Here is a 144,179-nt window from a genome sequence, read left to right as displayed (position 1 = left end):
TCTGGATAAAAGACAATAGGTTAACATCCATAGTACCTAAAGGTCTAGTTAAGTGTAAATCTTCATATACACATGAAAAACATCAATATATTTGTACTCAACCATCTATGATTGTTCTACTTCTACTGCTCCAGACTAAGTGTTAATCTGTAAGAATTTCCAAAAGACTTGTTGGGTAAATATTGATTCCTTGAAGAATCCCACCATATAGCGGCTGCAGAACTGCCTGTTTTGAAAACATATCCGAACTGTTAATTCATTTGTCTTCCATATCGTTCCTTTGCACACATTCATAACTGTCACATTTTCTAATCTATCATCTGAAGAGTTTAGTGCAAGCTTGACAGCTCCTGCTTCAGACATTTCTGCACCTTGTCTGCATATTTTTTTAAAGATGCCATCAACCCAACAACCTCAGAGGAGGTGACTAAAAGGTGTATTAAGTAAAGGTTTAAAGTTTGTCACTTTAGATACTTTTAACTTACATACAGTTACCATAATTTTCACGTCTTGTAGAAATTACACAATAAGGTTATCATTATAGTAGACATGTAACTGTAATAATAAAATCATGTCAGTTCGCATATAAATGTTGAACATGGTATTACATGGTAAAAGCCCAGTAAAACGCATGTAAAGCGTGCAGAGTAAACCATGGTAGACACACCTCTGGCTGTAACTCGTGTCAAAGACAGATTTCACTTGAATACAGTAGCCCTTCAAATAAAGAGGCATTTTCACATTGCCAGAATTTCTAGGATTGCCAGAATGACAGCATTGAATAAAGCCAGAGTTTCCGATGGCACAGAGACATGCACTTAGGCACACGTACATGAAATGAAAACAATATGGTTTTCCTTTTTTCCTTACTTGTTCTCCCATTGACATTGCCCTTATTAGCTGTCTTTTAAGGCAACAACAGCTTTTGAAATAAAACATTTGAAAAGCGGAATTATTTTTATTAAAGTCTGAAACTGGGGCATATGCCACTGACTCAATAGATCAAACCTTAACATGTGTCTGAGGACCTTGAAATAAATTTGACTGTCAGGATGTCATTAAATAATGGGGAAGAGGCCCTCCTTGTGCTTTGAGCTTTGCAAATGAGGGGGGGCATGAATGGGAGACACGTTCACATTCCTATTAATATCAGCACACTTTGGGGAAATAATAATTGACACCGTATTTTCCAAACACATAAATCACTCATACTTTTCTTCTACAGACAGGGATTTCCATCTGGAAAAATGTATACCTGCAATAGCCAAGTCACTTTGATGTGAATGGATCATATTTGTATCTCCAGTGGTGAACAGTTACCACTACAGGATCATAATCTGGGAAGAATGTATGGGATTATTCTATAGTTTTATTTTATTATTTAACTGGATTAGCAGTGTGAAATGTCCTTGGGTGGAATTGGAAGAACTAGATTGATTCCTGAGAAGGACAAGTTTTATTACATCTGAGAATGGAAGGTGTGACTTAAGGAAGAAGTCTTGGGAAGTCATGCTTTTAATGGCCATATGAACATAAACACCTCTTCAAAAGTGGACAACTCAAAATGTCCAGCTAATCTCTGTGTACTGCTAAAGTTACATCTTCATGCATTGCATGACAAGCCAGGAGTGAACAGCTGAGGAATCATGTTTTTAAATCCATGGCTGGCTTTGTCTGCCTCTCTGTGTGGAGATTGACAGGTGATTAAGAATGTGTCTACAGTTTGGATACATCTAAATACAGAGTTGTTTTATAAGGCTAACACTGTGTGTTTTGAATGCACATTTGCTGTTATGAATAACAGTAATTGTTTGGCTTGGTCTTCCTTTGTGCCTGTGCCAGCTGGCAGCTGCTCTCTCGGTGACACATGACACTACAGCTGTGTCCACATGTTCCCCGGGTCACAACATCAACTCAGATAATGTAGCCTTTTGATCAACAGTTCAAACTTTCAAATGATCTCATCATATTACTGAAGATTGCTACCTATTATGGTGGATACTTATTTAGCAATTGCGTGAAAACGACCCTGCTCAAAGGCTAATTTTAACAGCAATACTATGCCATAGTACTAGACAGCGAAAGAACAAAATATAATTAATGCTAAAAAGTGCCTCTCACTTGATAAATAAGACCTGATGTGTGCTAAACCTGTTGCTAAGCAGATTTTTTTTAAACGGATTCCCCACATTAAATAGAAAAGAAGGATATGCTTTTTAAAATGCTGAGTTGGGATTCCTGAAGTATTCATCCATACAGACGGGCAAAGGCAGTGGCATAAATGTAGTGACTTTGAAATGCTGCCAGTTTTGAAGTTAATCGCACCTGGTATGAAACCAGAAACAATCATGGTGCTCACAAAAGAGCTAACACAGTACAACAAGCTAGCACAGAGGGCTCCGATTATGGGAATTTACACTGTCTAGATGTAAACATCCCATGTTTCATTTTAAGATTCATTTCTCTGTTCAGACTAATGTTGAAGGCTTATCCACATAGTTTTGTGGCTGACCAATAAAAAAATATCACAAAGAATCACTTGAGAGAGATGAAGTGTGAGAGAGCAGAACAAGCCTTTCATTGGGAGTATTGGTTTATATCTATATTTGGATACGACAGTAAATTGTGTGATAAGCATAAGGATGTTACCTTGAATCTAATCTTGAGTGCAATCTGTATTTTTCCCAGCAGTAAACAATACCGTATTCTTTTAAATTTAATTAAGCAAATAAAGAAATGGCAGGAGAGAGTTGAGACAAAAATCCTTTACTCTTTTCACAAAGGGAAAAAAACTAAAAACAATTGAAGTATGGTAGAAATCAACAAGAGTAAACAAATATGTTTTAGAATTGGAAACAACAGACCGCTGAATAATGTGTAAACCCATGCTGTACAGAATGTGTTTCAACACATACTTGTCAAAAAAAAAAAAACTACAAAACATAAATAAATAATTGCAGTAGTTTGGACTTTGAATTTTAGACATTTCATTGATGTCAAGCTCCTGAAAAGGTGCTGACACACAGTCAACAATGGAACAAACAATACACAAGTCTAAACTATATCAACTGACTATGCCACGGGATATTTAAACACAGTCCAAGAGCAGCAGTATATTTAATTGAAAATGCAATGTCTTGTGCGATTTTAAAATACCCAGTGCATAAACAATATATACATTTTTAAGGGAGAAAAAAATACTGTATTTGTTTGAAAAGCGGTGAAGATTGTCATAGTCAGGCTTCAGATAGAAAAAGACAGACTAGCAGTCCTCTTATTAGATATAGCTGCACATTAGTAAATAGAAACAGATGAATTATTGCCTAATGATAACCAATTTGGAGATCCTAAAAGGGCACAGCTGTGGTGAGGGCTAAATGTATTGGTCTTTGATAAAGTAAATCCACCCCATTTAGCAGGAAAATGCCCTCCATAAAAGCAGGCCTCCAACATATATATGCATAATGGAAAAATAATAGTATTTATAATAATTTGTTTAGCCTGAGAAAGAAACAGAAGGAATTAAAGGACTCTTTTGCTTGGAGCTCTACCGTACATGCCCTTGCTAGTCTATATCATAACAAGATTAGAATTTAAAATAAAGGATGTAAGAGCTTTTCACAGAAATACAATGAAATATTAAAATATGCCACAGCTTGCTTTATGCTGAGAGGTTTCAGGTGTGCGTGACATTCTCTGGCACAGACACATGGCTGTCAATCAAAGTGACTGACAAGGAACAGAAACAAACCGAACAAGCAATCTGATCAGTTTGTTTTATTTTGTTGTTGTTTGCTTTGCTTGGAAGCTAAAAATAGCATAGCATTACATTCTTAAACGATTAATCTTTTTTTTCTCACCAGACAGGATAAAATGGGATCTTGAGCTACCTGTGCTTTGAAAAGAAAGCTAAACATAAAAAGATTAGACTGTTGACTAAAGGGCATTAGTTGAATCAGACATTATTAGTAGTCTGCCACCTTCCTTTTCACCTCTAACATTGAAGAAACTGACTACTATATTGTGTTCATGACTATTATTATTATGTGATTGTTATAATTCAATTTGAGTGTTTCATTGCTAGGCTTTTTGAAGGGAATATTTAAAATAAAGATGGCCTTATAGATGAATGATACTAAGCTCATGGTTCCCTGAAGATGTCACCTTAAACTGCACACTTTCAATCTGGCAGGCAAATGGAAGTTCTGCTCCCCACCCCATGTCTCCATTTAGCAAAGCTTAACATACCTACATAAGTCACTGCGGTGGTTATGGCTTTCTCATTATCATTTTTCTTCATTTATCTACCCTTGCAAGAGCCTTCTCCTGTCCAAAAAAGGGGGAAAAGACTGTGTTCTCTCCCTCGTTCATCTATTCTCATTATCAGCTCATTTTCGATGAATTCCACCTGATCGCTTTCACCTTGTGCCCGTCCGACCCAGGAGAACGGGGAAAAAAACAAAAAGGTTGGCAAATTCATCCAGTGTTACTTTTGAATCTTTAGAGTCTGGTCTTGCTTGTCAATGATCTTCATGGGTTCAAGGTGCTTGAACTTCCAGAATTGTAATTTGCAGAGATGGAGGGTTGCTCTGTTGTAAGACGTTGCATCTACATGGAGGGCTTACAAAACAAAGGCACTAGTGCACCTCTTTATCCTCATTACATGTTATAGGATTCGAGTAACATATGGTGTATTCCTAAGTATTTGTCAGTACATGTGAAAGACCCTCCTAGAATTTTTAATTAGATCTCTGTAACTTCATTTAAGTAACCCTGAAGCAGAGTAAGTTAATTGTAGGCAATTCAGAGAGTCAATGATTTAAGATTAAAGCAGTTTATGGCAGGACTGACAAGGCAGTATATAATCTGGGCTCTTTGAGGTGGAGGTCTGTAGAACCGTGAGATCCAGAAAAGAAACCATGGCTTTTGAAGGCTAGGAACTTCATATCATTCTAGATGGTTTATTTCCAATCGTTTGTTAATAAATTAATATTTATGTACCGCAAGCTGAATGTTTTGTCTCTGGGAATCACTTTCAGTCCTGTTAATTAACTAAATACTGCACAGAAATACAATTCCATTAAAAGTAATCAAAATAGCAATTATTTCCTTATGTGAAATTGAAAAAGACAATTATAAGTTTTTTGATTATTCTATTTGTTTAAGGAATAATTATAAATATACATTTAAATGGAAAAGCACATTTTTTGCATTTAGGTTTAATTACATTGTACCGTGGTTACAGTTAATTAACATATATTTTTAAATATAGTTTTAGGTCAAAATGTTTTTTGAAATAAATATAATTTTAATGAAGAACTGACAGATGTCTTTTTGTTTGTTTTTTCATATATACGTGTGTGTGTGTGTTTTTTAGAAATAATTTTATAGAAATAATAATAATACATTAAAAAGACAGCAACAGGGAAATGCAATAAATAAATACAATTCCATATTAGATATATTTTGATATATATTGGCCTATCCTATGTTATATATTATGGTAACAGAATTGTGCTTCACTCTCTAATCTACAAGTGTTATTATTAATTAGGAACCAAATATTCTATGGTCAATAATTAGCTCATATAGATAACGAATTGTTCAAATTCTTAAATAAGAAAAGGAACAAGCATTTTTTTTTTACATACATTCCCTGATCTATTTTATATTGAGGAGTACCAATATTAGCAGTGTTAAATATTATAATGATAATATATTCAATCATAAATAATACACAATACATAACCAAGATAGAAAGGCATTATTTCACAGGAACATTTGGGCACTTTCACAGGGAAGGGGGTTAAAAGGTTGTCAATGCTTTCTCCAGGGGTTCCGGCTGACAGTGAACATGTGTTTCCTCCCTTTAATCGACTCGCCAGTAGCCAGAAAGCTGCTTGTTTTCTGCAGAGCTTGTCAAAAATGATTTCAGTCTGGAGACACTGAATGATAAAAGAGGTTTTCAAACCCAGTTTTGCACTGCTGTGCATGCACTCCCAGAAAGCTGCACTTGTAGTACAATCTCACTGCAAACAGGGGAGTGCTTTCACCTCTGGAGACTAGATTCGCCATTTTGGAGGTGTCAAGTGATAGTATAAGTGTTAGCCTCTAAGATTTAAATTGATAACTCTTACATTATGGACAACTCACTTAACATATAAAAAGGCAATCAATTAAACTTGCTGTTCTCCAGAGATGGGAGAATTGTTTTTTAAATTAAATGTAATTTTCCATTTAATATAATGTGATCCTAAATGAAAGCATGCTACAAAGCTGGTAGAATGATGTTGGTAATAATTTTGGAACTCTGAAATAATTGCAGGAGGAGTATGTGATCAAATTGATAACGGCTTTGCCGGGGAAAGCTATCTTACGCTTCTGTTTTTGCCTTTTTTGTGTTTCAGTAAGGCCTACTTGCACTAATGCATTCTAAGGATAGACAAAGGAGAACGTTTAAAAAGCGTTAAGTGAAAAGGGGAAGGACGAGAGATTGGCTCAAGAGCTCAGAAAGGTCTCAGAGAACATGCATGAAAAGCCATTGCTTGCCAAAGCCTAGTAAGTTTTGCAAGCTCAGTGAGGGAATTTGCTTAGGTCAACTAAAGCACTATTTGTAGGCAGTCATTTCAAATGCAATGGAATTGAGTCCCTTCTAGAATGCTCCTGCCAAATAGTCTTTGCTGCCACATCTATTCTCTCTATACTGATATATTCATGTATCACAAGAACTATATAATAATGTTATTAAAACATTGATTAAGTGATGTATTTTAAATTGTAGCATTGTTCTGCCACACCAACTGCTATGCCATAAAACAGTGATGTGCTAAATACCGAACTAAATACATTAGAAATTGTCATTTTGCCACAAGAGGGAGCTAAGACAGTGGATGGTGATATCGTGGGAAAGAAATGTGAAATAGAAACAATTTCCTATAGCTTTTTTATAAAAACAAAAATCTGAATTTCTCCTGAGAGTGATAATATCTATGTCGTTTCTTGCCTGGGACATTTTTTTAATGTATATGTGTGATTAACACACCTGACTATTACCATGACACATTTTCCGTTCGTACCGTTACTTACAATTGTGTTTTTCTAATACATATTGTAGCTAATAATAATACCATTTTATAATACCCATTGAACATAAATCTGTGATTTGTATAGAGGCTATATCTAATGTTTGTGGGTGTATTTCATCAATACGTACAAATTTGAAAACGGTTTCAGGAAACTACGGACAGCAAATCGGAAAACGCTGAATTTTGGAGTCTATGAAAAAGGCTTTGCTTTTGGATATATATTATTGTTTTGTTTCAGATAGTATATGTCTATAATATAATACATTGTAATATCAGTAGTTCTGGCATTTAGCCACAGTAAGCGCACAATATATACCACAAAGGTCTCAGAGAAGAGTGACCTTAATGCCTTTATTATTGCTGGATTAGTGTGTCTGATAAGACCCTCCACGATGGTAATTACTGCTGATTTTGGAGCATTTGGGTATAATAACAGCCTGAGGTGATTACTCTCCTGCAATGGGAGATAATGGTTAGTAATCACCTCCACGCTGGCTCTTGTTGATTAATTGTAAGCGAGTATCAAGTGTTCGCGTTGACAGAAAAATGTTTGAACAGAAATGCATCTTTTTATAATTTGGAGGACTTTTCATCTCAGAAGTGTCACATTGATACCCCTTTAAGGCCAAGAATAACGAAAACTCTGAGAATTATATTGAGTGATTCAGCCTTAATGGCTCACGCTAATTCAAATCTAAACTTTCTGTCTACTCACCAAGGTTGAAAGTCCTCCAGCAACACAAAGAGTAAAATGAGACAACCTGAAATATGTCTGAAGTATTTGTGTTCCTTGCTCATACCTCACCGTGGGTGTCAGTTCCAGATTCATTTAGAATCCAGGAAAATCTTGTTATGATTTTGAGGAAGAAATGAATACCTAAAAAAAAAAAAAAGCTTCAGTATATATTTATGTTCATTCTACATTAATTCTAATGCATTGTTACAAAAAATAAAAACAGTAGAAACAGGACTTTTTGCCAGTGATGATGAATCCATTCTGAGAACAGTGAAAATACAGTATGCTCTGAATAGCACTTAATAGAAACACTGTTAACATTTGTCATGTTCAGCAGCTATTAGGTTATGAATATGGGCTAGAAAGATGTCTTTTTGACTTGGTTTCAGACTGCAGCGGTCCTTGCCGAACATATAACTTCAAAACGTATCATCAACAAATATATCCTGTACAGTTATACTTAATGTCATGTCACATTTCTGGAAACTTGAAGTCGGCCCTGGAAAGAGAAGAATGCTTTTATTTATTTATTTCACATCTGACTCTTATTATGATCTAAATTGTACACTGATGTCACTGTGTAGCTCCTTGTTCCTGTGTAATCACTAAAACATCCAAAGCGTGTTTGCCAAAAAGCTGCATGGCAGGTGTATTTTGGGACCGGTCTGTGGCATCTCACGATCGTCAGCTTCAAAAGTGCATAACTGCATTACCCGCAAAATATTCTCACAATGGCCCGCATCCAAACCTGGGGTACCTATGCTCCCCTAGGCACACTCGGCTTTGCTTTTGCCTTCGCCTTCTTTCAAAAACAACATCTGTTTATGATAAGTTTAATTTCAGTCAATTGGCATTAATTAAAGTATAATTATGAGATCTGAAATCCATTTATTTACAATTTGATGCAAAGATTAAATGTCTAATTGTTGTTCCTCATAATTCTTTTATTTTTTATTTTTTGGCGGATGATGTCAGACAGACTTGGCTAAGTGAGCTCAATAGCCTGTTTGCAGACGATCATGGTCCATAATCCCTATTCAAGATGAAGTGCATTGCAGCCTAATGAATGTGGTAATGGAATCCTTGTGTATGTTTTTCCACAGCAGGGTGCGGATTAGCATAAGTGTCATATTTTGTTGGCATGCCTACCATTATATATCAGGCATTCTGCACACTGGGGAATTTTTCTTCTAGATAATAAAGAGGTAAGTATGGCATACATATGCATATGGAAAAGGCTAAAATAATAATAAAATAACTTTAGTTTGGGACAGATTTATAATAAATCTTGTTTACTGAAGACTTATTACTTATTAACTAATGCAATTTTCGCTAACTTGTTTGAGTTTCTGTGCCAACTGTCATCTTGACAAAAATTAGGCTCTCATATGAGGGGATAAAAGTGAACAGTAAATATGAGATATTCCAAGTAGCTCTTGAAGACGTTTTTTAGTATGCAAGAGAGCGAGACAAAGAGAGAGATACGGCTGAGAAATCTCACGAGATGTAGAATATTTTTCAGAAGTCTCACAAACAGTTCTGTCTCTGCTCAAAACTCTAGTTGTGATGAGGGACTTGGCATCACGTTTAACAGAGAAAAGATGACTTCCATGGAAAAGACTTTAACCAAAGGAGATTATCTGAACCCCACCTCAGCACAGCGGAGGAGTCATTGTTATAGGCCGTTATATCAAACCGCTACACAATTGTCTGTAAAGGGCTTGTTTGCTATTTTAGAAGATAAATCAAAAATGGGAAATCTGGAAAGAGTCTCTAGGGCTTTAGGGAGGAACCATTCATGCCCAGGCACATTTCCCAGGCACATTGTGCTTGACATCGTTGTGCGGATACATGGAGAAGACTCTTGTCCTACCTGTTCAGTACATTTCATGAGCACCAGAAAAATCAGTTTTGAAAGAATTTCTGACATAATTTGAGCAAGGTTTACTCTCGGAAAGCAGCCGTTGTGAATGTGCCAAGTGATGAAATGTGACAGGGACAAAGGATTCACCGGCTCTATGACATGATCCATATGTACACATCTTAGCTCTCTGCAGTTCTCCTTGCATTGGAAGATGTTCATGGTCATGTTATCAGAGGTAGATAATGGCTTTAAAGTTATCACAAATGCCTACGATGGGCTGCCTGAAGCAAATTCAAAGTGACTCGAGAGCACGCTTACTTGATAACTTTGGAATGAATAAACTGAGGTAGGGAAAAATGTCATAAGATTTCTTTATTTATTTTTTATGTTTGCTCACGTATTGGAGGGTGGACCTGATTATTTAAGCACACAGATCGATCCATTTAGTAATTTCTTTATTTATTTTTAAAGCGCTCAGTTTGGCTTTAAAAAAGAAAACCTCAAATACCCCCCAAACCAATTGTAAAAATCCCAGCCGTATTTTAGCGTACTTCCGTGCTACGTTAAGTTGCCCTACAGAATTGACAGGGCTTTCATGGCCCACTTAACACGCAGGGGGACAACGATACCGGACCCGCGGTGCAGAATGAGCCCGGGGTGAGCGGTCTTCTCCTGTGTCACACACACACAGTGCTGTTGCCCGTGGTTGTGTGCAGAGGCCTTTTCAGTGAACCACTCTCTGCTGACCCTTGCAAGTGTTGAAGAGCTCATGGTGGTGTAAGACAGCTGCAGTTTTCTTCTTTTTTCCCCAGCTCAAGGAGTGGGAGTCAGCTTTCTAACAACTCTTCTCAGCTCATTAAATCAAATCCCACTGACTGCGCAAAAGAATTTAAATTAGTCCTCCTTTTGAAGTCCATATAACCTCCACAAACTCGCCCCTTCCCAACACACTGTATGTGGCATGGAGCGAAGCTGGGTGGCAAATGCATTTAGGGCTGCAAGGGAGAAGGGCCATAAAGCCGACCTTGGTAACTTAGCTGAAATTGTATATGTGTAAATCCAGTGCAAATCCCTGGCCTTTTACAGCTCTACTCCCTCTGGAAATCGGATCACAGGACTGTTTACAAGACCTCGTGATTAATTTTGGATAAAGAGGCTTGACAAGGCAGGCCGGGCATTATTTGAAAAGTTAGAAACCCAAGCTTGAAAAAATATTCTCAGAGCCTTTTAATGAGGATATGAGGTAATTGGTATGAAATAATTGATTATGATACTTCATATTTACCTTAGTGTTTAACAGGAAAGGAAATAAAAGTCAGAGGGTGGTAGTGTTGGTGGTGCTCAGCTTGTCTTTTCTTCTGTCACCTCTCAATTTGCTCTTTCCAAGTGTAATGTATACTTTTCCTTCACAGCATTTGCCGATGTTGTTCCATTTCTAATCCTAAACACTTTTTTCCTCTTAGTGTGAAAACGAAGACCACAAAGTCAAATGTATGTAGGATTATTTAACCACTGAGCATCAAATCACTTAAATTACATGAATATGGAACTGGGGTAGAGGGTGTTTTTGTACAAACCACACAAAGGATTAATCTGATATTAAATGTAAACAGAAAACAATGTTCACTTTCGTACGTTGACTTTTATTTTCTGTTAAATATATGTGCACTAAATTATCTATTTAATATAGACCTTAACTGCTGTTAGGTTTGTTTATATGCCATAAGAGTAATATGTCTGTGGAGAACAATGTGCACTGAATACTTTTTTATTTATTCTTTTTTTTAAGAAATAAGCCCAGTACAACAATAAACTGAAAGTGAATCCTGTTCATGATCTTAAAGCAAACCCTGGTTATAAACGCCCATTTTAATTGGTTTCTTTCTTTTTCTGTTGCTCAGAAAATAAACCGAGAGCAGTAAAGTTAGCTATTGCTGTACCTTAGCCACCATGTGCAGTTTATGGGTAAGAAGGGCTAATTGGTGGCAGCCGTTTGCTAAAATAAACTAAGGCTCTGTGTTAAATTGCTGCTTACACTCGCTCTGCTGTCCACAAGGAGCTTAGATCCTCTTTTTTCATTTGGTACAAGTTTCACTGCAGATACGAGTATTTATTGCACTCATCAGCTAATCCCGGCTCTATAGCTCCAGCCCTGTATGTGGCAGAACTGTGCAGTAATTTACAGTTTCCATCCATCCCCATGCTGCAATAATTAAGTGAACACAAAGTTAAAAATATTTTTCTTTGCTGATGACAGATTACATTACAAACTCCGCTTTTGTGATTAAAACCTAGTTTGACAGCTTTGGAGATTCCTTTTGCAGTGCAGTGCAGCAAATACTACAAATTGTAGTTCAGTTATCGACACTGTAGATGATAGCACACATTGATGTGTACCTAGACTTCTGTGTGCGAATCCCAGTTTGAAACAAATGCATACGTGGTAATAAATGGTTAGAATGCAATAGTTTACTAGGTGGCAAATCCAGCCAAAATGGCATCTTCAAGGGATTGCCAGTCAGGTTGAAACAATTTACTGTACATGAATACCCTTCACAGTTTCCCAAACTCATGTTGTTTCTCTCTGCAGAATAAGAACAACAATCTCAGGAACACAGTAATGCATTTGGCACACCATGGGGAAGGGAAACATACAGCTCTTCAGGTGTCTAGGGTCATGTATCTAAGTGGAAGAAGGTAAAAGATACCCTATCACTCTCCATTTCAAAGCACTAGACCAATTGCTTTGTTGCAAAATACTGGCATACTGTACAGCAGAACTGTTTCACCAACACAGAGCTGTGCGCACCTTCTGCAATGGTGAACACAGGATTTGTATCATGTTCTGCAGGGGAATTACATATTGAATCCCATACATCAACAGAGGATAGCTCCCATTGTATTTAACCAAATCACTTCCTTTCTGTAATCCTTTAGTTTTAACATGAAAATGAGTGGGGAATGTTTGGAATAAATCTGCTGAAGGCTAATTCTTTCTTTCTTTCCTTATTTCTTTCTTTCATTCTTTAAAAATAATAATTATGCTTCAGATTTCAAAGTCACAAACCACCTCTTCCAATAGATGTGTTTTTTATCATCATCATTAGTATGCATGCTATGTTTAATTATCTGTGGTGGTTACCTCACTGATTCATCGTGTTTACATGTCTCACAAATAATTGATTTGTCTCTTGTGAAAATATGTTCGAAACCCGCATCGCTTAGATTCTCTGTTGCATAAGCTGTTGAAAAATGTATATAAGTGGTGCTGTGCAAATTTGTTAGAACACCTCAGGATTTGTTATTTCACGTACAAGCAAAAAGATTAATTTAGTACATACGTTTTTGCATACTGACTTTACCTGAAACTAAATAGAAGATAAAAAGTTATCCTTCTGAAATTGGAAAATATTCACAATTTATTTTTTACCCACACCCAGATGTAAGAAAGCATATCGGATGATATACTATATTACTTACATTAATACATGATTCATGATGACATCACTAAACCTATATATATATATATATATATATATATATATATATATATATATACATGCATGTGTCGTCGCTGCTTTTTAATAATCCTTACTTTGCCTACATTTCATATCTTCCAGGATTTTCAGATGATGCTGGTTTGGACTAACAAGTACAATTTTATATACTGTTAGTGCAAACTGGTAATCCTGGTTGCCTCAGTGAATGAGATGTGGTGATAATCCCACAGGATGTTGGCCCAGAATTCAATCTGTCTGCATTTTCCCTTTCCAGTAGCCAAGTCTCAGTCCCTAAGGGGGCAGCATCACAGACCCCATCGAGCCCAAGGGGAGCCTCCGCAGACACGGCCAGCCCCTATTGGCTGCGGCCCACTCTCCCAGGTGAAGCTCCTGGTACTAAACGGCTCCTTCTTGAAGTTCACACTGTAAGAAACTAGGTGGAGCATCTCGCTCTTTAAAACCGCAGACCTGGGCTCAAATCCAGCTCAGTTCTCGAGGGGGTTCAGTGTACTGGCGATTTTAGTTTCCTAGGAAATAGGTATTATAGGTGTTCCCCATCACAGATCTTCCACACGGCACAGTCCCATTTTTTCACATCTGGGTGGCCGTGCTTATGTTACTGCTCTCACCATGTTAGTCAATGCACTTCTGTGTGTTACTGTGAAAACTGAACCCCACTGTTGAGAAAAGGCAATAAGATATAAAAGGTGGAGGTTCTGACAAGCTCAGCCGGTCTGATCTTCTGGGGTAGATTAAACAATCTCACTTACATGTTTAGTCTATTTTTCTCTTTTTACCTTGGTGCTTTTGGCAAAGTTCTTAATCAAAAACACCAACCTGCAGTGACTCCTTCGGGGAAAGGGGATTGCAGGCTTTGGCACTTTTATCCGCTAGTTTAATTAAATGAATGCTTTCAGTGTAAACCAAAGCAAATCAAAACCTATTGCACAACGAAGAGTTTGATTATAAACCACAAGCTAAGCATGCAGTTCAGCACAAAGTGCTTATTTAACAGGTGACTATTTAAATACTACAATGCCGAATACTGAAACTGAAAAGGATCAAACTTGTACCAATGCATTTAAATCATTTATATAATTTAATTTGTGTTCAGTGACTCAACCTTAGTCTAATCAAGCCTCAGGGTTTTCTTTATCATACATTGTCTGCTTTGGTCCAGTGTAGAATTATATGTCAGGACTCTGGATTGATTTAAACAACAAGCGGTTATTTTCTTTATCAGTATAACCTACCATCGTCCATCGTCTTTGCAGTGAATTTATTTTGTAATGCGTAATTATTATCATTTGGTCAAATACAATTGTCTTTATGGCCTAAATTCAGCAATTAAAACCCTGCTAGCATTGAAATCGAAATAGAAATCACCATTACCATTGATCATATTTAATATCAGTATCAATGTAAAATATTTTAAGTATATTATGATGATGATGATTTAGTAGTAATATTCATATTATCCTTATTATATTAATACATTAGATATATTACATTATTAATCTGAAACATAAGAATGCAAGTATAACTTTACTTATATACGAAACTCATGCTTTTAAAACTAATTGAATCTACCTCTGTTACACAAACATATTTTAAACTGTCCATTTTTTTTGTAGAAAATGATTTAAAACGGGTGGCACGTTAGTCCTTGGGGACTAACCTTTGATACAAACCCTTGACTGAGTATGTTTTAATTGCTGCTTTAATGTTGAAAGGATTCCAGTGAGAAGCCAAAACAAATCGCTAGGTTCAATAACTTCATTTTTAGAGTTTGTTAGGCATTCAACAGTTAGCCACTTCTCACTTTCTACATGGTGTAGTTTTGCCTTTTTGCACTTCCCACTTCCACAAGCAAGCCAATATCTTATTGTGCCATATGGTGTAGAGGATTTCACTAAAAAGCAGGAAAAAAGCAAAGTTTAGGGACCTTTAGTCATTAACAGAATAGCATCATTACCAAAATGTTTTTAGAGGACTTTTCCTTTCTTGTTCACCAGGCCTACAAACGATGACAATTATATTTTATTTCAGCATTACATTCTATATTTTTTTCCCTTATTCTTGGAGGCTATGAATTTTGTGGCCATGTTTTGGCAATAAAGTGTTATTAAAGTGTAAATACCTTTTGAACTCTTATAGAGCTCATTCAATTCACTCCCAACATTTTCATCACATCCCATACACTGTCTGTGTAAAAGTGATTTCCTGAAATGGGATTTTTTAAAATCCATTTTCTAATCCATAAACTACTTTGATTCTCATTGGCTTCTCAAAACAATTTAGCCTGGTATAATGATCATTTTGCATAATGTTAAGTATTGATCTTTTTTTTAGGGCTCAATTATTTTTATGTAGTCTATCAGATTACCATTCTATGGAAACTCATCTATCCATCTATATAATATATAAATATATGGCTTACATAAAAGTTAGCCACTGCTTTGTTTTAGCTGCGGTGATCACAGGAAACATTTTCTGTAATTGAGAGAATTCAGTGAACAGGTCAACCTACAAGTCTTCAACCACTTCGGGTAAAAAAGTATATACGTAGAGAGAGAGAAAGATACAAAATAACCCTCATGAAGTAATTAAAACAATATCCTGGCTGATGTAAAATGAGAACGAATAATGTCTTTGAGTCAAGACCCTCCAGCTTGATAGATAATGATGAGATAATGGTAAATATTTGGTGGAAGAGCCAGTTGGACAACCTAATTATATGCCTGCAAATAGCAAACTATCTGCAGCGTAAACAGGAAGTATAGAAACAGCTTCCACGGCGCTGGGGGAAGTGGTTGGGAATGGTCAATGTCTAATGCGGAGTCAGAAAATCCACTCTGACATCTGATCTTATGTGGCAAAGCGTATTTCTGGCACCAGAATGCAGTGCTGAAAGGAGGGTTGCACATCTAGCATGATTGATGTTCTGAAGGACCGTCTTCTTTTTTTACCTCCAGCTGCTGAAAGCAAAAATGTTCTTTGTATGCTTTTTATATTTTGAAACAGACATCATTAAAACGAGTGCACAAGAACAGAACAAAGCCAAGGAAAACATAGAGAATTGTTATAGGTAGACTCCTTCATTGATTATAGATTAAGATGAGAACATTTTACTTGTGAAACCACTTATTTATTTATTTTACTTAGTTTGCGAAACAAAATAACCAAAAAGCCTGCATTTTGTTTAAGGGAATAAAATAATCACTGTGGTACAAAGTGAACAGCAACAATAGATACTATTTATACATTCTTGCAGACTATTGTGCCTGAGTGAATTTGAAATGGGGAAAAAAAAGTTCTGTAAACTATATATGTATATAGTTTACAAATTTCAAATGTATCTGCATTTTTTTAAATCCCCATCTGTAGACTGAGTTGCAATGAATATCTCTGTATATGCTAAATTGGTAAACACATGGTCATTATAGTTAAATTATACATGGTGTGAGGAGGTAATTTTGTCAGCCTGTATTCTTCGGCAGTAATAGGATGAGCTTTAAATATTTCCCCCATCTGTATTGTTGCATTTCTCAGCTGAAGGGTGTGCATGGTTTTTCTGCCCCGCGGGCGCTGCATATGTACCAATCCCATTCTTAGGCATTGGTTCCTGTCCTGAGATCAAATGTTAGGGTTTAAAAAGCTAAAGTTTGATGTGGATGAACAACTGCCTATAAAACACTTTAATCCCTAATGCTGTAATGTATTTAATTTCACACTCTCTGATGGTATTGCCCCTGGAAGGATTACAGCGGGGGGCTGCTATTGTAGCACTTCACAACGCAAAGAAGTGAGGATACTTCACATTCTAAAGCTGAGGACCACTAGGCAGAACTACATACACAGCCAAAGAGAGCAGTATGAAAACAAATTTCCATTTTGGATATTAGTAATTAAAGTGAATGGTTTAGAACTTGGGAAAGCAATAATTATGGGTTTCACACGTACAATAAAAAGAAGTTAAAAAAAAAAAAACGTGCTAAATCCCTAACTATTGAGCTTCATAAAGTTTAGGACCAATCCAGTACTGGCTATATTAGTCCTGTATCAGCTGAAGACTCACAAACAGCCAGCCGGATCAGAGCTTTTCTAATTTCTCAGTGCAATGAAAATATATGCCTTCTTTATATTAGAATACAATATCCATTTTACGGGCTGAGGACTAAGTAATGAATGCTGCTTAGAGTAATAAAAATGCAAAACCTACTTTGTAATTTTCAGATTCATTTCAAGTTTCTGGCAACAAAGAATTCTGTGTTTAAAGAAATATAAAACCATATTTAATTTTTTCACACGATTCCTGTATGTTTTATGCACTGCATGGAGAGAGCTGAATGCATTCCTACAAATATTTCAGTCTGAAATATAAGCTCATGTCTTGGTTGTTGCTCTCAATTTAATATGGTGCAAGTTGAACAACATCATGAAAACACCATGGATTCCTTTAACCACAAATATAAACACATACTTCAGTGTTTTTTATGTGCAACATATGTCTCTATCTTGGCTCTGTTTGGTTGTGCCTATTGGATAAGTAACTTGTGTTACATTTTCAAAAATGATTCCAATACACCTATTAATTTCCTGAAAATCATGTGTTGAACCAAATGTATTTGTTTTACTTTTTGAGGACATTTCTGTTTCTGCAGTGAGAGAACCATGTGAGACGAACAAATACCACACTTGCATATTCCCAATTGTTAGTTTTAATCAATTGTTACAAAAACAAAACATACTGAGGCATTTTCAATAAGCGTTTCTCCACTGGGCATTTAAAAACAAAGGACATGGCCCGATTTAACTGCGTACTAATCTTAAAAGAATGCACCCAAATGGGGGCAATTCACAAAGCCATTACATGGTAAAACCCTCTTTTTCATGAAAGAGAAGAAGCCTCATCACAATTACAGAACTGGAAAGAATCAACAAAGCCTTTTTGATGATGTTATGTTTTCTTGAGATTTATTTATAGCTTCATGACAGTCACAGATAATTTTTGGGAAGCAATATGAGAAGCTTCTATATCACTTAGAATCATTATTTTTTACATAGTAAATAGTTTTTATTATTATTATCAAATATATCCATAACATAGCTTTTAAAAAAATATATAAAAATCCATGCATTGTACTCGCATATTACAACAGCTTCACTCTAATATATATATTTAAATAAACACGTCCTGATTCATTGAGTTACTTTTTATGCATTACCTGTCACCTTCTTTGGAGCTTGACAGATCCTCTGTCCTGTACACAGGGCTACAGTTATATGAGGCGATTCTATAAATCCTCATGGAATTACAGTTGCTGGATTTATTTACTCATAACAAGGGCTCAGAGATAAGTTTCTAAATAGGAATATATGGTGATTTATACACTAAGCACCAGGGATTGTAATGTCTCGACACTTTAAACATTTTAACACTTTGCCTAACTCACAAACCGCACAAAAACCTCAGCAACTGAAACCTTAAATGTTCAACTGTTGTTAGTTTTTTTTTTAAACATTGTTAAAAAGAAAAATGTAAACAACAAATGAGCATATATTTCACAGATCTAATTTAGTTGATAATAAACATCTGTGTTTATACTCATAAACACAATTTGTATGCAGCACTTTTCATGGCCAGAATATCATAACAGTATTTTCTTTTTAAAAAGTACCTGCTGTACTGTACTGTACAAACTCACCCAAACTGGGAGGAGGTCCTCTAAGTGTGTGCCACCACCGGGGGAACTCTGGTCACTGTTGTCTTATGATGTAGCACCCATTTGAATATGCAGTGTTCTCAACCCCAGAAATGTGACTTTAAAACCCAGAATGACACTTCGGACATTTATAGTGTAAAAGAAACCACTTGAAAGTTGGTATTAAAAAACAATAAAATTCACAAACTCAAAAAGGAAAATTAGAAGACAGATATAATAATTTATAAATATTTATGAAATAGAGCCTTTTAGAATTGTTATAGATGCAATACAATATGTTCTAGGTGTAACAAATTTTGTATTCTGGAATTAGAGCTGTAGTGTACTAGAAAGTGTTACTTAAATATAAATATATGTTCACAATTAAAATAGTTTGGAGATTTCCGTAGGTCTGGTAATAGATAGATAGTAGAACATAAAATAAAGCATTATAATTCAAATCTGTTTATTTATTTTCATTTGCTAAAGGTCAAATGGAGTGCATGCATGTTGTAAAAGATCCAGTCTCATTATTTTAGCATTCCTCTCCTCCAGCTCTATGTTGTAACCTCGAGTCTAATGAAATATTGGGATTGGTCAATAGTTGAACCATAATGACAGTGTTGTTCAGCTTTCACTTTGGGATAATTTATTTCCTTCTAATCAATATCTAATCTTGAACATAGTCAGAAATGAGGTAAACCACAAAATGATTTGGATGTTGGAGTGTGTAATATGGGCCAATGACATTGCATGGTAATTCCGTTGGCTTATATATGAGAAATACATACTGTGTATTGTAAATAGACTGATGGAAACTCATTAATAATTGCTTCGGGTGAAGATATTCAAAATACCATCCTTCCTGACCTTTTCTTTCTTACTCTTTTCCAGACCTGTGATTGCAGAGATTAAAATGACTAATTGGCAAGGAGAAACAGCTACATTTGCAGTTTTTGTATGTAGCTCGGAAACATGACCTAACCCAACTAGTTAAGCAGGTCAAAAAGACTAGCACTAGAGCAAATGCTTTCGCAGCTCAGAGTGGTTGTCTTGTGTCTGGTAGGAGCAAGTCCTCTTGTCTCTGTAGCTGGCTGCTTGCCCCCGTTCTGTTCAGCTCAGCTCCTGGTTTGAGGAGGAAAGTTAGTTAGCCATCAGAGAAAGGCACTGGCGGGAGAGAGAGTGTTAATTCTTCCATATCTAAGCCTCTTTGCAGAAACTCCCTTTGTCTTCAGCTCCAAGTCATTAAAGACTAATCCTATCACTCTACCTAATCTGTAGCACTGAAGCCACAGTCCAGCTTCTAAAACCGTCTTTGTTGCTTTCCAAATAGACGTGGTTACGTTTTGGTCAAGAGAGTCACATTGGCTGCTACCCCCATGCAATTTCCTAATGAAGTGCCATTAATGAATCTCTTCCTCCCTGTGCAAGGTTCATAGGCTCCACTTGCTTTGGTGCTCAGAGGTGCACTGTGCATTGTGATCTTGTTGAGCTTTGCAAACAGCTGTCCCAGGCAACAGACTATTGTAGTTTTACCGTCATTAAGACACTCTTAGGTTTTAATTACAAAGGATTTAGATCTTCTCTGTGGATGACATAACACAACAAACCTGAGAAATGATTTTAGGGATTTTCCAGAGGACTCAAAACAACAAAGCATGGCTGAATGAAACCATTAGAGCACATTGTGAAAACGGCGATTTTAATTCCCATGGAAAAAAAATAAGGTTAGGTTCTGTTTACTTTGGGAGTATTAGGTAGGCTGCTTGTTAGCAGGCTTGTGGAAGAAAGAATAAGCATATATAAAGATTTCACTGCTTGTCGCCAGTCATGTATTACATTTTACTTCTGGTAAGTGTTTAGTGTGTTTGCTACAGCTGGGACTCTAATCCTTGTAACTTTCATAAATATGTTCCTCTGGAGCTGTGATTTTATATCAGTTTTATCAGCAAAAAGGCACTATTTGTATTTAAGATGAGCTATGGGCCATGGGCTCATAGTTTGGCTGGTCTAAATAGAGATTTTATTTTTATCTTGCAAAGGGTCGTCTAAAATTTGGACCATTTTGAGGCCGACTTTTTTAAAAACAAAATTAAAAAAGCCAGAGGGGGAATATGAATGTTTAAAAGTAATAAAGAGAGTGACATCATTTATTTTCCAGATTTCCACAGAAACCATGATGACACGTGTACACTGCAGTAAGGCAGGTCACTGATTACATCAATCGCCAATGATTTAATGATCAAAATATGTTGTTTCATAGATTGCCTTATCATGCTGACCTGCACGACAAGGTTTACAACAAGCAAAGTATGTCAAAGCAAAGTTACAAGTATGATAAAACAATGTACGGTTCACATATTTATAACACAACACTGTCTAGTATGAGACATGTACCAGGGTACGTTAGAACAACTCGGGGATGATCTGAAACAACGAATCAGGTTGAGATCACAGAAGCCGACTTCTCTGGATGCATGATAAACTGCGCTGTAAGAGGAATGCCATGGTTGTGCTCCTGCCAGTGATCAAAGTGATGGCAGCAGTCCTAACAGCTACTGGGGGCCCTACATTGTGTAAATACATTGTTAACAGTTCTCTACTGCACTTTGCCTCTTGTCCCATTATTTCTGGTATATAGTGTTTGAGAAAAAACATTGCAGTGTTTTATTGTGATTTCCAAAGAACACATTGAACCAGAGATTTAACACAAACGTGAGTAACTAAAAAGAATAGAAAGTGTAGATGTGTGTGAGAGGGTAAAGTGACTCCCTAGGTTTAGTTCTCTGTCTTCATTTTGAAGGCTCTCAAGTAATCTGTGAGTAACACATACTAAAAAAACAGGGGAAAACTGTCCAAGGATCATCAACTTTACAGTGTTAATATCTTAATCTCACTGTCTACTACTGGACAGGATTATGCCTGCGTTTCTAATCAATATTGTTATACATTTTTTGTTGTGTTCGTTGACATTATGTCAGTATTGGCACTTTTGCTAACTGACACAAAATCCATCTCTGTTGTGGTGTTCATTGACACATTTTTTCAAGTGGAATTCATTCACAGCGTTCTCTGTTTTTTTGCTGGGAGTTTTGAGGAAATAATGTGTGTATTTTAAAAGTCTGCTTATTGCTGAAGAGTAAGTTATGCTAGTTTTAAATGATTAATCACAATAAACAGGTTATTTTATGCCTAAAACATCATCAAACTATATCCAGTTTATTAACAACATAATTGAACTGGGAGAAAAAATTAAGCAATTGTACTTAAAATCCATTAATTGTTAATAATTCAGCCCTACTGTGTCTACTGTTACTATGTCTTTCCAGTGAGAGTGAAGTGTACACTGGAATCCTTTGTGTCCAAAGAATAGATTTACTTCAGGCAAAAGAGAAAGGAGACAGTGTTTGTGAAAACTCTGTGTGTAACCTACACATGGTTTAAAAGCTAGCATGAACAATTATTCTTCTTTTTAGCAGGGCTCATTAAGAAAAGATTACACTGTACAGATACAGGGTGTGTGCAGATATAGGATGTTCTTCACAGAGGCTTCATGAAACACTGCAAGATACTGGAAATTTATCCTGCACGTCATGTTGCATTTCAGCAGCTTTTTCCAGAGATATTGCAGTATTGCATAGGTGACTTAAATTAATCTATAAAGGTTTTTTTTTTTTTTTTTTTACAAACGCTGCTCTGTGGTATTTTAATTTGCTAGTGAGGAGATTGAATGATGTATTACAATTACACAAAGCCAGTCACAGTATAACAGTTTAATGTTTTAACTGTAACGAGACTAACACTAGGCTGACTTAATACACCTCCTCTTCAGGGTGGTGTCAAAAAAACTGGACACTTGCTACTTTGGCACAGAATTCATGAAGCAGTTAGAATCTACTTTTTCCTATGCCTGTTACTTTCTCTCGATCCTTAGTATCCTTCAGAGCTTTTACGGCAGAACAGAATGATATCCTGAAGTTCAGTTTCTCCTGCCACCCCCCCACCCCTTCCTTGTCTGCGAGCCTTGGCTTTTATCTTTGCTGGATGGCAAATTAAAAACACGTGCAGTTCAAGCGCAATTAAAGTCCAGTAAATTGGTGAAACAACAAGAGTGTCGTTTAACTGCGCTGTAAATGCAGGTAGAGTCTTTTTAAAGTGATCTCGAATTGCACTTGCTTGGTGAAGTACCGCTTAGCTGAAAAACAAGTAGGTCTGAGAGAGGAGATGTGAAATGGCCTATTGAGGTCGAGATGAGTACCGGTGCTACTTTGAGAGCACTAGCACCAAAATCCCCCTTTAGTGGTACTCAGCTCCAGGAGAACAAAAGGTCAATCTTTTAAATGCTTATTATTGCCTCGTATCTGTGGCTATCAGGTCATTCAGAAGATGTTGGTCATGGATATTGTCTCAGTAAAAACACGTTTTGTCTGTTTGCCTGTCCCTTCGCAAAGCTCTTACATGTGTATTTAGTATTCATTATAAGAAAACCATACTCTTTCAATATATAAGGTGTGTAGTGTTGGAGTGCTTTTATCCACCGAAAGGTATCTGGGACACAGAGAAGTCCTTCCTTTTGTTTCTTCACAATACCTGTGTAGTTTGGTTTGAATGCCCCCAATATAACGTATGTGTTCTCAGGTGTACTTCTATATTTGTGGTCATATTGTGTAGGTCTCTTGAAACAGTACTTGTGTTTTTCTACAGTAGAAAATAAGTACCGTAAAGATGCACAAAATCTGCAAATGGGAAATCCTTTTTTGTTGTTGTTGTTGTTGTTGTTGTTGTATCACAGTCAGTTGCAGCTGAACTCATATCCGTATTTTACTGCTGTGGTCGTATTTTTCACCTTTTGACGTAAGATGCCAAAACAGAGGCATAAGGTCAGATACACTTGTTGAGTTGAAGAGTATGTTCCCCTTTTCTTTTTAGTATTCAGTCCGCATGATGTCAGTGACAACAAATCTCTTGTGACATCTTATTCTGCTTTTTTATTTACTATTGATTCAGTTTTTGGCTGTATTAGTATTTGTTTAACTGATGTATACATTGTCTATTTGCTGGTGTTTACATTTTTTATTTTGTAGAGAGATAATGTTAACCCCTCCTGTTTAAAAAAAATCTAACAAAAAAAAACATGACCTATCCAAAGGCAACCATATTTGTTTCCTGCTGTTGATTGTGAAGTAAATAAAAATATTCCTGGTCTTCATAACCAAAACAAGCACTGAAGAAGTTTTTTACATTCATTTATTTGTCTATAAATATTATTTGCTATTTATATTTTAAACTTGCTGAACCAGAAACAAATTCTTATTTCTTTAGCCTTACTTTAGTTTGTCCGCTTTATCTGATTCCTGTTCAGTTTATACATTTACTTATTAAGTTTTTATCTCACGTTCACATTGATTAATAGAATATTTACATTACAATTTGTACAATAAAATACTTGCTTTTAGGCAGTTGTTAATTTTCAGATGTTTTTTCCAACAGACGTGTGCAACACATCTAATTGTTTTAAAGTGGCATAACTAAACATTTTACCAACAGGCATGATGGTTAATGGCAAGTATCTATCGACTTGCTGACTTTTCAGTAAGCTGTCTTTCTTGACAACAAAAGTGTCGTGTGCCATCATGTTAAACTGACGAAAGCCATCGAGTCACATAATCCATTCACGATTGTCAAAGGAAAGAAGTGCTAAAATGATGTAATTATAAAAAATAAATCAGTTCAAAATGTCTTGTCTGATTTCCTACATTAATAAGTTAACCATGTAGCATTGTTCAAAATTATGTCACTTATGCCTATGATAATATTTTAAATTAATGAAGTGATGAAGCACTCCCAGTGACACCAGTGATTTACAAGATTGCTTTTAGCTAATGCTGGGAATCTTTCATTAAATAAATCACTGTTAAGAAATTACTGAAAATGAATGCTTTCTGTACTGAGGTTTACAATTCAATTAGAAAAGCACAAGGACGGAGCACATAGTAATTCTCCGAACCAGGTGTCATGCTTTCAGAAAACATGAAACCCAAGTCCGAACTGAGACTCCCACCAGTTTAACACAGAGGTGTTCTGTTATTTAAGACTTTGCATGCTGACGAGATATATATACATTAGCTTCCAAATGTATTCACACACTTCTTGAAATAACTGATACTTGGCAGAAAATGACTATCACTATTGTATTAATTAATAACATCTGTCGAAAATATATACCTATATTTCTAAACAATGTTCAGATGTAATCAGACTCTGGCAGACCCACTGGGACTTTGATAGCAGGGAGGAGGCCAATCCCAAGGCCTTGAAATAGGTTCATCAGCTTCTTGGGAGGGAACTCAGCCGTTCCTCTGTGCTGAACCCCTCCAGCCCCTCCAGGCTTGTGCTCGTGGACTGCTGTCGCCAGTTCAAACCACACATGTTCTGCTGGCCTCCTTCCAATCAAGAGCGCTGATCTTGTGTTTCATTGACTTGGGTGTGTGCTGCTGCAGATGGTTATTGTGCTGAAGAATGATCATCTGCAACCAAGCCTGAGCTCCTCCACAAGATAAAGGTTTCTCTTTCAACTTTGGAGATGCTTTAAAGAATATAGTCTATGATATCCCCCCAAAATCAAATCATCAACAAAAGACACAATTATTAACAAGACCTTTCTGTCCAGGTCACCCTTAGGCTTTCAGAGGCAAGCTCCAGTTCTGTGACCATTAAGCTGAGTATAGTGCTCTGTCCTAGGAGGCACTATTCATTACGAGCTTCCACCCGTATGCGGTCCTCTCACAATACAGAGTCCCACAGGAAGCACTTACCTGCCTCTAACTCTGTTTAGAAAGTGGAAATGACTGCAGTAATTGATCCTATTGTTCAGAACGTCAATGATTTATTTAATCATACATGGAATATGTTCCTTCTCACAACGATCCTATCCTCAGTGCAGTTTATAATATCAGTCCTGCAGCTGGGTGTGTGATTCCATAAGCTACTGTCATTTTGAAAGGCAAGTCCTGTTCATTTAGATAACTTTTTTCCTTCCCTCTACCTATGAGAAAACGTAACTCATTGGTGTTTCCCACAGGGAGCCAATATAAGCACATGCTGGCATACATAGGTCTACCCCATGCTCTGAAGGGTTCCCTGCTAGAATAGGGAAGATCAAGCTGTATATTGACCCTGTTCTCATGTTGGACTATTAAACTTTAAAGAAAACGAGGGCTGCCCAAATGGGATAGGTACTGTAAAGCCCCATGCTACACCAAGCACCGTGTCACATGCTAGGGATGTGTCACATTCTCGTGACAAACACAAGACACCTTTTGTCTCGTTCCAATAACCATCTTCTCAAAGGACACCGTGATTAAACTGGGGAGGGGGATCTGAGTGTCTACAGTATTTGGCTAGCTTATGTGAGCTGTAGTTTGCATACCCCTGCCTTGGTTAACATTTGCAAGCCTTTAAAGGAATCGATAGCCACGGTCTTCTGCATCAAAATAGAAGGTGGATATCTAGTTTCATTCTCAGGTGACTTGTAATTTACACACTCTGGCGTATGAAAAAAGGACCTACAGTATTGAAACCTGCCACCGTTTCTACACACTCATTTTCTCCCTTTTCTTTTTCTTTTTTTTTTTTCTTCCAATCTGTCCCTCGTACTTCATGGAGGTATTCCTAACACAGCAGATGTGTTGCGGATTCAGTGGTCTTGGATGTCATTAACTTCGTGTAGAGTTCACACTGCAAGGCAGAGCTGCGTGTTGAAAACCCTTAATTAAAGTGTGATTCAAAGACTCAAAGAATTTATGGAAAACTGAGAGACCAGGGACCATAAATTGAGATATTTTACTATCCTCTACAAAACAAAGCAAGCTTCTGGTCGTCAGGAAATAGATCCCCCTGATGACATGGCACATTTCTCTACCTCTAAATCTGAGTCACATAGATGGAAGATGGGTTATTGTAGTGTTACTGTTTAGATTAGGGGTATTCAACACATGCCAGGGGAGCCACATGGGACCCTTGAGACAGAGGCTGCACACATTTTTCTGATCTCTTTGTAACTGGTTTGTATGCACTGTTCTGAAGTATAATAGCACACAAGAAAACAAGCCTGTTTGGTCATTGAGTTGCTTTATTCACACACATCAACTTGAAGGAGGGTAATACAGGCATTTATTGCGAGGTTGGCCGCTTAGGTTGCCAAGATTTTTACATTTTGCATTTTTAACAACCTTCAGTGGCAGTTTCGAGAAAATTAAATTATACCAAATGGAATTATATTAGAAGACTTGGTAGTAAAGGAAACATTTTAGTTTCTGCACTGAGCGAGATGCGGCCCTGTAAATCTGGGGTCCGGACACAATACGTTGTTAGGCTTTCACTCCACTGCTGTTGCTGCAAGAGTTTAGTCCATAAAATATGAATACAGATGTTCAGATCTGACTGAGGAAGCCTAGCCTTTGTCTTGGGAAAGAAATGTGCATTTGCTGAAACTCATATTACGGTTTTAATTTTGAAAAAGGCATGTCCTTTGCACAACAGTATCTTAATTCTAAATGTTTACCATTGATCACATGCATTGAGCTTTTCATAATATTAATTAATTCAATACATACACTCAGGATACACAAGGACACTGTTCTGTGGAAAACAGGCTTAAGTGAATATTGTAGTTTCTTTTGTAGAGAAGGCAGTTGTTATTGTAGCTTCATATTTCTAGAACTAGCCAGGTAATTCCAGAACAGATCTCAATATTACACATCTGCTGAAAGGAGGGTGAGGGGGGGGCAGGAATGGCAAAGGATGGCAGACGTTCACCCAGATATGCATGTATTTGTAGATCTAGACAGAGCGATGGCTAAAACACTCATTAGAGGCCTGGCTTTGAAGAAGGCTGGGCCCTCCCCCCGTCCTTTCAGGAAATACAATTCTTCACACCCACGCACTAGCCCCCTTTTCTCTCCTTCACTTTCCCTCTCAGGTGCGGATCAATTAACAGTCTCCCAGGGAGGTGCGAGACTTGTCCCTGCACTTCATGATTGGTCGACACGTGACATTGCCTCTCGCTCTCGTACCATTGCATCTGAGTAGTTGCCTTCACTTTTCACCTCTGGGCTATATCGGTGTTCTGCAGACAACAAATGTGGAGAGTCTCTGGGAGATGGAATCACACTAATCCACAGATTTTTCACACGGCTCTAATCCCATTAGCACACCTGAAATAATAGCCTGAGTGACAAATGCTGTCCTTGTTTCTGATCTTGTATGTTTTTCAGCTGGGAGAGAGTGATTTCCTTATGACCAATGCCTCCCGAGTTCCATATCTATATATATATATATATATATATCATATATATACACACATATATACATATATATATATATAGAGAGAGATATGTATACACACAAAAAAAGTTCAACCTATGCAGTCATTTTAGCAAGAGCAACATTCACGATGCCAAGGACTCAAATTACATACTAAACCAATAACTTGGAAGTGCAAATGTGAAAATTGAGTGCTAACCTTCTTTATAAAAAAAATGCAAACTTTATTACTTTGTTTTATTTAATTCCTTAGAAAATGTTACTATTATGAAGTGCAGAGTATTTCCTTTTTCCTTTTGTATGCGATAACATGATTTTCTTGAAATAAATATAAGTGATCCTATATATTCATATGTATTAGTTTACATTTCTTATATTTGTTTGGTTAGTAATGAAAATCCTGTAAACAAACAAAAATGTAATTAATATGTACAATATCAGTCGCTCACCTTCACAAAGTATTAGGCCTATGTGCTGTATGGCATACAAAGGGGATTTTAAATCATTAAAAAAAATAATAATAATAAATAACGGCTTGCAATGAAGTTGCAGTCATTTCGAAGTGGCCCCCAAAGATATGTGTATTCTTGCACAAAAAACAACCACAGTAACAACAAGTTGAATGCTAAATTGTATGCACCTTGGTATGGGATTATATTCAAATTATATTTTTTCTCACAGTACTGTCACCTAGTGTATATTTTTGGACACTTTCATGTAAGTCATTTGGAAAAAATGGTAGCATGACATGAAAGAATGAATTGCAAAACACATTAAAATATATATAGGTAGGCTATATGTTTTATTAATAGCTATTCATTATTATATTGCTAGGTTAATTCATTATCCTGTCTTTATATCTATCTGTCTAACCACTTATCCATCCACCTAACTAGCCTTTCTCTCTGAGCCCCAGACCACAGGTCACTCATTTAGGACAACACTTTATTTGCTCTCGGTTTGCATTAGGTAAAAAGAAGAATATATCCTACTACTATTATAATTTGAGATTGACAAGTGTGTCAAAGTTTTGATTTGCTCCAGGCTTATGGAAGATAACGACCTTGGTAGGAGTACAGGTCTTATTTATTGAATACTTCACTGTTTAACGTCAAACATTCCCATTGTCAATGTAATCTAGTGAATCTCCATATCCTGCGATTGTCTATTTATCCTATGACAAGTTGTGAAAAGTTATTGTTTTTTAGAATAAACTTGAACAAAGTTGTTTTTAGTAGTAGTAGTACTAGCGATAATAATAAAATTATAAAGCTTATATGGAAGTACAAAAACTGTACCTGAAGCAGACTGTCAAATTTGAGGCAAATCAGTGTTCTGCAAATCATCTGCTTTCTAACAATTAAGCCCATTAGAGTTTCTACAAACGCAATACTATTTTGATTCAGTTATGGTATGTAATATGATCATCTTTATCTGTCTTGTATTTTTTATTGTCCACAACGCATTAAGGCTATTCATAATATTTCAATCTACATTTGTATCAAACTTTAACGTTGTAAATTGCGGAATACAGCCAGCAAATACGTTTTGCAGTGGATTACAATTAAAACTGGATGACTGATTTCCATCAGATAACTGGAGATGTATAATACATATTTCATTTCCTTAACTGTAAATTTAGGATATTAATTTTTGCAAAGCAAATGTTAAAATAATTAATATTCGGTAGGAACACAACAAAAAAGAAATACAGAACAAAAACGAGCGATTGCGAAATATAATGTATTATGCATTACCGCAATAAAGAATAAGGCAACAACAATTAACATATTAATAAACTAATAATTAATTAAGTTCACAGGATACGAAGCAGTTATTCAATTCAAACAACTTTATAGTGCATCGTTTCTTTTTAAATTATATAATTTATAACACTAAATGCTTTTCATTTTTTTTAAGTCTCATGTTTATTATATAGCTCACAGATGCCAACATTTACTTCTTATACGATTACTACTAATTAATAATAATGATGATTTTATAATTATAATAATTGCCAAACAATAAGTTAGTTAGTAAGAGACGAAGAAGCTGCTATTACAGACCAGATACAAAATAAAATAACTAAAAGTATATCTACAAACGTTTACCAGTTTCATCATGCAAACTATTAAACCACTATAGACTATTTAGCCAAATGTAAATAAAAATACAATTTAAGAATTAATGATCACCTATTCAATTGTGCATTGGCCACAAAGTATATTTCAATTAAATAAAATGTGATTATATTATTGACAACATAAATTCACATTTTTTTCTTGGTTTGCATTTCTGGCCTCACCATATGTGGTAATGAAAGCCGAAGAGCCATAAATAGAAACGAGCACATCCAGGAGAGCAGTCAAAATATTTCACTTTTAAATGAAATAGAATTATTTTTCATTTCGTGAGTTAAACCACAGAATGTAATATTTGTATTTCGTTTAATTTTCATACCTAAGGTCCCAAAAGAAAACTTGAACAACTGTTTTTGATAGTGCCTTTCATATAAAATAAGTGCCCTTGTTGTTTCCTAAATGTCCAGTAGGCGGCGCAAAAGGTTAAGCGGACATGTATCCCTATGTAAGCGGGTGCAGATAGTGTGCAGACCAGAAGAAAACATATATTTTAATCTCGCATGCGTCCGTAACACTAAATAAGTACTGCTGAAAAGTTTTAAATCTTCATAAACCATAAAAATACCGTATCTATTATTTATTACAATTAAGTTAAAGAGCATGTATCTATTATTTATTACAACTGTGGTAAACGGGATGTTTAAATGAACACAGTACTGCGATTTAGTACGGACAGTAACGCATTTCTTTCTATCTTTTTAAATTTGTATTTAAAACACATTCTCCCCTCTACCCCCTGTAAATATAAGACATGTTTAAATGACTTAAAAATGAGTAGACTATTTTCCTTCCATCTGTTCATATTTGTATTTCTTGTTTTAAATTATGTAACAATAGAAAAATAAAAGATCTATTAATCTAGTAGTGACCCGTATTTTAGTTTTTTTTTTTTTTTTTTACTTTTATTAGATAGTTCATGTTTAGGTTTTCAAAATAAAATTCATAAATGTATAGCATAAGAGTAAGAGTTTTGTTAAATACACACACACACACACACACACACACTATAGCCCATTTTGGAGGAGAAATATTGATTATATTAATTCTTCTTCTCGTTGAGTTTTTATACATGAGTGTCCTGCACGTATACAACATATTAATGCTGGCCATGTAATCCTGAATATCACCGTAGCTCTTTATATGTATTTCAGCATGTTTGGTCCGAGATTGTTGCTAAGGCTGTAAAAACTGACCTCCGGCTGACTTATGAACTGACTTGGTAATTGTTTTCTGAGCGACAGAATACAAAGTTATATTCACAAAATCAGACAAATGCAAAATATGTATTATGATATGAATAACATTATGCATGTGTGTTGTTTTATTTTAATCTAGCTATAGTTGATAATGTACTGTCTTTATTCTCGGCAACATCCCCCGCTTTCTTTTTGTTAGACCAATTCAACTCTAACCAATTAACCAGTGTTATTGGAAATCCTGTTTGAATCTTACTTTGCATTTAGCTTATTTAGGTGTGTATCTATATGGAATATAAACATATGTAGTAACACACACTAATTAGTTCACTAGCTGGAACCAGTAATTGAATTACGCTATTTTAAGATAATCATTTTTTTAATCATTAAAAACCCTCACTGCAAATGTAATTTACTTATTTATAAATTGTCGCAATACCTGCTTGATGTCTCCGCTCTGTTATCGCTTCCCAGTCTTCACAAGGTGACTTACATATTAATTTATGTTAAGAAGTATGAGATTGTTTTATAAAAATGAAGATTATAAACATAATTGCGTTCTGTCATTAATAACTTAAATGACAAATGACCGAGAGTGCATGATACATTATAGTGATTTTATAATTGCACTATATATATATATATATATATATATATATATATATATATATATACAAACACTGCATTTTGCCGTCTTGCTGACACATTAAAACCTCAAACAGAAGGCATTGTAAAGTCGTTAGCAGTTTAGTCAGAACCTCTATCCTGAGCATGTTTATAACGTCCTTTTATAGATGTTAATTACTTAATTACTTTATAATGTCACTCTATTACAACTGTGGAGGAGTATCGTGTATAAATGCCTTTCCTGTCAACTGCAACTGGCCTTAATGTTTGCAGATCAGAAAAGACCAATACTTTCAGAAAGTTGAGGTGTAATATATTTTGCAAAACTGATACAGCGTTTGGAACAACCCAGGAATCTCGAAGAGCGCATCGGCAGATAAGATATATTTGTATTTCATTAAGGCGTCTTCACTTTCATTTAAACTACTACTACGATACTACCGCACGACTTACAAATCCAAAACCGATTCTAAAAACGTCTAGACCAAGAATGAAAATACGGTAACTTACCCCGTAACATGTGCACTTCAAACGTGAAATAGGCAAGAGTGCATCTGCCTTTTGTACACATCATACAAAAACACAACTCTTGTCATTTGCTGTTCAATAATCTCACGCTAACAGCTATGGGTTTCTCTATCCAGGCTGGAGATACTTGATCTGCAGTTTTGCCTGACGGTTTGGGGCTTTAATAGTAATTTCATGGCTGTAAATGTAGAGGAAAGATCCCACTGCAGCTCTAGCAAAGGGGATGCATGTGTGAAGCTTGCATGATCTGATATGACACTCTTACCAGCACCAAACTGCTCTGATCGATGACAGATGCTCTTTAGACAAACTTCATACACCTTGTCACAGGCTCATCTCAATATATACAAATAGCCCGATAGGTATAGTTCAAGGAGCCAGATTGTACAGGAGGTCCAATTATATCTTAATTATAGCCCATAGAATAAACATAATTAAAACTATCACACTACACAGCTCTACTGTATTGCAGTTTGTAATATATGTGCATGCAAGCTATAACATACCGATATTGTGTGTGAGCGGAGGGACATGTATGAAACCTATAGCTTATAGCTGCAGATATCTACCTCTCACACTGAAGACTTGACTTTCATATTTCAGATGCACTTCATAGCGTTTACGGTTACATTTCACACATGATTGCATCCCATTGTCTGTTTCATACAACAAACGTGTTTACCTTGATAGAGAACAGTTGTACGTGTTAGTCTGCAATAAACAGATGCATTGTACGGACTAATATTGACTTAGTGACAGAGTAACACCATAATCCGCTTTGACCCAACGCTAAACTAAGTTGCAAAGTTGCAGCTATACTTTACAAGAAAGCATAATGCCTGGATCAACTAGATTATCTACAATAGTGCATGCAAATAAAACATACACGCTTTAATATGTTATCTCTGCAACACGTTATTAGGTTTGTAAACAATATGTATAGTTTGAAGGGAAGGTATTGTACTACCTATCTGCTTGAGGATATATCTATGTATATATCTATATAATCTGGTTTATTTACCTATATATAGATGTTTTATTAAAATATTGACTTTACTTTTGACTTTGCATGCGTGTTGTTTGACTTCATTTTATTTATTTTATTCTTACTTCTCCCATCAGATGGCAAGTTGATCGATCACTTGATAATTGATCATCTCTGCAGCCAATGAAGGCTTTCCTTCACGGGAGTCCTCTCTGATTGGACACCGCCCCCCAGACTCGGGCCAGCTCATTCCTCGCGTATAGGAGGGGTGTGGATCCGGAGCACATTTAGCAAATTGAGCAGTCTTGTTCTAAACTCGATTATGGTGTTTTCTTGCACACCCTTTTATTTTTGTATTTCGTTCATTACAGGTACATTCATGCATATGTACTCTACCACACATGTGAAAGCAACCATGTCCAAAAAAAAACACATAATTGCCTGGATTTCCTACGTCAAAAGAAAGTAAACCGGACCATGTTTGCAAAATGTGAGAAACACTAGGTTAAGCTAGTTTAAATGAACCTGTTACTCGTCGTTACCTTAAGCAAAGCACAGACGCCCAAGTGTGTATTTTAAATGCTGACTGCCATTTCAAAATGACATGAAACACAGGCCTGTGTGTGTCAGGCATGCATGTTACACAGATCACACTCAAGTGCACACTTAGCACGACTGTTTAGTAGTAGTATAGTCATCACTATGAAATGCATGCTATTTAAGCATATATTGAGCAAGTACTACTGCATTACATGTCAGACCATCACACAGTCCCCCCCTTGACTCTCCCCACTGAACTAAAGCATAGGCTCCTATTATGAGAACCCAATAGAGCAATCCCCCTTTATTTAATGCAAGCCACCGCTCTTCTCCATCCCCATCTCCCTGGCCCTGCGGAGCCTCAGAACAGAGAGCAAGAGAGGGAGAAAAGAGCCAAGACAGCAGGCAAAACCAACAGCAAAACCAGCCTCCCAGCTCGCAGCTTCCCCGGCGCCTGTGCTCTCCCAGCTCGCCTCGCACAGATCCCCCCCTCGCCTGCGCACCACTTGCTGTAGCCCAGTGCATTGTGTAAGACGCGACCTGTTATGGCCACCACTACTTCCGGGTTCCAGCATTCTGGTCCAAACCCACTGCCGAGCCCCGTGCGACACACACACACTGCACACACACCCGGGCTGGGGCGAGCAGCGGCGGCCGTGGCTCCTTTAAGAGAAACTCAGCCAGAAATATCACCCCACCTCCTCTTGATCTCATTTAGAGGCGATTGCATGCAAAACCCCCCAAAAAATCCGCTCAGGAGCCGAGAGTGATCAAAGGAGCGGAGAGAGCTTGATTTTGGTGCGCATTCTCACTGTTCACATTTAAGGTGTCCCGACCGGTGGAAGCGCACGGCGGATCATCATTCATTCAGGACTTTGACAACCTCGGCTTTGATTGACAGCTGGAGTGGCCAAAAGCCATGAGACTCGCTAGTTTGGTTTGAGGGGGCATTTTTTTTTTTTTTTTTTTTTTTTTTTTTTTTTTTTTTTTTAATATACTGGTTTTGGGAAAGAAGATTTTCTCTCGGTTGCTGTCCTGGGGAAAAAAGAGAGCAGGAGCTATTTGCTGTGCTGTATGTGTGTTACCTTTCGCTGAACTTGAGCTGAAGGTCTGGCTTGATCGTCCTCCTGAAGGGAACATAAGGGATTTTGAATCCAGCACTGGGAGTTTGCGTGTTTATTTCCCTTCACGCTGGCCTCCTAGGAGATATATTTGAAGTTCAAGGAAGAAGAGGGAGAGAGGCAGGCCGATGGCGCAAAGGGTACGTATTCAGAAAGTTTCTGCAACTCAAATATAGCTTTGAAACGTGGCCGATGACAGACGCACACAACTTTTCTTTCATTTATATGACATGCCAAGCCTGCTTCTTTAGAAATGGGTTGTTATCCACTTTTTTTTTTTTGCATTGGAGTGATTATAAACACGTAAATATGCATTTACTTTATTTGACTTGCTTTCACATTCAATGCATCTCCCCATGCATGGTTTGAACAGAAGAAAAGCTATATTGAGATGGTGAAGACTGCTGCATTTTATTCTCACGCTAGGCTGATGTCGAGCAAGTTAACTTTTTTAAGTCAGTCTTTGTTGTGATTTATTTTCTTCTTTATAGTACAGTTTTTTAAATGTATTCACCCGGTCTCCAGGTTTTTTTTTCTTTTCTTTTCATGTGGAATAGCGACACATCCTTCCACAGTGTATACGAAATGAAAGAATTGCACATTTTAACTAATACACACACTGTATAATGAAAGTGGGCTAAACAGCTCGGACTTTCCCCTGGCATAAGCTCAACAATATGTTTAGGAATAAAATGCATCATGATTTACTGTGAATTTAAAATAGATGTATATTAGAATTAAAATGGAATACAAATTAGCCACACACTAATGAGACTGTTTCTGAAACCTTTTGCTTGTCTAGAGCTGAGCTGACGTACTACCATGCTGGCTATTGACACCTTTACAGTTTTAGGCATAAATGTGCTAATTCCTCTTTTTCTCACTTTCACTGTAATTGTCTTGTCACTTTCAAATACCCACGCAAATAATGTACCTGGTAATTGTGGTGTGTGTGTATCTATCTATACATATCATACATACATACATACATACATACGTACATACATAGCACACACACACACACACACACATATTACAAGTTCAACGTATTTCATATACAGAATATATGTTTCTGTCTGAGAGCAAATTATTGTATCAGTCACAAAATAAACCAAACAAAATCAAGCTTTGAATGTATTTAGACATCACTTAGTAATCTGACCTTGTTATACAAGGAGTTATTTTTAAAACAGCCAAAGTAAATCCTAGATTTTAAATAAATAAATAAATAAATAATACTTTTTTGGATGGGCACTTTAATACGCAACTGTAGTGTGTCACACATCCACATTTAAAAACACACATGCTATATTCACTCGTACACGGAAATTATATTTGTATCAATTGCGAATTGTTGTGTATACGTGTGTGTGAATATTAATATATATATATGTATATATATATATATATATATATATATATATATATATATATATATATGTATGTATGTATTACACAAAATACATGTAAAGCATTCTAATTTTGTCTTTGTTTCATATTACTAACCTTAAGTTTGAAAGGGTGCAAAACTGGTGCTTTTGATATATTGTATTTTTGTACTGTTTACAACCAGATGCAATTCGGCGACATTCACGGTGGGGTGCTTTGCTCTTCGGAAAAACAGCAGATGAAAGCATTCGTGTTGGAGCAATGTTTTATTGTTTCGTTATAAAATACTTCAGGAACAGTTGCTCGCTTCTTCATGAAAGAGGCTCTTCTGAGCTTCTGAACCCCCATTCACGGTTAACCACTGCTTTCTTCATCATGCCTGTTTTGTTGTGTGCAGTACGAAGATTTGCCCCACTATGGGATGGACGGAGTGGGGATCCCCACCACCATGTATGGGGACCCTCACGCTGCCAGGTCCATGCAGGCGGTGCACCTGAACCACGGCCCCCAGCTGCACGCACACCAGTACCCGCACAGCGCGCACTCCAACCCCATGCCCCCCAGCATGGGCTCCTCCGTCAACGACGCTTTAAAAAGAGATAAAGATGCCATTTACGGGTACGTTTAGTTGACAGCCATCTTCATATTTTATTATCAAGACCATGAAGGCACTGCTGATTGTTTGCCGATAGTTCTGATGCATTGCTGGCGGTGTGTCGTGAAGCCGGGAGTGAGTTGAGCAAAACTTCCCCGCAGTCAGAAGTCTACAGAAATACTGTGCAGATGCAGTATTGTGCAGAGTGAGATAGATATATATATATATATATATATAGAGAGAGAGAGATTGCGCGAAGCATCGCTTATGCTTATACTTTTGAATGGTAACTTAGAAGTTTTTTTTTTTTTTTTTTTTTTTTGTTTTAAATGTAATTAATATCCTACAGTTAAATAACCCTAAGTTTGATATTGTATTCTTACAATTAGAAGTTGAACGTGTGCGGTTCAGTATTAAAACTGTTCCCGTTTTTTTTCCTAAAGGAAAGAAGTGGAAAAAAGTAAATAATCGTAGTTTGTGAAACATTTTTTTAAATACAATTTTAATAAATAATACATGACGTAAAGTAGTTCTACAGTATTGTTTGTAGCGAGTACTTGAAATACACATTTAAGTAACTTGCATATATATATATATATATATATATATATACAAACTTTTAAAGTATTTGTAACACTCGAATGATTATGTAAAAATATTTAAAAATGATCATTCAAATAATGTATAATTACTTTTATTTTATTTTTATTTGCACCAATTAGTACAGAGGTATAAACTAAGTTTCTTGGGAATAACTCTTACCTTCTTGTAAAAAAAAAAAAATCATTTTTCTTTTCACATTATTTAAATAAAACTAGCCTATATCACATGAAATACCCCCCGATTATAATGAAAACGCCTGAACACAAGGTAGTTTGTTGCAGCATGTTGGAGTGAGTTTCCATTTACTCAGGCGCTGTGCAGTTGACATCATGCATTTTTCACAACTACACAACATCGACGAAAACCATTTCTGCAGTCTGTACAAGTGAATCTAGCTTCGCAGTCCAAAACTATGTTAATGCACCATTGAGAAGTGTTGATGAAAAGTATATCTGAAACAGTGCCGTGCATGTTTTAGACATTTGAAGATTTCCAGAGAGAGAGAGAGAGAGAGAGAGAGAAGTTGATGCTCAATATGGCCTCTTGCAGTGTGAAGTAACACATTTGTTTTTGGATGATGCTACACTGTCAAGTTGTGCGGTTATATTAAAGGTGTTGTGTTTACTTGCAACTTTGTTTCCTGTAGTAAAATAAAAGCATGGAGAGGTATCAAAAGAACTGTAGGTTTCTTTTTTTTTCTTTCAAAGTCTTCCTCCGTAGTGGGCTTGACGGCTGTGTTTTCTTGCAGGCACCCGCTATTCCCACTCTTAGCTCTGATTTTTGAGAAATGTGAATTAGCCACTTGCACGCCAAGGGAACCAGGGGTGGCAGGAGGCGATGTCTGTTCGTCAGAGTCTTTCAATGAAGATATAGCAGTATTTGCAAAACAGGTTAGGACGTTTCCCATTTCTTTTTTTCTTTTTCTAAAATGTATGTTACCAACTTATAGTCATTTTACTGATTAATTATTATTATTATTATTAATGCACTCTTTTTCTTGATTTAGATTCGTGCAGAAAAACCTTTATTTTCATCAAATCCAGAGCTGGATAATTTGGTAAGAATGCAGTTGCGCCCATTGTGAATTAGGGATTGTTGTATTGTGTCGGGGCGGATAGGATATGCCTGTGCTCATACACTGAAATGCCCTAAAATGAATCCGATTCTGTGAATAATCATCGTCCATGTGTACATTAGAGCATATAGGAACTGTTTATGAATCTGCTTCAAGCAGGATTGTTTGATTTCATGATAGCCCTGCTTGTCACCCTAGATAACCATCTCCCGTGTCTCTATTGGAAAGCTGTCAGGACGCGCTGAATAGTTAGCGTTTTTTCAATGAAAAGTTATATGCAGATTAATTTATTTTATGTTGCAAGCAATATGTACACTTTTTAATCACTCAACTAGTGCTGATTTTAATAACTGACGAGTTATAAAATACACCCCCCCCTTTTTTTTGGTTAGTCTGTGTAATTAACCCTGATATATTTTTAATGCGGAACGAATGAAGTTTAAGAACAACAACACTAATACTAATAAATACTAAATTCTAAATATTGCTGTTTACTCAGGTATCACGGTTACAAATCAACATATCATATATGATATGATCATCTGATATGAGAATGCAGTAAAGGTTTAAGCATAAAACTTTATATGTCATTTTCTTTCCCCCGTGTTGAAGCTGATGCCTGTTGCCTTTCTTTGCAGATGATTCAAGCCATCCAAGTATTAAGGTTTCATCTACTGGAGTTAGAGAAGGTAATGTTCCCCACTCTTTACAGACTGATGGTGCAGTTCAGACCTATGGGGTACATTTGCATAAATGTCTTTTTTTCTGGTCTGTTGTAATTAGTGTCAAAACCAATCTTGGCGCCTATTTCTCTTCCCTGTTTAATTACAATGTAGCCTACTAAAAAAAAATCAGGATTAGAAACTCGTTATTAATAAACGCTGTTTTAATTCTGCAATATAATTTAAATATATAAATACCGGTAGTAGTAGTTTTAGCAGCAGAAGTAGGCTACCGGTAGTTTAATGTAGTTTGAGGTTAATTTATTGCCTTTTTTTAAAATAAACGCGTAAAACTTCGGTTATAAACAATTCGGTAGCTTTAGTATGGTGTTTTTAATTTTAATTAGATTTTGTTTCACCCAAATGTGTTTTTAATTGCATAGATATTGTGAAAACCAGTATTCCTTAGGTGTGTACAAATTATACACAACAGCGGGCTTACACAAACCCACATTCACATATGCATACATATTATAAATATATGTATGTCTATAACCTATATATACACACGCATATACACGTATAGGTCTATAGCTGGATACCATTACATATGTTTGTGCATGCATAAGTGTATGTTTGAATACATGCACGGTTCGATGTTTAATAGTATAATTGTTTTGATTTTTACACATTAACTACAGGGGTGCAGGTGGCAATATCCTATTCGTGTTAATGCCTTTGGACCTTTTGAATGGGGAGATTCCCTGGAAAGGGGGTCTGTAATGAAATAACGAGACGAAATTAAACAGTTTACCTTAAATGTCACTCATGCAGGTCATCTCTCTAATGGCCACAGCCCCGGGAGCAGATGAATTTAGCACGGGTGTTGAATATGTTGTAGCCTGTGAATCGTCTTGTCACTGTCAATTTTCTGCGATAACTCTATTTTGCCAGAAAAGAAAAGTTATTCCCAATTCTGGATGCGTCTGCGGGTCTCTGGGGGATAATTGCAAAGTGCTGCCACAATTTGGAAGTTTTCATATCAAAGGGAGCTCTGGTTGCACTTGTCAATTTATGTCCTTTGTGTTTTTTTATTTTATCTTTAGGTACACGAGCTGTGTGACAATTTCTGCCATCGGTATATTAGCTGCTTAAAAGGAAAGATGCCCATTGACTTGGTTATAGATGACAGAGAAGGCGGATCAAAATCGGACAGTGAGGAAATCACCAGATCGTCGGGGAATCTGGATCAGGTATGGGCTCTGGTCTCTTATTGAAATCTGTATGCACATCATCTGCTGGGTCACTACTCCTTCCTTTTATTATTTGCATATGATTAAGGCCCTTTTAAATGAATTTCCATCGAAATGAAAAATTCTGAATAATGTGGCTATTATTGCTTCATTAAGGACTGCTCCCGGATCCGACCTGCAGAGATTAGCTTGTAAAAGCATCGCCCGTAAACTTGACCTGGTTCTTGTCGATTTTAATTTTGTCTTTTTATTTTCCTTTTTTGGTTTTAGCATAATGGACATGTTAACTAAATGTATTTTTGGACTATGAAAATGGCCTCTATTAAGAAATCTCCGAGAGAAGGGAGTTTGCATCTTAGGTAGAGGCTAGTGCCCTGCATTTTCTCCTGCACGGTTCATTAGGTGTCTTGTCAGTATTTTTCCTTAGACATGAGCGCACATTGCTTATAATGCATATAAGCACATAGATATAATGCTGTAGTATCTTTTGATATTTCTTTACCCGGACCTTGGATTAACATTTGTTTTTTAAGTAAATGGGATACATTTTTTTGTTGTGTTTATTTATTCATGTTTTAAAAAAATCAGCTGTGTTTAGAGTGGATTGTAAGCTTCTTGCTTGTAGTAGGTTGGCAGTGGATAAGGAGATTTGCTGGATTGCATGGGGAGATGAGGCAGAAATCTCGTGTTTTTATGCTGCTTAAAATCTCTAATAGGCGTTCATTGATCTGATCAAAACATTGCTGTGGTATGTACATTTATTGTTCCCTCATTTCAAGGATTCATTCCCCAGCTTTGTTTATGATGGGGGGGGGGCGGTATTTAATTAAACATAAGCTTTAAAACAAAATGAAGATTAGTATACCTGCCTCAGATGTAATGAAGCGATCAGGCTAAATAATGTAAATGATGAAAATCCATGTGGCGGAGGGGCTGCGAGAGACAACTGGCTGTAGCTCCCCGTTGATGACGTCGCCCCCAGCTTTTGTTTGATTATTATTACGAGGTGAATAGATGGCGACTATTTTATGCCCATTCATTATTGAACTGCTTCTTTCAATGAAATACTTCTTCGGAATCACCTTTATTACAGTGTTATAAAACATAATAAGACTATCTGATAATATTGCATTGAGTCTAATTGAATCGAGTAGTTAAGATTGCATTTAATACAATTATATTGAATTGTTCCTAAGTTTGAGTGTTGCCCTGTGTCGGACAGCGAGAAAAGCAACTTCAGTTACCGGGGATAGAAATAGACATTGTGAAGACCCTGGGGTACTAAGGTATATAAAGCGATTTGAGCAAATTACATGGCGCTTGGGGGCACGAATGCAATCGGATCTTTAATTGACTTTAAGATGAAGATGCATGCCCTAATTTCCCCCCAATGACATATATATTCTTGAAAAGTTTACCAGACTTCATCCTAACACTGGGAACCGACTTCATTTGTCAAATTATCCCAAGTAACTTTGCTCTATTTCAAGTTTGATGGAGGTAGCGAGTATTCAAATTGAAATACAGCACTGAATGAAACAAACAAAACAACAACAAACAATAAAACACAACAGACATGACGAGTCGAGCAAATCACAAACTTATTCGTTTATTGGGTGACATTTGTGTATGTAGTCACCGACAAGAGCTGAGATAATTGATGGCATTGTGCTTTTCTTTCTTCATATCTCGTCCTCCACATTTGTGTGCGTTGGTGCAGGGTGACATCAGTAACGACTGTGTCGTGTGTGCGTTATCTTGATCCATATGTATTTTTAATATATGCCCTCGGGCATAAAGTTGAATTGGACTGGGAAAAAAAGTCCTTTGTGCAAATTCTCAACAATGTTAACAAGAAGGAGAAGGCAGGCTTATTTATTCATAAACCAATTTATTCAAGCACGGGGACTGCAGCATAAAAAAGCAGGCGAAGAAATACTGTGGATTGTAATGGATTTTCTCAACTCCAGCCCAGTAGCCGAGCGGCATCTCCGCCTGCGCAGACGGCGGCCGAAGAAAGTGTAGGCCGCTTTTCTCATTTTGAGTTTTTATAAATGTTTTAATAAAGTCTGCAACTGTGGGAGTCCCGGCTGGCGAAAGACACGGGGCTCCTCCCAATGAAAAGAGCAGAGCAGAGCTTAAAGGTGAAAAAGTCAGTCTCTCCACTCGCTTGTGAATGCGGCCCAGCCAGTTTGAAATCACGTTGTGCACTTCAGGCAGTGCTGATAAATGCAGAGCCCCTCAGGTGTTGTGTGAGCTGGAGTGACTGGCTGTCGGATTAACTCTTTCACTGTCGGCTGCTGTGGATCAGAGGAGGAAAATAATGTTGGTTAAGAGTGTAAACATCACAATTTAGCATAGCCCGTCCTTTTGGATGCAGCTAATGCAGACATACTATGTTTAGATTGAATTTGCAATGATCTCAACTGTGCTATGAGAAGGACAGATTCATGTATTATTAGTATTATCATTATTGTTGTTCTGATGATGATGATCTTTTCAAATGTAAAATATAAAGTAGATGTTTTTGTAGTTTGAAAGCCATAGTTAGAAAATGGATGTCCTATAAGTAAAGGTAACTTAAAGAAAGTGCTCCTACAAGGAAACAAACACCGTAATCTGCCTGATCTATATGTCCTGTTTTACGAAAGCAAATACATTTTCTGAGTCATTTCAATTAGTGTCTTTTGGGTTTGAGTTACTGTGAAGAAGTGTCATAAATTATTTCCAGTTCAGTATTGTTTCGTAACTCTAGTGAGTCACAAGATGTCCCGGGTCACAACATTTTTGTGCAGTAATTAATAGTGTATTTTGATGCTCTGAAGCCACTCTCCACACATGCAGATACTTTTGTGTTGTGTACTGCAACATTGATAATATAATCTTGCTTTGAACATCAGCAATATTTATAGCAATTTACTTGCAGTTTAATATTTTGTGTAGGCTGTTTTAAATTAACATAGTATTCTTCTTAGTGTGAGCCAGCAGAACATTACTATTATAATTATTTTGATAATTAGGTCTTATTCATAACAATTATTTCCTAAACTTTATTATTATTATTATTATTATTATTATACTGCTGAATTAAGGAGAATTCGGCACTGCTGTGAGGTTTCAACAAGTGGTACAAAGAGCTTAAGCACATGACTGCTGGCCTTTTCTGTTTATAATGAATGGGGCAGAACAAGTAGGGGTGAATTTGATCAGTCAAATCAAAAAAGAAAAAAGTAATTTCCTTAGTTTCTTAACCAGTATATAAAACATTGTCTAGGGGGCATTTGTGGATAAAATGGTTTGAAAACTATTTGAAAATCTTGTGAACATCTTGCTATGTAATACGAGTGTGTGATTAAAAGTATGCAAATATATATTTCCCAGCCCAGGCCTTGTAAAAATAATTTCTAATGTCTGTGTATAATTGGTTAAATTATAAATGCCTGTATTTAAATAATGAATATTGTAAATTCAATGGAAATAATATTCTCAACCTTTGAATTTATTTTTTATTTTTTATTTGTTAATGTGAAATAAATGTTTTACAGAGTAGGTTCAAGATTTTAAATAACTGTCAGTGATCTCTGCTGGGTGCATGATAATTAGCAGATGCTAACTTGCAGGCAATAAAGCACAAGAGTTGTAGAGTCATTTACTCCAAAAAAGTACAGTTTGCTGTATCCAGCTGATAAATCTGCTGTGCAGACGTGCTCCATTTGGCGCTTTGATTGGCTGCAGAGTGCATAACAATCCTGTGTTCCTAAACTTCCATTTGTGTTGTTCTTCTTGAAATAATATGAAGTTTATAATCCCTCCAGTTTCCTTACCAGATCAATAATTTTGTCTGTCTACAACTAAGCATCCGATACTGAATCAGACCTTTAAGACTTAAATGGTCCAAATATATCCATTCATTGCTCAAGTAGGTGTTCTGTGTTATTTGCGCTATGTTTCAAACTCTTCAAATAGTTTATCAATAATAAACGCACTGTACCTTAAATGTCAATTAAAGTAACAATGCGGCATTTCAAAGTAATTTCCAAACCCAATACCTCAGTAGACAGTGATGTTAACAATAAGGTAATTAACTAAAACATGTAATTATCTTTTAATGCATTTGCAGGTTACCTTACCAGATTTAAAACTATAAAAATGCTGCAGGGTTTCTTTCCATGTCCTTTCATTTCCTTCCCGTTCTTTTCTTTTCTATTCTTTTTTTTGTGTACACAAAAGACAGAGAAATCCAGTTGGATATGCTACTTTTGATATCAACAGTTATTAGGTTATTTCTGCCCAGCTGTTGTGAGTGGGGGTAAAATATGCTTTTCACAGATCCTTTGCTTCTTGTGCAATACAGACTATTATCACATCTTCTCAATTCAAAGGACCCAGTTTTCAGGCTGGGTGTTAGCAAGTGTGCTTAATGAACAGTCAGTGAGTGGGGCTGCGTATCAGGGTTTTGATCCTTATCTTATCTACTTGTAGAAAGCACAAATAAACAAGTGTTTACAATAGAATGTGAGGTAAGATTTATCATAGTATCCCTGGTTAAGTTAGTTGTAACTCCAGGTTTAAGCGTCTGTATTAGAGACTAGTATTTCAGTAGCCACACTGCATAATGAAACGATAAGCTGAGGAGAGTTCTTCATATTTCAAAACAACATCACTTAATAACGTTAGAATGTCACAGAGATACATACACATACACACATATGCATGCATTCATGCATACAGACACACACTTTTGTTTGTTTGTTTATTTATTTATTTATTTATTTATATCTCAGATATTTTTAAAAAGAGTATTGCATGACCGCCTGTTACATTTTTTATTATAAATGAATTGGCAACCCAACATTTCTTGCATGAGTGCCTGTATAATATGGGGATGGCTGTGAGAAAAAGGGAGCCCAGCATCTAAGACCCAACACAATGAAAATGCAATGAATTGGAATGCCTCACAGATCATAGCAGAATCAGAATTTCCAGCAAGGAAAATCTTTTCATGGTGAATTAAGTGGTGGAGGAAGAAAATGGTAATGAAAAAAAAAGGTAGGCACAGATCACAAACACTGCTCTCTCAGCTCCGCGCTGGAGATTTAAGAACCTTAGCTAAAGCTATGCAGAATAGAATGTGGAAAATTGAATTTACTAAACAATTAAGCATTGAATTAATCTACATCCTGCACTGTAGAAAAAAAAAGTGGGGGGAGGGGAAGGAGAAAAAGGCTGAATAAATCCAAGGGAGCTCATTAAGGGATAGTGAATATATCAAGTATGCTGTTGTGTGCAGCAGGACAGTTCCCCTTGCACCACCACACAATTCTTCAGTTCACAACACCCGAAGTGTTGCTGGAGTCTCCCAGCTAGCATAGTCATGACATATTTTATTCATTTATTTATGTATTAATTTTATTGCTGGTCCACTGGAATTTTAATTTCATTTTTGTATCATATTATCTTTGTGTTTTCTATTAATTACAAGTTAGATCACCAATCGACGGGAGTGGTGAGGGGCATTATAAATAGAGTGAGTGTACCCTGGAGATGTCACTACAAGGATCTGAAGCATCCCGGAGCTCCCATGGGTCCCTGCAACCTCCCACATGCCTTGCTGGTCTTTTGTTCAATTACAGTTAATGCAATAGTTTGCCATTTTCTCCTTCTAATTATATTTTCAAGTGGGATTTGTAGCACATAGAAAAACATCCTTTTACATGTTGAGGCACCAGGGCTTTGTGCCTGGCATTCACTGTCCCTAGGGTGCTGTACCATTCTTTTTCACAAAGCTCTGAATAAACAAGTCCCCCCTTTTTTAAAAAAGGTCTAGTTGTAGAAACTGGCAATTTCTGCTTTAACCGTTTGCATTCTGAGCATGTGTTCTAGATTACCTCTTACAACATTCTTTTGGTATGCTGCATAATGCACTATTTTTTTTTAAAGAGGCTTTTTAGCTAATGCATTTTCAGTGGCTGGCATGAAAATCTGAATATACTAAGAAGTGGTGGCCAAAGTATTTCTTCTTCTTCTTCTTCTTCTTCTTCTTCTTCTTCGTGAAGATATTTTTGAAAGGTTGCAGGCAATTCAGTATAAGTTACTCATATCCTACATGTTATAAAACATGTTATTTATTTTTATTTTGGGATTGTTACTGTATATATGTCTATTTATGTACATCTATATCTATCTATCTCTATCTCTCTCTCATATATATATATATATATATATAATTGTAAGTTAATTGATAGTCTGTGGGATAAATCTTTTATCTGCATACTATATTTATCGGAGGGAAGATGCCAAGACTGCCGATCCTATATTTTTATTTCCAGCTATTTTTCTGCTATATAAATGTTACTTTCCAACGCACCCAGTGATAAGAAGCAACATCTGTTTTCTGTTCAATAGTACAAGAAGGCGCTGCATGGGGCTGAGTGTGCGCAGGCCATGTGAGCCCATTGTTATCCCCGGTCCTCTTTATTCCAATGTCTGGTCCATTTGCCACATACCATCCGGCAAACAGCTGACACATTCTGGCCATTATGGACCTAAGCTTAATTGTGAATGAGGATTTTTTTTTTTTTTTTTTGTGAAAGCTCATTCTTATTTGCTTTCCATTATGATTAAGAGGCCTATATAAACTGCAGCCTAACGCCGCCTCCTCTCATCTCACATCACGCTCCCAGAGAGCAGCACCGTTGAGCTGCAAGGTTTCGTGATACTAAACACATAGTTAGAATCAAACAACTTCACTTTTTTATTGCACAAGTTAAATTTTTGCCTGCTGACAATGGCTTGCTTTTCTCTGGTAATAACGTGGCGTTTCTGTTTTCCCTCTGCCTCTCCCCCTCTCTCTCTCTCTCCCCCCTCCTCTCTCTCTCCCTCTGTTATAACGAAAGGATATTTTTTTTCGACCATTGCATTTTAAGTATGAGAAATAAGTAAGGAGCTATGAGACTTGGTTTCTGTTTAAAATGATTGAAATATATTTAATGGTTTATTGAAATAAGTACAAGTTTAAAACAAATCATTTCTTGTGGAGTTTTTTGGTGACGTAGTAAGTAATGATTTACTGTATGCATGCACTGTATGAATGTATTTATTGACGCATTTACTTAATAACATATTTACTAATTTACTTATTTTCTAATTTACTTACTAAACTTTTTGGAGCAGCACATTTTAATTTCTGATTCTTTCCAGTAAAGCCATGCTGGGCTGGGAATTGGGGGATTTTGAAGTAGGCTGCTTCTCGTACCTTGGATGCATATGCTCCCTCAAATGTTTTACAGGGAAGCTGAGGAGTGTTTCATTGCAAACGGTTGTGGTTGTTCTGTGGCACTGTGCCTTTTAAATTGCCAAGATAGTCCCTGTCTCCAGTCTGTTGTCTGATCGCTAATTTTGTCCCTGCAGACTTCATGGAACAGAGATCACGATGACACAGCATCAACACGCTCAGGTGGGACCCCCGGCCCCTCCAGTGGGGGACACACATCACACAGCGGGGACAACAGCAGTGAACAAGGTAAGAACACGAGAGGGTTTTTTTTGGACATTTGTTTATTAAATTGAAGAAAGTTACCTTGTATTTCTAAATTGGGGCCAATGGTTTCTACTCCCCAAACAAAGCAGAAACAGGATAGGCTATAGAGCTGTATAAATCAGTTGGGATACAATATCATTAAAAAGACCATTTCTCCCCTAAGAGTTTGGTTCCCTGTGACTATCTTCCTCAAAGGTTTCCTCAAACAACAAACTGTTTGACTTTCCCAAACTGAATACTTATTTGCAGTTTTATTCTTGTTCTTTAATTTATTATTACAGTGAATTAAGAAAAGGGATTCTCCATTAAAATATTCAGCTCTGTAGATCTGGATATTTCACAAACAAATATATAACATACGTGTGTCCCTGAGTGAAAAGATTGGCTAATCTCAGCCATTTGGTTAAAAAGGGTTTTGTCGGTTAGTTAGTAATTGGTCAGTGTCTGGTATCTTGATTTCTTGACTTGGATTCTTATTTTGGAGAAATTACACTCAGTATAAATCTGCACCAATGATTTTGTCTCCTCGTTCCTGTACTGCATGTACCATTTTAGAACATCTTGAATTTGCTTTATGGATATATTTAGAAAAAGGGGAGAAATATGTAAATAAAAGCATTATTTGTATCAGCTGTTAACAGCACTGATTTGGTCTGTATTTATCAATAGGCACAATGTTTTCTGTCTCTAGCGAGGAGTTCAAACAAACTGTAGGCAAAAAGCAACTTCATTTATTATTGAAGGGAATCTCAAGGCAGTTGTTTCAGGCCTCCACAGCCAGCAGGCAGAGCAGGATGAGGGGAAAAAGGACCACATTATGTTCCAGATGACTGAGCAACGATTTATATACCAGCTCTCCTTTTTACATGAAGAAGGAACGTAATAACAGCACAGAGCCAGGCATTTTGAAACAGTCAGATGCCTGATGACTAATGGGATAGGCGGGCAGGAGCTCTCTGATTGGATGTCTTAATGAGCACATTTTGTGCAGAGTTTGGGCTGCAGTTCCCTTTGACCTTTGCTCTTTATTGACCAAACTGACACTTCATTTTTCACATACTTCCAATTATAGCCTAGCTTTAATGTTGCCCCTGCCACCCCCCTATTTCTGATTGTGTTTGTTGTCTAAGACATGCTGTAAGTAGATAAAACATGAAAACATATAATAATGTTTGTGTGTATGTATATAAGTATACATATATAGGTAGTATATATAGTATACATATACATGTATATATATATATATATATATATATATATAGTATAAATAGTATACATACAGTATGTGTTGCTATTTGTGTATATTGCATATATACTGAATGGCTGAAAAACATTTTCTCTGTCCTACGGTTTAATTGATATAGGGTGTAATCAAGTAATTATTATGAAGTGATAATTTACAATTCTTTTTTTTATTTTTAGCTAATTCAGCGATCCATTCTTTGTTTTATTTTCATCCTTTAACATCTTACTGCACTTTCTGTCTCCCTTCACTAGAGAAAGATAGCTTTTCTGCTGACCTTTATCATTTCTCCTTGTCTTCCACTTGCTTTCACTCCTGATGCTATTGCGAGTTTCTCCAGTGTCTGCAGTCCGCCTGGCCATGCACACCTAATAAATATCATTGTCTCCTGGTTTGCAGCAAACAATTGGAGTCTGTAGAGAAATGTATAACGCACAAAGGGGTTGTAATGGCCACAGGAATGTCTTTTAAGCAGTGTATCTAAACAGTAGAAACCGGTAGAAAAGGATTAAGGTTAATATATATATATATATATATATATATATATATGTTATGTTCTGGCCCTGTGCAAGTCCCTAAAATAAAATACTTGCATTACTACAATGGAGAGATGTTTCGAGGATCTACTACATCAACGGAACGATTTATGTTTAATTAGTCCCAGTCTATTAACTGGTCTCCTTTGAATAGTTCATATATCCCTTCCCTTGTTTAACCAGTCTATTCTCAGGGGACTCCTTGTGGTATTATGTCTTGGATCGTACTTTTTGAGAGTAACGTGCTTAACAGGGCAAAAGAAAACAAATCATTATTATGACCACAGTTCTCGAGATCTTGACCATTGTGAACCATTCACTCTTAACTTTGCAGGCTGAGGAAGTGGAGATTAAAGGCTCCTTTTTGTGTAGTGCTGCTAGCTATGTACAGAATTATTTCCTGCCAGGAAAAAGCAGGTATCAAGAAAAATAGATAAATAAATAAAGGAATTCCAGAACTCTTGAGTTGCTGTTGGATCAAGAAACTGGAAAGAAAAAAAAGGAAAGGTGATGACTAAGGCAGATATGTATCACCAATTACTGTGACCACTTGTGAACTGCCTTCTCTATGCCAAGTACAACAGTGCCTGTGAGTTTTGTGTTATTGTCTGCATAAATTTACCTTTCTTTTCAAAGTCACAGACCAGGACCAGATATGCTTACAGTCTGAATTGTGAAAGAGGGGCAGAGTTTGTGCCAGCTTGTCATACTCCATAGTTCTTGCTGTGTATTAAAAAAGTGATAGTATTTGTTTATAATAATTTTTTTCCAGTAGAAATTCTACTTTTAAAATTGATCTTCATAGGAACTTATTCATTTGAAACAACAGTGTGACAAATGAAACTGGTGGTGTGTAGTAAAAAAAAAAAAAAATCTATAGTTTTTTTCTCTTCAATTTTGAAGATGCCTACCAAGGCTTTGCATAGGTGAAGACTAGTGGACAGTCAGGTGGGAGTATTGCTGTGTAAACTGTGTGCAGTACCTTTCATTTACAAGTAGTGTAGTTAGGCTCCTGTAATTCATGAACAAGGGAGGTGAAAATTAGCTGACCTGTGAGCAGCGGTTTGATCATGTTTTAACCGATTGATCAGTTTGAGTGCTGTTGTCATTAGTCAACATTGACTGATGGCAGTTTGTCACTGGCTGCGAAGGTCAGCCAGACAGTAGAAATGGCTGTGTGCCTTTGATTGACCTTTACCACTGCCATTATCACGTGATTGGCTCTGGTTCAACATGACCCTCAGTGGAGCTCAGACAGGACATCAGTCAGCATCAGGGCTACACATAAAATAAGAGACCAGCATCATTGAAGTGGTTGTACCAGTCCCTGGTTCCCTGTTTAGCTTAGTCGGAGTTTAATTGAAAATATTGCCCACCAGACTGGAAGAATTCATCCTTTCCTGACAGCTTTTAGATTATCATGTATCCCACTGATGTTTCCTGTTTTGTTTTAGTATTTTAAAATCGTGCAATTTTCTTCTCTTGAATAATTGTTTCAATCGTTTAAGGCATTTGAAAGGGGTTTGTTTATTTATGTATGTATGTATTTATTACCTGTATGATGTGTTTAAAACAGTAGCTCAGCACAGCTGCCCATTAATGTTGTACACTATAAATCAAGTCCTGTGATATACTTTTAGGAAGTGTACACTTGTCTGCTCTCTGCTTTGTGCTTACTTTCAATTAGGCGCTGGCACACAGGCAGTCCGCGCAGGATGACACTATCTGTGTTTTTGTTACTCATCTCCAGTTTGCATAGTAATTTGGTTAAATCAAAAGCATAATAGCTGATAAAAGGTATGCGGTTTTTGATATTGGCATCACTGCAACTGCGCCAGCTGGAGAGGAATTCCTGCTGTTTCTCAGTCTTTGAATAGAGAAGAAAGGCCAAGACATCATCCCAGAGTAATGGTATTAAAGCATTTGAAGAGAGTGCTTTAATATACTGTTTAGCAAAGGCAAACCTTGTTGCTTTGGGCACCTTGATGTGTGCAATGAAGGAAACACCAGCGAGAACTTTAAAGGTTAAAGGTACTAATTTCTTCAACAGCTGTTTGAGAATCTGAATAAGCGTGTGCAGGGACGGAAATGTGTCTATTCCCAGTATCTGTCATCTGTGGGTTCTGCTGGTGGGGAAAGTATTAAAACAGTTGGTGAGGATTGACAGGAGATTGCCTCTAAAAATGAATGCACTCATATCATAATTGTTACAACAGGGTTTCCTGATTACCTGGAAATTGCCTCTTTTCCTGTGATAGCCTCCAAATCACCTGTTTAACAGTCCCTATGTTTATTGCCCAATTGAATATCAGTAGCGATGCATCAAAAGATAAATGAAAATGCAAGTACTTGTTGACCTTGACTTTTTTGTTACTACAAGTTATTGCAGTTGATGGCTCTATTGCTTTATAGCTGATAAGCTTTTGTACATAAGCAGTGGTATAAAAGGGAAATTATGTTCGTTCCCATACCACAGGGGCAACTTGCCCCTGGGAACTGGACACTGTCCTGAGTCCATTGCCAAATTGGTCTGGGACTTCTTGATTTTGGTTGTGGGAAAAAAAAAAGAGAACATGGGCAAACACATCACCCCTCAATATATCAAACAGTGTTCTGCTTTCCCAGTCATTTCCTTCACTTCATTTTTATAGGCTTGATTGAGCACCTTGCCTCTCTACTGAGAACAGTCGTAAAACTTAAACGATAAACTGTCATTTTGTTTGCTCCCCTGTTTGCTTTTTGCTTATCTCTTGTTTGAGTGGCTTCTCTGATTTTGATAATTCAAATTAATGATGCATATTGGCTTCATGTAGCCTTTGTAGAAAGTTATATTGTGCACGAAATGTAGTTCTCATGTCCGTACTTGCTGGGGACGTTGGTGTTTTAACGTATAAAATGTGTGCGCCTAGCTTCTCTGAGCATGTGTAATTTGTGTAATACATTTTCCACAGCATTGTAATTTTATACAATTAAACTATAGCTTTTGACAACAATGTAACATTAAAACTACAAAAAGAAAACACACGCACATATTTAGGAATTAGTACTGTACCCAAATTCTTTCATCATTTGGATATAGTTTGAATGTTGCTCAGAGTGGTAAAAACGAATTGTTCTCTTCAACACTGACACATCTTGTGGAAAAATATTGCCAAGAATACTTTTTCAATTATGACTTTAAAATAACCTGAAACACATAAACACCTTAACAACAAGGGCCCTGTTTTTCCAGACTGAACTTAATGCATACATTAGAATATGTAATTAACAGCTGCTGTTTGCTTTATCAATTGACCAGTTTCTTGCAAAGAAAATTCTTGTGACAGTACTTTAGTACTGTAAAGGCAAGAATTAGTTTTTTATAATGTCATAGTTGTATTAAATAAAGTTGCAAACATATCTGAATGAAAGGACACTGACCAAAAGACATTCTCACTGTTCTTATTTAAGAAACACCATTCCAGAACAAACTGGTTAATAGATTATATGATGCTGTATGAAATATTATCCCTTGTTACTAGAATTAATGTATATTGTAGTTTGTTTGAAGTTAAAGATATTACCTATAAAGTTTATGCTAGCTGTGAAAAAGTATTGTCACCCATAATATTTTTAGCTTAATTGTGTTTTCTCTACTTTAATTATTACAAGAATGTCACCTATCAGAACTAATTAGTTTTACCAAAACCTCAGTAATGCATTTCATTCTTTACAATTGTCTTAGATTGAAAGGAAATACCAGCTACGAACACATTAAACACACCCTGACAGAGGCTAATCTAAGCACTAAAGGTTTATATATGTATTTTACAGAAAATCAGTATGACTCATCACTGGCATGTCACAATGTATTAAATCCTGTGATAAAGACCTGAATGAAATTTACTCAAAACCCCCGAAGAAACATAGGGGCTTGAGGAGACTCTATCAGATGCATGTTAGCCAACTTTTCAGGAAAAACCTGATAGCACCCAGAGAGATATGCTATCTGAGAGTTAGTAGCTGATAGCCAGGACAGGCGGGAAGGGGAGGGAAGGAGTGCTCAGCATCAGGGACACTGAGTGACAGTAAACAAACACAGCTTTAACCCTGCGCTCACGCTCTCTGCTTTTGTTTGTCCGCGTATCACAGACTCCTTCAGTTTATTTAAGCATCTGATAAAGAGATTAAGAAAGTCACCCTGGGCAAAGGAGTGTAGTCTTACAAAACTTCTTTGAGGATGAGACTTTATGTCAATACCACAGGCAATAGAGTGCACTGCTGTTGAAACAGTATTTTTTAAGCATACTTATATGTCAAAGAAAAGGTTCTCTGTGCTATTATTTTCTTTATTTTGGGACAAATTCCTGCATTAGTTTTAAAACACTCGCTTAATTGATTAGATTAAAAAATATAGGTACATTTTGGAATATGTAGCACCGTATTTGTGTATCATGAACTGGACAGTACAATGTATAATTCACAAAAGTTAGTCCTTTTACAGTTTCTGGGAACAGATGAATGCTAATGTGATTTTAATTGTTTCATATTAATATATATTTCAGAGTGTTTCTACCCTGACCGAGTTTGTTTCTTGTTGCAATCAATAACTTGAAATGTTTGAAAGAAGTGCGCTCGCCAGTCTCTGGGAGTTTGAGGACAGCAGGGTTTTTATTAGGAGTATCGCTCTAGTCTGAGTCAAGCTTAAAGCCACAAACAGCATTGTGCTAATTTTAGCTTCCAAAGAGGATGACGATAAATAGCCTGCTGCTGCCTCGCCATATGCTCTCCTGCCGATAATATTCAAAGTGCAGAGTATTTTCGTGGAGATTATTATTGTTTCAATGTGTGGAAATTCCCAAGACTTAGGTGGAGATCTGAACAATTAATTATTTTGAAATAAGGCAGTACACTTAGCGTTAAATCACTGAGTTGAGAAGATTTTTCTTTTTTTCCCTTTTTCTTCATGTAGGCTTTATTGACTTTCTTAGGAACCTCTTAAGTATGGGCATATAGTTAATCTCATTCATTTCTGTCCGTTTTTTTTAACATGTAAATCTGCAAAGCTGAATAAGAATGAAGCTCCCTCTCTTGAATTGAAATAATTCAATTTAGATACGTTAGAAGCTCTTTTCCAAAGACTATTATGCATGGAGCCTAACAAAGAGCTGAAGAATTTACCAGCCCTGTTTTAAAATGACATTCCAGAAAGCCTATTTCATGCAAGCAAACACAACTAAAGCTCCATATTTGGGGAATTTAGCTTCTTCTACAATTTCAACTAAAAGTGTTTGACCTTTTTATTTGTCACCAAGACCACTTCACAGGGAGGGGATTATTTGTTCCTGCAGCAGTGAGAGAGCTCTTCTGTGGCCAGTTGTCTTTGCAGAAGGAGGGACAAACCTTGGGTGGACGGGTGGAAGCTTTGCGTTAACAACTGGCGAAGAGCTTGACCTGTGTGTGACCCTGGCTAAACAAATCCCCCCAGCTGAAGCGGTTTCTTTTGACATGGATACCTGTTGAGGGCTTTTTGGGGGTTAAAAGAGTTAAAACAACTCCATATTTAGATTTACAAAACCATAACAAATTAAGCAATTGTGAGTGTGTGTGTATATATATATATATATATGTTTTTCCCATGCCAAAATCAAATGAATAATATATTATTTTTACACTCAATGAAACAAGTTGGCATCCATTAGTTAATGTTCTGAGTTTTAATCTATCTAAATGCATTTAAAAAGAATAATTTTAATACTAACAATGGGAGATGGCAGTGGTGGTAGATGTGTTTGAAGAATCATACACATTTTAAGTGGTAACCTGATCACTCCCTCTGTTAAGACGAAGAAGAAGAAGAGAAAAAAAAACATGGGCATGGTTCCACTGATGAAAAGGGTTGATAAGCCTGAAAATAAAAGAGCTGGTGACTAAAGTTGCCATATCTTCCCTGGAGCTGTCACAGCTCTTTGTTTTTGTAGGGTTTTCCACAGGAACAAATACAGTGGAGTAAATAGAAGAATAACAACACCGCTGGTCCATATCATCAGGGCACACATGGCTAGAAGTTGGTCTTGTCAGGAAACTGCGAAACGGGCCACTCTACCACTTCCATCACTTAAATGGCATCTTTATCTCTCCTCCTCATTGTTCACAGAGAACCACCACGAATCCCTCTTTCCATGTTACAGCTTCCTGTGGTCTACACTAAATAAACTGATATGACTTATTAAATACACATACTTTCATTTTAGTCTGTCAGGGAGAGCTGAAATCCTTAAATGGCTTTAATTTTAGAATACGTGAGAACAGGATGTTAAATCCCAGATATTCTATGACATTTATTCATATTTCTTTTTTTTCCTACCCTTCAGATTGCTGATGTACTAAACTTAAGTGATAATCTTGCTTGTATTGTGCTTTTACACGATTCCAAACCTAGTTATCATCTTTGACCCATTAGCTACTTTCTCAGTTCGCTGTAAACACACAATGTACTATAATATTCCTTAGGTGTCAACCTCAATTAAACAAAACCTCTGGAAATGAAGAGCGGTGTTATTGGCAGCTTAAATGCTCTTGTATAATCAACTGTACTTGAGCCGAACTGTACAGATATGCAGCTATAGGGAAAATCCTTGCATATTAAGCTTACTTATCTTTGCCTGTGTCATTTAGATAACTACCATGTGGAAAATTATCTGCCAGAAGCTAATAATAAAAGCTAGTTTGGTAAACTGGAGTGCTCTCCAAACACGGCTTGTACTATGTGTTTGCCGTTTTAATAATAATAATAATAATAATAATAATGATAATGATAATAATAATAATAATACAAAAATAAATAAACAGTTAAAAAATATCACCCCCACAATACGCCAAGTTAGACTCAGTTCTACTTTACTGTTTTTGTTATGAGGAGAAAGAAAACAAATAATACAAAACAAATCTACAGTGAGATTGTAATGCATTTTGTTTTCATTTTCAACACATGAGATGCATTTAATTTAATTTGAAATATTCAGATTTTTTTTTTTATGGTTTGTCTTTTTGGACTTTGTAATGCTTTTTGTTAATTTGTTAACCCTATATTTGTGTGGTGTGTATAAATGAAAACAATTGTATCTGTAACAAATTGAAAGTTTTAGACTTTCTAGAATTTAGCTAAACATAGAGACATTTGAATGATCAGTACATGGGATTTTATACTCCCCTACCATCTCATGTTTCTTAATTTCTCTGGGATTCTGGAATATCTCAATGCAGTGGCTACCTTCTTAATGAGCCTTTGGATTTAGTGTGGTTTGGTTAAATTACATTTCATAGAAGTTTTCAATGTTTGCTAGGGTTGCGCTTTCTTGAAAGTACGTTCTGGAACTTGCCTTTTGTAATCATTTCCAGAAGACCCATCCTCTTGCTTGTAGTTGCTTCTTCTCTAGACTTCTCTGAACCCAAGGCACTGTACACGTCCAACCTCCTTTGTATATGGCATGAATCAAATCTGGTTTTGTCCTCCTGGGTCAGTTTCATTTTGGGTAATGGCAACGCATGTTAAGTTGGAGCCTAGGCAGTGTGAACATGTCACTCCCTCTGTACCCGTGACGTCTCCAGCCCCCTTCAGAAGTGTGCTGTCATATGCCACGTCTAAATGGTTGTGGATTTGGCTCTTTGCTGCAATAACCTCAACTCAGATACGTTTCAAACGCCTTGCTGGATTGTCTATAATATATCAGGAGGGTGTCAGAAATATCTCACTCTGCTCTCCCCCTTTGCCCCACAGTTCTGTTCAAATCACTGGGCTTAAAGTGCATACGTTTGAACTGCAAGTGCCTCTCTTTTTCACGGCCTTGTATCTAAATAAAAAATAAATAAAAAAAAATCAATAGTGGCAGCATAAAAGTACTCAACATGAAAGGGTAAATTCAGGGCCTACACTTTCCATTGACCATTAGTCTCAGCGCTATGGCGGCTTATGAGAAGAATGAAAGGGGAAAAAGCTGTAGTTTAATATTGTGTTTTCCCCTTAGGCTTAAATGCATTTTTCAGTGTGTCAGAGGTGGCAGAAGTGACCCTTACACACATGCACAAAAAAGTGCTATGGAAATCTATAATGAATGTATGTAGTGTGTATGTATATATATATTTATCTTCTTTTTACAGCTATGTCAGTAATGTATAGTAATATGATTTTGTATGAAAAGTATTTTTGTAAAAACAAATATAAAAGCCCTACTATCCAGAGCAATAAAATAGGAGTGTAACAGATGATTCAGGCAACCTCTATCTGTCAATCAAAATTAATAGGACATTTATGTATGTATATATTTATTTAGTTTATTATTATTTAAAAGTGCTTGCAATAAACGGCAAAATAAACAGCAAACCTGGACATTGATTTAATTTGAGTTTAGAAATTCCTCTATAGTGTCCATTTTATTTATGCATTTCATAATGTAAATAAAGATTTTATTTGAATATGCGAATGGCAGAGTATCATTAAAAAAAATTATAATAAGGGCTTTGTTCTGGGCCGTGGTGTTTAACTTACACATAAATATTAGCAAAACATATAGAGTTTTCTTTGACAAGCCAAAATGGCAGGAAGAATGTCTAGACTTGCCATATTGTTTTGCTGACAGCGCATGTCATTAGTCTGAATGTGACTGACTGAGCAACAGAGGATGCCAAAACATGTCTTAAAAAACATGTTGGTATACAAAAATTTGTTTTCAAGAAATGGCAACCAAAATGCGTCCGGCCACGTAGGAATCCCGAATCTCCATGAGAGACTTTAAAAATGGAAGCACTTGTTGTTGGGAATTGTGCTGGAGAAATTCCTGCATGCTCTGAATTTTTGAGGGTGGGAGGGGCTTATGACCTGTGTGAAGGGAACCCCTACTGACACTGCCATTCTGACCCACTGAATGGCTTGAATACAATAAATGCTGCTTTATCTTTTTTTTTTCTTTCTTCTGTCTTTCTTCTGAAAGGAACAAGATAGCGGGGCCCTAAATGCCTGGGTTTGCTTAAATGGGCAACTCTGGGACATTTGAGCCGAGTGTGTTTGAAATCTAAGGACTTGACAGTCTGGGAGCTACCACAGGTCACCTGGCTCACTCCGTGGGGATAGACCTCAGGTCTCACATGAAATTGCCCATGGATGAAGTGTGGTATAAAATACCTTCTCCACTGGCTAGCCCCCACCATTAGACCATGGCCTATAAAATTTGGTAAAAACACTTCTTACAATGATTTGAAAGGATAAGCAGCTGTGTTTAAAGCTTTGACAGCTTGACTTATAGTTTGTGGCTTGAAAATTGAAATTCAGAGCCAGGCTTTTTGTGCCGCTTATTAGAGTTCCTTTGTCTGGTGCAGATAAACAAAATAAATAATAGAGATACATTTTAAAAAGACATTTGCAAAGAGATAGAAACCCCTTCATACTTTATGACACAGACTGTATTCACACTATACTTTATAATTTTATAAGAACACTTCAATGAATATTAGCGTTACATTAAAATTTAAACACTGTAACTGACAATCATACAAAAAAATTTCAGACATAGCTGATTTTTGCTTTATGTGTTTGAAAAACAAATAGTATAGGTTTATATAGTTTAGTGTATTTCACATATGCAATGCTTAATAAACGACTGATCTTGAGCTTCCCTTTTGAATTTGCACATGGCTGTGTGTGTGTGTGTGTGTGTGTGTGTGTGTGTATAATATATATATATATATATATATATATATATAGATATATACATATATATATATATATATATATATATATATAGATATATACATATATATATATATATATATATATATATATATATATAATTTCAATTATCCCTGATTGTCTTACAAGCAGTGTGTCTGCTTCCCTGACCTAACACGTCACTTTACTAATTTGGTAGGGAGCAGAAAAATAGCTGGCACCTTTCAATGTGATGTGCAAAAACAGAGAAACAGGTACTGCCAATTAAAGTGCCATTTTTCAAGCAATCAGATCACAACAGATTACCCTAAATTCCTTTGATAATGTCATGCAATGCCTTTAGAGAGAAGGCGAGCGGTGGCTTTCCTCCGCAGTCAGAGGAGATCTGAGAGGAGCTCAGCTGTCCTCGGTGACAAAGGGCTGGGGAGTGTTAACCTGATTTCTACATAGGGGTGTCGCGTCAGTGTGTGAGGGTAATAAAACATTCTTGTGTGTACTCTCTCCTTGGATAGCCGCAGGCCATCTCACAAAGCCCCTGGCCTCCCTAAGTCACTGGCCTGCTCTTTAATTGCCACACAGACTCCGTGACACATGGGCAGATAATATGACATTTTCAGTTCTTGTCACTAGCGAACACCACAACATCCCTTGTACTAGTTGCTAAGAAGCTGTCACAAACCATTAGCAGTTGGCCAAAGTTACCCTATGGCATTTCCTCATGGCATCAGCAAAACGAGCATAAATCACCCAGTGGAGCCTGCTGCTGTACTAATGAGGCTGTAAGCTTGTTTATGGACTAGCATCATTTTTATGATTATTTCCACCTTTTCAGCTTGCCTTCATAATTTGCCTTTATTTGGCGGCGGGAGAAGTCAGCTCCAGAAACACAGTCGCTGCTGACATTTTACAAATGTGGCTTATAGCTGCTGCCATATGCCCAGCCTGACGCTTTCCAAGTTAGCTCATTGATGTTAAAAAAGAAAGAAATTAGCCCCAGACCTCACAGAGGTGATCGGTATCAAATTGCAGTGAAAATGGAAATGCCAATAAAATTGACGGCTTGGACTTTTCCTCCAAGGTTTAAACCCGCCAGAGGTCAGCCTTAAGTAAAAATATTGGGAGAATGAGTTAAGCATTTTTTTTTTTATGTAATTAAAGAAGAGACACAACGAGAAGGCTTTGGAGTACAAACAAAATAGTTTCCTTCGGCATCGGCCGGCGTGTCTCCTAATATCCAGCATTTCCTTCTGTTTCTGCAGCTCGCGTGGGACAAGCCCCGGGTTTATTGTTTTAGGCTTTGCCGAACATGAACTGGTCTTTACACCGGATTGAAAGCATTTGCTTCCAATGAAAATCTTGTCTTAGATTACAAACCAGCAGTGTAATTTCCCTCCCAGATGGGAGCAGGGTAGCTCTATTTGCCTAAAAACAGTAGGAAGAACAAACTGTGCATTAAGCCAAGGCTGTTTTTGGCTGGAGCTAATGATGTAATAGAAACTTGTTATGGGGGGGGTGGGGGGGTAGGTCACTTCCACAGCAAGTGAGTAGGGAAGCTGGCTCTTGCTTAAAAGCTTTCTCTATTGTATCTACATAAGTCTTCACTTAAAAATCTCTGTTTCTAGGGCTGCTTCTCTCTTCCAGCAGGAGAAAACAGGAAGGGCTGTGCTGAGTGTTTTATATGGAATGTAGAAAGCCTTTCCTCTCCTAATGGTGTATATAATTCAGGTGCCCTAAAGGCATGCTTTCAGGAATTCTTTTGCCTGAGGTAATGGGAAGCAAAGGCTGTTTTAAGGCCTTGATTATTCTATTGATGCACAAAGCTGGAAAAAAGTCATCTCCACCGGATTACAGCAGATATTTCCATAAATTATCAATGAATTCTCTGCAGACAGGTGCCGGGTGTTGCCTGCTAAATGAAACTGGAGTAGTAGGGGAGCAGACAGGGTTAAAATATGGTTATCTGCCTTGGAGCGGTGAATAGCGGCGAGGTTTAGAAGTGCTTTATATTTAATCAATAAATAACTGTATCCAGTTCTTTGCCTGCTTAGTCCTTGTGTTGAAAACAGGGGAAAAAAGTGGGTTATCCCATTGAAATTTCCAATGCCGTCGACTCGTTTTCCTTGCTCATGTTTCTTTTATGAATTATTATTTTATATGGTAAATTGCTTCGTCTCCGTATGAAAAAAAAAAAAGCCCTTTCAATGCTTGGCTCTCAGAGAATTTCTCTGTCAAAGCTGTATGGGATGCTTATAATAATTGTGGTTATAAATAAAGGATGTACGTGCTCTGTATTCATTAAATGCAGAATAGGCCCTAAGTGCTGTCTCCAGTTCAAAAACACACTAAGCTTTCAACCCGTTTTTTACCAGTTTTGTTTAACTGCCCTTAATGAAACCTTATCGAGCACTGACAGGTTGCTATAAGTACCTATGCCGCTTTGTTATGAAAATGCTTGATTTCAAAGCTGCAGGTTGTGCTTCAACTCCCCCCCCCCTCCTCCTCTTTGTCATTCTGTATAGCTCCCCCACCTGAAGTGAATGCCTTGAGATGAGTTTAAATGAATATTTCCGTGGGATAATAACGACTAAACCTTGCTGTCATATTGTATTCTTCTGGCGTTTGAGCATTTTAATCAAAAAGTGTGAAATGTGACCTACGAGTCAGGGAGTAGGACCGCTCCCGAAAGTTGGCAAACAATGCCGTCTACTTCGAAGGGACACTCGTTACTCTTAAAAATCAACACCAACAAATTTGTTTGATGTTCAGAATGAAATCAGTGTATTCCATACTGTGGTTTTGGCTCAGATCCCCCCCCATCAGACCCATCCTCCCTCTGAAGGCTCTTTGATGTTTTGACAGGTGACGGTTTGGACAACAGTGTGGCATCACCCAGCACGGGAGACGACGACGACCCAGACAAGGAGAAAAAGCGCAATAAAAAACGAGGAATCTTTCCCAAAGTAGCAACAAATATCATGCGAGCGTGGTTATTCCAGCACCTGACAGTAAGTGATCCTCTATTCCCTCTCTCTTCATCCCCAGCAATGACACCTAGTAATTCCAGCGCAACATCTACAATCTCCCCATTCCTGCGGCTGCCCTGTGGTATTAATTAAAAGGCACTTCTAAGCATTATCAATCTGTTATCTAAAGTATGTCTTGCCAGACAGTGAGAGAATCATGTTCTGTTTCTGTTTCCTAGCAGAATAGGTTTGAAGCTTAACAGTTTGGCTTCTGGAGATAGAAGTTAAAGTTGAGCATCATTAATGAAGCTTTTCTCTCCTTCTCCTGACATTTGTTATTTTTTGACTTTGAGCTCAGTTTCAGGGCTTTATTAGTGTCCACCCTTTCGGTCTCAGTGGAATAAAAGCATGCAAATAGTATTTAAAAAATGGACTAAAAGATAAACATAGGCTTAATACATTATGGTCTTCTGTGCCAACTCAGTAATTGCATTGAGGATGTGGGCCAGTGACCTAGTTCTGCAAAAGTGTGGTTGTGCCACCTAGGACAGCATCATTTATTGAGATCCTGAAGTGTGTGTGGGCATGAAGGTTTAAGAGGAGTGTTTTTGTGTTTTCATTCTTAAGGCAAAGCATTACAACCAGGCCTCTGATAGGGAGCATGGCCAAGTGTTGTGGTTTAATGTTGTTCTGATTTCTTAGATTAAGTACACATCCTAATATTCAAACCCATGAATATGTATGTGTACCTTTTGTTAATTCATGTTTTTTATATGTGGAAAAATATATGCCGCTGTGCTGTGTGTGAAAAGGGGGTCATAGTAATTTTTTCCCCCCAAGGGTTCAATTTTTTTGCTAATTCAAAATTAGGATTGTGCAAACTTTACATTATGTAAGTAATAGTTTCCTTCACAGAAATAGAGGACTCCCTGGAACCTAATGGATAGCATATATATTACATTGTAAACCTTTCGGGGTGCCTTTATTTGTTTTTTTAGGATAAAGATCTTGTTTAATGTCACCCGAGAACATAAAGGGGCATTATTGGTGACTGTATAATCTACAGACTCGTAGTTGTCCAGACACTTTTTTTTTTTCTTTCAGCAAAAACTTAATCAAAGGAGCGTTTTTAAATTTTATTTCCATACATCTCTCAGTGTGTCGACGCGGTGCGAAGTGTGCACACCAGCACCTATCTCACACCTGCACTCGAGAATGGTCAGAGCCCCTTTGAAAGGGGTGTTTGAAATGGAGCTCACTTGCTAAACACACACTGCATATCTCAGGGTCTGCAGTGATGTTTGCAGGGGTGTTTGTTATTGCCTTCCCCTTGCCTAAATGTGATAAGTGATTCATGTATAAAGGCATTAATTATACAGTACTAAATTTCACAGTTGTTGATTAGTGTCTACTGTTGAGAAAAGAACTACAATTTTCCACGGCGTTCGCAGAGTACCTATTGAAGTACAGGACAGTGTGTCTCGTTGCACCAGTAGACATCAGGAGGGAAGCTGTGAATTCTGACAGGCCCACTATGCAAATGCTGTTGGCGGCCTTTTCTGTGAATTGTGAAGAAGGCAGCTCTATTGTCCAGACGCTGGGTCTAAATTCAGACCTTATGACAGAGGACTGCAGGACTGCCAGAAACAGTCATTCTGCTGGGAGGCCTGGGAGGTCAGATCTGTGCAGCCGTGCAGCTAGCTGAGCTGTGTGTAACCTGAAATTGTCTGCCTGCCAAATGGGTGACTGCAGAGAGGCAATCCTTCTATATTTGCGTCTGTGGGAAATGTGAATAAAAATTAAAATGCGTGCGACGGGGTTTGGTGAGAGTAGGAAAAGTGAGCACGTATTAAACTAATTACCTATTTTCAAATGTATGGGCTTTGCGAATGATATATCTACATTGTTTTTATTTTTAAGATTAAAAATCAGTCAGACTTGATGCCGTGATTTATTTTGCCTAATGAAATATTAAATAAGTAAAAGTGAAGATGAAATCTCAAGATTATGAAAGAATGTGAAACGATCATCAAATAAACTCTTCACTAATTTGAAGTAGTTTTGTTTTCTGTAATGTGACACCTTTCTCTGCCTGGTAAAAACAATCCTGTTGCTTCCTCAGTGAAATGAGTCTTTCACTTAAACTATCTTACAAGATATTGTGGAGACATGCCTGTTTCGATCTCAGAGTGTCCCAGTGGCAAAGCGATATTCAGAGCCTCCTCTCCATACGGCACAGACTTCCTTTGGGGAATGTAAACAGCCTGGTTGGATGTGCTCTTCCTGATACAGGAGAACGCACAGAGAAGGGTACACTATGGGAGAATGTAGGCCACAGACACCAAGGACGCTTAAAACTCGACATAATCAACACGAAATGTCAGCGCTTTAAGCAGTACCCTAACAACACAAACAACCGAGTCAACCATGCTTTTTTTTTTTTTCTTCTTCTTTCTTTCCTTTCTGATAGAAATGATTTAATCGCATAAATAACATTGAAGTGGGTGTACTGGAATACATCAAGCTCAACTAACCTGGTGGAATTAATTGTATAAATGCATTCATAAGGAAGCACTAATATAAACCACAACTGCAGTCCTTCTAATGCTCCAGATTTCAGTTGAAAAATTTATGCTTTTGTTTAGCAAAATTGTCCTCCCAAGGAAAAATTCACATTGCTCGACTTCCTCTCATAGTTTGTAAAGACTAGTCTGCCTTATAAAACGTTGCGTGTTTTATTATTATCATCATCACTATTACTGACTTACTGCGGCTGCTTGTCACAGTTGTCCTTAGCCCCAAGAAACAGAAGAAATGTGCAGCAGCTAGAGGAAGAGTCTGCATGAGAGCTGTTAAAAAGGTTATATAAAGTCCTGGAGCTTTTTACAACCAGGCTTCTGAGGAATTCAGCCCAGCAGAAAGTGTGAGTGTGCGAGGAGACGTTACCATGAAATGGAAAGTGGGTGGTTTTCTGTATTCTCTTGCTCAGTCAGTCATTTTCACATGGGGTGGGGAGAGAGGTGGGCTTTGTGCCGCCCACACGAAGGCCTGTGATGAGCCATTGTTTGGGAATCATTAGCGGATTAAGATCAAGCAGGCCTCGAATCAGGTCCCAAACCAGCCATTTCTGACACACCAGGGTATTTTGTTGTTGTGTTGTTGTTTTTCCCCTCTTCATTTGGTTCTATTAAAGTGAGATTCTATGGTTGGAGTTTAAAAAGTAATGAAAAACATCAACAACAATACTTATAATAAAATTGCATTCCATTTGTGGGAGGCAGTGTGAAGACTTAAGTGGAAGCACACACATTGTGATAAAGTTTCAGTTAAAAAAACAACAACCAAAAAAAAGCCACAGCCCAGCCATTGTAGTTATTTTTTCCCCACTTGTTTGTTCTGTTTATCTTAACAATAATGGTACAATTGTTCCAGGCATCCTGACGAGAAATGGGTATTCTGTTTTTCCTGTTTCTGTAGCATGTAATTGGAGGTTTTTCTTTCCTTTCATTCCTCCCCTTCGCAAATGGTATTTTCTTGTTTAATTTAACAAGAAATGAGTAGTAAATGAAAGCCATTGCCCGAATTCCCACTGTGACTGTGTTTTGCACTCGGCTCCCCAATGAAAAGGCAATTTGTGAAATTATGTGATAGAGTAATTAGATGAAACCCAGGCTTCAGATTGTTGCCATGCAGACGTTGTGAGGCCGTGCTGGAACAACAGATTATTACCCTGGCAAGCTGGCTCATTGCTTCTTCCTTTATTTGTAAACAGAATATTTAGCGTCTGAATGCGAAGGAGCCGCGATCACAGCTCGTAAAAGTAAACCACAGCAGAGCTTTTTGAATTTTTTACAGAGTGTTCATGTAAAAATTGAACTGGAAGGCATAATCCCTGTTAATGCAATTAGGAGCTAATTTACCACCCTTTGCACACAGATGTAACAATGCCCGGGTAGCTATTTTCCCTGGAAGCACATTAAACAAACCTCAGTGCAGCAGTTTTTGAACAGAAACAGGTGTTAAAACTTCCATAATTCATTTCTGCACTATAAACGTACCAATTTGAGGGAGAAATCACAAACATTCAAAATTGTCTCAGTAGAAGACATGGAAATAGGTATTTGCCCCCTTTGTGCACTGATGGATTTTTAATACTTACATAATTTAAGTCAAAACTAGGAGAAATCAATTGAGGTTGTAGGGCTCTGGTTGCGCCTCATAGATTTTGGGACAGAATGACAGATGTTCAGCATATGACCCTGCTGTGCATTAATGCTTGGAAAACTGTATGAATCCCCCCCCTTCTATTGTCTTTAGATTACATTTGAAATTAAGCAGAGCACATAGAACCGAATGTTTTTATTTAGTTTCATTAATATAGACCTGAAAAGTTGCCCATTCGTTTTAACTCAACATAATTGAATGTTAATCCCAAAGTCATTTCGTGTTTGTTACTTTAATTTTGATATAAACAAGAATTTTCAGTAAAAGTTGACTTTGACAGAAAAACGATATTTTTCCGCTTGGTCCTTTCAGTTAAATGCTGTTGATCACCCAATGAAAATCTGTTGACATTTCCTGAAAATCTGGAACATTTCTCGCGGGCTTGTTGTGAGTATATTTGGTTATTCACGACGGATGAAAAAACCGTCCTGAAAGCTGTCACGCCTGGACTTTGTAATGCGGTACTGAGTGATGACAGAACCTTGTCAGTTACTCCCGTCCGGTCGCATTGCTATGGTGACAATGCGCGGTGATGAAAGTTATCATTAAGGTTCGGACAGCATACTTGGCGGTTGGTGTTGCCGCGAGCCTGCTTGTTGCAGTGTATTAGAGTCGATAGCCTTTGGTGTTAGAACAGGACCAAATTCCTAATGACAAGGACACAAAAACTGCTGTGCGAGATGCGAAATTTCGGATATTTGGCGCCGTTGCTTCCAGCGCGACAGACACATACATCAGTGATCATTAGTTGTCTTTTAACAAAATGCAGAAGTGTGTCCCTCCCGGGTTTGGCGTCTGGGTTGTTAAATAATCTCGAACTGACATCAGACTTGGAAGTTTTTCCCAAGTTCCTCCGAGATGTTGTTGTCTTTGTCGCCTCAAACTTGGGCAACTTAGCCGCCACACTCACGCATTTCCTCCACCCTGGCTTGGACTGCTAGACTGAAAGGCCGCTTTCATGAATGGCACCGGCATGGTAGCAGTTAGTGGGAGTCTTTCGAAATGCCTCGTCAAAACGGCCTGGGCCATTACAGGTCAAAGGTCACCAGGGTTTCAGATGCCATTAGTCATTGGCTGTTTATTGCTGGAACCCCGGGATGTCAGCACACTGATCACCCATGGCAACCTGGGCGAGGTGCAGTGTCACAGGCTTGGCAGGGAGCCTACTTCTCATGCTTCCATTTCACATTCATAACATGGGCTGCTCAAATCCTCATGACACTCGAATTCCATAATGTGGAAAATATAAATCAAAATATTGAGGTGTACAGTGAGAGCTCAATTTAGCTTTGGCTCGCTGTATATATGTATTGTCTTTACATACAGTACATATGACAAGAAAAAGTCTATTCATATTAATATTTGTAAATTCAATTTAGCAGCCTAAGGCCTCTGATTATTTCTTAATGTTGTGTAAGTGGCAGTCAGAATTGGAGGCGCCACAAAATTAAAACATGAAGAGCTTTGCAGACAGCATACGCCAATGGATGGCCTGCTTTGGCCCAGCAGTGTGACTGGAGATTTTGTTCTTTAATTTTTTCTTTGCTTTTTTTGTATTTTATTGTTGTTGTTGAGGTTGTTGTTGTTGTTTACTTGTTTTACCTTGCACAAGTTTTAATGCCTTTTGTTTAGAAGTGATTGAGGAACATTTGGGACTAATGAGTTAATACTTATTAAAAGTCACTGGCAAAATGGCACAGCTGAGTCAATTCATCCACATTCGCTCCCCATTGAGTTGTGATGCATCCCGGTCCCACACCTTGGAGTGAAAACATCATCAATTACAAGACTGACAGGCCCCTGGGACTTAGTGGAAGGAGCTCTTTGGGGGTAGTCTTTGTGGACCAAAAAACCCACCGGTATTCAGCTGCATTCATCATTCTCAACCCTTGCACACTGACAGAGTAAATGGCAGGGCTTGCTATCAGAGAACGAATTTTAAAAAAAGGATTGGCACCAACCAGATTGATGTGGGAAACCAGGTCTGACACTGCTGTCATTCCAACAAGTTTGTTTGAAAGGGCATCTTGAGGGTGATTGATTGCTCTGGATACTTCCAACCTCAACAAACCTACTGTAGGCTGACACATTAAGAAAGTTTAAAACTAAATCTTATTGCTGGAAGGTGGAAAGAGTAGTTTCTCTCTCTCTCTCTCTCCCCCCCCTCTAAAGTCCCAGAAGGGCATTTAGATTTCAATTTGAGTAAACTTTGAACTCCCGAAGAGAGCAAATGCAGAACAGAGTTGGGACATTATTTCTGTTCAGCGTATGCCTTTGTGTGCCAGCCAGCTTTTGTAAGAGTGAGAATTTTACAAAGCACAAGGTTGGTCAACGTTCTCTCTGATTTGCCGTCTGATTCCCCTCAGTAGATGCTCAGCAGTGGCAGGACTGGAGAAATGGGACTGTCCATGCCTCTTTGCTTTATCTGAGCCTCGGGGTTCCAGTAATGTAGTTTAATAGCGTTGTTCAAATAAACAGGGATTCTGTGAAAGCCTTTATCTCAGTGCTGGTGCTAGTTATCACTCTGTTGTGCCTTTTTCATTAACAGCTGCATGTGAAGAGTTAGCAGGAGTTAGTGGCAGCTGATAACCTTTGTATGTTAGTTCAGTTAAACGTTATTGGACTGACAGCAGTAGACAAACATTGCCAGGCCTAGTAGGTGTGAAACAGCAGTAGGCCTTTATTATGTGGGAATAGTAATTTGTAAATTCCAATAACCCCCCCTCTCAAAATTACAACTGTGTTTAGGTGTGGCAGCCCCCCCCCCCCCATTTATTTCGTAGGAAAAGAAAATCCTACAGTATCGTTGAAAAGCTGGCAGCAATACTCAGCAGTTTCTGGAAACTTATTAAAAGAAAACGTGCCTCTGCTGGAAGGGTCCCACAGGGCAGTGTCATTACAGCGTCACCATGCCAGCTCTCAGCAATTTGGCCGTTACGGGCATTTCTGCCCTTGTCTTTCGCATTATGGCTTTGCCACGCGTTCTGTTCCAAAATGCATAAAGGCGAGTGTTATTTCTAGGACAGATAATTGAACATTAATACTCGTTGACATTGTTGTTTGGATGTGTCAACCTGACAGGGCCGATGTGCTTACATCTGCTGATAGGCTGCGGACGAGGGCTGTGTTTGTCAGCTCAGACCCCGGGCCTCACTGCAGCAGATTCTTGGATGATGCAGCCATTAATCATGAGCTGCCATCTTGGGCTGACACATCTTCTAAAAATGTCCTGTTAGCATGTTCTTGTGGGCTGCTCTGCAAACATCAGACATGGCTACAAAGCAATCTGTTACTTAAGGCTCTACCTGTTTCTTGGATTGTACTAAAGATCTCTTGCTCTCTCTCCTCCTGACTTTTCTAAATTAATACAATATATAAAGGGTGGTAGATAGATAAATAGATACATGTTATACTTGTGAATGTGTTTTTGTTTCTGTGTGCATTTGTATATGTACTTATGTGATATATATATATATATATATATATATTTAAAACTATTTTGGTATTTATATAATTCACTCTTCTGCAATGTTGTGTCTTTGATGTCTGCATTGTTTTATGTGTTACTATTTATCCTACCATGGAAAATGTAGTTCAGGTTCTTGTGCTCAGCAGCTCAGTGCATTTTGTTCCACCAGTTCTACTCACTCAGCAGGTTTCTCCACCGTTGGAGTTCACTCTTCTTGGGGGTTGGTTGTGGATATTAAGGCATCAGCTAGCTAATTAACATGTGCGTGTTAGAATAGCCCAGTTTTCAGTTAACTTCCATCTACTTACAATGACAATCATGCATGCACAGTCAAATTATATTTGTTTCTCAGGTACACTATAATGGTACATTATAATGCCATTTGTGCTCCTGGATAGCGAATTTTTTTTGCGTGTTTGTTTTTAATTTAATCCAACACCAATCTATTAAAATGTAATCTGTGATGTATTTCAAATACTGAACTATTCTTTTGTTCAGAGTAAATATGAAGTACGCATTTAACTTCCCCCCAAGTATCACTTTGCAGTACAGTCAGCAAGTGTGTTACCAGGCTTTTTTTAAAGATAAGCTTATAAGCTGGATAAGCAGAAATAACACTTTGAATGTATACAGACAGTTGTTAACACAACTATCTTCGACAAAGATAAATTAAATGATTTTATGCCATCATCTGTAAATCTGTAAATTGTTTAATGGATCTAGTATCACAGCCGTGTTGAATCCTAGACCCTTTTAAAATGCCTTTATCTTTGCTGCCATTGATTGCTCCCCAGCAAAACAATAGAAACCAGCACTGGGGAATATTAACTCTCAACATCGTTCTTATTCTGCTAAATAGCAGCTAAAGTAAGCAAGTATTGAATTATTAAATATGTATTCCACATTCTCTTAAAATAATGGACCCTGGCATATTTACCTCAACATGGTTGTTGAAGAACTAGTGCAGGAAGAACAGTATCATGTGCGTGCTAGAAAGCCCTTTGATGTTTTCATTATTTTAATCACTTCAGTATCTTTCTCTGGTAAGTATGTTGCAGTTGTCCGTCTCAAAATGAACATGCATTGTTTCGTGAAATTGTAAACTGATGAATATTAACTGAAAGTAAATATTTATCTTGGGTAATGTCTTCTAGAGGTGAGTTGCCAAAGGCATCCAGTGTGGCTCTAAACAAACAGCTCTCTCAAGAATGGTGCGAGTTGTTTTTGTTCCTTCCTTCCTTCTTTTTGTATTCAGAATGGGCTTAATATTTGAATAGCTGCAGTGGAGAAAACAACAGTGTTAAGGAGCTGCTTGTGTGTTTGTTACACCAGATTAAATCAATGATTTGTAAAGCGTTGAGCTGATGGAGAAAAGTACTCTAAAAATGAGCTTTACTGTTGGAGTTGAAAACCTTTGGTGGAGAGGAAAGGATTCTTCATTCAGCTGTTAAGCGCTCCTCCTTCCTCTGGTTCTTTCATCCAAAGCATTGAACGGGCATAAGGGAGCAATTGCAAAATACCTTTACCTACTTTTAACTCTTTTCCATCCCCTGACAAAGTTTATTTTCCCTGCGGGCCCTTAAAATGAGCATTAATTAAAATAGTGAGGGCAAAAGGGTAATTATGATAATAACATAATAATATCGGTGGGTTATTAGAATTTTCTGTGGTCCTGAAATTGCTTCCTTTGAGTATCGCATTTCAGTGGCATTAAGTAAAGTATAATTTCCTTGAAAGTAAAGTAAATGGAATAGATTCCCCAGCAAGGTGTAATATTGTAACCTAATTCCCTTATCATCGCATGCATGTTGTGTTTGGGGTTTTAGGTTCATATGTTACAGATTTAAGTTTGGGGGTGTAGTCAAGCATGACCGCCTAAACGTCAGTCAATGGTTGTGTCATGGTGGAGGATTTGCTGTTTAAAGATTAAACTTTTGAGATGCACTCTGGGACGACACAAAACAAAGACTGTTAAGACTCGCTTACTTTTTACCGTGACTCAATACAGGCCCGACCAGTATGTATTTGCATAGTTTGCCGTTCGTTTGTTTGGCAAGGGCAGGGATCCTGTAATAGGAAAGCCCGGGATTTCTGCAAGCTACTGCTGCTACCTGCTTGCTGTGCTCAAATCCATGTCCCTGTAGATATTAATGTCCCCTGCAGACTGCTGGCAGCCTGCTTCCAGCTGTGGCAGGCATGGCGCACTGAATTGCTTTTGAATGTTCTTTACTCAAATAGGCAGTAATTACAAGCTTAAAGAGGTTTAGTGGTCCAGTAAACTACATAATCACCCCTGAATTAGCCCAGACTCATCAGTTGCAGTCCAGCAGGCTCAAGTCACTGTTTGCATGCAGTCCTTATTACATAGCAACCTAAGCAGCAGGTGTGGAACAGCAAGCATCCCCCTTAAATACCGCTTTCTGCTGGGGACAATGATCTCTAATGAGATACGGCTATACTCCTGTAGCTGTTCGACTGGGAAAATTAACACTCGTAAGGATGAACATCAGCTCCCAAAGATGCTGGTCTTTATGAGGGGTATGAGAGCCCAGGGTTGTCCTCCACTGTCTCATGGACGTTGCCCCGTTTCTGGCGGTTCTGTTGCTCCCCGGCCACCACCTCGTCACAATGCGCGCTCTCGTATGATTCGGCGTCAGCAGACAACACTTGTGGAGAGCAGGTACGAGCCGAACGCTTCCCTCCCAAGGCCAAACATGGATGGAAGTGCCTTATCAGATCCGGTTAGTTCCCCCCAAAGTTTTATTTTTAGTGAGACGTCTTGTTATCTGGGAAGGCCAGGCTTGGCGATTGTTTACCCTACACCTCCTGTGTGCGGTATAGTGGTCAATGCTATCGGCAGATAGGGGAGAAAAAAACGGGATGTCGGTCTGTTGGGTAAATGGTTGTGTTTAATTTATGTTGAATTCCATGTCATGTGAAGCGCCGTGGCCTTTCAGTTAACTGCTCTGAGGTTTACTCGAGCACAGTTATTCACTTCTTCAGCACTGTATTTTCCCTCCCTTCTCTGCACTCATTTTCTTTCACTTTCTGCAGATTTCACTGCAGATTTCACTTCAATGTATATTCACGACTGTATGACCCTTGACTGCTCATTATAATAGTAAATTATATTCTGTTGTTCTTCTGCCCTAATAATCTGAAGAGTATTTATTTTGATGCATTCACAGATCTTGCCAGCTGTATAATATTCCCCACTCTTATATTTTAATTACATGATTATGTTTAACACTGTTTCCAAGCCAACGTGATATATACAGTACCCATAGGCGCAGTCTCTAAGTTGGTCAGTAAACCAACAAAATATGTGTTTAAATTAGGACTAATTAGTATATTAGATAGAAGATTGTAGATCTCTTTTTAAATGTATTTATTTCCGCAAGTACTACTGCAACTGAACGATAAACACTTGTGACAGTGAAGGTATAAAATAAGCTCTGGTGTGAAATGACTTTAACGTTAAAATGAATCATGCACATTATGGATGTTGTTGCTGCAGTACCCCACTTACCTTACATTATTATCTGCACATGAATGACTTCAGTAGCAGGGAAATTGCAAACAATTAGAAAACTAGCAGCCATGTTTTGAATGCTGCATCAAGTTCCTTCCTTTTTAAGTTACCAAAACGAGCCTCTTTCATTCCCAACATCATCCTTTTTCATTCCTTACATCATCGTTCAAATGAAGGATAGTGCTGTGAGGCTATGCCTACGCACCAAAGAATTTGATTTCTACTTTCTTCACAATGCACATTCATAAGAGGGTATTCTTCTTTTCTTAGTTGCTTTTGGTGGTGTTATCTCTATAGGATAGACCATGTTTCCGTCTTGCAATGTTGGAATCTGATGTTGTAACAATGCTCTTATGGTACTGTGTTACTATTATCAATGTGTCCAAGAGAACGGGTGCTTTCATGGTGGAATGCCATTTTCTTATCTAAATATTTAAGGCAGCCTCCCTCGGCTTGCTTAAAATGAGTATTCCTTTTAGCATGCTACAAAGAAGACAGTTTCAAGTCAAGCACAGAAGGCCCTGTTCTCGGATGCTGGTAAATAGAGAGTTAATGTAAGCAGAGAACGAGTAGGAGGGACAGTAAACTTCAATTCTAATCCTGTTTATTTAGGAGCCATACCAAAAAAGATTGATTTTACTTGGTGGGGGTGGGGTGGGGGGATTCATGATACTAGATGCCAGCCAAAAAGTTACTGGATCAAGCCAAAAGCATTCCTTGGGGGGCACTGGGTTTCCATGTGGATTAAGGGAAAGAAAGGCTGAGGTGAAAACAAGCATGAGACCTAACTGAAACTGAAAAGCTAAACTGTCAATATGGAAGCATTACTGTAGTTTGAAAACATTTGACAAGGCTTGGGTGAAGAGACCTTCTCTTTGAAAGAGGGGGAGAGACCTTTGAAACAGAAGAGGTGGGGTGTAAAACTAGTTCCTTTTACTTTTATAAAACCTAAAAAAAATAGGCCCCTGACAATCCTATATTGTCTGTCTTTAACTTTAGCTCATACTTTTGTGTTTTTGTCAGAACTGAAGTCAAATGTTTGATGTCAGCAGCCATGTCCCAATGCCTAGAATTGTCAATATCAATTGCTAATATGAGGATACTCATTATCTGTACTAGAATGAAGAAGCCTTCTTTTATTAAGTTTTTATTTTTTTTAACTGGAAAATCAAATATGTAGTCTAATCTTTATACGCTCTCTGTAGTCGCCACTGAAAAATAAAGTAAGCACTGTTTTCACCACACACCCGTGTTATTAAATTAATCTGGCATGGAAAGTGTCTTTAATCTGCATCACTCATGGTAAAATAAAAAGAGACCGTTCCTTAAATAGAAAAATTATAATAACTCTTTTGATAATGGGGGAGGGGGACAGAATGAAGGGTGGGTTGCAATTAAGTAGTTAAATAGAACGAAAATAAATGTTCGAGTCAGTTTTAGGGAGGATTTTTTCATTTCATACCAGAGTTTACCTCAAGGTCAGCTTATATTAATGCATTCAACTAAGCTGCGGAGGAGGAGAGATGGAGGAAAAGGGATAAAAGAACTTCCGAAATTGTTCTCCCAACACATTGAGCCAAGTAGCAGAGCGCTGCCTTGATAAGGGACAAGTTGGATATTTTCCAAGGGTCCTCCTGCTGTATCACTCTGTGCTGCCCTGTTCCAAAACCTATCCAAAAATAACTTGATTATGAACTTTCTTCTTCTTCTTGTTCTTCTTCTTCATCATGTGATGTATTTCTGTTGCCCTGAAGGACCTTGCTGGAATGAGGCTTTTACCCCTGTTGGTTTCCTAAACGTTCTTCAGTGTTTTTACCAGCCAGTGTCGCATTAAATTTGAAGTGTGGGAGTCCTGAGAGAGCGCAGGGACTATATAGCTGGCCATTATCTCCATGACAGTCTGCGAGCAGGATTATTTTGAAATTCTGTGCAACCCTTACCATGCGCTGTCAGAGCGGCTAAGACAGTCGGGGAGGGAATGTTATTGATACTTGGTTACACAGGAAGATAAGATAGAAAAAGTGTATCACTGTCCTGGCATCCATGACTGCAGACACTGGTGGAAATTCTGATGAAAGAAGTACATTTGGACAAGGAGTATCATTAAGATAGGAGTCTGGAAAGTTTCCATTTTTCCTTTAGATGTTTTTTTGTGTTTGTTTTCTTGTTCTTTTTTTTTGCCTTTTCTGCAAAGCATCACTTAAGCCAAAGAAAAACACTTAAACTTCAAATTATTGCCAAGACAGAAATTATTCTTAGGCAACAGCATCAACAACAACAACTTTGTTTTTTAATTAAACTAAAGAACAAAGTGTCTTAGACAACATGATCCTTGTCCTATTGGGATGTCACTGATTGTGGACCTATATCATTTGATAATTGAATATATACTACTTACTGCTCAAAAACTATTAGGAAGCAAAGGTGATGGTATGTGGAATTTATATACAAACCTGTTGTACGGCTGCCTGTCACATAAATCACAAATCTTGAAAATCTAAAATCAAGCACAAGGTTTCAGTTTCTGTGAACCCTAGAGTCATATATCCTTTCAAATTTGCCTGGAAAGTGTTGGGATATTTTAGCCTTTCCAAAAAGCGAGTGGGACTTTTATTTAGGCCAAACTATTTTGCCTTAGTTGCTTGACTTTCCACCTTTTCCCACAGTATTTAGCGTTCTTTTCTCCCTGAATGCACGTGCTCGGGATTAATCCTGTGAAGATTTAGCCTGACCATTTTTATTTTGCGGAGTGAATTATGACTCCGTCTTCGCCAAAGTGTACGCATAGATCCCGATACAGAGTACTGCGACAAGATGGTTGTTTGTTCCTGGTCCCTTTGCTTGCTCTTCCTCAGTTGTTCCCTCCCATAAAAATATTGAGATGTGAGTTTGCTGTGCTGTCCCACTTGGTTGCCTGTCTCCACTTCCTCAGTTTCCCATCCCAATTGATTGTTTGCAAATAGTTAAACTTTAAAGAGATAATGGTATGAGGCTAGCACAGACAACAAATTAGAGCATCCAAATCATCTATTATTGGACAACGGTAAAATGTGACTCAGATAAGTTGAGGTGATTGTGGTGATAATGGGTGTTTGATAAGTGACATAGATGTTAAATATTTAAGCAGTAGCTGGCTTGTCAGCTCAGATTGTGAGAAAGAAACAGTGCTGCAGCCAAATGTCCAACTACGCAAACATGCTATGGGAAAAGTAGCAGACCCCCCCACCCCCAGAAAAAAATCAATAGAGGTTTTAAATTCTCAAAAAAAAAAAGAGGAATTTCTAGTGATAAGGCAGTGAAAGCTTTTCTTTACTGTCTTTGGGAAGGAGTTGAAGAAAAAAAAACAGCAACAGCTTCCTCTCATCATACACTCCTTTGTTGTGATGTCTGGCAAAATGTCTTGTCCAGGCCTTCGAGGCTGTGGGTGGGATAGTAACAGAACAGGCAATATTTGTATAGTGTCCTCGCCGATGGCATATTGGTTCATCTTCAAGTCATGAGGTACTCCTTTTTTATTGTTTTTAAAATTATTTTTATTGGAAAGAAGCAAGAAAAGAAAAAAAACAGATTCTCAAGCACTGTTTAAAAAAAAAAAAAAGCTTTGACCCTATAATAAATTTGAGAAGAGGGTTACATATTTTCTTTTAAAGAAAGAAAAAAAAAAAAGAACTTAGATGAAAACTAATTGCACGAAGTCATGGCATTCATGTGATTAGAACAATTATATTTGTTTCAGAAACAGTCTGAAGTGCTCTAAGCCAATTGTCAGAGTATTAAGCGATCAGATGACTCTAAATAAACCATGCCTCAGGAATGTTGTTTTCTCACATTTTTAAGAAGTCATTTTCCTTACACTGACTTCATTATTGCAATGGCTAAAATTACCCCAGTACACTGTGAAAAGAAAATCCTAAACATTGGAAATTGCTCTATGGAGGCAAGAATTCTCCATTCCAGTAGCTGGAGGCAACATTGCAATTATAACTTTCTGCATGAAATTAGACACAGTTTGTTCCAATTACCTACAATCAGATCACATGAAAATGACAGAGAAGAATGATACAAAATATTAAACTTTTTTCCCCCCAGTTTCCTGTAAATAAACTCGGTAAAAAAAAACATTTCTGACATACCAGTTCATTATCTTGGTATGAAAACGGAGCACAGTGGCAATAATTATCATTGCCAAACCTGCGTTCCTCGTTTTGCATTCATAACACATTCACCTTGCATCCAGAGTAAACTGCACTAACGTATTTTGGAAGCGACTATGTCATAAGGGCATATTTTCAAAAGACGAAAGGGAAAGGAACTTGGCTTTGGGATTTGGATTTGCAGTCTGGTTTCGGATTCAAAAGTTTAAGAAATAAAACTTCTTAAGTGCTTTCACAAGCTTTTGAAGACAGATTTGTTGTTAGGTTGATTCTGAAGCCAAGCAGGACATTAAAATTATGGTACAGAAACATTGATGATTATTTATGTTTTTCACACACACAAAATGTCTGCACTATATACAACGAACCATTAAATGAGACAGTATTTTACAAACAAATCTATTTCCTTTATTCACTATCTGTATTCATATCCAATGGCCATTTTTTGTGACTTGTGTATTTTTAAAACCGGTAGGAAATTACATTTTTATGTACTCTTTTTGTACTTGTTGGAAAGTGTGTCAAGCAGTCTTAGTGTGCTCTGACTGCTGCAAACTTGTGGGGTGATAGCTTTTAACAATACAGGTTCCTGAGTTTAATTTTCCTGCAGCTAATCCAGTGATGGTTTGGGAGGTAATGGTTTTATAGTGCTGGGTCTCAGACTGCCTCTGCTAACGCAGCAAGGGGTTGACCACTGACCCGTTTCATGAAGAGTCAGGCTGAAAATTGTCACCGTAAAGCAGTTTATTGTGTTGATGTAGCATATTATAAACACAGCCGCACAAATAAACAGCGCTCGACTGCTGTGAAAGTTCGCTGTGCATTTCGATGTGAAACTGTTTGTGTTTTCAGTGCTGTAGTTGGTTAGTCTCTCTCTCTCTTTAAAATAAAAAAACAGGTATTAATGTGTTTTGTTCAGCCCACGTTCTCAGCAGTGCATGCATAGATTTTTGCATTTTAATACACTAAAAGCCTCTTGCTTTATTTATGAAAGTGCGCATTGCTGAAACTAAATCTGAAACTAGTTCCACTTGTTACAATAAAATATTTTCAAGGGCCCAGTTTTTTTATTAGGCTTCTTTTTTAAGTGTATAGAATTGTTTATTTTGTCTTGTTCTGTAAAATAATTTACATTGTATGTTTAGACCTAGTTTAATGACTGTTCTGTGTGTAGCAAAAATGAAAATGAAAAATGAAGACATCGTATAAAATTAAGCCAGACAGACACAGTAGAGCACTGCATATTTGTACAGTATATCTCAGAGAAAATGAAAGGCAGAGCTATTTTAATTTTTTGTAAATGCATCTTCTGTATTCCATTGCAAACCAATATTAAATATCACTCTTCCATCATGCACTCCAACTGCTGCTAAGAAATGAGCTTGTCTAGAATAAATTTGAGAGTGGTTTTTCAGCCGGTACCCTAATTAATGTAGCTGTTTCTACACTTCACTTAACTTTATAATTGGCTTGCCTTTTGCTGCCATTAATTACATGATTTCATATTCCATTAATGATTCTAAGAAAGAGACACACCTCGCTTTTCACACTAATTAATGACTGCTTTGAGACTCCGCTTATAGCAGAGATATTACAAGCTATGTTTTATTTTTTTACTGCCAAATTTCTGTGTGTTTAATTAATGAAACTATTAATGAATTGATTTATTTATTTGTTGTTCTGTTATCTTTTAGCACCCTTACCCCTCAGAAGAACAGAAGAAGCAGTTGGCACAAGATACAGGCCTCACTATACTACAAGTGAACAACTGGTAAGTAATTTGGCTTTTGTGTTTACATGCAATCAATACTCCAGCCTCTGGCAACCTGCAGCTAATGATTTGAATTAATACAACCCCCCCCCCCCCCCGTTTTCCCATTTACTGTCTGCACTCCCTTGAAATCAATTAATCCAAAAGGGATATTGCCTGTAGAATTTTTCCAGTGATGGAGGACGTAAGTTTATTTATACAAATATGAATTCCCATCTAATTAATCCCCTTCCCCTCAGATAAGCCCCCACACCCACAGAAATCTTGCTTTGCGACGTTGTAAAAAAACGATAACAATAATAAAAAATGCACACTCCTTCTTGAATAGGAATTAGGCTATAAATTCTACTAACAAGAAATGTTTTGCAGCACCATGAAAGTGCCATAAGGTCCAGTTTTTAGGACCTTTTGCCCCTACTTATATTATCAGAGGGGGCTATCAATATACCCTCTGTTACCAAGTGTGTCTAATTAATTACCCACATTGTACGCAGAAGTGTTCATGGTAGGGAGAGGCTAGTGTGATTGAAGTCAGATGCTGTAAAAACCTTCAGAGCACAGGCAGAAACTCCACTGCAAGCTTGCCAGTGCTGACTTAAAAGTTTTTTTTCATCCCCCTCATTCAATAAGTGTCAGAGATTAATATTGCTAAGGCTCTGATTACATGGCCTAATCCATTTTGCTGAATAAATTGGGCCTTGATGTATGCATCACCTGCATTAACAAACCTTGCTGGGTTATAGAGACCAGAGGCCAATGGGAGAGATTTCAGATATATTAAACCCCATTACAGAAAATGTAATTTCTGTCAACATAATCCCGTGTATTGTTCAATTTAGTACCTCAGAGATGACTAGCTGCTTACAATATATTTGCCTTTGGAGGATTAATTTACAAAGTGCACTATCGGTAGGACACAGGCAGACTGACATAAGGGAAGCTTGTTGGGGTTATCAATTTCTATGACCTTACAGCATCCCATGGGAGATCAATTTTTCAGCTGTGTTAGACAGGGTTCTGGAGTCAGTATTCAGCCAGTCCCATTATCACTCGCTTTTTTTGTGTGTAGATGATTTCAATGCATCAATGTGAGGCTGATCAGGCCTCAAGTCTGAAATATTGTGACTGCTGAGCTTTTTGTGTTAATCTAAGGGGTATTAGCTATTAAACCTGCACGCCAGGATCATTCAGCTCCTCAGAATGTAATAGGAAAAAAAAAAGCGCACATCCATGGCGGGGATTTGGAGGGGGTTTCTAGTTTAGGAGGCGGTCGTTGTGTTCGGTCAGAGCCACAATTGGGTGTCTCCATGGCAACCCTAGTGATATTACCTCCTGACCTAGTGATGTAAAAGGCTGCTGCCCTAGAACTGCTTTTGCTTATTATAAACCAGTCAGAGGACAAACCCAAGCTTTATTTTTAACTGAAGGACAAAAAAAAGTCTCATTATGACTTTAGTTAGTAATAGCAGATAACTACCTGGCATGTTTTGATAAGCAGAAATTGAGATCCCATAGAAGTCTAATTACGCTGCTGACTGACTGCCTCATCATTCTTTGTTTGGTTTCTTTGCTGGAGTTCTCCTTCAATCAGGTTCACACCTTTTGGGATCACGATAACTCATAAATGACAGATTTGTCTGTGACTAGTCAGTTGTCAACACCCTAGCGTTTTATTTTTGCTACTTGAGGGAATATCATATCAAGAGACTTTAAAAGTTGTTGCAGTGTATCAAACAGATCATTCTGATTGTTTGAGAGTTTTATACATTTAATAACAATAAATACATAATCATATGATTTATATTTAGGTATGTGTATCTTTATATATACATATTGGATAAGAAGGATATGTATGTATGTGTGTGTGTGTGTATATATATATATATATATATATATATATATATATATATATAAATATATATATATATATACATACACACACACACACACACATATACACATATATATACTCAGTCTCTACCCTCCAATCTCCTAAAAGTTAACACACATGTACATTTTTTTATTATTAATGATGAGACACTGTAAATCACTGCTGTTGAGATTAAATAAAAATGCTAAAGGGCAGAATGGGTGCAGATCACTCATAAATTATTGGCAGGAACACAGCATGAGGGAATACAATAAATGTGTATATATATATATATATATTTAAAACACTCACACCCACACCCACTCTCTCTCTCACACACACACACACACACCGCATACCGCACAGCTATTGGGAGGAGAAGTGGTTTCTGGGTGTGGCTAGCCCAGCTTCACAATCAACACAAGGGAGAGAGAGAGTGGAGGGAGCGTAGCAGGCAGCTCCATTTGACTTTTGTGTTTGAACTGGCAAACTGCTCCCAGGTATTTGTTTATTGTCATAGCAAAGAACCACAATACTGAAAAATACAAAACAAAAACGGCAAGTGAATGGCATAACACCTTGTATCTTATCAGCTGTGATAAAGAAAGGTTTTGCCCTGCATACGTACACCTTTTCATTCAGCTTCATCAATCAGGTATTTACAGGGAAACACATCAGTTAACAAGATTGGCAACAGTTGCAGTGCAAATAATACCAGAGCACGGTGGCCTGAGATCAACACAGATTTATTGCCGCAGCAGCAAAGTTTAGTGTATTCATTGTTTTAAGTTGTGCTCTTGAGAGGGCTTTTGGAGTCATTAGGGATTTGGTGTGGTGGTGTTCAGCTTTGATCATGCTCAATCAGAAAGTTTGATCTTTTTTACCTGGTTTGTGAGAATCTGAATACAAAACAGCGTCATTTCCATAAAGCCCCAGACAGTTAATAGTAAAATCTGGAAGAACACCTATAGTGTAAATGGTGCATTGTGTTCTCAATAATAATTGTATTTGTAAAACTAGGCGCGTGTGTGTGTGCGGTGCAGACGTAGACTATAGAATAATAGATTATATTCATCATAATATAGAATAATATAGAATGTGTGTATTTAATAAATACATATATGAAAGATAATATATTCTGTCAAATATACATTTAATAAAAAAAACTCCTTTTTAGGTTAATCCAACAGGTGATTGGAATGTGATTGTTTTTAAACCCTCTTATTTGTTCTTGGCAAGTGTAGAACACAGTCTAGTAGCAATAAACAGATTAAACCAGTGTCAGTGACTTGGCAGGCTGACAGATAAAATTGAAGCAATATAAAAAAAAAATCTTTGCAGATGAATGCAAAGCGGGGTGCTCGGTGTAACTGTAAAAGCGAAGACATTCTGAGAACACTTTATAAACACCAGTGATCTAAAATCAATTGAGGGGTCATCGGGTTTCACGTATTGTCCATTCTTTTCTTCCTGATGTAATTTAATAATACCTTTAAAGATGGTGTTTAAACATCAGCGATAGATTGTTTTGTCAATAAGGCTGCTTTTATGAAAGTCTTAAAAGCAGGAAGAGCAGATTTGTGGAAGTGTGGTCTGCTACTTTAGAAAAGTATCAGCTCGACCGTGTATCCTTTCCCCCGCTCGGCAGTCTGCACACAGAATGAGAAAGGAAGGAAAGGGCGATGAACTGGTGAAGTCATGGCTTACTCCAGCTGGATGTGAGCAATTAAACAATCACACACGTCTCTCTGGAAGGTCCCTGAGCCCCGTGTTTAAAGAACCCCGGTGACTTGTCACTTCATGAGATTTGCCAATGGAGAGGATTAAGGCACCAAAATTGCAAAGAGATACACTTTTTATAAGATTACATTCAAATTGTCTTTTATTGCGATTACGTTTGATCAAGTCTTAATTGTAGCCTGAACAGCACTGACATAATTTGCATGGGAGCGCATTGAGGGCTTTGAAAGAAGGGGGCTTCTCCAAGACATTTTTTGGTCTCCAGTGCTTTGCAGGTGTGTTTGGGAGCCTCTTTAAATTTAACTCCGTGCCCTGAAGCACTCATTCCAACCTTTTCTGTCAAGGTGGTTTAGCGTGAATCTATCTGGCCTCTAATGGCGTTTTAGACAAAATACACTCTTCACCCCGAGGTTACAGGGAAGCAAACAATGGGAATACTTATAGAAGTGAAAAACAGTGAGACAACCTTTACTTTCCTTTGAAAACCAAACTACTTAAATTCTTACATTTTTGGGTGACTTAAAAAAAAAAAGTAGCTTGTAGTTTCTTTCTTTCTTTTTTTTTTTGCAGGCCTGGTTTTGGTCTGTTCTTGTCAACGTTTTCTAGAGTGTTTGCACACAATTTGCCTTTCTGGAATTCAGTGCTTGCACAGACCTGATCTCCACCTATATTGTGTCAACAAGCGCTGAACAGGAGCGCGGTGTTTCTTCTGTGTGCCGAGTCGGTGCTCCAACAGGCAGAGAACTGTGCCCTTGGAGACCCCTTCTTCGCTTACATCACCAACTGCTCCGGGCTGAGCCAACAATAAACAGACAGCATTTTTGTGTGCGCTCCTTTTCTTTTTTCTTTCTGTTTTTCAATAAAAGACTTTGAATGCAGAGGGCAGTACTTCAAATGTATGGATTGATGATGATGATAATAAAATAATAATAATACTGAAAGGTAGAGACTAATAGACATAATCAGGCAGTTGTGCTGGAGTGCTGGTTTTGCATTGTTAAAGCTCTTGATGTGGATTATTAAAAGATTAGGGTGCCAGTGTAAAAAAATAAAGGCTTGGATTTAGGTAAGCAATTTGTTAAGGAACAATTTCATTCTTGATTAGCAATCACTGAGTGGTACTCTTTAACTGCGCGGCTTGCCTAAAGCTGAGGCTAAATGTTAATAATGTGCTTTTATGGCATTTGAAATGGCTGATAATTCAGGAAGAGAGACTTAGAAAGTGGAGTCTTTGAAGAGCCTGTGGAAGAAGTTTGCCCTGTGACTTCCACTTCTACAGGCTCACATGTTCAGAGGAGAAAATGCTTGGCAGGGAGCAGACATATTTTTGTGTGTGTGTGTTTGAAGTTTTTATATTTGTAATTGAAATAATCAGTGTTGAACAGTTTTGGTTTGTGTTGAATTAATACGGCCTTGTTTTTTAAAATCGTACCATTTTAGTATGGGGCAGCACGAATGGAGAGAAGAGCGATTATATTAATGAAATAGTGGAGAAATTCCTCTTGCTACTTTTTTTTTCCCTCTGAGAGTGCTGCCACGTTTCTGTGTGGAGAGTGTGACTGCGCATAAAGGGACTTAAAGGTGTCTAAGCACAGACTTACAAATATGGGCACAGATAAAAAATAAATGCCTTATTTGAATAAAGCGGGTGCTGGTTTCTGCCCCAAGTCCTCTGTTTATCTTCCTTTATCCAGCTCTGAGGGAAGCGGTCTATTTGGAAAGGAAAAAAAGAAAAGAAAAGGATGGTGTACAGCAGTAATGGAGCCTCAGTCAGTTCTTAGATTAAAGCTAAAGGTTTTGTGAACTGCTGTGCCAGACTCAGAGAGAGAGGTGGGTAGGACCTCTTTATCGGCCAAGAAACTTGAATCCAAAACATTTTACAAGCCTACAGAAAGACTTCATCAGAAAAAAAAGTATAATTTTGAAGTGACGAGTAATTTTGTTTGCCTTCCAGTCCGTGGCTGATTTTGCCGCACACTGCTTGTCTGTAGCGTAGCGTGTGTGGATGCGTGCAGTCAGCGGCCACTGGGGCCTTATGCTGCCGTGTATTTCACTTTGGCAAGACCCCACTTGTAGCCAGTCCCTTTGACAAATGTTCCACTTCTGCCAGAGGAGTAGAATTGAGCTTAATGAAAAACCTAGTGATTTGTATGACTGATGGCCTCACTGAGCTTTGAGAAATTTCCAATATTATGTTTCTAAAGTGGGCAAGGAGCAGTGGCTGTGCCCTCTCTCTTGCTCCACCAGTGATGTATTGCAGTCCTGGCCTGTCTTCACCGCAAATGTAGAGAAGCAAACGAGGGCAGTGTTTGCCAAACATTACTTCATATGATTTGACTGCATGAACTTATACAAATTTCTTTCAGTGTTTTTAAAGCTTTATTTTAGTAAATGTAGCAAGCCAAATTTAATTGCATTAATTACAGCAATAAAGTGAACATTATGTTAATAAAAATAAAAATCAGGGAAAAGGGGTCATTTTGTAGGAGTTGACATTCTATAATGAATTATTTTTCCTGGTTCAGAAAAAGACAAGCATTTAAATAAATAAGTTTGAATGTTGTTTTGATGATTGTTTTTCTATTTAGTATTATTAGGTATTTATGTATAATGGTTAATCTCATTTAAGACCAAAAAGTCTGCTTCTAAATGACAGTTGTGCTGTTCATCCTAGACAATCTATTATCATTGCTATTGTGGCTTACCAGGCTTGTGTTTCTAACGTGTGGCAGAGGGGTGAGGAGTAACTCTGTGAAGTGAACTTCAGGAGAACTTCAGAGGTGTTTTAATGGAAATGCTTGGCTTGCTTTGGTGAGAGGAACTATGGGGGGTTGTGAGGAAAAAGTTTCCTACTGTTAAACAACAGTTGTTAATGCTGCCACAGGGATTAGGGTGACCCCTTGTTGTTTTTACCAAAAGCCCCTTTTGAGTTCACTGTTTTATTTAGGTTATAAGGATCTTCAGGAGAATGTTAAAGGTGATCTCCACATGGTGTGAGAATGAGGACCAGCTAGCCATGCTATATGTGGCACACGATTGCTTTCTTTCATCCAAAGAATTTGACAGGTGATAAAAATAAAAAAAACGAATAAATGTGTGTCCTTACAGTGCAGATATATATATGATTGGAAAATCTGGACAAACGTATTATTTTTTAAATAACAAATCTGGACAAACTTATTATTTTTTAAATAACGGAGAAAAACAAAAATAGGAATACAAATTATGAAAAAACCTGGAATTGGACAGATACAATGAAGAAAATATGGAGGAACCCAAACTCTGGGCTTGGCACATGGACTGGGTGAACCACAAAGGGTTACTGTGTATTGTTTATTAGCAACTCAGAGTTTCCCAATGAATAGCAATGAGTGATATTCAAACCAAACATCTGTTTTTGTAATTGCTCCATTTTTTTTTTTTTGCGGAAGTCATTATGCTCCGTTATGTATTCAGAGAAAGTCTACTTATTAAATACGTGCTGTTAAACAGATAAATAAAACACAATAAGATGGCATACGAAAAACAACCCCTGACTTCACCGACCTCATTGTGGGTGAAGTTACTCATCTTTCTCAGGAGAATTGTTGTGGAGAAGGCAATCGCCTCAAATACAAATAAAATAAACACTAAAATAAACTTTCTATAATATTGATTATAATTGAGTAAAACAGCTTGAGGAGGTCACCGGCCAATGCATTATCATAATAGATATGAGAGAGAAAACAGTGAACAGTAGATGTAAAACCTGCCTAATAATTAATAACTACATACACAGGCATATATAAATTTAAAAAAATGGTGCGACTGCTCTGTGATCATTACTAGGTAGGCTTAGGTTTTGTGAAGTGTATGCTAGAGGTTCACAGTTTATTTGCTATAATTGCACACAGTCTTGCAGGCCACTCCAACTCATTTGAGAACAGAGCCCTCTGCGCTGATTAGAAAGGCTGAGGGGGAGGGGGGTGTAAATGGAATTTTCGCAGCAAACAGCTGGACCAGTTTATTTAAACAGATACAGGGTTGAGGGGCTGACCTCAGATTGACTCCGCGGGAGGAGGAGCAAAAATGAAATTGTATGACTTTTGAGCCGAAAAGATGCACTTTATTCTGAGATCTCCCCACAGGCACGTCGACATGCGAACGAAATGCAGAATACCTCATTACTTAACTACACATAGACCAGGTCGAGGCATAGATAATGAATAAGCGTGCTGTGGAAGGGGGCGTTACTGCAGAGGGCCCACTGCTGCCTGGGTCGGACACCCAATGAAAGCATGACGCGGACATATTGTCAACACAACGCAAATGACAAGGCGCGGCGCGTAATTACGGGGAACCGGCCCGAATCTGGGCTTTATTGCTCCTTCTGGGTTAGGCAGACGTATAATCAAGTAATATGTAAAGACAGGTGATCGACAATGGGAAAGAATAATTCAATGGCAATTGCTTCAAACCTCAAACTGCAATTGCAGCTCAGTTTTTCTAATGTTCAGGTGCTGAAAGCAAAATCTGACCAGGAAAATGGGAGAGGAAGGAAGTGTCCTGAAAATCAGAGATGTGTGCTCCTGCAGGCCCTGTCAGAGGAATGTAGATCAGCTCCGTGTGGCGCAGGGAGTGTGTGGCCTGTGTTTATATGTGTGTGTAGCGTGCGTGCGTGTGTGTTGAGGCTGCGTTGTGAGCTTATGGTGATGAACTGTGCTGGGGAGATTAGGAGCTGCATATGCTTTTAGACAGACACGCTGAAAGTAACCTTTTGTATCTTCAATCTAGATCTTTCCAGTGATATTTATTAAATTATTCCCTAATTGGTCACGCAACAAAGGCAGCTAATGAAAAAGCAGATTTTTTTCATTTTAATTGCCCATTTTCCATGCTGTTTGGGGTACACCTGTGCGTATAATGACGATGGGGCATTAACAGGCGCTTGGCAGACGTGATTACAGTCATTTCCACACTTTAAAAGGAAGTGGTTTTAGACGTAGAGAAAGAGTGCTGCACTGGATATAATGCACTTAAAAAGCATGCTGATGGAGATTGTGAAAGGAGGAAATTGTTGGTTCTTTTGTCCTTTCTTTGACTTTTAAGTGGTCCTAATTTAATTTTTTTTTGGGGGGGGGGGGGGCTTTATTTTCTTTTTGAGCAGGACCTTACAAGTGGTATTTTCCAGTGGCATTTACTCACAAAAATAACCCCCTATTGTCAAAAGAGAGCGGAATAGTCATGTTCATTGTGTGCCGATGGGAAGTAGAAACTGAACAGACCATAAACGCAATCCTATAGCGAGAAAGGTCATGGAAAGGTGAACTTTTACCCCTAATGGAGGATGCAGCTTTAGTTCACTGCATGGGTTTCTGCTCCCTTTGACTGTCTTCTTAACTGCCAGTCCTCGGGTGTGCGTCTGACACGCAGAACAGACCATGACCACTTTCAACACAGACTCCAAGGATCCTTCCTCATTGTGTATAACTTGTCCTTTGTCAAAGCATTTGTGCATCTGGCCTCAGATATGGTAAAGACTCCGCGAGAAGACTTGTGATCCCGTTTTGTAGGCCTGGCTGGTTCCACGACAAAAAAAAATCCAAACTGGAGAGAGGTCATGAGCTACACAACACTGACCCCCGGTTGACCCCAGACTTACATTGAGTCAAGAAACGAGAAAGCAATAAAAGGAATGTTTTGCCCGAGACTCCCCCAGCAGTATGAGTTAGTGGTGATAAAACTCCAGACATTCCCTCATTTGATGGTGTATTGCCATGTCAGTGCATTTCTTTTTCCTGTTTTTTTTTTCCTCCGGTAACAGTGGGCATTGAAATTCGGAGTTTGCACAGAAGGCGGACAGAAAGATCTTAGATACCGAAAGAACTGCGTAGTAGACACAAGACAAAGGATAAGATACTGCACTAATTAGGCAAGCCAGCAGATGCCCATATGAACATCTCTTTGTCTGTACCATTTTTTTTCCTCTTTTTTTCCCCCCGCTACCACCCCACCCCCCCCACCCCCCCCACACTTATTTTTCAGCCTGAAAAGAGTAGTGTGGCTATTGTTTCCTGAAAAGTCTACTAATTCCCCCTTCAAAAGATGAAATGGAAATATCCAACTGCGGTAAAAGCGGGAGGACATAAATCAAGTCGGAACCCCTGAGCTTGCACTACCAGAGGTCACGAGAGGTCACAGGGTTGTTTCAGAAGGTTTTAGGCTGAGCAAGACCAGAATGGCCTTCTGGTCAGAATGGGGGTTGGGGGGTTTAGGAGCTATGCTGAATATGTTGCTTTATTATACATATTTGCTCTTGAAACGTACTTATATGTATACCTACATATTGTTATACATATATCTATATGTAAAATTGTCCTCCGTGTAACACAATTACATATTTTCCCTAATCGTATTTAAGTAAAGAAAGAAAACAATGCAGAACTCTGACATTTCTGTGCTTTAACTATTTCCTGGAAGTCCTGTTTGGTTGCTTCTCCTGTTTGTAACAAAATGCAAGGAAACCACAGAGAAGAAAGACAGATTGTTGTTTATATTAAACTAGGGCTGAAATCTCAGTTTAATTTGTACATATGCCATTATTAATAATACTCATTTTACACAAGGATGGGTTTGTACTAGCAGGTAATGGAGAATAGAACAAAAGTCAAGGTTTCATCCTACACATCCATGTTTCAGACCTCTTTAATGCTATAACCTCACCCACTCTTTCTTGAAAAGTATGGCAAAAAAAAAAAAGATCTTTGCATTCTCTCTCTTCTGGAGGTCCAGTGGAGGAGTCTGGACAGTGTAAAGAAATGTGCTGACAGAGGCTTTGTGTTGCCTTGTGGGGCATGCTTGCAGGCTGCAGCGTGTATTTGTTCAGTATTGTCACAAAAAAAACAACAACACCTTTTTGTTTGTGGACGTGTAATCATATGCACAGTTCTGTAATTCTGCAGCTCTAATTGACAGGATTTTTTTTTCTTTTCCCCTGTTGTTGCTTTCTTTCAGGTTCATTAATGCAAGAAGGAGAATAGTGCAGCCCATGATAGACCAGTCCAATCGAGCAGGCAAGTCCCCAATAGTAACTGTATTCAAGTCTCGCAGGCGAAAAGCGTCCTCAAGCCATTCACCTGGAGGTCTGCTACCTGGTAAATAAACTACCAATGGATGCTGGGAGTGTATGACAACTAAAATCCATCCAATAAATAACAAGACTAATCATTTTGACTTGACTTTAAAATTAAAAATTAAAAAAATCCTATAGTGAAATTAAAACACAACCAAATTAAATAACTTCTTTAGCTCCACCATGTTCAGCCGTTTCCTTTTTCCTCAAACAAATCTGAAACAAATGAAGAAAAAGGAAAAAAATAAAAACATGAATGTGAGTTTTATGAATTTTGCTTCCCAGCTTTTTTACTCTGTGCTGCAATGACCACTCCCTGGTGCACGGCTTGGTGTGGACTGCTGTAAACTTTATTACCTGTCAGAGGGGCAAAGGGGTCAGCATTGCATTAGGGACTCAGTAAAGTTCAAAGGCATTCGGGGAGGTAGAACTGTTTTTTTGCTTGAATAACCCAAAGCAGCGCATTTCTGGAGTAAGCTTATTTTTATGGGATGGGAAAATGCTGGATGGCGGGGCTATTGGTGATGGAACGCAATCTCTTGATGGTGTTTTTAATATCCGCCAAAATATTTTCTGGGTTTAATGTTTTGTTTTTAGTGCTTTTAATAATGTAGTCAGAACTACATTCAAACACTAAGTGACAAACCTCATATTTGAATAACTTGGGGTTCTTCTAATTTTTTTAGTCTCAGTCAACTCATATAAATCTTTGGGGCGTTTGAGTCCAGCCTCAGGGTATTTTCTCGATTCTGTGATTTGTGATTTGTCACTGTCATACGATCTTGCATTTTTATTAGCTGCCAATCATCATTTAAACCAAAGGGCAAAAAACGTCCTCAGAACAAACCCAGAAGAGGAGCTTATCTTGTCCAGCTATTGAGGGTGAACATTAATTAAACCATTAATTAACGGCTGTCCCATGCCCCTTCCAGTAAGTCAAGGAGCACCCTACAATCCAGACGGTCAGCCGATGGGAGGGTTTGTCATGGATGGCCAGCAGCACATGGGAATTAGACCACCTGGTAAGGCCTTGGGTTGTCTGCCCTCCTTCCCCCCAGTTGCACTGTAGGGCTCCACACTCACGCACACTACAGGTAGTCCATCACATCACATCTTTCACTCACTGCACTTTAGCGCTCTTGCCTTCTACTCTTTGATTCCACCTCGGACTGGTGTCACTGGGTCTCACAGGAGGGTACTCTACCTCTGGGACCCTGTAGAGAGAAAAAAAAAAAAAAAAGTAATTTGTGCTTATTTTGTTCCCCCTTTTCCTATGTGGGTCTCTGGCTCTTTTGGCAAACTCTCTGTTGGACTTCTTTCTGTTTTGCTCATCTTCTGGCATCTTCTTGAATTTTTATCTCCCTTTTAGGACCTATGAGTGGAATGGGCATGAATATGGGCATGGAGGGGCAATGGCACTACATGTAACCTTCTTCTAGTTAACCAATCGCAAAGCAAGGGGGAAGTAAGTACAAACAGGGTTAAGAAATTATCATTATTATTATCATCATTATCAGGGGGTGCTTATTTTCTAGATTAATTTCCTACTGGTGTTTCATTTTGGTGGTGTTGGTTTTTGTTTGTATAATCTTCTTCCTGCCCAAGGCTTCATGCTTGTTCACTCTTCATCGTTTCCCCTTTTTTCCTCCCTCATTTCCAGGTGAAAACATCCTTTACGCTTTGAGGACACAAGCGTGTTTGGCTGTGTACAGTTGCTCTGTGTTTCACTATTGCACATTACTGACCACATGACAAAACAAGATGCAGTCATATCTGAGGGGGGTGGCGGGCCGAGAGGGAGGGAGGGAGGGAGGGAGGGAGAGGGGGAGAGGGGGTGTTACCATAGCAACAGACTGATTGGCAAAATGTAAGCAGTCTGCAGCAGTGCACGGAGAGGAAAGAGCATGTCCCCAAAGTGTCATAAATCTGTCTTACCGCAGTTGATGCATGAGTTACATTAATACACTAACCTGCAAGACACCACCAAAAAGGCGAACAGAGACTGTTTATAGGCAAAATAAACACCAGCATACATTTAAACTTATCTGGCATAATTTGAAACATATAGAATGGGCCTATCGATCTCTACTTTATTCCCCTTTGTCCATCCATCATAATAGGATTACTTATGGCAAAGGGAAAAAAAGTAGTGCAAAATAGAGGTGTACTCAGCAGGGTAGAGAGCTTAGCCTAGGCTAATTGACTATATCCAAATTAAATATGCCATCACTAGCAGTGTGACAAATGGATTTGACTTATTCAGTATACAAAAATAGAGATCATTAATGCAGGCTTCTATGGAATGCCTGGTGAAGCAAGCGCTGCAGGAATATCCCGTTTTTTCTGCTGTCACCTCGAAAGCGAAATAAGCATTTTTCATGCATTGGTTTCTTTTTCTTTTATTTAAATCCATATTATGATTTCAAAGCCGTCAAAGGAATCAAAACATCAAGTCAAATACTTCATATGAAAAATATATTGTGAATGATTTCGCTCTCATTTCCAGCAGCATTGTTGTGTCCTATAATGCTGTGAAAACCCGGTTTAAACAGTGTCAATTTGCTCGCTGAATTCTATAATTGGGCTGCGTTTGGAGTCTATCATGAAAACGGGGGTGGGGGGGAGCAAGAAAGGGGGGAAAAATGTGCTGCTCTCACAAATGCTAGTGCCTTATTGCTTCATCATTGAAATTTCCTAGCTTGGCTAATTTAAATATTGTTCCTTTAGTTTCTAGGTCAATTAAATATAAGTGATGTGTTATATGCTTCATGACCAATTAAATTAATAGGTTATTACAAAAAATGTTATCATCTTATTTGATTAAGGGGCTGAGGGTACATTATATTTTATAAGCAATTTTCATTAGTTCAGAAATGTTCCTTTAGGCAAGATTAAGCAGCTATTTGCAAGGGAGCCCCGAGACCTGAAACGAAGGTGTTCCTAGCAGTCACACTGCAACATTACTTAAAACCAAAGCCAATTAAACCTACTTAGTTGGAGCGTTATGCTTTCTACCCTTGACGATTATGGAGCTTATAGCTCCCAGAAACAATACACCTGTCAGTTCAGATAAACCATGGCAATCCATGCAGAAGAGTGAGGCCCTTTGATAGTAGGGTGAATTATTGTTTTATGACTATTTTGTTTCCTCCTTTTCTTCCTTTCCTTCCAAAGAATTAGCCAAGGATGGACAAAATTGTGATTTTATTTCCCAGACAATAGTGATCCTAGTGAAAGATTTAATTATGAACATATAGATTTTTTTCCCTCCCCATTTCCCAATGTTTTAGGGATGCTTTTGTAAGCAGGCTCCCCTTGGCACAACTGGAGGCCTTTGTTTAAGAAATCAACCCTCCAATTATTAAGCAGAAGTTTGTTAACCTTTTGCAGGGTCAAGATCTCCCTTTTTTGGCTTGAACCTTTACTTTTAAGTAACAGAAATGAGCTCTGCGGTGATTTGGCCTGTATTCTATGTGCAGTCGTGTCCTGTTGATTGACTCCCCTGGTAGCCCTGAAACACGATGGGTCAGAAACGCAGCTATTGATTCAAGTGAAAAGCCGCTTCAGTCTATTTAGGATGACAAAGTGATGCGTGATCAATGTTTGTGTTTCCTATAGTAGTTTATTAATTTAACTATGGAAATCCCTACAATCCATCCAGTTTATTTTTAAAAAGCAGTGTTTACCAAACGTATTCAGTAGTGTGACCAAAATAATGTTTGTGTTTGATTTCATCATACATTGTGCTGCAACACATTAGCTAGTGAAATTGAAAAGGATGCAAAGAAATGTAAACACAGACTATAATTTTGCAACACTGAGAACACTGATTGGGAATTGTGCTGTGTGTTTTCACCCAACAGTTGCCCGTAAATTTGATTTTTCGAATCCATTCTTTTCAGAGCACAGATGTAGAAGTTAAGGCTTGGAGATGTCTGCCTCTTTTTGTTGAATTTCCATCTTAATGTTTGCTTTCTTGGCAGATCTTTTGAAATACCCACACACCTTTGTTACAGTCTAAAACAAATGATACAGTAAACACAGGATGAAAAGGCACATTAATTCACTACTCATTCTCCTTCGTTACAAAGATTCGGATGTAAAATTAGTCCAGACCGCGTCTCTACGTGCACACCCATAGTACTGAATTGGTGACTTCCTATTCCTGTAATCAAAACAGACTAATGTCTTCCTACTACATATATTGCATGTTTGATGTTGTTCCTTTAAACTGCTTTTTGGACCTAGTGTGGTTTAAAACAAGGGGTAAATCATGCTTTGTTTTCTATATAAAAATGTGAAGTGGAATACAGTGTGTGTAAGAGCGTGTTCTCGAGCAAGGACAGTGGTAATTATATCACTGTATAAACTCTTAAGAGCTTTTTTTTTTACAAAGCCTTTGTTTAGGTGCTTTAAGCTGACTTTGCAGTCACTATTTTCCTTGGTTAGGTTATTTGCTAGTAGGTTCACTACAGAGCTGTAATCAAGAACAATTCAGCTGTAGAGCGTGTGGTGGGGTTGTGGCAAATCAGAAGCCAGAAAAGCCATAGAGTGCAGTCTGTGATAATGTGACGAATAATCATTCACTTAACTGCTGTGTCACTTGAGGACTTTTTAATAGTTTTTTTCCCATATATTAAATTATAGACTTTCTCTTTTCTTTGGATTTTTTCCGATTTGTATGATTGTGACATTAAGGCAATAATGAAGAGGACAGGGGATGCTCTGCTGGGTATCAGTGTAGGAGCCTTTAAGAATTTTAATGGGTTTATGGTTTAATTGAAATTAGCGGGAAGCAAAAAAAAAAAGAGCTTGACTACATTTTGAAAACTTCCATTCAAACGGTCTGTTTCCATATTGGAGGTTTTTAACTGTTTTCTTGAGGTAGAAGGAGGAGGACTTTATTCTAGTCTAATCTTTGAAATGTATTGTCTTGGGGGTGCAGTGCTCCAGATCTCAGATTCTCCTCTAAAAACATAGTATTGTGTGTTTGTTTGTTTAACTCTCTTCTCACGGGCGGTATCTGTCTGTTTGTTTCCAGGGCTACAAGGCATGCCAGGTGACTACGTGTCTCATGGTGGTCCGATGGGTATGAGTATGGGACAACCGAGCTACAACCCTCCCCAGATGCCCCCCCATTCTGCCCAGCTGCGACACGGACCTCCCATGCATTCCTACATTCCTGGACATCCCCACCACCCAGCAATGATGATGCATGGAGGACCACCTCACCCTGGAATGCCAATATCAGCATCTAGCCCCCCAATGCTTACCCCAGGAGACCCAACAATGGGTGGACAAGTCATGGACATCCATGCCCAGTAGTTTAAGGATTTTTTTAATATTAAAACAAGCAAACCTGTTCCTGCAGCGGTGGCATTGCTCATATATTGACTTCATGCAGTGACTTCAAGGAGCTCCATTCTTGGCATCGAATCTGGACCAAGGAGAAGCCAATGTTTTTATCCCTGGGACCCTTTTCACAGGAAGTGCCCTGGAAAAAGAGAGAATGAAATTATAAATATATCAACTCCTGGGAGAAGGAGGACATGCTGAATATTGTTGTAAAATTACGTTGGACTCTCGCGAGAACTGAGAATTAATTATTGTAAATGCTATCGTACTGTTCTGCATATTCTGTTGTTTCTTATAGATTTTTTTTAAGAGGATGTGAACTTTTTTTCTCCACACTATGTGTGTGTCATTTCCATAGAGTTTGGCTTCTTCCCCAAATCTCCTTACGTTTGAAGAAAAAAGAAAAAAAATGACGAAGCCTTACGTTTACTCTGCAAATGACAGAAAAGGCTTATTTGCAGGATTTTTAGAGCATTAAAATAACTATGTCAGGCGGAAGACTCTCGTCCATCCCAGGATTTCATCCATGTTCTCTATCTCTCTAGCCCGAGGCTTGCATTTGCATGTCTAATTCACTTACTCACCATATTTGAATTGGCCTGAACAGATGTAAACAGGGAAGGATGGGAAAAGCTATCGACATCTACTATGATTAATCAGCTATTGCTGGCAATGTCTTAAGGAGACTGGTAGGAACAAACATAGAAACCAAAAGGTGTGTGAGTTTAATTATTGCATCAGTGAATTCATCTCCCCATGAAAACAAATCACCAAATGGGTTGTGATGTAATCCTAAAATGAAACAAAATTAATTAACCAACTACTTTCTTTTGTTTTTTTCTGAACAGGACATCAGTCATGTGCGTGTTTTTGCTTTCCATTGTCCCCTCTTGGAGAGTTTATGTATACGTTGTAAATAAATAAATTTTTTGTGCAAAAAAAGGACTGGAAATAATTAACTTGTAGTATTGCAATTTTTCTTCCTGTTCTTCCTTTTTTTATCTATATTTTTTTAAAGGATCAGCTTGGTAAAAATCACCATATGGAACAACTTAATTGTGGTTTAAAAAAATCTTGTGTATAGCATTTTTTCAAAAAATGAAAACCAATGACCTAAATATTAATAAACAATAACAATGGCACACTACATTTTAATTTATGACTGAAATAGACTGTATATGAACAGGGTTGGGGTGTGGTAGTTTTTACTGTGCAATGATAAAATCCCGAATATTAAATAATACATACACTTGTTGAGAAATGCCTTCATGTGACAGTTTAGAAAGGCACAGCAGAGTGCTGAGGCATTTTTGACAGCACTCCATAAACCTGCAATGTGTTAGTGATCATCTGATTTGGTGAGTTGTATTTTAAGAAGTTCTATCAATTGAAGGCCTTCACTACAAAATGTGATTGTGTTCATATTGTTCTTCGACCTAAATTAACTGCCCTTGGTAAAAACAAAAGTAGGCCTCCAGGGATGGACGGTCCCTGGCAATAAAAGCCCCTCTGTGGCTGGCGCAGTGGGTCAGTACATCAGTATATATAAATATATATATATATATATATATATTTAAATCAGAGTATATATATATATATATATATATATATATATATACTCTGATTTAAATATATATATATATATATATATATATATATATATTTAAATCAGAGTATTTCTTGTTGACTGACTTTACAACCCTCAAGGAAATACAAAATGTGCGGTTTTACGTTCACAATTTTATCCAGAAAAATAAAGATCGCTAATGCAAGATAATGCTCAATGTAAAGTGAGTGAAGGCAGTTAGGCGCACTGGGCTGTCCATGTGCCGGCGAGGGTTAGGACACTTTGCACACAAGGTAGAGATTTGGGGACATTCAGCTTTAATCTTGGTAATTGCGAGTTGTGGAGACATAAAAAGGGGGAAGAAAAGGGGGAAAAAGGTAGGGCATTGAGTGACTAGATTGTTAGTTATCCCTGCTGGGCCTCCCGATCTCGCTGCAGGAGGAGGAGGAGGAGGGCGAGAGTTGGGGATCTGGGGTTGCGGCAAAGCCTGACTATATATAGCCATGGGCTGGTGATCAAGCAAGGAGTGACAGATTAGTGAAGCATCAGTGATAAACAGCCATTGCACAAGTACCAGCTGGGTGGTGGTGCAGTTATGATCATGATCAGCTTACGTTTATTTGTGCATGTGTTTACGTCAAGCAAAGTAGTTCGCATATGACTTGGTTGGGTCTTCAGAAGTGAAAGAAATACGGTGCTGTTGCTGGTTTTGTAACTAGGAGCCCATTACGTCAGTGTCCGCTATCACTGAGCTGTACCAGTGCGGCTGCTCGTCCCCGAAACTGCGTTTCCTGCAGGATGCGGACTAATGCGCAACAAATGCGCGGATGATGTCGGAATTTGCGGGCTGGGGTGCTGCGGCCACCGTCCGGATACAAATAAGGAATTATCCCTCGTTTAGCATTAAAATTCATTTAGATAAACTTGCCACAAACATTTAAATGGGAAGATTAGTTCCCCCTCACGCCTTATTGCACCCAGTCAATGGCCAGTGAAGGACGTTTTCAGTTCTGTTTCTGCAGCCGCTTGGTGTTTCCTAGAAACCCCGCAACCCAAAGCCAAAGGCGCAGAAAGTCTGCTGGCAACCAGGAGGAAGCGTTACTTTTTATTTAAGCCACAGCGAAACGCCGAATCTTATCCGCTGGAGAAAAAAGCTGAAAGTTTTCAGGGAGACGGGCATACCCAAATCTAAATCAATGTGCCATCCTGGCGTTTTGTGGCGGTGTCTCAATGAAGGGTGTGCGGTGTTTGTGGTGTGTGCAGTATGTACAGTATGTGCAGTGTGTGTGTAGTGTTTGCAGTGTGTGTGTGGTGTGTGCCTTTGCAGTGAGTGTGCAGTGTGTGTGCAGTGTGTAGTGAGTGTGCAGTGTGTGTGCAGTGTGTGCAGTGTGTGTGCAGTGTGTAGTGTGTGTGCAGTGTGTGTGCAGTGAGTGCGCAGTGTGTAGTGTGTGTGCAGTGTGTAGTGTGTGTGCAGTGTGTGTGCAGTGTGTGTGCAGTGTTTGCAGTGTGTGTGTGGTGTGTGCCTTTGCAGTGAGTGTGCAGTGTGTAGTGAGTGTGCAGTGAGTGTGCAGTGAGTGTGCAGTGTGTGTGCAGTGTGTGCAGTGAGTGTGCAGTGTGTAGTGTGTGTGCAGTGTGTAGTGTGTGTGCAGTGTGTGTGCAGTGAGTGTGCAGTGTGTGTGTAGTGTTTGCAGTGTGTGTGTGGTGTGTGCCTTTGCAGTGAGTGTGCAGTGTGTGTGCAGTGTGTGCAGTGTGTGTGCAGTGTGTGCAGTGAGTGTGCAGTGTGTAGTGTGTGTGCAGTGTGTGTGTGGTGTGTGCCTTTGCAGTGAGTGTGCAGTGTGTGTGGTGTGTGCCTTTGCAGTGAGTTTGCAGTGTGTAGTGAGTGTGCAGTGAGTGTGCAGTGTGTGTGCAGTGTGTGTGCAGTGTGTGCCTTTGCAGTGTGTGTGAAATGTGTGTGCAGTGTGTGTGCAGTGTGTGTGCAGTGTGTAGTGTGTGTGCAGTGTGTGTGCAGTGTGTAGTGTGTGCAGTGTGTGTGCAGTGTGCAGTGTGTGTGCAGTGTGTGTGCAGTGTGTGTGCAGTGTGCAGTGTGTGTGCAGTGAGTGTGCAGTGTGTGTGCAGTGTGTGTGCAGTGTGCAGTGTGTGTGCAGTGTGCAGTGAGTGTGCAGTGTGTGTGCAGTGTGTGTGCAGTGTGTGTGCAGTGTGTAGTGTGTGTGCAGTGAGTGTGCAGTGAGTGTGCAGTGTGTGTGCAGTGTGCAGTGTGTGTGCAGTGTGCAGTGTGTGTGCAGTGTGTGTGCAGTGTGTGTGCAGTGAGTGTGCAGTGTGTGTGCAGTGTGTGTGCAGTGAGTGTGCAGTGAGTGTGCAGTGTGTGTGCAGTGTGCAGTGAGTGTGCAGTGTGTGTGCAGTGAGTGTGCAGTGTGTGTGCAGTGTGCAGTGTGTGTGCAGTGAGTGTGCAGTGTGTGTGCAGTGTGTAGTGTGTGTGCAGTGTGTAGTGTGTGTGTAGTGTGTGTGCAGTGTGTAGTGTGTGTGCAGTGTGTGTGCAGTGTGTAGTGTGTGTGCAGTGAGTGTGCAGTGAGTGTGCAGTGTGTGTGCAGTGTGCAGTGTGTGTGCAGTGAGTGTGCAGTGTGTGTGCAGTGTGTAGTGTGTGTGCAGTGTGTAGTGTGTGTGCAGTGAGTGTGCAGTGTGTAGTGTGTGTGCAGTGTGTAGTGTGTGTGCAGTGTGTGTGCAGTGTGTAGTGTGTGTGCAGTGTGTAGTGTGTGTGCAGTGAGTGTGCAGTGTGTGTGCAGTGTGCAGTGAGTGTGCAGTGTGTGTGCAGTGAGTGTGCAGTGTGTGTGCAGTGTGCAGTGTGTGTGCAGTGAGTGTGCAGTGTGTGTGCAGTGTGTAGTGTGTGTGCAGAGTGTAGTGTGTGTGCAGTGAGTGTGCAGTGAGTGTGCAGTGTGCACTGAGTGTGCAGTGTGTGTGCAGTGTGTGTGCAGTGTGCAGTGAGTGTGCAGTGTGTGTGCAGTGTGTGTGCAGTGTGTGTGCAGTGAGTGTGCAGTGTGTGTGCAGTGTGTGTGCAGTGAGTGTGCAGTGTGTGTGCAGTGTGTGCCGTGCTGCCGGCTCTGCCCCGCTCCGGGTGTGAACGCAGAGGCTCCAGCCGGCGCACAGGCGCGGAAACCCGGGCTGGACTGCCATCTTTAGGGGAGCCGCGAAAGTGTCTGCGAGGAGAGCGTTTCTGTGCGAGCTCAGCTACAGCAGAACTGATGCGCTGTTAAAACGGCGTCGCTCGCTGGGTGATACTGCATACGAGCGCATTTACACAGATCGCTTTCAAGCACTTTTCAGATACAAACAAAAAATGAACGACGTTACTACAGTTTTAATTCTTTAGCATTAATTAATACGTTTTTCCTAATCTTATTCAAGTTTGAATGATGTTTACACTTAATGGCTACACTGTTATTATTAGTATTATTATTATTATTAGAGCAATCCAGATGAGTCTTTGGCATGAATGTAAGCATCACAATAAAAGTCACTGTGCGCTGAATCTGCTGTGCGGGACAGCGCAAACAAGTCCCCTGGTGTCATCATCATTATCATCATCATTATCATTATTATTATTAGGAGTACTCAGCATTACAGATTTTAATGCCAAAGTTGTCATCATAAATATCTTAATGCAGGACACACAGACCATTGTGGAGTGTTTTTCCCACGCAGTTACCTCGATAGGTTTTTGTTTGATGAATATTAACCCTTAGATAAAGGTATAATGTCCTATATGTATAATAAAATGTAGAACTTTTAATATTTCAATTTGTATTGTACACTACTGTAATATTAGAGCATGTCGAGGATCTCGCAAGTTCCTATAGGACATTTTTATAGACGTCCATACATGCTGGATATTGTGCGTTTGTCCAATGCAAATGAAGTTTGTGTTAGGCAGCAGAATTCAGTGTCTGCAATACCGTTGCAAAAGATTCACATCTTTAGTTATCTAGGGAAATCATGTATGTTTAAAACAGCAGCAGCAGCAACAACCACAACACGAGTAGAGAAAATAAAGAAAAGTGAAAAGAATGTCGCCTAAACTAGGGTCCGGCACAAAGCAAAACCTCGGCTACCAGTTTAGATTTGACGGCGTTTATTTTAATGACTGATAAGAGCTAAGAATAGCAGCTTAGAGAAAGAAAGAGAAAACATGTACCTAAACTAGCCACGAAATGAAATGACTGCTCAGAGTGTGTCTTATAAGTGATGAGACACTCACCACAACAGAATAGCAGTGCTTGCTTCCCAAGGACAGAACTAGTATTTACACTGAAAACCCTTAAAATGTGGTTAAACATTACACTTATTTAATACACCATTGTGTATTAATACTGCATATATATATATATATATATATATATATATATATATATATATATATATATATAAAGGAGACAATTAACACCCCTGACTGCAAAATTCAGATATGAAATCAGTATGAAAACAGAATGTCTGTAGTTCTATGGGATTGCATTAGCAGGAGAATTCATATAAAATCATATAAAAACAATGAATGAAACACTACTGTGCCAAAAACTGACATTATACAAGTCTGACCTGGACTGATACTGGTAGGCATCATATTTCAGAGCACAATAATTATATATTGTCCAGTTGACCATTTTACAGTCCTTTATGGATCTTTTAAATAATGTTATAAGTAAGATTCTGTATGTCTGCATGATTTCCTTAGCTGAGGATGTCTGCAGCTGTAATATGCAACACAGTGATCTACATGCCTGAGCTGTATTTAGAAATTAAGATAAAAAGGAAGAAAACAGTATTCCTACTCATTGTGAACTGATCTTTAATGTTTCTTTGCTTGCTTGCTTGTTTGTCAAATACAGACCATGTATTCATGCAATATCTATTGAGAGGAATCGTGGTTTTGAATGAGCAGTGGGCTCCTCATGTAATCTACACTACAGCCCTTAGAAAATAAATGGCAGAGATAGCACTGCATTTGTGTGCTTGCTGACTTTTCTGTTAAAGCTCTGCATGCTATCACAGAGAAAATGTATCCACACAGCTGCAAATCTTTAGGGGTCAGACAGAGTAAAACTTATGTATCTCATACCCACAGCAAGGCCTTCAATATCTCTCTCTTCTGTCTGGACCCTTCTTTCAGGGGAAAGTATATACAGAGTACTTGAATGTGAATCGTGCTCTGAACAGTTATATATTTTCTAAACGCAATCACTGTTTCTGTGCGATAGAAGTGCAGCAGAATTGTATGTAAACAAACACAAATTTCCACATTACAACCAGCTTGCAGTACAAAAGCACAATGTAGCAATGTTACAGCAGTTTAAGCTGTGGATGCATTCTACTAAAGTCAAGACACCTAAAAAGGCATTAACATGTAAAACTCATCTATCAATGTCACAGCAATGCAGTAAGCAGTGTACAAAGCCAATCCTCATTGTGCAACATATTGTGTAATGACATTATTGTACCTTCCTTTGCTCATTCCGGCTTATACAAATGTGGTAACTTAACAAACTACTGTTCAAAATAGAAACCTGTTCCCCGGGGCTCTGTAAATATGTTATCTAAGAATCTCAGTTTTCCCTGAACTGTGAACACTTTAAAGTGGCCATGATATTAAAAGCAGATTCTCTTGGTATCTCAATGATAAAATGACAGAAACAAAAGCAAGTGGCTGAAATAAGTGAATGCATTAATATAGCACACTGTTTTGACTGAATGGACAACATTAAAATGTTCAAAGTTCAAATTTTAGCATCAAAAAGTCCATTACAACATTTAATACCAGTGTGTGGAAGGCTGGGTGATTTAACACTGCATTGAAATGCACTGAAGCACAACGACCTTATTCAACACACTTTTATGTTATGCAGACTGTATTCATAAACCTTTCACATGGCCGAACAAGTGGGATAAGCAAATGCAATGACACAAACACACAAACCTTACTGATACCGCCTGTAACACAACAGCATATAATCAGTAGACCCATGTGGCCATCAATGTATGTAAATGTATGTATGTATTTCCCAAATAGAAAGAAAAAATAATAGTTTCAGTGTATACCTTAAGAGTCCAGCAACTGTTTGTTATTTGTAAGTAACATAAGGATAGCACGCTAAATGTATGATAATATATGTAGCTGCATAACTGTCCTACTCCCCCAACCGCAGAAATAAGGGTGTCTGAACTGCACCGGCCTGTATTCAATAAAACCAGCACTGAGCTAAGTGTAAATCCATGTATTCCTCCAAGCATTGCCAAGCCCGAACATCAAAATACGACAGAAACGTAAACCCACAAAACGTTTCAGCCGTCTTTACATTAATCAGTATAGTATTACACATAGATCACCAAAATAACGTCCTCCACTCAAACTGCATCACAGTGGACTTTCCCCTCTGATTTCAGCTGCAAATGCGCAGTTTTGTCATCAGTTTCAGAGGATCCGAGGTGCATAACAATTGTGAGCAGATCCTGTTATTTCTCCGCACATGTAAGCACGAAGTGGTCTGTTGTTTTTGTCGCTTGGTTCCTCCTATATGCTGAACATTTATTCAATCTCACATTCAGCTCGTTATAGAGATGCTTTAATTCATGTATTCTCCTGGAAAAATTGACAAAATATGTAGTATAAAAGTCGATTATGGGTAAACAATGCCTATCTGTATTGGAGGGGACATTTTCTGACACTGAAATCTGCTGATTTGGGGAAAGCACTGGCGAGTAACCAGCTGTATTCATTCTGCTCTGTATTTATTTATTTATTTATTAATTTATTTATTTATTTCAGTTTATTTTATTCGATTGTATGTGAAGTGTTTAATTTGATCTTGTAGGCATGGGCTGAGTGGGGTGCACTATATTAATACATGGTTATAGTTGCGCACATATGTAGGAATAATCGTAATATATACTTATTAATATATTCAGAAACAAATTAGTTTTACCTGTGTCTACGATTGACATTCGTACTTTTCATTTCACACTTACATAGAAATTCACTTTGACTGTGATGGAAATAATGAGCAGATAATTATACACCTTGCACAAGGGGAGAAATCTTAGTTTGCAGTTTTGTCTGTTATACCCACGCCTAGCAAACAAGAATGAACGTTGATTCAAAACCCCATTGTAAAGAAAATTACAAAATAAAATAACGTTTTATGAAGCACAGAAGAAGACGTTATGATGCTGATGATTATAATTATGATGATTATTATTAGTGGTAGTGGTTTTGGTAATTAATAATAGTACAAAATATAGACAAAAAGTCAACTAAATCAACTAAAATAAATATATATGTATTTATGTATACACACACAACTACATAATCACAACATGTATTTACATTTACAAGTCAGTCAATAAATTAATTGATTCATTTTTGCGCGATGTTGCTTTTGTTTTTTAGGTATTCCTGGTGTGGTTTTTACGATCCCAAAATGTAAATGTAAAAGGTCATTCTCCGCAGTCTCTCCTGTGTGGCAGCTGGTGCGAAAACTTAGAAAGAGAGAGAGAGAGAGGGGAGAAAAGTCTCAAGAAAAAGAAAAGGAAAAGGGGGAAAGGAGGAGGACTGTTCACTTGTGCATTAGTGCCATTTTGGATGTCATCTGTTTCCTTGGTGACTATGCTCAGCCCTCAAAGCCCCTGGGCTCCGGGATTGTTAGAGAAAACCAGGCTATTTCTGCACCATCATTTATCACTGTCACCACATAATGATTCCCCTCGCAGCTCCTTATTGATGTTTGTAATTGCATTATCTCATAAGGGGGGATGATCAATGCAACCGAGCCATGCATTGTGGGGTCAGAAGATGCCAAAGTGCTGTTTGTCCATTTAATACAACAAGCCCTCATTATCTCCAGGACTGCATTCAAGAAAGATTGGATCTGGTCCTGACTCAGATATATATCCAAAGGACCTAATGCATGATTTGTGTAACCTCTGGACAAAAATTAAAAAGAAAGAAAAAGCTACATTTGAAATGCGCATCAACTCAATAATGTGCTTTAACTGAGAAAAATGCTTTCGTGAACTAAATCGCGCGGTGGCATCTGGTTATTAAGGGAAATGTTTTAGTAGGAGACGACTTCTGAATTTGGATTAAATTACATCCATGGCTTGTTTGAAAATCGACTATGCAAGCATTGACGAATACCATTTAAAATGGGGGGGGGGGGGGGGGGGGGAAAGTTATTTTTAACTTTTTCGATAAAGATCTGACATCAGTCTCGTATGCAATGCTTATTATTTCAAGGTCGGAAATGGCAAGATATTTTATTGCTTGAAAGCTTTGCACAAATAATGTCAAGAGTTGGTCAAAAGTAACAGGAATGACTGAGCTGCAGCCAGTCCCTTGGATAGTGATAGCCCTAGACGTTTAGGATGATAGATGCAGTCCAGGAAAATGAAGTAATTATATCACATTTCACATTTCAGCAAAGCCGAACCAGTCAAATGCCCATGTCCAATTCAGGGACCAACATCCTTTACGTGTCCATCGAAATCACAATTAGAGAAAATACAGCATTCGTACATATAACTCTACTAGATTAGTAGCCCGACTCGTATTAGTGGTATTATTATTATTATTATTATTATTATTATTATTATTATTATTATATAATAATAATAATAATAATAATAATAATACATATTTAATTAAAAAAGAATGCTGCTGGTCTGCAAGAAGCATTTTTTATTAAGTTTTATGGAGTATAAAATTGCAAAGATGTAGACAGACACGCTTATTTAGCTTTAAGATTTGGGATTTTAACAATCATCCCAATCAGTTCTGTCCTAAATTGGGTATATTAATCATCCACGTTTATGGGTAATAATGTATTATTACTATTATTATTATTATTATTATTATTATTATTACTACTACTACTACTACTACTAGTACTACTACTGTTGTTATCTGTTAAAAGTCATTCTACTTTCTCTTTTTGCTATTTGCATTTCAAACACACACACACACACACACACACACACACACATTATATATATATATATATATATATATATATATATATATATAAGTTCATGACGTCTTGCCATTTCCACACACATTTCCTGTTTGTTTGTTTTATCTGCAACGATTCATCATTTTCATTCAAAGAGAGATTTCAAACCTATAGTCATTTCGGTAGAAAGTGTCTTTTCTTTTCATACAAAAAATGTATACAAAAATGCAATATTTTGACGTTCAGATTGTAAAGCACCTATGAAATAAATAAATAATATTTTACTAAGGATAACGTTTTAATTTGTAAAATACATTTGCAGCCGGTAATCACAAATATATTCTTAAAGTCGAATAAAAATCACAATATACTGTGTAATTAGTGTTGATTTGTCTGTAATCGAAAGTATATTACTATTAAACGTTTACGCAGCATTTACATATGTATTCGGTGAAAATGACAAATGTGTTGTATTAATCTAAAGAAAAAATACGACATCAATTGTATGTATTATAATAATAATTTAACTTATCTGAAACCTACATGTAAAAATGCAATGTGTCTTTTGCACATTAACACTATTATGTAAGTTCACTCATTGATAATTATTCCTATGATTGCTAAATATGCAGATGACTAATAATACGAAAAATATATTTATATTTTACATATGTACATAACTGCATATATATATATATATATATATATATATATATATATATATATAGTTTTTTTAGTCCGTCGTTTTTATTGTTTTTTGTTTTTTAAAATTTAGAAAACTATTGGGGAAACAGGTATAGTTTTCATTCGTTGAGGGATATCCATAGCTTGTAAGTGGAATCAAATGGAAACGTTGAAGGGTCTGGTGAGGGAGACGAAGATAAATTAGTAATCCCTGATTTACGACCTTCTTTCATGCGTGTGAAATGAATCCGAAAAATGAATCGCAAGGAAGTTCATTTCACCTTTTTTTATTTTTTTGTTACTTCATATAAATAAACTTGTGTGTAATATTTCATTTCCCATAACTGTATGTTATATAAATATATAGCCTATACAATCAATAGCTTAAATTGATTACCTTAATTATCTGTAATAACTATATTCATGACTATGCAGTTGCCTACAATATGAATACAATACAACATCAATTTAATGCATTATTAAATACGTAATAATTAAAAAACATGAATGAAAAGTATGTCATTGGGTTTATTATTTGTCTAAAAAGTGTGAGCACTGAGCAAAAAGACGGTTCTGGTATCAACATGAAAGGATTATTATAAGTGGGCAACATCCCAGAGTTAAAAAAAGACTACTATAGTTCGCACAGAGCTGGAGACAGTGTGGGGATGCGGCCGCTGTGGACGTTACTTTAATTATTGCCTCTCCACTTAAAGCCAACTGCGTTTTCACCTTAAACATAGGATATTTCTGTCAGCACCTGGGCTGCTTACAACTGCGGCGTGCTCGTCTCTGCTCTCTCTCTCTATCACACACACACACACTGTCTCTGTATCTACAGTGGCTTGACTTGGGAACACGGATGCATTGAAGGTGACCTTGACAGCAGCCGGCCCGGGTCGGAGCAGGCAGGGCTGCTTCAGGTGTCACAGAGGGTAGGCCAGCTCGGCTCCTCTGTGCACCTGATGAGACCTGATCCAGTAATAGCCACTGTGTGAGCCTTTAATGAGGCGCCCTGTGAGAGACTATCGACCCCCACCTGCTCTCCGCGATAATACCAACAGTGCCAGGGAAATGCCAAAACGCAGTCAGCATCCTCTCCCCTTCTTCTTTCTCTTGTTATGAGGGATTGCGTTTCAGGCGCACAATAGCCACTTATGTGCACTGACTGCTTTGATCCTGGCCTGCCCTGGAAAAGCACCTGACAGTGAACTGTGATGCACCTCGAGTGAAGTCGGAGGAAAGACAATACGACAGGACAGTGTGTCCATACACGGGCTGCCTGACTGCGCCGGCTGGGCTCGGAGACGGGAGACAGGGCAATATGCATTGAGTGCAAAAACAATATCTAACAAAGCACTCCACCCGTTTACTATGCTTTACTAAGAAAATGATGCATTACCCAGCTAACACACAACGTTGTAGCAACACAGCCCACTACGTTGATACAACGCTGTAGCAACGTAATATTGTTAGCTGGGCATTTGTGGTTTGTGTATGCGGTATAACTCTTTCTGTATTCATGCTGTCATACAGACTGCACCAAAACCAAATATTGCCCTATACTGTACTTTGTCATATGGAGGGGGTTGTATGGCAGGACTTCAAGTAAGTTTATATTCAATTCCTGGGCTCCTACACATATGTGATTTTTAATTACTACTTTGTAATAACGGATACAAACCCCCTTGGCAGTAATACATCAAATGTATTAACACCTAATGACTACCAAAATGTAAGCAGAGTTTGAAACCAATAAATGCATGCAACAAACAAGAAAAACAGATGTGAATCATTTCCTTTTGATGGTGATATATGCTAATACCATGTTCATATCTGTAATAAAACGATACTGAGATAAAAATGTGATTTTAAGGGCTATATTTAAATCAAAGGAATAACAGGTTTTCAAATATTTATAACATTATAACAAAACAGAATGCTGATCAACTACAAGACGAGAGCTTGTGGATTAAGGGGGAAATGTCATGTTTTGTGTAAAATATCTTTCAGGCTAGACAGTTCCTGTAAGAACTAATTAATAAAACAAACAAAACGCACCTCCACTATCCTCCACCTACATCTTTCCACAATTTCTTTCTTAGCTAAGTAGAAGAAACGTCCCAGACTTTTTCCTCCTATCTAAATTGGGAGTACTTCATAATACAATAGTAGTTAATTGGGTGTCAATAATAATAATAATAATAATAATAATAATAATAATAATAATAATAATGTTTTAGTAGTTTTCGTTTTTACTCACCGATATTTTTAAATCAGCTCTTTTGCTTTTAGTACTTCACAGTCATGTCTTGGAAGGTAGAAATGGATCTTTAATACCTAAATCTTTTTCAACCATGTAGTGGACTATGCCTTATGAACCAGCTACACTGTTCCCTAAACCTGAAATACAATCAATGACGGGCACACACACACACACACACACACACACGCAGAGAAAGACATGTTTTATTTGTATTATTTAAATCCCTTTTTTTATTATCTTTCCTGGAGCCCTCAACGCACACTGTGGCGGAGTTATAATGTGTAGATGCCTCATTAGTGTGCAGGACTTTTAATGTACCTGTCACACTCACCTGTCATGCCTCAGCAATGCGCAGTCTATAGCCTGGTTCACTGCCAACATATCACCATCAGCCATCAATGCTTCCTCCCGAGGAAACCATATGATGGGTGGCTATGAAAAAAAAAGAAAAGAAAAGAAAGACAGCCACGCAATTTCTCACCCGGGCAAAGCTGATACACTGATGCACAATGGGAAGAACGAGCGAACGGTTCTTTTATCAGCATTTTATCGTCCCTGACACCTGTTCAAATGAGTTTAATTTAAAGAAAGCCAAAAGAGACAATTAACACTGAACCCTGAACACTGAACAGACTAACATACAAACACACAGCCCAACAGCACAACACTCAACCTAGACACGCTGCTGTGCGATAGCATTAGCGCTACTGAGCACTGCAGGCAGGATGTGTAGGTAGACCATGATTTGAAATGTTAAAATAAGTAACATTGCATACAAACTACATATTAAAAGTTAACTTTGCTTTAAGAATGTAAATGCACTACTGTGTAATTTAACAATAAGTTATTAATACTATACACTACTGCGCAACTACAATAAATTAAGGTTAATGTATTAATACTTAATTAGTGATGAGATGCAATACATCACTAATATATCAGTTATATATCAGGTGCTAAAACGTACAATTTTTCTCCACCCGGTGATTAAAATTAACTGTTACTTATTAGCCAAAGAGTTCGTGCTTGGCCAAGTTTATTTTTAATTAACATGTCAATCTAAACATGGTTGTTTCAGAGAAATGGAGTGGTACAAGATTTACTGTACAATAAAAAAAAAAGTTTTCCTCCCATGGGCAAACGTACAAACTGTTAGGACTGCAAGTTTGGACAAGACAGCGAATCACAAATACCTGGGTTACATAGAAACATTAGCCATAAAGCCTTGGCTTGCAGCCACGTTGATATCTTTATGAAAATAGTTTGTTGTGTGAAAAGGCACGTTATGTGTATGACGCAGCTGTTAACATGCAGACCTGACTCAAACACCACAACACAAAATACCATGACAGTAGGACATATTGCTGTGGACAACTGAGAAAACTACACGTCGATAAAGACAAGAAGAGGGTATTATACGTAAATATTTCAATATACAATTCCTGAAAGTTTCTTACACTTTGAACTTTAAAATCAGACCCCAGATATGCCTTCCGCATTTTTCTTTTCTTTCTTCATTCTCTTTCTGACTTCCCATATGTTGTGATATTCTAACAGACTTTACTAAAGTATTAAAAACTGCATTAATGCCTTACTTACAAAATACATTAATGGCAATGCATTTATTAATTTTATTTATTTATTCACAATTTGCAAATTTCCAAAACACATATTCAGAGGGTGGTTTTGTAGTTACCCTGAAGTTTTATAATTTTAAATTCCACAAAACATTGGATAAAATGTAATACTTAAACAAAATAACATTTTAAGAATGCATCTCAGCATTAAAGTATGCATTGTTAATAATAATAATAATAATAATAATAATAATAATAATAATGGAAACAAATCATTTCTGAAAAGGCTGTATATTTGAATAACAAAAAAAGCTAAATAAATAAAGCAAAGAGATTTTTTTTTTTTTTTTTTGTAATGTAGACATTCAAAGTTCAACCCATAGATTTCCATTACTGTATTTGCTTAAATCTAAATCCATGGGCACATCACACATTTTTGCAATACTTTTACAATGAGAGTAGACAGATTTGGTAAATATCAAAGGAAGCACATTCCCTGGCTGCATACTTGTCAAGACTCCAACTACTCTACACTTTTAGCTAATTTTGTTTAACTGAACATGCTAAGGGAATGCTCATTTAACCTGTACCTTTTAGTTCACTGCGGGAACTTTATTTATTTTGTATTTTGCGAGCCTATCAGCAATGTATACAAGGTATCAATTATATTTTGCAACCTCTATAAATAACACTCTGTGACTGCATTAATAAGCATCCACACATGGCGTGCATATTTATCAGCTTTTATTATTTTTTTACCCAACTTCAGAACACTGACTGGTAAGAAAAATGTCAGCAAGAAGTTCTCTCACCTTGTCAATTTTAGAAGCTGTCTTTTCACCTTCACACTGCCAGCCATTCCTCATTAAGCATACAGTGAGATGCTCATGCTATTGTTAGTGCAGAGCTGCTACAACTTCCTCTCAAACAGCACACTAAATGCTTGGATTGTGAAAGTGTATTTAAAGTAATTATCTGGAGATAGACTTGGTGCCCACAGATACATTTACTTGATTATTCTTTGTACCCCCCGTCTCTTTCCTCACAATGGTAGTTTTGTTCTTCCAGTGGATTTTCTGTGTACCTTTTCAGTGTAATTCATTTATGAAATATTTTATTTCAATGTCATACATCAGGGATTTCTTTTTTTGAATGTAACCAAAATACCCTAGATGTTAGTGCTTAGATGGAAAAAAAGACCCATTCAGATTGTACAAGAGCTGCATACTTTTAAATACTGATGCATTCATTCACAGAGGACAGTGCTGGCCAGGGTGACATCTAAGCTGGAGAAAACCATTGAACAAGCCACAGCAATTGTTAAGTAATCAGGACCTTAAACCTCAACATTATTTTGAGTCAAATAAGACATGTACCTTTTATTTAAACTGGAGGCAAAGTAGTAGCTTGTCTGGAAAAGCTGAGTGACTGCTTGCACAGGAAACACAAATGTCTGTGTATTGAAGTGCCACATAACATAAATGGTGCTCAGCTTACCTTCTTTACACTACTCTGGCAATACACATATATATATATCACTCCTATCCCACAAGATTAGAGTCCTTATTTAAACAGTCCAGACTCTCTCTCTGAAAATGTCACTCACAGTATATTGTGATAAATTATGTGGTGGTTGGAGTATTCTCACCACCGAAAGGCCAAGAATAAAACTCCACATTTGATCTTGCATTGGGAAAAGCTACATCCAATTTTTATAATATATTTGTAGCTCTAAGACGAGTCGGTATTTAAGATGGAAATCAGGTGAGTTTGTCAAAATTATTGATAGTACCTACTGTTTAAAATGGGGGTGGAAATTGGAAAGATTAACCTGCGTTTGCTGGCACATGAACTGGAGATATAGTAAAGAGTGTATGCAACACTTACAAGAAGGTAACTTGGAAAAGAAGCGAGAAGACCCTTACAATGTTTTACCTGAGAGGAATTCCACTGCTCTTGAGTAATAAGATGGAAACAAACACTCTTCCGAACGTGACAATCTGCTTCGCTGAACTGCTAAGCAAAATTTAGCTGGAAAAAAAAGGGGGAGCTGTAAAGTCTAAACTCTCAGAAGACTTGGAACAGTACAGCAGTAGTCTTTCTGCTTTGAAATTTATGGGCCATAGACAGTTTATAAGAAGCAATGTAGTTCATCAGAGTAGCAGGCTGATTGAACACATGGGAACATTCTGCACAGGAAGCCCAGTTTTGGAATAATACTTACCCAGATAAAGATGTTTTCCTGGTAAAGTAAAACAGTAGGGAGTCCAATGGCCACTTACTCTTTTAAACCAAATATGTACGAGACTCACTTAGCTATTCTGTTTTATATCCGTTCACACTGGTGAAGTGTTCAGCTGAAATAATTCTACTGAATATGTCACATGTAGGGCTGAAGACATGCCAGAATTTTATAGATGGATAATTACAGTTACAACAGCATATTGCTCTGTTACCTTTATTTAAATGCTTCCAGACAATTGTCAGAATTCCATGAGATTTTATTTTACTAGCAAAAGTATGATAGCATTCAAACTGTGAAAGAAATATTACAGTAAACAGCGAGATGCTATGGAGGAAATAACTGACATGCTTATTCCAGACTCAAGAACCCAAGTACAGAGCGGTCAGACTTAAAACAATCAAACAAAAGTCAAATAAAAAAGTCACTTTTAAAGTTACAAACAGAGAATGTATACAGAAATATGGAGAAACACTTTTTATTCCAGAGTATTACTTTAAATTAATCAAATTTATCATCATAAAATATAGAAGTGTGTTTGTGGAAAGCATATGCAGTTGGCATTCAAGTCTTACACATTTTTTATAATATGACATTGTATTAAATTGTATTGTATTATATGATATGATTTTATTATAAAGTATTTTGTTATGCATTTGCAGACCATAATTCCCCAAGATTGCAGTATTGCGGAGGCATTGTCAATGAGTAGTTTTAACCAAGTTTGATGAGTAAATTGATGGTATTGGAAAACAGGAGCGCAGAAATAACGATTTCACTGTAATAAGTGCGGTAACCCTTGCATTCTTATCTCTATGCAGCTTGCTATTTTGTAGTTTTGTAATTTAACAAAAGGAAAGTGTGCTCATACACCTGGTAGTAAACCATAGCTGTATAAATATCCTGGCAAATGCAGAAGGGGAAAAAAAAGAAAGTTTATCATCAACACCAGCTTGAATCAAAACGGAAGAAGATTTTTGAAAACTCCAAGTATAGCCCCTGTGGTCGCCACCCCTTACAGCACTTTACAATTGTTTATGTGAAAATAAATCCAGTCCCACTTAGAAATAAAAGAAACAAGTCCATCTGATCAAACCTCTTTCCCAGACAAGCCCGGCGCATTTCACATAAAAAGCTTTTAGTCCCGAGAAGCACAGCTGAGCCACGGCTATTGTTAGCCCCTATGATGGATTAAGTTCAAGAATGTTAGTGTTATCCACTAAAACACTTTTTAATTTATTAGTGATTGTATAAGCAGGGTCAACGGAGCTAAATGGGATGTCAATGACCTAAATAGAACTCCAAGGTAAATAATAAGTACTAAAATGAGTGAGTAACCTGAGCAGCACCTCTCACTGCCTCGTTCGAAACGTGCAAATGATATAAACTCACACATGCAGAAGTAGGAGTTTAATTCTAATGAGAGCAGATCCTGAGGTCTCCAGCTTTTTATGAGAGAAATTCCACCTCTTTTTATTAGACTTTCTTGGAAGCAGGGAAGGGCCTGCTGATTAAAATGCAATGCTTAAGATATAAACACACACTTTTTCATTAAAGTTCATCGTGTGTATAGTTCGTCCTTAGCACCGCAGTTTCTGGAGTTGCGAATCCATGCTTCAGATTTTACATACACTTCAGCAGCTGTCTTCTTCCCTGTCGCACAAAACCTCAGCTTTAATTCAGTCTCTCCCTCTGCAGAACTGTAAATTGTCAAACCTACATATTTCAAAGAGGATAATTGAAAATGGTAATAGGAACTCTGATCTGAAGGGAAATTGTTTTTGTGGGTTTTCAAGTACATAAATGTCAACATAGTTTCTTTCGAGCAAAATATTTTATGCGTCAGACGTGTCAGATTTATTTATTTATTTGTTTATTAATTGTATTTGCACAGCACCACATTTGAAAGGATGTTAACAGAGGATTTTAGGAAACAGACCAGACAAAAAATGTATATGCATAATGTCCTAGCATGTCATACAGAGTTAAAGCGGAAAAAAAAATCATGGAGTTTGTTGGGGACGAAAAAAAACAATCACTGATCTGAACTTTCCAAAACGATGTGAAGAAGAACTAGTGAATCTAAGAGCTCCTGAATTTACTCTACTTTCTGCTGCCCCCCCTCACCTCCACTGAGTGCGATCCTTCTACTTTTTTATTCCCCACAATTGATTCTGCTACAGATAAAAACATTGGGATTAATTACAGGGGTAATTAATTATTGTAATGAAGAGAAAGGGATAAATCATTTGTCTCCAGTTGGCTGAGCCATGACTCCACATTAAACTGACAAAAAAACAACCCCCCAAAAAATATATATACACATATTGAGCATCAGAGAGTAAACAGAGCATCAAACCAATTATTACATGGGAATATCAAACACTGAACCCTTGCTTTTTAATATTTTGTTATTATTTATTTAATTGATGAATAATTGAATTGATGAATATTTAATTGATGAATGAGCTTTCCCAGTGTGTGGCTCAGGCTAAACTACTAATTCACCAGTCTTTAATTATCCCAAGAGAAGGAATCTACAACAATTCTAATAACTTTTTGACTATTGTAGACAACTATATATTGACCGATTTATAGAAGACTGCATACTATATATTTTTGCTTCTTCAATAAATCATGTATGTAGCATTCTGAATAAGGCTGAAGGTAATTTTAGCAGCTCTGTGACAGTGACACAATTTAAAACTACAAAACAGGTACCCCTATAACCTATATAATGTGTTGTGGATAGTTTAAAGAGAATTACTATAAACATACTTAATTAAAGGGCAAAATGTAAATAGCTAAGATAAATAAATAACATTGGTGGCTAGATTGTACCCAGGCATATACATGTAAGTTTATGTAAATGTAAGTACTATTGTATTGTATTAACCCTAGAAAATGAAAATTTAATTTATATTTCTAAATAATTTTGCCACAGCATATATAAGATTTAAATGATTTTGCTCCATCTCAAGGTAGCTGTACATTTTTTTTACTGGTGTCACACCATGAGCAAAAAATAATACCCAGTGATGATTTCTGGTGGTTTCTGCTGGGTCTGAAGTCTTTCAAAATGTCTAATTACAGTTTGCATTTCAACTGACATATTGTCCCTTTCCATGATTGTTCATCCACAATACACTCACATAAACAGAGGTGCTTGATTTTCTATTTGCAGCTGCAGTTTAGATTACACATGAATTGGATTGTAGCTCAGCATTAACCTCCTTTCAAACTGTGATCAATGTTTATTTCCGCCCTCCATTTTATAGCTGAACTGTACAAGAGCTAACTGTTGCTGGCCTTCAACACAGCACAATGAGCCATGGCAAGCTATCCCTAACAATTGACATCAGCCCTTTCTGTTAGAGGCAAAAGCGGTTTGTATAAATATAAAAATATGACACGGCAGAAAGGGTTAATTCTATTTTTTTTTGTGAGAATCTAAAATAAATTGCTTTATGCAAGACATGATCAGCACTCAGGTGGATAGTCTCAGGTTTCTTGTTAGAACACACATATAAATGTGATAAAGAAGGATTCAACTGCTATTTTATCTTTTAATATATAAAAAAATACTGGTCTGTTACATATTCAACCCCATGTCTCCAAAGACAGGGCGTGCTCATATTCGTTTTGAACGATTCCCTCAATAAGGACATAATGAACTCAAACAAAAATGGGAAAAGACAGAACTGTAGGCTGTTACAGTTTATATTTACGACACTCGCAATGGCCTGTTTCCATGCTATCCCTTTTCCTGTTTATACTCTTCAATCAAAGCATAGAGTTAAACAGGTTTAAGCCATCCATGGTTGTGTTTTTGCCAGTGTCCTTTTGGCCTTATGACTAAGAGCAATAGTCAACTAATGCTACAAATCAGTGATTAATGGCTGAGTATTTATAGTCATCTGGTTGAAAGGCCATCGTGCCAGTCTCTTAACTTTCAAGGTCCCAGAGTGAGATGCATATTAATTTCTGAGGCTAACGTTGTGCTTGATCCCTACAGGGAGTTCAGAAAAGAGTAGATTAGGGAGAAAAATGACTTGTAACCATCTAGGATGGGAACAAAGCACCTGGATTTGCTTCTTTGATAATATCCTGTTGAAGAATGACTTTGAAAGCCACAATCCAAACATGCCTTTAAATGGAAGCCCGTGTGGGACAAAAAAGAGGAAAAGCCCTTGGTGTTACCATGTGACTTGTGTTTTCAGATTAAGACAGGAGATTAAAGAATTTTACCCAGCAACTTGAGATGCTTTGTTAGGAACTGAAGAGACTTGAGCTGTTTTGTCCTCAAACCACATGTGAGCAGAAAGCAAACAGACACTTAATCCTGACAGACAGCAGAACTTGACATCAATTTGTCCCTTGGGGAGAGACCACGAGTTCTCAGTGACTAGCTAAACTCTTGTATCACCCCCCCCGATTCTTTCTGGGTTTTGTAAACTCAATGCCATAGCAATATATCCATGCCCAGAGAGATCAGGCCACATGTTATAACTCATAGCAGCTCTGCTATTGATCAGCACTTCTGCAGGCTTTAGCATATAAATAAAATTAAAGTTTACCAAATTCAGCTAAATATGTGACGACTTATATTGGAAGCATACCAATTAATGATAGACAGTGCATTGGTTACTCAGTTGAAAGGAATACTTTAATGCTTTATCATTTTACATTATGTATGGCAAAGGCTAGAGGAAAAAGTCTGAACTGTAGCTGAAAGAATTCATACAGCATCAGACATTTTTGTGTTTATATATATTTACTTAATTCATAAAGCCACTGGCACTCTCAACAGGACTGTCTCTGTAAAACTTAAAAAACGTTACTTGAATTAAATACAAAACACTTTTATATATTTTTAAAATCCAGATACATTTATTTATCCATAACTATTAAGTACATATCTGTATATACATACGTTTCTCTTGGATTCACTGTATACATAAAATGTATGTGTGCGTTTGTATATGAAATACATACAGGATTTTCTTTTGTGGTTCATTCATTAAATGTTTTTTAGTTAAAGTTTTTTTAACACAGCACCAAATACTGGAGTGTATCTTTAAATCACAGAGGTAGAATAACACATTATTGCGTGGCCCATGTGTCCCCTGGGAAGACAGAGCAGGCCCGGGGTTCCATATTGGGAACAGCTCAGTGGTTTCAGAGCGGCCCGTGACTGCTCTCGCCCTCCCTGTCCTGGGAGGACTGCTGATCTAGTGTGAGGGGCCGCGGAGGGGGCCGCTTGGGGAAATTAGCCCAAACTTTTCAACTTTTTTTTTTTCCAAGGTAAAGCAAAATCGGGGTGACTCAAAGGACACAGTGTCTTGTAAAACATATGTACTTAATATTAGAGTCATAAAACTTGTTAAATTAAAAGCTATTTCGGAAAATAGAAAGGGAAATATTTATGCTTCTGTCCAAGATAGAGCTCATTTTATCCCGGAGCAGTTTCTCCCCCCAGCACACAGGTAAAAAAACTGTCAACACGTGAGAAGCTTTACTATATAAATTTACTGACAGATTAATACACTCAACTGGGGTCTTTTAACAATTAAACTTCCATTCCTATCGTAGTTCAAAGGCTGCTCTATAATTAAAAACAATATATATATATATATATATATATATATATATATATATATATATATATATATATATATATATATATATAAACAAAGTTGTAAACAAATGCAATCAAGGAGGGGTTCTTAAATTGCGTATGTTCTACTTTACAAAGAGAGAAAGAGAAAGAAAAATACTCATGGTGCCCCCTCCCCAAAAAGGGGGCTGTGATTGAAAAGCTGCAAAAAGCAATTATAATTCTGAAAATGTACAGGCCACTCATTCTAGCTGCAGTTTATCCCATAAATCTGTGGGTTCACTCTGTGTACTTTGTTATGACCTTTCAATATCCTTTTCTGGGCTCATTTTTTACCTTTTAGCATTAGTGATATACACATTGTGTCCAGTTTGTTGACGGCCGCAAGCATAAATGTTCCTATTTAACAGCAAACTTCACAAACGTGTCTTTCATGCAAGACAAATAAAGCACTGGTGTCCCCTTGCAATGAAGTGTGTTACTGTCTCTTCACCAACAAGCAACCTCACTGTATTACATAGTTTTGAAACCTCATTTCACTTATTTAGATATTTATTTATTTGCTTATCTATCTATTTATTTAGTGTGAGTCTGGGAAAAGTCATTATTTATGCAACTATGCAGAACTATTGTCAGAACGTCATTTTTTTCGGTTTGTTTTATTCTGTGTGAATTATCAAACCAGATCTCTTGCATTGATTCCAGTGCGTTTTTTTCAGATTTACTCCTTTAATATAAACCAGCATGTACTTGCAAGGAACTACATGTTGGGCGGAAGATTTATTGTCTATTTGATCTCAGACTGAGAAAGCGCTGTATGCCTTATCTGCACATTGGATGGATGTGTGCCGCACCAAACAAAATTGTGTATACTCATTACATAAAAAATAAAAACACACACACACACACACAAAAAATGCAATGAAAATTTATGACCTTAACATTCCTTCAGGGTCAAGCAATTTATCAAATCCTCCACTTTCTGGTTTCAATTACACAGCTATTGTGGAAAGAGGCTATTTTAGCAGGTTCATTTGCCTCAGTAGGGAATATTAAGACTTTAGCTTAATGCTTCACCTATACTGTGGCCCATTTTAGCCTTTTAAGAAATACCAATCATCAGTCTTGGAAAATAATCCGTACTGGACCTATGTATCAGAATAGTGCTTTTATCAATGTATAGGATTGGCGGCAGTGACTGTGGTAGAGTGGTGATAAATCCCATTTTTATTACTGAAAAATTCCAGTCTCTCTCCAGGCCTGACAGCTCCCCACGTTCTCGTACCCGTTTGGACAATTTCTACACTGTGTCCATCTGGTTCTTATTAAATCTCAACCTGCTTGCATCTGATCCAAAGAGAGAAAGAAAAAAAAAAGAAACAGGTCACAATGAGGGGAAAGACGGCAAGGTGATGGGCATAACAGGGAAAAAAACAGGCAACTGGGAGCTTCCAGAGAGAGAACAATATTAATAGAAAGTCAACAAAGCTGAACAGGACGGACCGTATGCATGGACTGCGCTGGTGTCATTAGTGTAAACAGTCAGGGAAGACACCGCCAAAAGAAATCATTTGGTAAAGCAAAAAGCCAGCTTGTTCTGTACAGTCCTGTTTATTACCCACTCTGCTGGCACCTGCTTGGAAGAAGGGTTGCCAAAACACATTTCACTCTTTTCCCAGCTAAATGACGGCAATGATCTTTTTTGTATTATATTTAAAGGCTGAATAAAGGGATGCAGTTGGCCCAGTTTCCTGCTACGGCAGTATGACATTAGAACAACCAGCACTGAGCCAAGTCTTTTGAAATAATTGCCCACCTTAAGAAACGCTGTTTGTTCTTCACGCCACATAGATATGTCGTGTCCTCGGTTTTGAAAACGATCATATTCTGATTGTGTCCAGCAATAAAAGAAAGCCAACATATTCAGTGCTAAACAATTACAAATAGGGCTCTGGAAAAAAAGGATTTACAGCTACATGATGGATACACATACAGTACAATGTCTGTGTTTGTACGAGCACATGCTAGTGACACACAGTGAAAATGTATCAAAGTTATCCCTCCCTGCAGATTGAAACATGAAACCAAGCCCACGTGCATAAATATGCTGCTGTACTTCAACCACGCATTAATATTAATCAAAGCATTAACAATGTATTTGATAGACCTGGCAGACTTCACTCATACATTCATAGCGGCTCCTTTTCTCAAATTAATAAAAGACACTGTTTAATTTTTTTTAAATAACATTCTCACCATTTTCATGACTGTCATTTTCTACTTGGCCTCAGCCATTGTAGCACATCCCTTTGTTACAGAAATTGAGTGATATGTTAAATAAAGTCAATTTAACTACATTGTTTTAAAAACATGAATCCTTTTGTATCTGTTTGATTGGAATTGTTATATTTTATATCTTTGCCCAGTTACACAAAAATGCAATGATCACACCTAACAGTGAGATTAATGACTGTGGTATATAATGTTTAACATTTTTTAAATTCGACACTGAAGTGTAAAATACAGAAATAATTCACAATTAAACTGGCTATGGCTGAGGATCTGAGATTCAAAAGACTCCTTCGGATGACCCTAAGGAGACCCGGCCGTTGCTGTTAAACTCATAAGATGAAACTACCCTACTCAGCTAGCCCTTTCCTTTGTGTGGCTAACTGTAAAAATACTACAATAAATAAGGAACATATGTCCTCAGACAGCTATCGGAGATTCATGGAGAGGGGTTGTGAAATGCATTTTCTCTCAACTACTGTGTAATAAAAAGATGTACCCACATTTTATTTTGAAATTGAGTAAGGGAATATTTATTTCCTATTGATTTATTTTCACATATTTAGTCTACATTTTGTAAATCTTCATTGTTTTATTCTGTCCTGTTTTCTGATTTTAGTAATATCTAATATCTATGTACAATTCTGAAGCACTGTTCCAGTCAGTCTCTAATAATAATAATAATAATAATAATAATAATAATAATAATACAAATAATGGTCACAGACCTTTTCTTATGAATCAAAACAAATCTGAGTGCACCTTTTATTTGCTGATAGTATGAGACTCAAGAGAATGTAAATAACTCAGTGAAATAACAATATAATCAGACTGCAGCCTGGAATTATAAATCACTGGTTTCATTAACTGCTGGTAACCTATTCCAATTGGACCCCTGTTCATAATGTCCATCCATCTATGTATGTCCGAGTTATATTAAAACCGTTTAATTGACTTTGCTATATAAGCTACATCTGGATACTATAATTAATGGCACAGTTTTATAACCCAATATCTGTATTCTTGATAAACTCATACACTGTTAATGGCATCATTTAAATAAAAAATGAATGCAATAAAGTATAATATCTAATGGAAGAAACCACATTTTGCTCATAAGACCCACACAGGCAATCTATTCAGAATTATGCTCTGTTTTGTATTTAACTGAGAAGGCTGAATCAGTACAATTCTATACGTAGATTAACACAGAGAGAGAAGGCATCCATTTTGACATTTAGCAATACTTGTACCATGAATACAGATTTGTTTGCTATCAGTCGCACCTAACTTATTTATTTTTTGGATGCAAAACTCAGAGAACTGTCAATTTCTTGAACAAAAGACAAGTCAACAATAAAATTAATTCGTGTCAAACAAAAATAAAATAATAAACAAAACGTGAAATACATGTATTTTATTCAAGAAACAATGCATTGTGCATATACATATATAATAGTGTGTCAGAGAGAGACACAGACAGAGACGGAGAGAGATTACTCTTAAAAATGATATTGAACTTTTTCTTTAATGAATGTTTAAAGCTCGTTACTGGTTTATCTACACTGCCGTTTGGGACAGCAGCTTTCACTTCATGGGTCTGAGAAATAATCTCATATTCATTGTTTTTCACAAACATGTTTTATATGAAGGAAGTTTAGTGACTGGTAATGTAAGAAATGTGATAGAAGCATCGTACTGTCAACTCCACTGACAAGATGCAGAAATGCTACCATAATCCATAAAGATTTTCCAGACAGACTGTCCACAGTTCTCTATCTCATTTAGAGGAGCAACAGCCTCTGCTGACAGTGAAGGCTGTTTCCAAACATTTTAGGAACAATTAGCTGCCAGTTTGGATTTTATTTTATTTTAACGTTTTTGACAGATATGTCTCAAAAATGCCATTGAAAATCAATTAAATGTGATTTAGACAACAGACTGTGAATATGGGTAAAATGTATTTATACAGGGTATACATGATAAGATGATGATGATATTATGTGTTATTGTTGTTGTTATTATTATTATTATTTTAAACACAGCTACTTCACATTATTAATTTAACAGAATGTAATATATGACCTCCCATTCATATTTCCTTTCTCATGAGACCTTCCATATTTGCCCTACACACTTATCTACATGCATACATGCAAACATAATAAATATATATTTGTATGGATAGTTAGTTTGGTGAGCAGACACAGACTGTACACGCGGACATACAAATGAAGCAAGGACCTATAATATTAAAAGACAGCATCATTTATAGCCCTTTACAATTTCTAGGCCATCCACCAAAAGATGTGTAAATGAATTAATTTATTTTGATAATCCTCTTTCTACACGGAGCATTTTGCTGTCTTTGTCAAAATGAATGACAACAATTTGGCAAACTCTCTGGGAGCTGCAGTCAGCATTGACAGGCGAATTATCAGGGGCCCAGAGCTCCTTATTATCAGAGGAGAAGTCATCAGAAGGACGCGCACAGGATCCCTCTCTCCTGTCACTATTTGTCAGTGGGACAAGGGCCACTGCTAGGGGTAGCTGACAGGTAATTTCAACAATAACAATTACTCCTATTACTGGTGTCATAAACAATTCGCCCAAGGCACAGCAATAACAAAGCTTTATAATTCCATGCCATATAAATAAATGCCAGCAGGTAACAAGTAATTTAACAGAGAGCAGGTCTAAGCCAACATTTATATTACTGGTGTAGGAAAATGAGGAATTAAAAACTAAATAAAACAAAACCGAAAGGGCATGACATAAAAGAAACACACAAAACAAAATTAAAATGTACATGTGTGTGTGTGTATCACAATGCAATTTACAAGAACATATTCAGCTTTTGCATTTTAAATTATGAAACTTAAGTTTTATTTTAGCCATTTTACAAGTGTCCTGCTGAAAAAAATCTGAATTTAGGATAAGCATTTTGTTACAGTGATTAGATATTTTTTCCACCTCATTAGAACACATTATATGTCATTCTGCTTTAACTACAATCAAACAGGACGTTATTAAAAATAACTATATATTTGGTGGCGAAATGTTATTTTTGATTCAATGTATTATTCATGTCCCACAATAAATTATTCTACACTGTTGCTCATTGTAATAAGAGCTGCATTTAAAAGCATTTTTAAAATTATATTGAAGTGTTTCACTGAACACATCAAATATAAAACACAGGAATGTGTGTTAATTCTGTTCTGTAAAATGATATTGAATGGGAATTAAGAATCCCCCTTAAGATCAGCTGATTATTTTACCACTATTGGATAATCGTGTATAAGTCACGTACCATTGAACTGAACACCACAGCCACAGAGTTACCAATTTTGCTCTCTGACCAGAAAAAGACAACACGCCATCAGCCCCATAGCAGTAAAAGAATTTGAAAATCACTAATTAGGAGAGCTGTGGAGCAATTAACGCATGTCAAAGTCTACTTCATCAAGTGCCACTCTAATTTTCTCACTAAAAATTAATGGACTTTTTTGTGCCCCCAAAGGCAGCGTTGACTCCGATCTGCTCATGATGCAGTGTTGCACAGCTAAGCAGCTCCGTGATTACAATCCAGCGCGATTCAGTCGAACTGCCTTCACTCGCACTGCCACACATACTTTGTCAACAGTCAAATTAGACTGTGCTGATAACAATGCATAATAGCAACGCTCAACCACGCTCTGCTTAATGCGACAACAAAGACAAAAATATCCGAGTTACAACACACTGGGATACATGGTAATAGATACAGGAAAGTTTTTTTGTTTTGTTTTACTGTTGTGTTTTCTTTCATATATTTTTTTGGTAATTTCATATTGAGTCCTCTCTCTCTTTGTCAAATTTAAGATGAAGATGAAATTTTTATGAAGAAAAGTAAGAAAAAAAACATAAAAAAGAGTATCCATGTAAAATATCCCCCCCCCTACACACACACACACACACACACACATATTTATAAATGTATTAAATGAGAATTATTATAGGTCTACAAAGATGAGGTTTAACATTTAAAATGCACTATTGTTTAACTAGGCTCCTGAGGTTAATGGCTTCATCACATCACATAAGAATATGAAATAATCCCAAGCGTAGAGGAATACTTGCAGACAAATGGCTTTACATTTTTGTAAGAAGAAAGTATAAATACACACCAATAAAACTGAAGGATTAAGAACAAATTCACAGTTTATTAAAGAATATATATATATATATATATATATATATATATATATATATATATAATTAGTACAACATTTTATTCGGTAGATTAATATTTAAGGCTGGAAGTACATTTGAATTGAAATGCATTTATTTTATCATTATTATAATATTATTAAAAATGACTTCTGCTTTATTTCCCAGATCTATGAGTGTCAGTGTGTGCAGAATTAAATACTGAAGGTTTCACATTTATGTTACAAACTGAATTGAAGGTTTATAATAACCAAAAACAAAATAATTATTTACAGTCTATGCACACAGAACAAAACAAAGCAAAACAAACAAACCAACAGCACTATATCATTTAAAAAGATGGGAAGAAAAATTAGAGAACGGGTTCTATGGTAAGGAAAAACAAATGAAATAGCATGTCTCACTCGACAATCCCAATCCTAAAACCTGTGTGCTCTAAAAACAAAAAATACATTACATTTTCTTAACAGGAGACAGTTCAAGCTGTTCTACATCAAATAAAACTTAAATTTCGCCTGCATCATAGCTGTAGTGAAATCTATTTAGAAAGATCAACCATATGGTATTTCTAACAGCAAGCACACACTGCTGATTCCCCAAAAGTTGTCTAATTCTGCTCCCTGGCCCTGTGTAATAAAGATAATGTGTTATGAGAGCACGCACCACAAGCTATCTGGTGTACAGTTCTAATACTGTATTTAATGGGAAATAATGAATCATAAAGGCCTGGAGAAGCAGCCAATTGCCATCTTAATTCTCAGCTGTAATTTCATTGTCGTGGGCCTGAGATGCTGTTTGCCCTTCAATGAACAAGTCTAGGATGGCAGTTGAATGCAAATCCTGTGGTTTCAAATCAGCAGTGAGTCTATATTTTACAGGTACAACACAAGAACAATCTGTACCGTTTGCATGTTTGCAGCAGTCAGGTTAAACTATTACTTCTTCAAAACAGAATGATTTACTAAAAAAAAAACATTAAAAACAAAAACTAAAATGAATTCAAAAAGACAGGATGAAATGGGATTTTTCTGTTCTACACTTCAACAATGTAAAATGCATGCATTTTGTTCTGATTAAAATGCAACACAAAAACTGAACAGCATATTTTTAGCAGTGTTTTTTTTTTTTAATAAGTATTCTAATTTATTATAATAATTCATGCCAGTGTGGAAATATACATTTATTTTTGCTTCATTGTTTTTGTATGTTTTTCATTAATAATTATATTGGTTAACCTTTCCACATTGCTACTAAATTACCAACATTAAATTATTACAGAAAGTTTAAGCATCATATTATACAGTGCACTCCTATATAATCATCATTTACCAAGACATTAAAATATATATATAAACAAAAAGTATAATATGACATGACAAATAAAACAAGCACCCTCCCCACACACACACAATATTGTTTACATTCTTGCAAAACAAGGTAATGTTTTTTTCTTCCTTATCGTGTGAAAATATATCCCACTTTGTTTTTGTTTTTGTTTTTTTAATTAAGGAACATGGGTTTCAGGCAAACAAGTTACCTACTTCTAAACATATTAATGCTCCACAAAATTTCCCACAGATTTCTGACCTACCGCTTTAGCACTTTGAAGTTTTCAATGGGTGTAAAATGACAATGGCTGGTTACCACATTAACCAAACTCAAGGATAAAAAGGTGCTTTTGTTACCATTTTATCAAAGCTGTTCATCTTCCAGCTACAGGCAAGGAAAGCGGCTGGAATTGCTCCTATTTCTCTGTTCGGGATCCTTTGGTCGTGCATCTCATTTGCATACATTTGTCTCCAGCTGAGGATGCCTTCAGCTCATTAAGACTTCCCCTTACAATATAGCTCATAACCATGCTGCTGTGAGAACCACACCTGTGGTGACTGAGAATGGAGCTTGAAAAGAGAAAAAACAAAACACAAAAAACAACAATTTCTTCATAAAAAAAGGAATCCTCTGTGTGTCTCTCTCTGTTTCTCTCTCACTTGGAAATGGGCACCATTTTGTGTTAAACAGCCTCCTGTCATGATAGATACCTCCAAGGGTCAGGGGTTAAAGTTGATTTGAAGGTCAGCAGTAAAACAACAGGCAAACCAAACTCCAAACTGGATACTTATCTGTCAATGGCAACGGTGGTAGTCGAAGCAGAGCTGGGCCGTGAACTTTTTCAACTTCCAGTGGGGTATGTGACAGCGAGAGAGAGAGTGAGTAGGAGAGAGAGGGAGAGAGAGAGAGAGAGAGAGGGAAAATCTGAGACAGATCAACCCTCCATAACCTTGCAACTAACACACACACACACACACAAAACAAAATATAAGGACTACGAACCCGAACCTGAACATCAAACAATAAACAGTCCATTAAGTCTCATGGCAAAGATAAATGCTCCTTTTGGTCGAAGAGCTAGAATTATTTCTGTTTATTTAAGGCATGTCGAACCATGGCCAAAACCTGTTTCAGTGCGGAGATGAATAAAATTTTTATGGCTCATAAAACACAGCAATTCCTCTCAACGCATTCTCTACACCAGAATTTCTGGCAGCCAGCTTTGCTGCTTTTTGTCTAAAACTAAAAGCTTCTCTTGCTTTGTCTAGTGTGGAACAACAACATCATTCAAATGGTTCCGAAATAAATAACGCCATTTCTAATTCAACTTTTAAGATAATGCTGTTTTTAATTGTTAGTTCCAAATCTTGAAAGTACAACATTTGCAGCACTACAAAAGCATAATACTGAAGGATTCCTATTGATAAAAAACAAGAGCAATATTAATATACATTCAGCCCAGGACATGCATAATTTGCTCCCCTTTAAATGACAAAACGACAATTTGAAGTTAGAGTCCTGATTCACGCACCAGTCTCACGGCCCCAGGGCAAGATAAAGAAATGCAAGTCTGTTGTTTTATTTAATGCTTCTTTGCTATTATCTCCTTATAGAACACCATGGGGTTTATGTTATTCATGTGTAAAATGTGTCAATATCGCCAGCCTTATAACTGTTAACCAGCAAAGTGCAAAATCTTACTTGCAGCTTTATATTATAGTATTTAGCAAGAATATATGAACGACAGATTGACCCCCTACTGCAAAAAGAACAGTGGGGGGAAAATAAGCTAAAGGCAAGTTAGATCCATTACATGGTTTCCCCGATGTGTACAGTGTGTGTAAGTGTTTGTATATGTGTTGGATTATCTCCCTAAGAGAGCAGGAGACTCTGCATTTGCATCTAGTTCAAAGCAATTGTCTATTTCACATGTCTGGATTGCCTTTCTGCTGTTAATTTCAATAGTTTATAACCAGAATAACAACCTCATAAATAAAAATGGTTCATGCCATTGTTGGGGTCTACTTTTAAAATAAACAGGAAATCTAGAGTAATACAAGACTTGATACCACTTGTATTTTCTTAGCTCTGAGTCCATTAATATTAACAACAACCATAACCACAACCACAACAATACAAATAATAACAAAAACAACAACAATAATAATAATGTTGATTTAGTTTTGCTCTTGAATATCTAGCGTTTTATTCCTGGGGTGCTGTGTGTGTGTGCATGTGTGTGTGTGTGTGCCTCCGCAGTGGAAACAGTTAAGAATGTCAGTATGTGTAATTTCACCTCCCATTCCCCTCCTCCCCTCCTTCTCTGTTTGTGGAGCGGGCCCTGGTTTCCTCCTCCAGCTCTCGGACTCTGTGCTCTCAGGTCAGGAGACTGTAAATACACACAGCCCTGCCCCAGCCCATAAATCAGCCGGTCCTGTGATACCGACTCCGATTAGCACTGCAGAGATGAACAAACACAGTCTGCTCCTCGTTGCCATCACCCTCCCCAAGAACATACTGGGAATCGGAGAGCCCCCCAAACTAGGGAGAAATAAACCTCCTTTAAAGGACTGCAATTGTTACTGCTACTACAATATACAATGATTCTACTGGTCCTTCCCGAACAGTGTAATCCACGGAATTACATTTTAGTGTCATATATGATAGTCCAGATAAACTGGGTAGTCCAATAAATTATTTTGGTTAAAATGCTGTCAAAACTGCATGTGTGTAATGTGTGAATGTGTGTAATTTAAACCACAAATAACGTCCAAATACATACATACATACATACCTACATAGATTTTAGTCCAATTACTCATGAAATACTTTGCAGAGTTGTATTTTATTTTAAAGCTGGGCTGCAGGTTTGAAGAACTCCTGATATGCCCTGCGGCATACTTTTACTATTTTAGAATTTATTTTTTAAACTTGAATTTAACGAACTTCATAAAATGCTTTTTTGATTATTATTTTATTTCATTTTTGTTTTATTCAATGGTAGTTGTATTTCTAGAAATGAATGGTCAAGATTAAAAATTAATGACTAAATCATTAAGAACTAAATCAAATTACAATTTTCAGTTCCAAAAAGGTAAACATTTTCTTTTGCAAACAAAGTATGCAATACAGAGGCAGTCACACTAGATTTATATATTTTAAAAAAAATGCATATATTTTTCACAAGGAGCTGAAAAAACAATATGTACTGCTCGCAGACAAACAGCTGTTTTGAAAATACTGAAAGAAACGGCTGACGTACAATGTTGTAAAGGTTAACACCAAACCTGAAGCTAAGATTCATAACCTTTCACATGCAGTTGCTATGAGATGTGTACATGCAGTGAGACAAGGCTGACAGGTTGTTTTCAAACATATGACAATACTATTAAATATTGTAAACGTGAATTATTATCAACTATGACTTTTGGTTATTGACCCGATTCCTACCCTTAAGAAACAATACAACGCAACCCAACACAGCTTGAAAATAATGCTAATAACTGTCACATTCAATACTGCTAAAGATTTCAATCTTTTATAACCGTTTCCTATTAAACTGATTAATATAACATTTTGTAAGATTTTATAATGTTGTTTATTTTAATTGTCTGGCAAGTTGAGATTACTGCACCTGGTATAGTTCACAAAACACCTTTCTCAGCGGTGTGCGTCTTAAGCCGAACTGTGTTGTTCCAGGTTTGGTGGCATGGCAACTGTTTTTGTTTATTCGTAGAAATTCATTTAATTTTCTGTTCAGCCTAATGATGTGTTACATTCACTCTCTCCCTTTTAGCTTAATCAGTCAAATATTCACAATTTCTCTCCTGCTTTTGCACAGCCTCGTGTTTCATTATTTTCATGCTAAAGAAAGTGTTATTTTATCTTAATGATTCTAAGGTGTTGCATATGTACAACAATGTGGCAAGTTTGCACACTCAATTAAATATATACATACACTTATAAAAATAAAACACAAATAAGCAACAACAATATTTACAATTACATTTTATAGCTGGAATTGTGCTATACTGAGCAGGCGCCGCAGATTAAAGTGTTCCAGGAAGATGTACAGATCAAGGGAAAAGGTTACAGTATATCTTACAATTATCTCTCTCTTCAAAGTAGGTGGTGCTTAAATGTAAACTGAGTGTTTCAAATGAAAACAGCAGGGCCATGACACAATTTCAATTAGCTCATTAGAGCCAATGTGGATATTAGCCCAGCGTAAGATCAAAAGATTGAGCCAACTCCATGGTTTTCCACAAATTAAAGTTAGGGACTCATTATTATCATTTAAAGCCGAGCACAACATCACTGTGTAAACCGTTCTCTATGATTTACATGATAGCTACCTGCTGGGTTTCACAGAATTAAGGCTGAGATATCCCTGCATTTTAATGGAAAACACCATCAGAGCCACATAAATTAGATAAACCCTCTGCGTTCACATGCTGTGGAGGAAAGCCCAGTGGAGACTGCAATTTTGACTAAATTACTCATGGGTCTCAGTTAAAAAGGATCTGTCTTAAAGTAAAATGGTCAACCAGTGATCAAGGGATTTAACAAATCCAGGTGAGAGCGCATAACATCCAAAGGAAATGGTTGCAGTTCATGTGATATTATCAGAAACTGAGCATTTGAAATGTTATGATGATAACAATAATCAAAGGAAACACATTTTGTTATGGCAATGCTGTCCTGTAATTCTGAAGAGATAAAGCCTTTAGGAACATCTACACCATTCTCATAAAGTCAAGGGTGTACTTATGTAATATATAATTTATATATATATTTAAATTCATATATATGTTTGTGTATGTGTGTGTTTTTGTATCTCTGTGTGTGTGTGTGTGTGTGTATATATTCTTTCATTGGAGAAAATCCAGTGAAAGGCAAATATTAATCATAAAATAAAGTTCTGCACTATTTTTATATGTTTGTATCTTTTTTTAATTTATATTAAGCAATACAATATCTTTGATTGAGAATGTTTATATGACATACTCTTATCAAATTTAGCAGCTCGAATAATATACATTAGTGCGGAGCGGATGTAAAGAAACAAAAAAACATAAAATAAAGGGGGTCTATCTGCACAGGGAGCGTGCTTGAGTATGTGATTAATGTTGCACACTAGGCCTTACACCTGCAGCTCAAGTCAAACTCAACTTTGCCACCCTGTGGTGTCTGCTTTATGAGGTATCAAAGAGTCACAAGAAGCTGTGTAATTAAAATCTTAATTAACTGTACACTAAAGTGCCACCTGAGTTTTGAAAAGCTGTCAGTATTTTCCATTCACCTTTAAGGTTCCTTCAAGTGCATTCCCTCTTTCTCTCTCTCTCTCTTCTACACTGTACGACTGGTCGGTTTAATTTGCTAACAGAGAAAATTAATTTATCACCTTTGGCTGTGTGGTGACAGGACATGTTTTCTACCTTAGGCAGATCAGAAATCCTCCAGGATTTGAAGTGTTATCTTCATTTTATCTTGAAACACTTTGCAAGAGTTATTGGTAACAGTAAAGATGCGGGTTTGTAAGAAAGATGATACCGCGTGTTACACACATACAACTCTCCTCCAGAGGAATACTTAACTGGGACTGGAAATATAAATAGGCACGTGGCCTCACTTCGTTTGTTTCGTCAAACCATTCTTAAATGCTAAAAAAAGGGTCTCTAATGTAACCACTGTTATGAAGTTTCCTATAAATTGACTTGAAATACATATTTTACATGACAAGATCTAAATCAGGGTGTGAGGGAAACTGATTAACTTTTTGCAAAACTATGAACCAGAAATGCCTGAAAAGTATTTCAAGGACTTGAAGTTTATTTCATATCCAAAACACCAACAAACAGAATAAACTAAATTAAAATGTGGCCCTCAATAGAAATACAGACACAAAATTACTTACTTTACATACCCCCTAATAATAATAATAATAATAATAATAATAATAATAATAATAATAATAATAATAATGGATACAAATAATTTTTATCTTAATTATTTGTATCAAAGAATTCCCCTTCATATTGGTAAAGTTTTTAATTTATTCCTTTAAAGAATAAGTTAGAATCTCAGGAAAACTTGTTATTATCGTCAAAAAGAAGTGTGAAGACAAAAATTCACATACATGGATCAACTCTCACAAAGTGTAATCCGATTTCAAAACTTTAACACAAAAGACAAGGCAGAGTCATTCTTTTAGTAAGCAAGGAAGGAGACTACAGATACTGTGCCCACCGCCTTTTGTTCTGACCGAGCAGAAAGGGGTGGCAGCATGTTTTCTTTTACATAATCAGTAATTCATCCCGGGACGTCCTCCGATTAGAACATGACATTCCTCTTAGTGCATTGTTTTTGGAAATGAAGCCTAGGTACCCACGGCAGATGACAGACAGAGCTTCATTTCTGATTCAGCCACAAGCCAACAGGGGCACCCTCCCCGGCCATCTGTGTCCTATAAATTACAGTAACACTGGCACATGCTGCTTGTAAATCACCGCTGAACAGGCCTCACCTTGTGACACACTACATGAACCCTGTGGTAGATCCACGTCAGCCCTGCTCCACCGGCCAACACTGACCAGGGATCACGTTGCACAAAATTCCTTTTTTTAATGTACTTTTGTATAGCTGGATGTGCTTTGTGTAAGCCCACTAAAGACTATGTTAGAACAACCCCCACCCCCCCCAAAAAAAACCCAGAGAGAACACAACCCTGCAAAAGCAAGATGAACGTGAACATTTATAATACACACCTGCCTTGTGTGTTAAATTATTTCAATTTATTAATTTGATCAAGTTTACAAAAGCACATCCACCCACACCAGATCCTATTTCACATGTTTACACTATAATCACAAGCATGGAGGAAGGAGGCGAGAGCCTTTATTATTTATAGTGGGTATTTCTTCGTGTCTCATAATTCTCCATTCTTATTAGCGAGCTCTGAGCTGAAGGGTAGCCGACATTATCGCAGTCAGAGGCTGGTACTGTACATCAGTGATTGTCAGGCACTGGCAGCCAAGAAGTTGACATGGAAATACAGTAAACATGATAAGCTTTTCAGTAACGTAAGGTAAAGCTACCTATTTTGTCGGTGGAACACCATGCAAACTGTTTTACTTGTTTTAACATTCAAAAGAAAATGAAACGTTTCTTGACACAATATTCGCACAACGACAAATTTAGAAGTAAATGCATCAGGAATTTTGCATGCAGGGTAATTCCAAAAAGCTCATCCAGATCTCTTCATAAACTCATTTCAAAGGGTTTATATAAAATATATCATGAACTTTCTGCACCTTAAACATAGTAATGATTACTGATTTGGTTGCGTAAATTACTTTGCAATAAACTGATCTCACCCTGCTTGAAAGCAACTCTAATATTTCACTTAACAAACCTGCTTTATCACTGCATTTGAGAAGGCTATCCTATTTATCACACTATTAGTTTTCTAAAAAAGATAATTACATTTTTTGTTGTTGTTGTAATTTTTTGATTCAGTTACAGGAGAGGTTAGATTTCATAGTGAACTGTTTACGTGAAATAAATACATCACAGGAAAGAATGTGTGTACTGTTCCATGCCAACTTCCCACAATACCACAAATTCTTGGTAGAGATTTTTTTTTATTATTAAATAAAAAAATATCTATCTACAATAGCACATTTTGAAGATTGTAGTCGCAGAGTCATTCATATTTCAAGCATACAGCATATTGATAAAAATACTAGGATAGAAACAAAAAAGTTAAATAGATACATAACAAGCAGCAGAAACATTATATTACTTACACAAACAACACAAGTTACCTATGCAAAACAGGACATTTGCAAGAGACAGAAAACAAAGGCATATTTGTACATTAAAAAAGCAATTCATAGATATGACACTAAAAAATATTTTATATTTTATAAAAATAAATAAATTATATAGATTTTTTTTTTTTTTTTTTTTTTTACCAACTCAAAAAAACATGTTTAGTTTCACACATTGCATCCTCCTACGTTAGGGCAGTTACTACAGCTGGGCCCTCACAGACACTTGCGGAGAACACAGTGGGTTCTGTGAATTTTCAGCGTTAGAATAACTGGGAATAAACAAATGACAGGAATAGCTGCTCAGTATCAGTGGGTAAAGCATCAATCCCTTTACATGAGGACTGCACAGCCTCATCCAGCCGCTGCAGACATTTCAGATTGGGAAACCTGATGTATCTCAAGGCTAAATTTGGATCACAGCCTAATGACAGAGCTGGGGCTCGTAATCGAGAAATTCAAAGGACCAGCTTGCCGATGTAATGTACACTAAATCACCAAAGCTGCAGTAAAAACAGGCATTTTAAAAATGACTACGTTAAATGTATAAACTGTAATGCTTTTTATGATGGCTCATGATGATGATGATGATGATGATGATGATGATAATACAACAACAACAACAACAATAATAATAATACAGTAATTAAAATAGCTGCAGATATATATATATAGGTGCTGTACAGGAAGTTAATGTACCAGTACTTGATCAACTTTATTTAACTTACAGTTCTCAACTTATAGTGGGTGAGTTTAACAGAAAACAATATATATAGTAGATAACATCATTACAGTATTCAATAAATCAATAAAATAATACACTGGTGACATTTTTGATAATAATTAAGAAACCAGAACTTTGCTACAAATATACAGTCACCTTTGTTGCTTCAAAAGGGGTATAAATGGCCTCAAAATGATAGACAAGACATCTTTAACCTCTCACTGAGGGTATTCTTCTGAACTTGGACAACTCTTTCAGAATCTCGGCACGACACACAAAAGGATACCTGAATCTTAAGGGTATGATTTTCAAGGGTTAAAGCACAAACACAATACCAGTAAGAAAAGCAAAAAGTAGAGCCCAAAGAGGTGAACTGCGCAGCGTGAAGTCACTGAATAAAATTAAAGAGGTGGAACAAATATTGCACCAATTCTCAGAGTTATGTCACCTAGTGATCTGAGGAGATCTGTAACTCTCCGATGCCCTCTTAACCATAGGAAGGCCACTGCTAATGAAGCAAGTAAACTAAAGCTAATACAATAGTGGAAACAACCTGGAAGTGTCCAGTGATTTACAGCTATGCAGAAAGCGAACTAAAAAGAGTTGAAAATGGATAGGGGTGTTGCCTGATGAATAAACCTCATTCAGAATAGCTCCAAGAACCCAGGCAGCCTTACACCTTGAGAAACCTTACGACAGAAGAAATGGGTTGTGTTGTTCTAGAGACCCGAGTCTGAGCTGAGTCTTCCTTCAGATGTTTTCCTGATAAATTATTTCTATCCTAGACTTTGTTTACAAAGCCACATAGAGCAGGGGAGTGTGTTGTTACGCGATGACCAGTGGCCGAAACGCTAAACAGGGTTTCAAAAATACAGACAGGAGGCTGTCTCGTGTCAATACCCATTGGAAGAGTTCAGGAATGTTTTTTTTTTTTTCTGCACACAAAAATGTATCTGTATTCAAAATCTCTGATAGTACTATAGAAAGGGATATAAAAATTGTAAGAATACATTTGTTTGACATTATATGATATGTAATTGTTTCAGAAAAATCAGAAGCCTCCTCATAAAACAAAAAGTGAACTGAACAAGAGTGAACAACTGAACAAGAGTAATAAATTAAGGGAACTGAAGGAAGTTTGACCTCATACTTAGTATTAAACAGGATGGTTAAATGAGCAAAAAAAACTAAATATCCAAAATGGGAATTGGAACAAAAACCTGTATGCTACTTTTTAAAAATATATTTTAACAGAAATCATTTGTTTTAACATCATATTGCGACATTTTCTTTTATTTATTTGTAGCCATTAAAACAAATGTTAATATTTTATTGTATTTTTACATTCCATCTGATGTTAGGCTTTACATATTTCTAACACACTTCTATGTAGTTGAAGTTTTTTTTTATTATTTTTTATTATTTTAATATGGAACTGATTGAATAAGAACAATGTTTTGCATGAGAGTTTTAGCTTCTTTGATGTTAGTGTCCAGCATTAAACTCTAGAATTATATAAATAAAAAAGTATTATAAACCCTTGGAGACTGCTGTCCAACAGGCAGTATGAGAAAAGGATATACGATTTCATTTAATTGCTCTTAATTTGCTGGCATTAAGCTTTCTGAAAATCAGAAGGAAAACAAAAACTAGGACTTTGAAAATCTAGAGAGCTCATAAAATAAAATAAAATCAAACCCTTTCAATATTGGACATTGTTTTCCTGAAGTGAAAGATTGTAATGGTCGTCCTGAGCCTTTACTGCTTGGCTTTGCACTGTGAAGGGAGAGCTACGGAGATTGCCAGATTACACTTTGTGAAGGCAAATAAACACTTTAAATGAATGACCCATCTTGAAATAAAAAAAAACTTGTATTAGGCGTCTCTGAACTCAATGCTGAAAATAAAAGCTCATTTTTATTTAACACATTGAGACACAATATTAGAAAAATGAACACCCCTGAACTTTGTATTTATTTTCTTTCTTTCATTCTTTCTTTTTTCTTTTTTCAGGGGCTATACCAAGTCTGTTTTTCGTCCGCTGGCTTCAGAAGGCTTCATTCATTAGGGCTGGGATGGCAGATTAATGTAATTCCAGGGTGATGGGTCAGTTAAAGGTTATGGGATATTAACATATGGATAATGGAGGGTAGCACACCAATCACAGAGATGGAGGCTTTTCAAAGGAATCTCATAATAAATGTTTATAAGTTGCTGCACTAGTACATGTGTGGGGCATCCATCTTAAGATGTAAAGGAATTAATGAATTTGACAATAAAACACGTTAAGACCCGGGGAAAAAGACAAACTTCTCCTTCTTTGATGTTTGAGCACATTTAAGAATATATAACTTAAAAAAATATATATATATAAAAACATATTAACCACTCATTGGTATTAAATGTACATATTTTAAACTGTTGTTTGCTAAATTGTATTTTTCTCCTATTTTTATAAACACATTATTTGATTTGTGCCCCTATCAGAAATCAACCAGAATTTCAGTTAAAATAAATCCCAAGCAGAATAAGATATGAATAAAGTCACTGCATTCAGTTTGAAAGACAGTTTTTATAGTAAAATGCAAGTCGGTCATGTTACGTTTTTTTAACAGAAGTAATAAAATGTACTTTGGCAAGATGTATTTTATACATCATGCTTAAGACATTAATTGAAATTCACTTTGGTTAAAAAGTTCTGTTTAGGTGTTAAGTTATAGATGTAAATAACACTTTAGAGTCTGTATGCTATATGTGTGTACCGAGAAATAGAGAGACAAATATGTATATTTTCTTGTATAGAAGTCTAAAGAATTCTGTCAGGATAATAATTTAACCATCTTTTTATTTCACTTCAAATTAGTTTTTGGATGTTTTCTCCATTTGGAATAAAAACACTTTAGAGTTTATATGCTATATGTGTGAACTGCAGAAATACAGAGAACAAATACTGAATTGTGTTTAATTATACAATTAAAGAAACTTATTTCAGAAGTATAATTTAAAGTATCTTTGTTACAAATGAGATAGAAACAACATTTCCATATAGGGTATTCTGTGGAAGCTAAAATAAAACAATGAATGAATAAATTACAACACAATTTCTTTTGATTCACTTGTATTATTTAGTGTAGTATTAAAGCTGACTGGCTCTAATTTAGACTAAGCTTCTTAATGAAAGTAGATTGAAGTAACTGCCTTGGAAAAACAGCCAACTGCAAAAACTGCCTTGTAATGATTAAAGGTCACACACAAGTTCGTCTAAATTAGATGGTAGTTTGTTTTTCACAGTTAAGTATCTTTAAATCTTTACTAATATTTTTAAAACTCAGAAGGTACTTCTTTCCCTCCCCTGTCTTTCTTATTAACACATGGCTGATGGGTAAGATTATTTTTTACCTTACTCATTTTCTTTCCTGCTGTAGACACAATGCATGTTTGAGATCTCCCTTCACAAATTCCAGACGCATGTCTGCAGAAGCATCTTCGGATCAGTGACTATGGGCATGGGCTAAGTCATTTGTTTGATTAGGGCATCCGACTAAGAGAAAGAAAGTGTAGTGGAGTGTATCAAGCCTCTGTGCTCATTTACAGTTCTGTAGATGCATGGAAAAGCCATTACAAGTGACCTTTGACCGAGGCCACCCTCAGGTGAAAGCGCTCGGGCCAGTCTCCTCTGGTTAGCTTCGGTCAAGAGATAGCTGTTGGGCAGCATGCTATGGTTTCAGACAATTCTTTATCTTGTAGACCATATCAGACCCTGAGGCTTGTCCTGTAGCTATGCAGATGCAAGGGCAAATGAATTTTAATCATCTCGGGTTTCCACAATTACCGCACAGTTACTCCTGATGGATCTGTCGGTTTGGGTTGTGGGCCAGAAATGACAGAACATCCCCCCCACTGTCCCACTGCACCCCCCCGCCTTACCACCCCATTTCCTAACTGCAAGACAGATAGCTAGGAGTGGTCTGCATACATTATTCTAAGGTAAGATCTCTTGGCAGCCTGTTAATTAGCAAGAGTTTCGTTGTCTTGGTCAGTTCCACATGCCAGTCACCCTGAATGAGCGAGACCCATGCAGGCAGCTCTTGGACAATTATCATTCAGTTCCCTGGGATGTCCACTTGATTTTGCTAAGGCTAACGTCAAATGCATGTGGGCAGCGTTAATTAAAGTTGGGCTTACTTATCTGGGAGAAAAACAAATAACAACACAACAGGGAACCGTATGTGTTGTCATTTGTTTTGATATCAATATCACGATACTCGTTTGAGTTACATACTGGTATTTATTTTGAAAAACCGCACTTACCAACTACAATTTCTGGACAGTTTTGGCAGCACAGAAAACCTCAAAAGAAAAAAAAGAAAATCCCCTGTTTACTTTCCATCAGTTTGAATTAAGAGGCACAAAACTACAGAGATGGTAAGTCGGTCTTGGGGTACACTTAAATATGATAAGGCCAATTGAGAGAAACTATTTTATTGACAAATCAAAAACCACTGTAACCCGCAAACTCCTGGATAGTAAAATTATTTGATCTGCAAATAAGGGAAAATGGTACTTGAACAAGTACTTCAATATATGAACAATGTAGTACAAATTTATTTTAGAAAACAGGTATTTAAATATTTATTACAAAATAGCAAATACATTCTGATTAAAATTTGGATTATTACTTAATATTAAATGCATTTATGTATAAAATTTGTGTTTTGAAAAGTGAACACAATTGAATTCTGAAGATTATTATTAATAAAAGGCTTTTTTCCTATTTAAGTACAACCAAACAAGCCTATTTCAAAGCAATGAATGCAAAAGTAGAGGAGCTTAAAAAAATCGGGGCAGCGTGATAAAATATAATTTCATAATTCTGTGTCTAATATAATTCATGACTCTTACTCAACAATGACAACAGCAGAAAATGATCTGTAGCCATTAAAACTTACACAAAGGATTATCTCATTGATGTTTTGCACAACTTTACACATGTCCCTGTACCCTCACATCAAAACTGTTTGGCAGCATAGAGATATACAGCCAGCCTGACACAGACAAGTAAGTGTCTCAGTAAGAAAGTATACTTCAAACAACAAAACAGTACCAGCCCCAGAAAACAAGTTCCCTTTCCACCTTTGATATCTAAGCAATAGAAACGGGCTAATATTCAGATGTAAATATTAAACAACGCGACACGGAGGCATATGCATACGCCTTTGTTCCAGAGCACTGGGAAGTCAGTCACCCTGAAACAATGGGGCGAATTAGCATGCATGCAGCCTCGGGGTGCGAGCAGAGCGCACAGTGACGAACGCAGCACCCCCGCTGGGAGGTCATCACCGAGGATCTTTCTTGGGCTGGCAGTACGTCAGGGTTCAGACACTTGCCTTGCAAAACGGGCTCTTTCAACTTCAAGGAGGGCTCTTGCGCCCCATAATAAAGGCCGTGAACATGAAAAGATACCGTTTTCTTTTTTTCCTTTCTTTTTCTTTTTAAAGACATGATTAATTTCGGAAATACCTGGCATCTCAATGAAGGCAAGACCTCAGGAGGCCTGACTGATGATGACGGGTGATAATTACCCACAAGGCAGAAGTTTGGGTGACAGAGTGGGCTCCCATGATGAGGTTATCATGTTCATCGACTCTGGCCCAGCAAAAAGAAAACAGCCACATTTCTGTAAGGTATAATTAATAGAGACTTTAGCTAGTGAAGTCCATTTTATCAGATAAAAAAAAACAATATATTACATGGTATTTTTGGTGTCTATTTGAAAATGTTTAATTACTCGTGTGAGAGAGTTAACAATTTAAAACAGCTGTTTAACAATTCTGCAAACATCCATCTCAACACTGGCATAGTTTAGTATAGAAAATGAACTTTTAAAACTGAAACATATACATTGCTTTGAATTTCAGCACACTTTCTTCACAAAATCAACATACTGTACCAGAATAAGCATTTCACATTTACTAAAAAGTACTTCACAAAACTGAAAATTTAAAATAACTGATTTTTAGTTTTTTTTTAAAATCATGTTTGTTGAAATAAGTATGTTTTGGCCAGTTCTCTCAAATATATTTATTTAAATGTTCTATATATATTTTTTTAACTGGCCACAAATACTGAAAACATTTCCAATTAAACGGTAATAATATATCATATACATTCCAAATAAAGTAAGATACAAATTCGCACATTAAAATTAAAACAAACATGCATCTTTCCCAAAAGTTAAGTCTAAACTTTGCCAATTGTTAGCAAAGGCCTTTATTCTCCCAAGAAACAGTTAAAAGGCAAGAGGCTTTTAGCACATAATTTCACTCACACATGCAGACACACACACACACACACACGCATGCATGCATGCACACAATTGTACACACACACACACACACACACAGCCCATTATAACCTGAATAAACAAGGATGACAAGTTGAGATTAATGAAAGTCCCAGAGTGACAGAACAATTTAATTGTCAGGAATCATAGCAGCTGAACTTTGCCAGTATATTTATATAAGGCTGCCAGAGTCTTAAAACTTGCCTAATTGATTATGACCAATAAGTAATTAGAAAAGCCGATACAGATTTTCTGCATGTCAATAATGAAGAATAGCTCTGTGGTGTGCAAATAATGGATGACCCATATTTGGAGGTTGCATTGTTACTGTGGGTAACCAAAGAACAGTGAAAAGAGCCAAAGAGTTTATTATATGCAAATAGCATCTTCGACTGCAACTTACTGACAGCATTACCGGGTTTTAGCTGGTGAAGTCCAAATAAATAAATACTAAATAAATAAACCCACACTGTAGCACACATAGTACAGTCCAAAAACTTTTTTTTGGTACCTTACAATATGTAGAACTGCACCTAAGCAAGTATATGTAATTTATTTAGAATAACTGTTCAATAAATATGGAGTTTTTAATACACTGTTTTGTGACAAAACACAGTCAGAAAAAGTTTAATCTTTTCTCGTCTTCATTTTTGTTGGACCACAACAATGTAAACATGCTGTAGACGGACTGGAGAAAAATAGGGAGGCTCAGTCCAGCTCATCTGTCAACTAAAAATCCCTCCTCTCTTTGCAAAATGAATTAAGTGACAAAACACAAACCTTCAAGTGTGTACAATTTTAAAGGATGGTAGGTCAAATTCCAACCTATTCAACTTTTACTTCAGTGTATGCATTATGCCCAGCCTTCAGAGGATATAAAAATGACCCTTCTTTTCAACCTTAGTTGATAACTATGGACAGGTCACTAAATCAAGACGTGATCCATTAAGAGTAGGCAATGATGAGGTTTTTCTCAGAGGCATTACATTTTAAGCGTTTCATGAGTTATTAGTAAGTTGGCAGCAAAAAAAAAACATTTTGAAACAGCCCCAGACATCAGCTGTAACCGATAGGTTGAAGACTACTATGTCACCTGGGACACAGATAGACTAACTTGTTAGACACCTAATACATTACATAATGTGGTTTAGCATTGCCTGTGATGTGACCACTTTATTTCCAATGTTTATTCCCATAAAACGTCCATGTCTGGATATGAGCGTTTATAGTACAGGGGAGCTGCTTTAGGTCTTTCCCAGTGTAGTAACAAATCCTAGCAGCTAGATTAAATCAACCTCAGAGCAACCGAGCAAATGGAATCTTTTGTGTCCTTTTAATCGATTCAGACATAAGAGCAAAAATACATTCTTCTCGTCTCACACATTCAGTGTTAGATCACAGAACATACTGGCTACTTTTTTTCTTCTTCACTACAGTGAAATGAAGCTTGCAGGGGCAGTCCAAACATCATTAAAGTGCATGGTATAAATCCAACGTTCTCCCAGTAAATATTCTATTAGGAAAAACCCACTGCTATATTGTGAGTGCAATGGGTAATGTATACATAATCACCGGCCTTGGAGGTTAAATGTTTTACTAGGCTGAATGTATGAAAAGTGTCACAGGTTTGTAATTAATAGGTTTCTGATATTTTCTTTAGCTGCTTTTCCTGTTATGTCAAAGCAGCGCATTCCAGCCCGCTCTTTGGCACTTTCACTTGATAAGTCCAAAACAGACTCGTCTGACAGCTCTCTCGAACTAAGTCTTGAAAAATAACCTATTTGGCATGCCGAGGCTCTGTTGCATGAGTTCAGTGGGAAAGAATGTGAAAGATACTTTGGAAATAAATATGCAGAAGAAATTACAACAGTGCATGGAATGACCCTCCACCTCGGAGCAGCCCGAACGATGAGAATTAAAAGGGTAATGCTTGAGAGAAAAAAAAAGGACCATTCCTTATTTGGAATATGTGCAGACATAAAAGCAGGCAATACATAAACTAAAAAGAGATTTCCTCTTGCCTCCTCCAGGTCTAGTCCTTGACCTATCCATTAATAGATTCCATTAAAATAATATTAATAGGAAGTTCATTTCTTTCGTTAGACCCTGTGAAATTGTTTCGGAAAATATTTAAAATAATGAAAGTGACTTAAAAATCAAACTAGTCCTTGATCACATAAGATAGTGCTGTGTTAGTGTTTGCGTTTTGTAGTGTTAATTTACACAACTTGACAACAACTTTCCACAACAAAAGAAAGACATTTGTGACTTTTGCCTTCCCATTGCCTCCAATCAAAAAGATTTGGACTAGCAAGAACTTCTTTCACTTCAAACCAACATCAATGTTTTCAAGTTCACAATTATTTT

General features: G+C 37.3%; 1 protein-coding gene across 2 annotated transcripts; it reads left to right on the top strand.

Moving 5' to 3' along the window:
• The first annotated feature begins 34,804 nt into the window (after positions 1 to 34,804).
• LOC136719176 (homeobox protein Meis1) lies at positions 34,805 to 97,095 on the top strand. Of its 2 annotated transcripts, XM_066697029.1 has the most exons (13): positions 34,806 to 35,492; positions 37,139 to 37,359; positions 38,688 to 38,829; positions 38,946 to 38,996; positions 39,653 to 39,703; positions 40,783 to 40,929; positions 48,340 to 48,451; positions 62,811 to 62,956; positions 79,988 to 80,064; positions 90,668 to 90,726; positions 91,718 to 91,807; positions 92,155 to 92,250; positions 95,827 to 95,955. In XM_066697029.1, exons 1-12 carry the CDS (start codon positions 35,481 to 35,483, stop codon positions 92,211 to 92,213), a joined length of 1,167 nt encoding a protein of 388 aa, XP_066553126.1. In that variant the 5' UTR covers positions 34,806 to 35,480; the 3' UTR covers positions 92,214 to 92,250; positions 95,827 to 95,955. The 2 variants fall into 2 exon arrangements, with proteins under 2 accessions (XP_066553125.1, XP_066553126.1); XM_066697028.1 differs by lacking the exon at positions 92,155 to 92,250 and having other exon boundaries at positions 34,805 to 35,492; positions 95,827 to 97,095.
• The last annotated feature ends 47,084 nt before the right edge of the window (positions 97,096 to 144,179 follow it).

The sequence above is a fragment of the Amia ocellicauda genome, chromosome 23 (assembly GCF_036373705.1).
Source record: "Amia ocellicauda isolate fAmiCal2 chromosome 23, fAmiCal2.hap1, whole genome shotgun sequence".
NCBI classification, from domain to species: Eukaryota; Metazoa; Chordata; class Actinopteri; order Amiiformes; family Amiidae; genus Amia; species Amia ocellicauda.
Note: the sequence above shows the minus strand (reverse complement) of the source record. Positions and strands in the feature narration are given on the sequence as shown.

What these genes read in the sequence shown, in the direction of transcription:
- LOC136719176 (XM_066697028.1), top strand. An exon ending in GGTTATTCCAGCACCTGACA is followed by an intron (nt 62,957 to 79,987) that starts GTAAGTGATCCT and finishes GTTATCTTTTAG; the next exon opens with CACCCTTACCCCTCAGAAGA. An exon ending in ATACTACAAGTGAACAACTG is followed by an intron (nt 80,065 to 90,667) that starts GTAAGTAATTTG and finishes GCTTTCTTTCAG; the next exon opens with GTTCATTAATGCAAGAAGGA.